Source organism: Mustela nivalis, assembly GCF_964662115.1.
Source record: "Mustela nivalis genome assembly, chromosome: 18".
NCBI classification, from domain to species: Eukaryota; Metazoa; Chordata; class Mammalia; order Carnivora; family Mustelidae; genus Mustela; species Mustela nivalis.
Window position 1 is genome coordinate 35,291,649 of NC_139037.1, and position 144,179 is coordinate 35,435,827.

The 144,179-nt window shown below is 39.9% G+C and overlaps 3 protein-coding genes and 2 pseudogenes across 6 annotated transcripts; 3 read left to right on the forward strand and 2 right to left on the reverse strand.

Moving 5' to 3' along the window:
* Positions 1-45,395: 45,395 nt before the first annotated feature.
* On the forward strand, positions 45,396-76,653 carry LOC309853174 (histone-lysine N-methyltransferase SETMAR-like). The gene is made up of 4 exons (XM_082711022.1): positions 45,396-45,734; positions 60,608-60,704; positions 75,353-75,707; positions 76,523-76,653. The coding sequence occupies exons 1-3, from the start codon at positions 45,669-45,671 to the stop codon at positions 75,679-75,681; spliced, it is 492 nt and encodes a 163-aa protein (XP_082567148.1). The 5' UTR covers positions 45,396-45,668; the 3' UTR covers positions 75,682-75,707; positions 76,523-76,653.
* LOC309853177 (large ribosomal subunit protein uL15) lies at positions 54,783-55,354 on the reverse strand. The gene has a single exon (XM_082711024.1). The coding sequence runs from the start codon at positions 55,297-55,299 to the stop codon at positions 54,853-54,855; it is 447 nt and encodes a 148-aa protein (XP_082567150.1). The 5' UTR covers positions 55,300-55,354; the 3' UTR covers positions 54,783-54,852.
* On the reverse strand, positions 76,309-77,194 carry LOC309853175 (nucleoside diphosphate kinase A pseudogene; annotated as a pseudogene). The gene has a single exon. The product of its transcript is annotated as a nucleoside diphosphate kinase A pseudogene (transcript).
* A 6,878-nt stretch (positions 77,195-84,072) lies between these two features.
* LOC309853178 (UPF0547 protein C16orf87) lies at positions 84,073-114,984 on the forward strand. Of its 2 annotated transcripts, XM_082711025.1 has the most exons (4): positions 84,074-84,523; positions 91,460-91,556; positions 107,323-107,505; positions 113,963-114,984. In XM_082711025.1, exons 1-4 carry the CDS (start codon positions 84,458-84,460, stop codon positions 114,079-114,081), a joined length of 465 nt encoding a protein of 154 aa, XP_082567151.1. In that variant the 5' UTR covers positions 84,074-84,457; the 3' UTR covers positions 114,082-114,984. The 2 variants fall into 2 exon arrangements, with proteins under 2 accessions (XP_082567152.1, XP_082567151.1); XM_082711026.1 differs by lacking the exon at positions 107,323-107,505 and having other exon boundaries at positions 84,073-84,523.
* Positions 114,985-133,101: 18,117 nt separating this feature from the next.
* LOC309853179 (large ribosomal subunit protein uL29 pseudogene) lies at positions 133,102-133,597 on the forward strand (annotated as a pseudogene). Its single transcript has one exon. The product of its transcript is annotated as a large ribosomal subunit protein uL29 pseudogene (transcript).
* Positions 133,598-144,179: the final 10,582 nt, after the last annotated feature.

Sequence of the window (144,179 nt, forward strand, 5' to 3'; positions counted from 1 at the left end):
TTTTCTTAATGAGTTGGAGCCTCTAGCAACTCTTTCATCTTCTTTGGGCTCACCACCTTCTTGCCATAGGTGTTGGATGGCCCCAACGGAGAGCAGTCTAAGATGACCCGAGGCTGGAAGGATCCCCCTTTCTTCCTTCTTCCCTCCCCTCTTCTCCCCCTCACTTCTACCCCTCTATCTCCTTCCTTCCTTCCTCCCTTCCTTCTTTCCTTCTTCTCTTCTTTCTTTCTGTCTGTCTTTTTTTTTTTTTTCAAGATTTTATTTATTTATTTGACAGAGAGAGATCACAAGTAGGCAGAGAGGCAGGCAGAGAGAGAGAGAGAGAGGGAAGCAGGCTCCCTGCTGAGCAGAGAGCCCCATGCGGGACTCGATCCCAGGACCCTGAGATCATGACCTGAGCCGAAGGCAGCGGCTTAACCCACTGAGCCACCCAGGCACCCTCTTTCTGTCTTTCTATCTTTCTTTCTTCTCTATCCCCAACATGGGACTTGAATTCACAACCCCAAATCAAGAATTGCATGCTCTACAGATTGAACCAGCCAGGTGCCCCTAAAATGATATTTTTAAAGTTTCTTTTCCTTTTGAATATTGGGGTAGATTAGAAAGTCTGGGAAAGGGGCGCCTGGGTGCCTCAGTGGGTTAAGCCGCTGCCTTCAGCTCGGGTCATGATCTCGGGGTTCTGGGATCGAGTCTCGCATTGGGCTCTCTGCTCAGCAGGGAGCCTGCTTCCCTCTCTCTCTCTCTCTGCCTGCCTCTCCGTCTACTTGTGATCTCTCTCTGTCAAATAAATAAATAAAATCTTTAAAAAAAAAAAAGTCTGGGAAAATAAGCGCTCTATTGTTAATGGGCTTATTGTTGACTCATCTTGCCTTATGCTTAATGGATTATCAATGCTTTAAAAAAAATAATGATAAAAAAGAAAAATAAGTTTAAAAGAAAAACAAACATAGAATTACCACATTCTGGGTAAACTGTAAACACGAAGGACTTGAAGGCAGGGACTTGAACAGATAGTCTACGCCTGTGTTCATAGAAGTGTTGTTCACAATTGCCAAAAGGTGGAAACAACCCAACTGTCCCTTGACAGATGAACGGGTAAACAAAATGTAATGGAATGTTATTCAATCTTTAGAAGGAATGTAATTCTGGGGTGCCCTGGTGGCTCAGTGGGTTAAGCCTCTGCCTTCAGCTGAAGTCGTGATCTCAGGGTCCTGGGATTGAGCCCCGCATCAGGCTCTCTGCTTGGCAGGGAGCTTGCTTTCTCTACCCACCCCTGCCTCTCTGCCTGCTTGTGGTCTCTGTCTGTCAAATAAATAAATAAAATCTTTTAAAAATAGGGGCGCCTGGGTGGTTCAGTCATTAAGCATCTGCCTTCGGCTCAGGTCACAATCCCAGGGTCCTGGGATGGAGCCCCGCATCCGCTACCTACTCAGTAGAGGAGTCTGCTTCTCCCTCTTCAACTCCCTCTGCTTGTGTTCCCTCTCTCTGTCAAATAAATAAATAAAATCTTTAAAAAAAAATCTTTAAAAAATAAAAATAAAAGGAAGGAAATTCTAACACATGCTGCAACGTAAATGAAACCTAAAGACATTATGCTAAGTAGAAAGGACAAAGGCACATTATGCAGGACAATATTGGATTCCGCTTCTATAAAGGGTACCCAGAATAGGCAAATTTACAGAAACAGAAATTAAATTACTAAAGACTAGGGGAAAAGTGGAATGGGAAGTTGTTGTTTTATGGGTATAGAGTTTCAGTTTGAGATGGTGGAAATGTTCTGGAAATGGACAGTGGTGATGGCTACAGAAAAATGTAAATATACTCAATGCCTCCGAACTATGCACTTAAAAATGCTCAAAATAGCAATTGTATATAATGTATATTTTACCACAATAAAAAACAATCACAAGGATTTCCTTTATGTTGCAACAAAATTTAAAAAGGGAAACCATGGAAATCCTAGCCTGCTTATGGCCTTGTTTCAGCCATGGGTAGTGAGCGTTTCTGGGAGGCATTTGCTCAGGCTTCTCCATCTCTCTGCCACATACCAGACAGCACCCTTCCTTGCCCTCCATGATCCCCTTTCTAAATGAAGTCCTCATTAAAAAAAAAAAAAAAAGGCTTGAGATTTTAGGATAAAATTAGAGGGGATTTGGTTGAGATCCCATCTGCTCTGAGTCAGTTTGAGGCAAATTATTGCCTCCATAACATGCAAATATTAGTTGAGATGAATGAATAGAACTCAGAAAAGCTTTCAAAATGACCTGCAAAGCGGGTTAAAGATAAACTCGTAAAGATACAAAGCCAAGCTCGATAAGGTAACTAGCGTGTTCCAAGTAAGTGTCCTTTACAGAGCTCGGGAGAGAATAAAGACACTTCACAAAAGCAGTCCTTATAGAGCTCAGCAATGCATTGATACCATTTCAAAGCAGAGGCAGCATGTTGCGGTCTTAGCAACCGACTCAGAGAAATCCAGGAGGTATGGGAGCTTGAGGAGAGGAAAGGGTAGGGGACGGAAGGAGAAGGAGCCATTGTGTAAGCTTCAGGAGCAAACCCAGCCTCCTTCCTTCGCAGTGTTTGTTGTTCCACATTCCTTGATTGCTTGCTTCCTGATCCTGCCGGGATGTGATCTCTTGGACTTGCCTTCTTCAGTCATGGGGAAAGATTTCAGAAACAGCCCAAGAGACCAACATAAAGAATTCTTAGCAGCAAATTCAGTGACTTTTTAGCCATTCAGGGTGTTAAAGCACAGACAAAATATGAAGCAATGGCTCAAATCAACATTTCCAGCTGGTTCCCTCTCCAGCTTTTCCCAGATATTTGTCATGAAGCCACAGGATCTTTCACCTAGAGAGGCTTGCAGAATAGTCTCAGGACCTAGGAAATTAAGAGAAAAAATAATTTATGCAAGGCTTATGATGAGGGAACAGAAGGCATTCTGAGGACAAAGCAGAAGCTGACATCCCCCCACCCCCCCCACCCCATGGAATATATGTGACATTCCTCAGGCATTCCTGGCTGCCCTAAAGGAAAAACAATTAACTTGTAGAGATCACAATCCTGCAAGACTTGAGTCTGACTCAGTTTACAAACGTCCTAGTGAGGGCATCTGGGTAGCTCAGTGGGTTAAAGCCTCTGCCTTCAGCTCGGGTCATGATCCCAGGGTCCTGGGATGGAGCCCCACATCTGGCTCTCTGCTCAGCAGGGAACCTGCTCCCTTCACACCCGCCCCGCCTGTCTGCCTATTTGTGATCTCTGTCAAACAAAACAAAACAAAGTCCCAGTGATTTACATGGAAAAAGCTTTCTTACCAATAGCCTAACTTCTAGAGACCCATAACTTGGTTCCTGAAGCCCTAACATCATCCTCCCTTTCATAGAATTGAGGGTGGCTGAGGCAGAAGGAAATGTAAATAAAGTTGAATTCCTTCTAGATTTAAAGCTCATTGTGGGGCGCCTGGGTGGCTCAGTGGATTAAAGCCTCTGCCTTCGGCTCAGGTCATGATCCCAGGGTCCCGGAATCAAGCCCCGAATCAGGCTCTCTGCTCAGCAGGGAGCCTGCTTCCCCCCGACCCTCGCTGCCTGCCTCTCTGCCTACTTGTGATCTCTGTCCGTCAAATAAATAAATAACATCTTTAAAAAATTTTTAAAATTAAAGCTCATTGACAAGGATATGTGATAGCAGGAATGTAATATTCCTCCAGGAAGCTCCCCAACTATCTTACTGTTAATGCCTTACTAAAAGGAAACACCACCTTAACTTGATAATTAGCAAAGTTTCCGGGATCCTGTATGTCCTTTTTTTTTTTTTTTTCAAAGATTTTATTTATTTATTTGACAGAGAGAGATCACAAGCAGGCAGAGAGAGAGGAGGAAGCAGGCTCCCCGCTGAGCAGAGAGCCTGATTCGGGGCTCGATCCCAGGACCCTGGGATCATGACCCGAGCCAAAGGCAGCGGCTCAACCCACTGAGCCACCCAGGCGCCCCTCCTGTATGTCTTTTTTAAAACATGAAAGTTCTTTCAAAACCTCTGTTTTGGGGCACCTGGGTGGCTCAGTGGGTTAAGCCTCTGACTTTGGCTCAGGTTGTGATCTCAGGGTTCTGGGATCGAGCCCCACATCGGGCTCTCTGCTCAGCAGGGAGCCTGCTTCCCCCTCTCTCTGCCTGCTTCTCTGCCTACTTGTGATCTTTGTGTCAAACAAATAAATAAAATCTTTAAAACAAAAACAAAAACCTGTTTTTCTGAAATGCCAATAGAGTATTACCCCCACCTTAAAAGACCACCAGAGACGTGAGTCAAAGCCAATCAGCAAGGGTCGTTTATTGCAGGTTCGAACCTGGACCTCTGTGCCGCTCGTTGCCGATAATGCCGAGAGGTCCAGAGCTGGGTTGGTGCAGGGTTTTTATAGACAGGTACAAACAAGTTTCGGGTGGGGCTAAGCTGATTGATTGACAGTTTGAACAGGCATACTTGGCGTCAGTGAATTGGGTCAGGGGACCCCGCGCGAAAGCAGACAAAGCAATCTTATGGAAGCAGAACTGGCCGGTTAGCCCACTCATGCGAAAAAAGCACTATCAGGATATTGAAGGCCTGGTTACTATCAAGTAAAGACAATTGGGAGTCTCCTGGTGGAATGTTACATTCCTGCTATCAAGCATCCTTGTTAGTGAGAATTAGGTTTAGAAGAAATTTAACTTTATTTACTTTTCCTTCTACCTCCGCCTCCTTCGGTTTTTTATGGAGGGGAGGGTGACATTAGGGCTATCGATAAGGTAACTTCTTTGTTGTAATCTCAAGGACATTTGCAAACCAAGGGAGACTCCTGTCTTGCAGGATTGTGATCTCAGCAAGTTAACTATTTATCGTTTTATGGCAGTCAGGGGTGCCTGAGGAATGCTACACATATGGAGGGGAGCGGGTGAAGGGGGGGCGGTGCAAGGCGCCAGCTTTTGCTTTGTCCTCAGCCAGCCTCCTGCTCCTTCATTTCCTTACCTCCCCTTACCCCACAGTATATAATCAGCCACCCCTCAAAACCCCAGAGCATCAGCTCTTTCTACCCATGGGTCCTATCCCTGTGCTTTAATAAAGCACCATTTTGCACCAAAGACATCTCAAGAATTCTTTCTCGGTGGTCGGTTCTGGACTGAACCCCACTGAACCTCACCTGTATTCCAAAACTACATCACTTATTCTTTGTAGTTCTCATTTATTCTTTTAGCTTTTAAAATTCTAGTTCTTGTTCACTCTTCAGACCCCTCTGTGTTTTAAGAAAGGAAATGAGTTTCTTATTTTATGCCTGGGGTGACAGGCAGAGATACTTACCTACAACATTATCTGTGATTTTGGATTAGCACCAGAGTGTCCTGGTACAAAGCCTTCTTTATTAATAAAAATATTTTTAAAATTATAGCCAATATTTACTAAGCATTTTTATTTTTTATTTTTTTTAAGATTTTATTTATTTATTTGACAGAGAGAAATCACAAGTAGATGGAGAGACAGACAGAGAGAGAGAGAGAGAGGGAAGCAGGCTCTCTGCCGAGCAGAGAGCCCGATGCAGGACCCGATCCCAGGACCCTGAGATCATGACCTGAGCCGAAGGCAGCGGCTTAAACCACTGAGCCACCCAGGCGCCCCAAGCATTTTTAATGTGGGCTAAGCACTTTACTGTATCATCTCGTAGGGATGACATACTTGTCACTGTGCTCATCACATGGATAGGAATACTGATGTTCAGAGAGATTGGGCTACTTGTGAAGATCACACAGCTAGTAAGTGGCAGAGCTGAATTTGAACTTAGGACCTAAAGGTTAAAAGTGCAGTTTCACAAAAGTGCCCCCACTTTGACACTAGTCACAGACAGAATCCCCAAGCTACCTGCACTCCTGCGGAGACAACTACAAACTCAAGGGTTCCACGACACTTTGCTCAGGCTCAGTAATTCTCTAGAATGACCCACAGAACTCAGGAAAGCACTATTCTTACGATTACAATTTCATTATAAAGAATACAACTCAGGGGCGCCTGGGGGACTCAGTCCTTTAAGCGTCTGCCTTTGGCTCAGGTCTTGATCCCAGGGTCCTATATCAGGCTCCCTGCTCAGCAGAGAGTCTGCTTATGTTCCCTCTCCATCAAATAAGATCCCAAAGAGAGAGAGAGAGAGAATACAACTCAGGAGCAGCTAAATGGATAAATGTAAGAGATGCATAAGGCACACTGTGGGAGATGGGAGGCAATGGCACAAAGTTTCCACGCCTTCTCTGGGCGAGCCACCCTCCCAGCAAATCGGTATTGTCCCCCACCCATAAGATCTCCAAGCCTACTTGTTTTTATCAAGGCTTCTTTGCATGGGCTTGCCGATTAATATCATTGACCATTGAACTCAATCTCTATACTCCTTCAGTTCCCTGGAGTTTGCCAGGTGGGGCTGAAAGTTCCAACCCTCTAGGCAACTCCCTTGAAACCAGCAAGGGCTCACTTTGAGCCACCTTGTTAGCCTGAACTCAGATAAGGTTAAAAGGGTTTCACTATGAATAACTAAAGACACTCCTAACAGTCAGGATATTCCCAAGGTTTTGAAGCTCTGTGCTGGGAACTTTGAGAGCAAAGACCAAATACATTTTATTTTATTCTTTCATTTTACTTTGTTTCCTCATGGTAAGTGTGCCTTTAAACCTCATAACCTATTTCACCCACACCCCCTCCCCTGTGGTAACCATCAGTTTGTTCTCTATAGTTGTTTCTTGGTTTGTCTCGTTTTTTTTTTTTTTTTCCTTTGCTCATTTGTTTTGTTTCTAAATTCCACACATATGTGAAATCATGTGGTATTTGTCTTTCTCTGACTGGCATTTAGCATTATACTTTCTAGCTCCATCCATGTCATTGCAAATGACAAGACTCCATTTTTATGGCTGAATAATATTCCATTAGATAGATACACCGAATCTTTTTTATCCATTCATCTATCAGTGGACACTTGGGCTGCTTCCATAGTTTGGCTATTATAAATAATGTTGCAATAAACATAGGGGTGAATGCATCCCTTCGAATTAGTATTTTTGTATTTGGGGGGTAAATATCTGGAAGTTCTTTTGTTGGGAGTATAAGGTAGTTTTTTTTTTTTTAAAGATTTTATTTATTTATTTGCCAGAGAGAGAGAGAGAGAGAGTGAGTGAACGAGCACAGGCAGGCAGAGTGGCAGGCAGAGGCAGAGGGAGCAGCAGGCTCCCTGCCAAGCAAGGAGCCCGATGTGGGACTCCATCCCAGGACGCCGGGATCATGACCCCAGCCGAAGGCAGATGCTTAACTGACTGAGCCACCCAGGCATCCTGAGCATCTTTCCCTATCTATATGTCTTCTTTGGAGAAATGTCTACTTATGTCTTCTGCCCATTTTTAAATTGGATTTTTTTGGAGGGGATATTGAGTGTATCATATCAGTTCTTTATAAAATCTGGATGTAACCCTTTATCAGGTATATTATTTGCAAATATGTTCTCCCATTTTGTATGTTGCCTTTTGATTTTGATGATTGCTTCCTTTGCTGTGCAGAAACTTTTTATTTTGATGTAGTCCCACTGGTTTATTTTTGCTTTTATTTCCCTTGCCTCAGGAGACTTATCTAGAAAAATGTTGCTATGGCCGATGTCAGAAAAATCACTGCCTGTACTCTCTCCTAGGATTTTTATGGTTTTAGGTCTCAAATTTAGGCCTTTAATGTATTTTGAGTTTATTTTTGTGTATGGTGAGAAAAAGTGGTCCCATTTCATTCTTTTGCATATGGCTGTCCAGTTTTCTCAACACCTGGGTTTTCTGTTCTGTTCCATTGACCTATGTGTCTATTTTTATGCCAGTACCATACTGTTTTAATTTCTACCAGTTTGTAACATAACTTGAAATCTGGAATTATAATACCTCCAGTTTTGTTTTTCTTTTTCAAGACTGCTTTGGCTATTTGACCTCTTTTGTGGCTCTATACATATTTTAGGAGTGTTTATTCTAGTTCCATGAAAAATATTATTGGTATTTTGATAGGGATTGCATCAAATGTGTAGATTGGTTTGGGTAGTATAGACATTTTAACAATATTTGTTCTTTCAACCCATAAGCATGGAATATCTTTACATTTCTTGGCATCACCTTGAATTTCTTTCATCAGTGTTTCATAATTTTCAGAGTACAGGTCTTTCACTCTTTGGTTAAGTTTATTCCTAAGTACTTTATTGGTTTTGGTGTAATTGTAAGTGGGGTTGCTTTCTTAATTTCACTTTCTGCTGCTTCATTAGAAGTGTATAAGAATGCAACAGATTTCTATACATTAATTTTTGTAGCCTTCAGCTCTACCGAATTCATTTATTAGTGCTAGTAGTTTTTTGGTGGAGTCTTTTGGATTTTCTATATAGAGTAGCATGTCATCTGTAAATAGTGAGGGTTCTACTTATTCCTCACCAGTTTGGATGTCTTTTTTTTTCTTTGTGTTTCCTAATTGCTGTGGTTAGGAGTTCTAGTATTATATTTGAATAAAAGTGGTGAGCTTGGACATCTTTTTTTTTTTTTTAAGATTTTATTTATTTATTTGAGAGAGAGAGACAGTGAGAGAGAGCATGAGCGAGGAGAAGGTCAGAGGGAGAAGCAGACTCCCCATGGAGCTAGGAGCCCGATGTGGGATTCGATCCTGGGACTCCGGGATCATGACCTGAGCCAAAGGCAGTCGTCCAACCAACTGAGCCACCCAGGCATCCCAAGTGTGGACATCTTTGTCTTGTTTCTTTTCTTTTTTTTTTTTTTTTTAAGATTTTATTTATTTATTTGACAGAGAGAGATGACAAGCAGGCAGAGAGGCAGGCAGAGAGAGAGGAGGAAGCAGGCTCCCTGCTGAGCAGAGAGCCGGATGCGGGGCTCCATCCCAGGACCCTGAGATCATGACCTGAGCCAAAGGCAGCGGCTTAACCCACTGAGCCACCCAGGCACCCCCTTTGTCTTGTTTCTGACCTGAGGGGAAAAGCTCGCAAGTTTTTCACCATTGAGTAGAATGCTGGCTGTGGGTTTTTTCAGATAAGGTCTTTATTGTGTTGAGGTATGTTCCCTCTAGACCTATTTTGTAAAGGGCTTTTGTCATGAATGGATGTTGCGCCAAATATGTTGATTACATCAAAACAGGATAGAGTTGAATCCTGTTTTTTTTAAAAGTCATTTTGCCAGGGCGCCTGGGTGGCTCAGTGGGTTAAGCCGCTGCCTTCGGCTCAGGTCATGATCTCAGGGTCCTGGGATCGAGACCCGCATCGGGCTCTCTGCTCAGCAGGGAGCCTGCTTCCTCCTCTCTCTGCCTGCCTCTCTGCTTACTTGTAATTTCTGTCAAATAAATAAATAAAATCTTTAAAAAAAAAAAGTCATTCTGCCAATCTCTGTTTTTTTAATTCAAGTATAACTAACATACAGTGTTATATTAGTTTCACATCAATCTATGACTTTTGATTAAGAATTTAGCCCATTTACAACAATAGTAGTTACTGATAAGAAAGAACTTACTATTGGCATTTTGTTATTTCTTTTCTGTTTGTCTTTTAGATTGTATTTGTCCCTCACTTTCACTATTACTGCCTTCCCTTGTGTTAACATCAGTTTTTCTAGTGACATGGTTTGATTGCCTCCTTATTTACTTTTATGCATGTTCTAGAGATAGTTTCTTTGTGGTCTCATGGGGATTACATATAACAACCTGATATTACATATAACATTTAACCATGTTAAAACAGTCTATTTTAAATAATCTCTACACCCACTGTGGGGCTTGAACTCACAAGCTCGAGATCAAGACTCAGACACTAATGACTGAGCCACCCAGGTACTGCCTAACAGTCTACTTTAAATCAATACCAATTAAACTTCAATCACGTACAAAAACTCTACTTCTTTATAGCTCCATCTCCCCACACTTTTTAAAAAAAATTTTTATTTATTTATTTGACATAGACCACAAGTAGGCAGAGAGAGAGGAAGGGAAGCAGGCTCCCTACTGAGCAGACAGTCAGATGTGGGGCTCGATTCCAGGACCCTGAGATCATGACCCCAGCCGAAGGCAGAGGCTTAACCCACTGAGCCACCCAGGTGCCCCACACACTTTGTTTTTTATTTTTATTTTTATTTTTTTTTAAAGATTTTATTTATTTATTTGACAGAGAGAGATCACAAGTGGGCAGAGAGGCAGGCAGAGAGAGAGGAGGAAGCAAGCTCCCTGCTGAGCAGAGAGCCCGAGGCGGGACTCGATCCCAGGACCCTGAGATCATGACCTGAGCCGAAGGCAGTGGCTTAACCCACTGAACCACCCAGGCGCCCACACTTTGTTTTTTAATGTCAAAGTTACATCCTTATATATTCTGTACCCATTAACATATATTTATAATTATTCACATGGAAGAAGTGGAAGTAAGTGTATACTTAGAGAACTAGCATCTTGGACTTCAGCTGCAAGGTGCTGGTTCTGGGCCCCAGCTTTTCTTTCTTGCCTTACACTCAGGCACTCAGCTTGCTGGATTTGATACTTGATTAGACACTTTGATCACAAGTGCAGAGTTCCTCATTCTCACTGCGTCAGGAGCTCTTAGTTTTTGAAAAGTTTGGGGAAATAAAGTATAGAAAAATAATATATCTGAGAACAAGACAACTCCTATAAAGAGTTGATGATCTTGTACTAGTCTAGAGGACCCTGGTCCCTACTATGGTCAGGGTTTCACAGAGGTCAAGAAAGGCTCCTACCAATTCCATTATTTAATGGTCACTTGAATTAAGGAGAAGAAAAGACCAAAGCAGGGGTGCAACAATTGTGGCATCCTTTTATTTATTTATGTATTTAGTAAAATTTTTTATATATATATTGAAAAGATTTTTACTTATTTATTTGACATACAGAGATTACAAGCAGGCAGAGAGGCAGACAGAGAGAGAAGGGGAAACAGGCTCCCTGCTGAGCTGAAAGCCTGATGCTGGGCTCAATCCTAGGACCCTGGGATCATGGCCTGAGCCAAAGGCAGAGGCTTTAACCCACTGAGCTACCCAGGCACCCCCAATTTTTTATATTTTGATATAAAAATGTTCAAACTCATAGAAAAGTAAGACACCCATATACCTACCAAGTAAATTCAATAACTTAAATTTTTGCCATATTTACTTCATTTATATAACTTCTTCATCAAATCAAAGATGCCATTGATTATAAGACACTCCATCATTTTCTTTAACAATAAAAAAGAGAAACACTGTCATTAGTGTTTAATCACCAATTTCTTTCTTTCTTTTTTTTTTTTTTCCAAGATTTTATTTATTTTACTTGAGAGAGAGAGCGCACAAGCAGGGGGAGCAGCAGAGGGAGAGGGAGAAGCAGGCTCGCCACTGAGCAGGAAGCCCAATGCAAAGCTTGAACCCAGGACCCCAGGATCATGACCTGAGCTAAAGTCAGTTGCTTAACTGACTGAGCCACCCAGGCATCCCGAACACCACCAACTTCTAACATGCTTCCCAATTTCAGGGATATTAAGATTTTTAAAAGTGTATCTAAAGATTATATGTTACATAACTCCATTATGTTAAGTAAAATTAATCTGTGATGAAGAGATCATCAGAACAGTGATTCCCTCAGTGAGGGACCAGAGAGGAGATTGATTTTCTGGGGAAAATATTCTGTATTTTGATAGAATAGTGGCATTTGTCAAAACTCATTTCACCATAAGACTTAACATCTGGGGGCACCTGTGTGGCTCAGTGGGTTAAAGCCTCTGCCTTTGGCTCAGGTCATGATCCCAGGGTTCTGGGATTGAGCCCCGCATCTGGCTCTGCTGGGCAGGGAGCCTGCTTCCTCTTCTCTCTCTGCCTGCCTCTCTGCCTACTTGTGATCTCTGTCAAATAAATAAATAAAATCTTTAAAAAGAAAAAAAAGACTTAACATCTATATATAATACATAATATTGTACACATAATACATCAGTTAGAAATTAATGGGGCACCTGGGTGGTTCAGTCAGTTAAGCACCTGACTCTTGATTTCACTCAGGTCACGATCTCAGGATCGTAAGATCAAGCCCTGTGTTGGGCTCTGATCTGAGCATGGGGCCTGCTTAAGATTCTCTCCCCTGCTCTCCCTCTGCCCCTCCCCACCCCACCTTCTAAAAAATAAAATAAAATAAAAAGAATTAAAATAACAAAATGTGATTGAAATTTGCTTTTTTTTTGATAGAAAAAAATTTTTTTAAAGATTTTATTTGTTTATTTGACAGATAGAGACCCAAGTAGGCAGAGAGGCAGGCAGAGGGAGAGGGAGAAGCAGGCTCTCCACTGATCAGGGAGACCAAGCCAAAGGCAGCCACTTAACTGACTGAGGCCCCCAGGCCCCCCAATATATATCAATTTCTTTCAAATTATTTTTCTTTCTTTATTCTGAATTTAAAAGCCTTTCTTTTTTCACAAAAGGCAATATCTGTAATATGTATTCATTCCTGTTTTTTTTCTAGTTTAGCTTTATTTCTGAAATAAATTATTTATTCTTAATTGTCCCCAAGTTTTGTCACTTAATTGCAATATTTTTCCAGTTCTAATTCATGTTAATCTTTGATATCTTGTACCTTTTGAGATATCTTTTAGCTAGTTTTAAAATACTAGTTTATACTTGTCATCAGTTTTGCGGAAGGCAACTTGGTCACTTAGCTTCATGAATCCACATTGCTCTAACCGCTCCAGTCTCCTCAGATCTTATCAGAGACCCCTTGTGCTTATCTAGGATTGGAGCAGGCAAACCGGTTGTCTATCACTGCTTTGCTCCAATCAGTCCACTCTGCCTTCCATGAGTACAATTTTGCTTGCCCATCAGTTGCCTTGTTTCTTCCCTCTGGTTTCTCCTGTATAAACGTGAATATAATGCAGATCTCATAGTGGTGGTGCTGGTTGTGCTCACTCTCTTGTATTTTTGAATTTTGTGGGGACACCATATCATCTGACCTTGTTGTTGACATTGTCTCTAGCTGTTTTTGGTTTTACCATCTAGTTATTCTGTCTGCTTTTTTTTTTTTTTTTAAAGATGGGGAGAAGATTCAGGGAGATTAAAAAAACTATGCCACTGCTGTCTCTTCCCAGAATTGTCATGGGGGAAAAAAAAAGAGCCAGGAGAGCTCTGGAATCAATTTATTACATTTTCATCAAGACCATGTGTCTGAACCAAAGTTGAGCGTGAATAGGCGAAGGTGGTTCCCAGGAAGCAAGCTATCATGTTTTTGGATTCTATACCAAAGAAGGGAAACACAACAGATGTTCACTACAGTGTTTTATAAAACATTCCATTTGAGGGGCTCCACTACTTAAAAAAAAAAAAATATGATAGCTCTTTTTTGGTACTGCCTGCAGAGGTGGTAGCCGTCTCCTACTTGGCATCAATGGCCATCCTCAGACCTCTGGTGAAGCCCAAGATCATTCAAAAGAGGACCAAGAAATTCATCCAGCACCAGCCAGACCCATATGTCAAAGTTAAGCATAACCGGCAGAAACCCAGAGCATTGACAATATGGGGCACAGAAGACTCAAGGGCCAGGTCCTGATGCCTGAAACTGATTACGAGAGCAACAAGAAAACAAAGCACATGCCACCCAGTGGCTTCTGGAAATTCCCAGTACCCGTCAAGGAGATTGAAGTGCAACAAATCTCCCTGTGTAGAGATTGCTCACAATGTCTCCTCCAAGAACCGCAAAGTCACTATGGAAAGAGCAACCCACCTGGCCATAAGAGTCACCAAGACCAATGCCAGCATGCACAGTGAGGAAAGTGAATGCACAGAGAGCATATGTGTGCGTCATATCTTGTATTTGTTTGTATTTGTATTTGTTTTTGTTTTTTGTTTATTTGTATTTATATTTGGATTTGTTTATTTGTATTAATAAAACTGTAACACTACCCCAAAAAAGTATGATAATGCAGTTACATGACTTGTCCTTTAACCCTATTTTGAAGTTAACTTTTAATTATATGAATGATTTACAAATGCATTCCTTTATAAGAGATGAACACATACATAAGGCTAAAGTCCTTTTTGACCACCTCACCAACCCAGATCCCCTGGTTATTTTTTGATGCCTGGCTGACTTTGCCCTATCTTCAGTAGAGGTTCGGTCCACAACTTTCTGCTTTGCTGGGAGCATTTATAGTCATTTTAACGTTAACTAAAGTTAAATGTAATTATGAAAGTGAATCTATTAGTGGCCAGTTGGGAAGGATTATCTGTGCTGTTGTCCATTTGTACAAAAATGTAAATCGGAGGATGGTTGAGGATTTAAGAAATTTGGCTCTTTCTCTCTTCTTTAGCATGGTGAGGGCCTTGAGTCATGGTTCCATCTTTATCAGTAATCTTATTGTTCCACCACAGTAACTAGTGGGCTTCTTGGCTTTGCTATCAAGTACTTTTGTTTTTGTTTTTGTTTTGTTTCTTACAAGGTTTGTTGAAATAATTTTGATTATAGTGCATTATGATTCAAGTTGCCAAAAAACCCTACACATATTGGCTGCTAAAAAGGGATACACTGGGGGGCACCTGGGTGGCTCAGTCATTAATCATCTGTTTTTTAGCTCAGGTCATGATCCCAGGGTCCTGGGTTCGAGCTCCGCATCAGGCTCCCTGCTCTGCAGGAAGCCTGTTCCTCCCTCTCCCACTTCCCTTGCTTGTATTCCCTCTCTTGCTGTCTCTGTCAGATAAATAAATACAATCTTTAAGAAAAAAAAAAAGTATTTCTTTAAAAATAAAAAAGCATATACTGGTTCATGGAACCAAACGGTGTGGAAGTATTTAGCACTTCAAGAGTTGCTGGCTTCAGGACTCCAATTAGGTCATGGCAATATGCCTTTCCTAACTTCAGGGGCCCTCATTATATTGCATGGCATGAGCCCAACACTATGTACTCTTGGCAATGCCCTGGTAGTCTTGTGCTGCAAGGGTTCTTCTCTTTGTTCTGTATTCTATGGTTGTTGACTCCCTCTCGGGGGCCTCCTTTCATAGCAGTGAAAGTGCTGTAGTAGCTCTTCTCCCCACATCGTCCCCTCACCAGTACCTGGAGAGAACAGAGGACTACCTTCTCCCAGAAGCCCCAGGAAAAGTCCCATTATGGCTCTGACTGAGTCACAGGCCCAGCTCTGAGCCAGTAACTAAGATCAGGGAACACTGATGTCTGATTGGCTCATGCCTGGTCAAGGTTGGCAGGTTCTTCAGAACTTTGTGAGTGGGGGTGGGGGGGGGTACCTGGGACCAGTCATGGTTAACAGAGTGGGGCTGTGACAAGGGTCAGCTCTGTCTAGCTTAGATAGCACCCTCTGTTTCATGACAGCATAGCATAGTAGATCAAAGTGTCAACTATGGAGCCTAATGACCTTGGTTTCAATATTGGCACAACCATTTAAGGGCCAGGTAACTTTAGGCAAGTTACTAAACCTCTGTGAGCCAAAGCTTCCCCATCTGAAAGGTGGGGGATGATAGCAAGATTCCCCCCAAGACTGTTGTGACATAAATTTGATGATATGTGCATAAAACACTTAGAACAGAGATGGGCATGGGATAAGATCTAAAGTCTTTGCCATTATTGAGAGAGATTTAATGATCCTGAGGACAAAGTAGAGGAAATGTTCCACACAGCAAGTACTGAGTAAAGGAGAGGGTTCCTTTGACCAAAGGCTACGAGATAAAGTGATGGGAAGTGACCCCTTTCATTAGCTCATCCATCTTAATATGGAAAGAAGAGCTTCCAGGTTCCATGCATGTGCGTGATGGGGTGTGGTTGGCTCGGAAGAGATCTGGGATGAGGGCATAGCTATAGAATGCCATTAAGGACAACCCATTGTGAGATTTGATTCACAAACATTGTTCTAGAACTTTAGACTCTGATTCATGATTTTGCTGCCAGCCTTGGGAGCAGCAACTGCTTTGGTTTGTGATGCAACACGCTGATTTATAAACCATTTATAGCTCTCCTCCACGCTTCACGCGGCCATTCCACAAATGACTCAGGTTGCAACCAGAGGGGAAACTGGGGACTGTGACTGAGCTGTTTCTATAATGGAATGTAAATTGTCCTTTTGATTAGTGCTTTTTTCTTAAATCTCAGGTCTCAAACATGGTAATTAAGAGAAGCCAGAAAAACAAAAGAGGCTTGTGTTCCAGGCCCTCTTTTCAAACCCCCAATGTTGAATTTTCTGTGGCTGTGTCTTGGCCTGGTATCTGATTCCCCCCAACAGCCTCCTCCCAACCTTTTCTTAGTAACAATCTCAGATCCTGGCAGCAAATGGCATGTGAAGCTGGGCACATTTTTATTCTACACACACAGCATTATATAAATCTTCCTGCTTTAAAGTAATTTCTTTTGCCCTTTAGCTCTTTTGTGTGCCTTTAGGAGTCTGCTAGGATTCTTAATGGGCCATATCCTTGGCTGGCTTTGCTCTTGCTTTTAAGTAAAACATACTGATTCCAGTGACTTTCATCCAGTCATTCACACTTTTATTGAGGGCCTACTATGTGGCAGTTGCCTTGCCAGTTGCTGATGTAATCGGAGAGCTTCTTCCTATCCTTTTTTTTTTTTTTTTAAGATTTTATTTATTTATTTGACAGAGATCACAGGTAGGCAGAGAGGCAGGCAGAGAGAGAGGAGGAAGCAGGCCCCCTGCTGAGCAGAGAGCCCGATGTGGGGCTCCATCCTAGGACCATGGGATCACGACCTGAGCCGAAGGCAGAGGCTTCAACCCACTGAGCCACCCAGGCGCCCCTCTTCCTATCCTTTTAAGCTAGTTTTTTTTAAAATCCAAAAAATGTAACTTTATTTTGTTTCTTAAAAAATTCTACTTTAGACACTGCCCCCTTTACTTTTCTTTTACTTATTTATTTGAGAGAAAGAATGAGAGCGAGCGAGGATGAGAGGGGGAAAGTTAGAGGCAGAAGCAGACCCCCTGCCAAGCTCAGAGCCCAACGGGGGACTCAAACCCAGACTCCAGGATCGTGACCTGAGCTGAAGGCAGTCACTCAAGCAACTGAACTACCCAGGTGCCCTCCCTTTACTTTTCTTTCATTCACTTTTTTTTTTTCCTTAAAGGCATAGTTTTAGCTAAAGGTCTAATTCTTATCTAGTTATCCCTAGTGTAGACAGTTAATGAAATGAGACTGACGCCATCAATTCTCCCAGGCAATTTTTAGGCTAGGTTACATTTCCGTGTTTCCTAACATGATTCTGAGGTTCTCCTCCTCCTCTCATTCATCTTGCTTATTTTTCTGTTTTCTAAAGTTAGGTCAACATCATGACTCTTCAGGAAAACTTTCCTGGATCCTTCTGATTTATATGTTCCTCCCCTTGGGCTCCTTGGAGTTCGCCATTCTTGGAGAAAGTGTTGCAGTTGGACAGTGAGCACCGATTTACTCCTCTGCCTCCCTCACTAGGGTAGAAACCAGGCAGAGACCATGTCTGATGGGACTTACTATCCCCAGTGTCTTACAGGTAAGTATCAAGTGAATGAATGAACACATACTTACTGAGTACTGCTGCACCAGTCCCTGTACTGTACTAGGCTTTTGGGACACCAAAATCTTGTTTCTTTAAAGAGTATAATGTAGTGGAAAGATACACACTAGGTTAATAATTGCATGTCACTATACAATCTTGAACTGATCAGTGCTTTGAAGGAAAACAACAGGATGTTAGGAGACTATGTGGTAGGAGGACACAGAGGTTGGATAAACAGGACTTTTGCCTGGGTAAGAGTGTAGAGGGAAAGGTGGAAGGACTTTCTGGCAGGAGACTTTGAGGTGTACTGAATGAGTCAGTAGATACGTAAGTGATTGTGGAAGAGGGAAAAGGGAACTAGCCTGCCTGATCATCATGGGCATCTGCTGATGTGGCTTGTCCTGTGTCCTTCTCCAGGTAATAGCATCCTGAGTTTTCTTCATGGGAATCCAAACCTTCCTCATTTCCATCCTGACCTATGCCTTCTTCTAGTAATGGGCATTTGACTAGTGATCTTGTGATTGATTAGTCTAGGGATGAATTTGGACCTAAGTCAAGTCTGGGAGTTTCAGCAAAACTATGGAGAAAGACAAGCATTGGGGCGCCTGGGTGGCTCAGTGGGTTAAGCCTCTGCCTTCAGCTCAGGTCATGATCCTAGGGTCCTGGGATGGAGCCCCACATCGGGCTCTCTGCTCAGCGGGGGCCTGCTCTCCTCCTCTCTCGCTACCTGCCTCTCTGCCTACTTGTAATTTCTGTCTGTCAAATAAATAAATAAAATCTTAAAAAAAAAAAAAAAGAAAGACAAGCATTTCTTTCACCACTTAGGAGTTTGTGTTCAAAAGAAAAGGGAAAAGATAGATGGAGACAAATAGATTCCTGATGACCTTTTTTCAGCACCTAGATCGAACCATGCCTAAAATCCATGTGGGTATAGTTGTGTCTAAATTCATATATGTATAGGGGTACCTGGGTGGCTCAGTCAGTTGAGTGCCTGACTCTTGATTTCGGCTCAGGTCATGATTTCAGGGTCATGAGATCAAGCCTTGTGTTAAGCAGGCATTCTGCTTGAGATTCCCTCTCCCTCTGCCTCTCCCCTCTCATGCTCTCTCTCTCACTCAAACAAATCTTATGAATTCACACATGTATGGCTCTCAAAGTTACTGGCTAAACAATTCTCCCATTTTTTAAATAAAAAGGCTTATAGCTAAATGGGATTAAGCTCATTTTCACAGGGCTTTGGTTACTTGTAACTTAAAGTACAAATGATTTTTTTATTAGTACAATGATTATATTATATAAATGATTATATAAATGATTTTATTAGTACAATGATTTTAACTGATATCACTTATTTGCTAAAGCCAAAGGAGGGGGGAACCTGGGTGGCTCAGTTGGTTGAGCATCTGACCCTCAGTTTCAGCTCAGGTCATGATCTCAGGGTTGTTGGATGGAGCTCTGCATCAGGCTCTGTGCTCAGTGTGGAGTCTGGTTGAGATTCTCTTCCTCTCCCTCTACCCCTTAACCCCCAGAATGTGTTCTTACACTCTCTTGCTTTAAAATAAATAAACATGGGAATGCAAGTTGGTGCAGCCACTTTGGAGAACAGTGTGGAGATTCTTTAAGAAATTAAAAATAGCGGGATGCCTGGGTGGCTCAGTTGGTTAAGCAGCTGCCTTCTGCTCAGGTCATGATCCCAGCATCCTGGGATCGAGTCCCACATCAGGCTCCTTGCTCAGCGGGGAGCCTGCTTCTCCCTGTGCCTCTGTCTGCCATTCTGTCTGCCTGTGCTTGCTCTCTCTCCCTCTCTCTCTTTGATAAATAAATAAAATCTTAAAAAAAAAAAGAAATTAAAAATAGAGCTTCCCTATGACCCTGCAATTGCACTACTGGGTATTTACCCCAAGGATACAGATGTCGTGAAAAGAAGGACCATCTGTACCCCAATGTTCATAGCAGCAATGGCCACAGTCGCCAAACTATGGAAAGAACCAAGATGCCCTTCATGGGCGAATGGATAAGGAAGATGTGGTCCATATACACTATGGAGTATTATGCCTCCATCAGAAAGGATGAATACCCAACTTTTGTATCAACATGGATGGGACTGGAAGAGATTATGCTGAGTGAAATATGTCAAGCAGAGAGAGTCAATTATCATATAGTTTCACTTATTTGTGGAGAATAAGAAATAAAATGGAGGACATGGGGAGGTGGAAAGGAGAAGGGAGTTGAGGGAAATTGGAGGGGAAGATGAACCATGAGAGACTATGGACTCTGGAAAACAATCTGAGGGTTTTGAAGGGGTGGGGAGTGGGAAGTTGGGCCAGCCTGGTGGTGGGTACTGTGGAGGGCATGGATTGCATGGAACACTGGGTGTGGTGCATAAACAATGAATTCTAGTACACTGAAAAGTAATTAAAAAAATAAAAAATTTAATTAAAAAAAGAAAATAAACAATTTTTTTAAAAGATTTTATTTATTTATTTGACAGAGAGATCACAAGTAGGCAGAGAGGCAGGCAGAGAGAGAAGGGGAAGCAGGCTTCCCAATGGGCAGAGAGCCTGATGTGGGGCTTGATCCCAGGACCCTGAGATCATGACCTGAGCTGAAGGCAGTGTCTTAACCCACTGAGCCAACCTGGTGCCCCAATAAGTAAACAAATCTTAAAATAATAATAAAGCCAAAGTGGGTGGGAAAGGTCAGCCAAGGCATTTGTGGAGGTCAGTTAGCCAGGAGAGGCAGCTAAACACACTCGTATTTCCTGTACTGAGAGAGATTTCCCCAAGCCTTTATCTTCCTCCGAGATCCAGACCCTTGGCTCTCCATCGGGGTTTGAGTGTCTAATAACAGACGCCCTGAGGGAGGGCTGGTATACGGAGATCCAAACAGAAACCTTGCCCAGGTACCCGAGGTGCCTGAAAATCACAGACTGCCTCTGTGTTGGAGGAATAACAACCCTGACTGAAGAGTGGAGTTCCAGCAGGCAAACTGCTGAACCTGCAGAGCCGGACGCGTTAGGCCGGTGCACGGCCTCAGTGAGCAACAGCACTGGTGGGTCACGGCTGCCATCTAGTGCTCAAGGTTACCTTTTGCAAGTTGTTTACTGCTTATTTCCAGCGGGAAGGCTTTTGAGGGCCAATTGGAAGGAGGAGGTCATTCATTACCTCCGTCTTCACGTCAGGAAGAACTTCAAAATAAGATTTTCGATATTATCTCTAATTTGGCTTATTAGAGATACAGTCCCCGAGCCTAAGTGTTTGGCTAGGGGGAAAGGGCAATCATTCCACAATGTTAAACTTCTGTCTCATTTCAAACCTCTAGGGTACTATGAATTTTATAGATAAATAGATAATTAAAAAAATAAATCTTGTAATCGTCGTATTTATGATTCAGTGTTCTGTCAAGAAACAGGTAGCACACTCCAAAGCAGTAAATGGGGAGAGTTTAATGAAAGGGCAACTTACAAAGGGCTGGGAAGGAACCCAGGCAAACAATCAAAGCCTGGGGAAGCATGCTAAAGTTAGTGGCAGTAGGAAGCAGCTACAACCCCTAGGCCTGATGGAGCAAAAATAGGAAGAGGACCCAGTAGGAGCTGTTCTGTGACAGGAAGAGGCCACGTGACAGGTGCTGTGGTCCCAGCTGCCGATTCTTTTTTTTTTTTTTTTTAAAGATTTTATTTATTTATTTGACAGAGAGAAATTACAAGTACACTGAGAGGCAGGCAGAGAGAGAGAGAGAAGGAAGCAGGCCCCCTGCTGAGCAGAGAGCCCGATGCGGGACTCGATCCCAGGACCCTGAGATCATGACCTGAGCCTAAGGCAGCGGCTTAACCCACTGAGCCACCCAGGCGCCCCCCAGCTGCCAATTCTTGGTTGGATTCTTGAGAAGCCTGCTAAAGGAGGATTCATATGTGGGTAATTTATTAAGGAAGTACTCTCAGGGCAGATGGGAAGTGAAGTGGGAGAGAAGCAGGGTAGTGTAGGTAAGAAAGTCAGGCAAGGTGTGATCCCAGACAAGGTCCTATATAGGGTAGTAGCTTCGACCTGAGGCTGCAGAGGAGCCCTAGACGGTGGGTTATGTTTCAGGAGGTCTGCCCAGGCTGCCTGGGTGGCTCAGTCTGTGAGGCGTCTGCCTTCAGCCCAGATCACCATCCCGGAGTCTCACATTGTGTTCCCCACTCAGCCGGGAGTCTGCGTATCCCTCTGAGCCTCCCCTCTCTCATGCTCTCACTCTCTCTCTCTCAAATAAATAAATAAATCTTCAAAAGAAAAAAGAAAAAAAGAAGGTCTGCCTAGAAGCAGAGAGTGTTAGCTTTGAAACTCTCAATCTGCCAGTTATCAGTCAGGAGAGGAAGCGTGGGAGGAACCTAGGCCCTGGGCCTTCTGAATGTTCAGGTAGGGTGAAGGGCTAACTGAGGCTCTGAGAACACTGCCTGAGCACAGCTGTAGGTGATGGGTGTTAGAGGAGCCCAGTGAAAGTTCAAAGGGATCCAAGGGGATCTTGGTGAACCCAGGACATCGGCCTCATGTGGGGTTGGGAGCCAGAGAGATGAGAGATGTTAGTTGACTCCAGAGGGAGGAAGGTGCTGAGGTGGTTTTGAAGTACGACAGCTTTGGGGCGCCTGGGTGGCTCAGTGGGTTAAGCCTCTGCCTTCGGCTCAGATTACGGTCCCAGGGTCCTGGGATCAAGCCCCACATCGGGCTCTCTGTTCGGCGGGGAACCTGCTTCCTCCGCTCTCTCTGCCTGCCTCTCTGCCTACTTGTGATCTCTCTCTGTCAAATAAATAAAGGATTTTTCCTTTAAAAAAAAAAAGTTTATGAAGTACGACAGCTTTGTTTATGGCAGAAGGTAAGGCATGTGAAAGATAAAGAGGGAGCCTTCAGGCACAGTCAGACCTGACATTCTCAGCCAATCCAAAGGGAGCTTTGGAGCAAACATTGACCCAGAGAGGAGTCGAGTCCTGTGCCGGGCAGAAGTGACCAGGTGCTAGGACTTCATGCCATGCCCAGTCATTGGCATGTAGTTGACAAGGAAGGGCATGGATCCTGAAGGTGGTCCAACTGGAGGCTCCTTACAGCTGGATGGCAACTTCTTTTAGAAGGACAATCCAAATAGAGCACCTCCATAGCTGCCACACTTAATGAAATGTAGCACATTTGGTTGCCTGAGCCATCTCTAGAACACGAGGAAGGAAGAGCCTGCTTGCAAAGAGTACAGGAACAAGGGTCAGGGAGAGAAATGTGGCCCTGGTGGTTCACAGGAGCACATAGACCCAGGCGTGCCTGACGCCCATCATATGCTTTGCTTTTTTTGGTTACATGAACTAATAAATACTCTTTGCTTAAGCCATTTTGAGTTTGAACTTTCTGTTTCAGCAAAAGAAAGATTCGTGATGAATATACCCCCTGAGCTTCACTTTACTTAATGGTGAAATGAGGTTCATGATACCACCTTGCAGGGTTTGAGAAAGAAGAGGGACAGTTAATGTAAAGCAGAGACACAGAGTAGTTGCCCGATAAATAGAATCTAATATTCTGAGAGGAAAAAGTAAAGGAGGCAGAGCGAGGGATGGATATCTCTAGAGGCCCCTTTGTGTCTAGGGCAGGCCAGTGGGCTGAGTTCAGTGCTCAGCAAAGATTGGTGCATGGCTTGGACTGTCCAGAGGTATCCGCCTGTAAGGGAGGGCGGGCTTCTTGAGTCACTGTGAGCCTGAGGCTTTTTCTGCAATGAGTGTTCCCTGACCCAGAGCATTATTGTCTATGTAGGAGGGGAAAAAAAAAGTCTCATTTCTGACCAAAGATGAGGATTTTCATCCTCTTTTTCTTTGCCTGGACAGTTCTTTGAATTTATATTTGTTATTATTGTTTGCAAATTATTCCTTTGTAGAAGTATGCAAAGCTTATAACAAAATAAAAAGCATAAACACGACCACATTGGCAGCCTTGTGATAATTCCAAGGCTTTTTTTGGGGGGGGGAAAAAAAAGACAAAGCAAAACAAGAAAGAACAAAGACTTCTAATTTATAACTCAAGAGCTATTTTCAGTTTTCTGAGAGAAATAGGAAATTTTGTATTTTAAAAATCTGCTGAGCTTCCCACTGCTCTTCTTCTGTTCTCCCACCAAAAATGTAAAAGCTGTAAAAGACAGGTTGGTAGAGACTCTGTGTTCTGAATGTTAAAGCAATGACAGGAATAAAGGTGGTGCTGCTGCATCTCAATTCTCCGTATCTCCCTGAGGAAGCTCACGTCCTAATTATTCCAGAGAACAAAAAGTGGCTTTGAATAGCCATTTTGGTTCATCGGGTACTTAATAGCTGTTATTAAAGAAACTCCTGCCTGGTCTAATTGCTTCTTGTGAGACTAGAGCACATACAGCCACTTTAGTAGCATGCATAAAAGATCTTGAGCAAAACTGGTGATAGAATCAAAAGCCAGTGGAAAGTGGACTCCTCTAACACCTGTCTTTCTGTCTTTAAGTCAGGGACAGACTAGATGATCTCCCCTGATTTCTCCTATTTTTCTTAGGGGTAGTGGGACCCAAAAAGCCCATCTTTTTTTTTTTTTTTTTTTTTTCAAATATGGAACGCTTCACGAATTTGCGTGTCATCCTTGCGCAGGGGCCATGCTAATCTTCTCTGTATCGTTCCAATTTTAGTATATGTGCTGCCGAAGCGAGCACCAAAAAGCCCATCTTTATGTCACTTCCCTTGTGACATAAAGAGAAAGACCTGGCAGAATCAATTATTGCTTACTCTCCATGCCCTGGCAGAATTAATTATTGCTTTTTTGGGTACCTGTGGTGGCCAGCATCCAGGATGGCCTCCAATAATCCTTGCTTCCTGGGATACGCGACCTTATTTAGTACCATCCTACACTGAAAAACGGTTGACTTGTGTAACCAATAGGATATTGCAGAAATGACAGAGTATAACTTCTGAAATTAGGCCATAAAAGACAGTGGATTCCTTCATGTTCTCTCTTGGATAACCTGCTCTGTGGAAGTCCAGCTGCCCTGTCAAAAGGACAGTCAAGGGACTCCTGAGTGGCTCAGTTGGTTAAGCAGCTGCCTTCAGCTCAGGTCATGATCCCAGTGTCCTGGGATCGAGTCCCACATCGGGCTCCTTGCTCAGCAGGGAGCCTGCTTCTCCCTCTGCCTCTGCCTGCCATTCTGTCTGCCTGTGCTCACTCTCTCCCCATCTCTCTCTCTGATAAATAAATAAAATCTTTAAAAAAAAAAAAAAAAAAAAAAAAAAAAGGACAGTCAAGCAGTCCTACTTAGAGGCCCCCATGGTGAGGAATGGGGTCCCCTGCCATCAGCCAGTGTGATAGTTTTATCTTTCTGTTTTTCTCTAAAGATTTCATTTATTTATTTGACAGAGATCACAAGTAAGCAGAGAGGCAGGCAGAGAGAGAGGGGAAGCAGGCTCCCTGCTGAGCAGAGAGCCCGATGCAGGGCCCGACCCCAGGACCCCGAGAGCACGACCCGAGCTGAAGGCAGAGGCCCCACCCACTGAGCCACCCAGGCACCCCAGCCAGTATGATAGTTTTAAAAGAAATTCATAGATTCTTTGATACACCTCCCTTCAAGAAATGGAGCTTAATTCCTTTCTCTTTGAGTGAGGACTGGACTTGTTGACTTGCTTCTTCTTCTTCTCCCCCCACCCCTTTAAAAAAAAGATTATTTATTTACTTACGTGTCACTGAGAGAGAGAGAGAGAGCGAGCACAAGCAGGGGGAGCTGCAGGCAGAGGGAGAAGCAGGCTTCCCACTGAGCAAGGAGCCTGGGACTCGATCCTAGGACCCTGGGATCATGACCTGAGCCGAAGGCAGACACTTAAGTGACTGAGCCACCCAGGCGTCCCTGTTGAATCACTTCTAATGAATAGAATACAGCACACATGATTGTTTGTGATTTCTGAGACTTAGTTACAAAAGGAAACAAAACGTTACCCTTGCTGTCTCTCTTAGATCACTTGACCTGGAGGGAATCCCCTGACATGTTATGAGGACACTGTAGATAGATCCATGGGGCAGGGGACTAGGACTTCCTGTCAACAGCTATGACTATGAGTCATCCTGGAAGCCTATCCTTTAGCTCTAGTCAAGGCTTCAGATGGCTGAGCTCTAGCTCATAGCTTGATTGCAACCTCCTCATGAGAATTTCTGTGCCAGAACTACCCAGTTAAGCTGATCCTAATTTGGTAATTATTTAAGTTTTTTTTTTTTAAGACTTTATTTATTTATTTGACAGATAGAGATCACAAGCAGGCAGAGAGGCAGGCAGAGAGAGAGAGGAGGAAGCAGGCTCCCTGCTGAGCAGAGAGCCCAATGCGGGACTCGATCCCAGGACTCTGAGATCATGACCTGAGCCGAAGGCAGTGGCTTAACCCACTGAGCCACCCAGGCGCCCATTATTTAAGTTTTTAATTAAGTTTTAAACAATATATGCTGTTTAATATCATGGGCTAAGTTAGAAAAGGAAAATTTATTATTTTTCACCCTAATATGACAAAAGAAACTTTACTATTTTTGGTTTTGTTTTGTCAAGAAAAGCCAAAATTACCAATCAATAGCTAGGACTGTAGTGTATTATTTGTGGAGGTAAACTAACTAATGAAACCATAAAACTGTTAAAACATAAATGACATTTACATACAGAACACAAAGAAGGGGCACCTGGCTGGCTCAGTCAGTAGAGCATGTGACTCTTGATCTTGGGGTCGTGAATTCTAGCCCCACACAGGGGGTAAAGATTATAAATTAAAGAAAGAAACAAACAAACATTAAAACAACCCACAGAGAAATAAATTCAAAATCAAAATAATCTTTTAAAAAATCAACAAGTTATAATTAACATATAACATTGTATTAGTTTCAGGTTTAGTGTACAACATGGTTTGCATATGTATATATGCTAAATGATCACCACAATAAGTCTACTTAACATCTGTCACCATATAGTTGTAAATATTTTTTCTTTTCAAAACAATATTTTAAAGAAAGACTGTTAGATTAAAGAGACAATAGAAAAATAGTTCAACCAGACAATAGAAAAATAGTTCAACCACTTTGAAAAGCAGTTTGACAATTCCTTAAAATGTTAAACAGAAGGAGAAATTTTAAGACAATAGCTAGCAAGATCTTGACCTAAATTCCTCCCATGGGTACAACAAATCCACACCTGCATTCAGAATAACTATCTCTAAGGAGAACCTAGAACCTGGATGAACAGAATGAAGAGGATGGCACTGAGATGGAGAGAAGAGACAGAGATGTGGTGATGCTAAGGAAAAAACTACATTCCAGGTGCAGTGCTCTACTGTCAGAAGGGAACTCAATTGCATAGAATTTTTCCCTGAGGAGTGAAAGATTCAAGCTCCAAATCAGGCACCCCAAACAAATCCTACACAGTAGAGATGAGCTGGCAAAAACCCGTCTTTGAAAACTAACAGAGAATACTTCAAGGAAAACTATAGAACTTAGGGAAATCTACTTTTTTAAAAAAATTTTTAAAAAGATTCTGTTTATTTACTTGAAAGAGAGAGTGAGTAAGAAAGAGCATAAGAGGGGTGAAGGTCAGAGGAGCAAGCAGACTCCCTGTGGAGCTGGGAGCCCAATGTGGGACTTGATCCTGGGACTTCAGGATCATGACCTGAGCCAAAGGCAGTTGCTTAACCAACTGAGCCATCCAGGTACCCAGGAAATCCCCTCTTGAAGGGCTTGTGATCTAGAAGCTAGCACAAAAACATCAGATGGGAAAGTACATAGATCATAGGTGAAGGAGACCCATTTATGAATCAGAGAAACTGCTGGAAAGGCAGGAGGCAGCTGGGCCTCTCTCCAGGGACTGAAACTGGCAACACCCTTTTTTGCAGCTCATTCTGCTCTGCTAATCCCAGCAGTGGTGGGTGCCATTTTGGAATTTCCCTCTGGATTGCTATTGCCAAGGGGCATGACCTGCTGAAAGCCTCACAGTACCCTGCTGGGGTTGGCTGGCCCTCATAGCTGACAGAATGATAACTCTGCCTACCAGTGGACCTGCAGCAGTCAAAGTTGGTCTTCATAGCCAGCTGAGACAGGAGCCACCTCCCCCCACTAGTGTGGCCACAACAACTGTGGCTCTGCCATATGAGGAGGGTACATGCATCCCACAAAGGGGACATAGTTGGAGCACCTGGCTTTTGTGGCCAGGGATGGAACTTCTAAATGCTCAGAAGTGATGGCTCCTGATGGCTCCACAGAACATATCTAATATAAGACTGGTCCCTCAAGACTGGGATACACATCTCTACTACCTAATACACAGAAACAAACACACAAAGTTAGGCAAAATGAGGAAAGAGAGAAAAATGTTCTAAATGAGAGACCAAGACAAAATCTCAAAAAAAAAAAAAAAATAACCTAAATGAAATGAAGATAAGCAATCTACCTGAGTTTAAAGTAATGGTCATAAAAATGTTTACCAAACTCAGAAGAAGAATGAACACAGCGAAAACTTCAATAAAGATAGAAAATATAGGGGCACCTGGGTGGCTCAGTGGGTTAAAGCCTCTGCCTTCGGCTCAGGTCATGATCCCAGGGTCCTGGGATCGAGCCCCGCATCAGGCTGTCTGCTCCGCAGAGAGCCTGCTTCCTCCTCTCTCTCTCTCTCTCTGCCTGCCTCTCTGCCTACTTGTGATCTCTGTCTGTCAAATAAATAAATAAAATCTTTAAAAAAAAAAAAGATAGAAAATATAAAAAAGTACCAATCAGAGCTGAAGACTATAACAACAGAAATGAAAATTACACTAGAGGGATGAGAGCAGATTAAATGAGGCAAAAGAAGGGTGCCTGGGTAGCTCAGTTGTTAAGTGACTGCCTTTGGCACAGGTCATGGTCCCAGAGTCCTGGGATTGAGCCCGCATCAGGTTCCCTGCTCAGCAGGAAGCTGGCTTCTTGCTCTCTTGCTCCCCCTGCTTGTGTTCCCTCTCTCTCTGTCTTTCTCTGTCAAATAAATAAATAAAATCTTTTTAAAATGATGCAGAAGAATAAATCAGTTATCTGGAAGACAAGCTAGTATAATTCTCCCAAACTGAACAGCAGAAAGAAAAAAGAATTTTAAAAAATGGGGATAGTTTGGGTTGCCTGGGTGGCTCTGTCAGTTAAGTGTCTGCCTTTGGCTCAGGTCATGACCTCAGGGTCCTAAGATTGAGCCCTGCATCAGGCTCCCTGCTTGGCGGGGACTCTGCTTCTCCCTCTCCCTCTGCTTGTGCTTTCTTTCTCTCTCTCTGTCAAATAAATTTTTAAAAACCCCCAAAGTCTGTAATAAGAGAGAAAGAATGGCATTATATAATGATAAAGGGATCAAACCAATAAGAAGAGATAACACCTATAAATATTTATGCACTCAAAATAGGAGCACCTAAATATATAAAGCATATATAAATTAACAGACATAGAGAAATTGACAGTAATACAGTAACAGTAGGGAATTTTAAAACCCCACTTATGTCAATGGATGGATCATCCAGACAGAAGATTAAGGAAGAAACACATTAGAACAGATAGACTTAATATCTATATATCTATATCTACCTATTTATATATAGAGAAATAGAGACACAGAGAGAAAGAGACAGAGAGAGAATATTCCATCTAGGAACAGTATAATACACATTCTTCTCAAGTGCATATGGGACATTCTCCAAGATAAATTGCGTATTAGGTTACAAAACAAGTGTCAATAAATTTAAGAAGATTAAAGTCATATCAAGCATCCTTTTCGGGGCGCCTGGGTGGCTCAGTGGATTAAGCCGCTGCCTTCGGCTCAGGTCATGATCTCGGTGTCCTGGGATCGAGCCCCGCATCGGGCTCTTTGCTCAGCGGGAGCCTGCTTCTCTCTCTCTCTCTCTGCCTGACTCTCTGCCTACTTGTGATTTCTCTCTCTGTCAAATAAATAAATAAAATCTTTAAAAAAAAAAAAAAAGCATCCTTTTCAACCACAATGTGTAAAGCTAGAAATCAACTACAAAAAGAAAAGTGGAGGGACGCCTGGGTGGCTCAGTTGGTTAAGCTGCTGCCTTCGGCTCAGGTCATGATCCCGGTGTCCTGGGATGGAGTCCCACATCGGGCTCCTTGCTCAGCAGGAGCCTGCTTCTCCATCTGCCTCTGCCTGCCACTCTGTCTGCCTGTGCTCACTCTGACAAATAAATAAAATCTTTAAAAATAAAAAAAAGAAGAAGAAAAGTGGAAAAACACAAATGTGGAGACTAAAAAACATGCTTTCAGACAACCAATGAGTCAATGAAGAAATCAACGAGGAAATAAAAAATACTTTGAGGTAAATGAGAATGAGAAAACAACACTCTAAAATCTATGGTATACAGCAAAAACAGTTGCAAGAAAGAATTATGTAGCAATAAAGGCCCTACCTCAAGAAATAAGAAAAATCTCAAAGAAACAATCTAATCTTACATCTAAAGATGGAAAAAGAAGAAAAAAATAAAGCCCAAAGTTAGTAGAGGGAAGGAAATAAATACCAGTACAGAAATAAATGAAATGGGATCCTCAAAAAATAATAGAAAATGTTATGAAACTAAGAGCTGATTCTTTGAAAAGATAAAGTTGATACACCTTTCACAAGACTCATCAAAAAGAAAAGAGAAGGGGCTGCCTAGGAGGCTTAGTTGGTTGAGCATCTGACTTTTTTCTTTTAAGATTTTATTTATCCATTTGACAGACAGAGATCACAAGTAGGCAGAGAGGCAGGCAGAAAGAGAGGAAGGGAAGCAAGCTCTCTGCTAAGCAGAGAGTCCGATGTGTGGCTCAATCCCAGTTCCCTGGGATCATGACCTGGGCTGAAGGCAGAGGCTTTAACCCACTGAGCCACGCAGACACCCCGAGCATCTGACTCTTGATCTCATTTCAGGTCATGATCTCAGGGTCCTGGGATTGAACCTTGTGTCAAACTCTGCACTCAGTTTGGATTCTGTTTGAGGATTCTTTCCCTCCCTCTCCCTCTGCCCCTCTCCCCACTCACCCCCCCTCTCTAAAATAAATAAATCTTTCCCTCCTCCCTCTAAAATAGATAAATCTTTAAAAAGTAAGAGAAAGAGCCCAAATAAATAAAATTAGAATGAAAGAGAAGAAGTTACAACCAATACCAAAAAATACAAAGGATCATAAAAGACCACTATAAACAATTATATGCCAACAAATTGGACAACCTAGAAGAAATGGATATATTCCTAAAAACATACAACTTACCAAGACTGAATCAGGAAGATAGAAAATTCAGGGATACCTGGGTGGCTAAGTCAGTTGGGCAACTGCCTTTGGCTCAGGTCATGATCCCAGGGTCTTGGGAATGAGTCCTGTATCAGGATCCTTGCTCAGTGGGGAGCCTGCTTCTTCCTCTGCTTGCAGCTCTCCCTGCTTGTGCTCTCTCTCTGACAAACAAATACATAAAATGTTTTTTAAAAGAAAATTCAGACATAATGATTCTAATAATGAAAATGGATCAGTAATCAAAAAACTCCCCCAAACAAGCATCCAGGACCAGACTGCTTCACAAGGGAATTTTAGCAAACATTTAAAGAATAATTTATACTTTTCTTCTCAAATTATTCCAAAAAATTGAAGAGGAAGGAATGCTTCCCATCTCATTCTATGAGGCCAGCATTACCCTGACACCTAAACCAGACAAAGACACCAATCAATCAATCAATAAAATTACAGGCCAAAATTCCTGATGAACATAGATGCAAAAATTCTCAACAAAATACTAGCAAACAAAATGTAACAATACATTAAAAGGATCACATACCACGATCAAGTAGGTTTTGTTGTAGGAATGCAAGGATGGTTCAATATCCAACAGTCAATCAAGGAGATACACGACAAAACGAAGGATAAAGTCATATGATCATCTCAACAGATGCAGTAAAAGCATTTGGCAAAATTCAACATCTATTTATGATAAAAACTCTCAACAAAGTGTGTATAGAAGAAATGTACCTCAACATAATAAAGTCCCTGTGTGACAAATCTACAGCTGACATCATACTCAAAAGTGAAAAGTTGGGGGCGCCTGGGTGACTCAGTGGGTTAAGCCGCTGCCTTCGGCTCAGGTCATGATCTCAGAGTCCTGAGATCGAGTCCCACATCGAGCCCCTGCTCAGCAGGGAGCCTGCTTCCCTCTCTCTCTCTCTCTCTGCCTGCCTCTCCATCTACTTGTGATTTCTCTCTGTCAAATAAATAAATAAAATCTTTAAAAAAAAAAAAAAAAGTGAAAAGTTGAAAACTTCCTCTGTAATCAGGAACAAGATTAGGATGCTCGTTCTTGCCACTTTTATTCAATGTAGTATTGGAAGTCCTAGCTATAACACTTAGATAAGAAAAAGAATAAAAGGCATCTGGAAGACCAGCATGAAACCCTGCTTGCATGCAGTATGACGCCTGACCAGAGAGTTCTTCAGAGCCTCATTTCTAATGGAAGTAGTATGCAGTCTCATTTAACAGACCAGAGCACACCTAGTTAAAACTTGCCCCATTCTAGCCAAGGGCAAAATGCTGCCCACTGCAGGCAAGGAGAGCCTCTGCAGACAACTGGCCTGAAGGACAGAGCAGCCAAATTACAACAGCAGAATACATGTATCACACACCAGAGACACTCCCTGAAGCACCAGGCCCTGGACCTGCAAGACCTCTTCTTCACAAAGCCATTACTTTCAGAAGCAGGTAATACAATAGGCTTTCTAACATAGAGAAGAAGGCAAAGATTTATACAAAATGCCAAGACAGAGGAATTTACCTCAAATGGAAGAACAAGATAAGGCCATGGCCTGATATCTAAATGAAACAGATGTAAGTAACATGCTTGATGGAGAATTTAAAACAACAATCATAAAGATACTCACTGGGCTTAAAAAAAGAATGGAAGACATAATGGAGATCCTTATCACAGAGATAAAAGAGTTAAAAAAGAATCAGCCAGAAATGAAGAAGGCAATAACTGAGATTGGAAACAGGCTTGATGCAATGAACAAAAGGCTGGAAGAAGTAGAGCAATAAATAAGTGATATAGATGACAAAATAATGGGAAGCAGTAAAGCTGAACAAATGAGAAAAAGAATTATGGAACACAAAAATAGACTTAGGGAACTCAGTGACTCCATCAAATGTTACAACATTCATGATACAGAAGAAGAGAGAGAAAAGGTATCAGAAAATTTATTTGAACTAATAGCTGAAAACTTCCCCAATTTGGGTAAGGAAACAGACACCCAGAACAAGGAAGAACAGAGAACTTCCATCAAAGTCAATAAAAGCAAACCAACACCAAGACATATTATAATTAAATTTGCAAAATACAGTGATAAAGAAGAAAATCTCAAAAGCAGCAAGACAAGAGAAGCCCTTACCTTACAAGAGAAAACTGATAAGGCTAGCTGGAAATTTCTCTACAGAAACTTGGCAAGCCAGAAGAGAGTGGCATGATATGAATGAGAAAACTCTGTAGCCAAGAATACTCTAACCAACAAGGCTATCATTCAGAATAGAAGGAGAGATAAAGAGTTCCTCAGACAAACACTAATGGAGTTTGTGACCACTAAATCAGGCCCCACAAGAAGTACTAAAGGGGACTCTTTGAGGGGAAAGGAGAGACCCAAAGTGATAAAAACAAGAAAGGATCAGGGGCACCTGGGTGGCTCAGTGGGTTAAGCCGCTGCCTTCGGCTCAGGTCATGATCTCAGGGTCCTGGGGTCGAGTCCCGCATCGGGCTCTCTGCTCAGCAGGAAGCCTGCTTCCCCCCTCTCTCTCTGTCTGCCTCTCCATCTCCTTGTGATTTCTCTCTATCAAATAAATAAATAAAATCTTTAAAAAAAAAAAAACAAGAAAGGATCAGAGAAAATCTCCAGAAACAATGACAAAACACATAATAAAATGGCACTAAATACATATTTATCAGTAATTACTTTGAATGTAAATGGACTAAACTCTCCATTCAAAAGACTTATGATATTCAGAATAGATTAAAAAAAAAACAAAAGCCATCTCTATACTGTCTAAAAGAGACTCATTTTAGACCCAAAGACACCTGCAGATTGAAAGTGAGGGAATGGAGAAACATTAATCATTCAAATTGATGTCAAAAGAGAGCCAGAGTAGAAATACTTTTATTGGACAAATTAGACTTTATTTTTATTTTTTTTTTTTTTAAGATTTTATTTATTTATTTGACAGAGAGAAATCACAAGTAGGCAGAGAGGCAGGCAGAGAGAGAGAGAGAGGAGGAAGCAGGCTCCCTGCTGAGCAGAGAGCCCGATGCGGGACTCGATCCCAGGACCCTGAGATCATGACCTGAGCCGAAGGCAGCGGCTTAACCACTGAGCCACCCAGGCCCCCCAAATTAGACTTTAAAACAAAGATTGTAACAAGAGATGATAATAAAGGGGACAATACAACAAGAAGATCTAACTGTAAATATTCATGCACCCAACATGGGAGCATGAAAATATGTAAAACAATTATAACAAACATAAAGGAACTGATTGATAATAATTCAATAATAGTATGGGACTTAAACACCACAGTTATATCAATGGGCAGATCATCAAAACAGAAAACTAACAAGAAAACAGTGGCTTTGAATGACACACTGGACCAGATGGACTTCACAGATACATTCAGAACATTTCATTCTAGAGGAGGAAAATATACATTCTTTTCAAGTGCTTATGGAACATTCTCCAGAATCAGTTACATATTAGGTCACAAATCAGGCCTCAACAAATATGAAAAGAATGAGATCATACCATGTATCTTTTCTGCCCACAACACTATGAAACTTGAAGTCAGCTGCAAGAAAAAATTTAGAAAGGGGGCGCCTGGGTGGCTCAGTGGGCTAAAGCCTCTGCTTTTGGCTCAGGTCATGATCCCAGGGTCCTGGGATGGAGCCCCACATCATGCTCTCTGCTCAGTGGGGAGCCTGCTCCCCCCCCCCCCCGCGCCCCGCCTGCCTCTCTGCCTACTTGTGATCTCTGTCTGTCAAATAAATAAATAAAATCTTATAAACAAAAACAAAAACAAAAACAAAAAAAAAGAAAAAATTTAGAAAGACCACAGAGACATGGGGTTAAACAACATGCTACTAGACAATGAATGGGTCAACCACAAAATCAAGGGACAAATGAAAAACAACAACAACAAACAAACAGGGAAACAAATGAAAATGAAAACACAATGGTCCAAACCTCTGGGATGCAACAAGAGCAATATATAGCAATACAGGCAAGAAAAATCTCAAATAAACAACCTAACCTTACACCTACAGAAGCTAGAAAAAGAACAACAAATGAAGCCTAAAGCCACATCATATGTTATTAGGGAAATGCAATGAAAACAAACAATGAAATTCCACTGCACATCTGTTAGAATAGCTAACTTTCGTAACACTGACAACACCTAATGTTGATGAGAATATAGAGCAACAGGAATTCTTATTCATTGCTGGTGGGAATGCAAAATGGTACAACCACTTTGGAAAGCAATTTGGCAGCTTCTTTTCTGTTTTTTTCTTTTTCTTTTCTTTTTTTCTTTCTTTTTCTTTTTTTTTTTTTAAGATTTTATTTATTCATTTGACAGAGATCACAAGTAGGCAGAGAGGCAGGCAGAGAGAAAGAGGAGGAAGCAGTTTCCCTGCTGAGCAGAGAGCCAGATGCAGGGCTTTATCCCAGGATCCTGAGATCATGACCTGAGCTGAAGGCAGAGGCTTTAACCCACTGAGCCACCCAGGTGCCCCTCTTTTTTTTTTTTTTCAAGATTTTATTTATTTATTTACAAACAGAGATCATAAGTAGGCAGGGAGACAGGCAGAGAGGGTCGGGGGAAGCAGGCTCCCTGCTGAGCAGAAAGCCTGATGCGGGGCTTGATCCCTGGACCCTGGGATCATGACCCAAGATGTAGGCAGAGGCTTTAACCCACTGAGCTACCCAGGTGCCCCTCTTTTTCTTTTCTTTCAAATAGACTTTATTGATTTATTTGGGAAAGAGGGAGAGAGAGCCAGCAAGCACAAAAGCGGGGAGTGGGGCAGAAAGAGAAGCAGACTCTTCATTGAGCAGTTAGCCTGACCCAGACATGCTAGGACCATGATCTGAGCCAAAGGTAGGTGTTTATCTGACTGAGCCACCCAGGTGACCCAGTTTGGCAGTTTTTTACAAAGTTAAACACATTCAGGGTAATACTCCATCATCTCGATGCTCCACCATTTATTCACCTTCATCCATTGAAGGACATCTTACCTGCTTCCAAGTTTTGACAATTATGAATTAAGCTGATATAGACATCTGTGTGCAGGTTTTTGTATAGACATAAGTTTTTAAGTCACTTGGATAAATGCTAATAACATGATAGCACATAATAGCATTAAAAAGAAATGAGCTGGGGCGCCTGGGTGGCTCAGTGGGTTAAGCCTCTGCCTTCGGCCCAGGTCATGATCCCAGGGTCCTGGGATCGAGCCCCACATCGGGCTCTCTCCTTGGCGGGGAGCCTGCTTCTCCCTCTCTCTCTCTCTCTGCCTGCCTCTCTGCCTACTTGTGACCTCTCTGTCTCTCTCTGTCAAATAAACAAATAAAATCTTAAAAAAAAAAAAAAAAAGAAATGAGCTATCGGGGTGCCTGGGTGGCTCAGTGGGTTAAAGCCTCTGCCTTTGTGTCGGGTCATGATCCTAGGGTCCTGGGATCGAGCCCCACATCAGACTCTCTGCTCAGCAGGGAGCCTGATTTCACCTCTCTCTCTGCCTGCTTCTCTGCCTACTTGTGATTTCAGTCTGTCAAATAAATAAATAAAATCTTAAAAAAAAAAAAAAAAGAAATGAGCTATCAAGCCCTGAGAAGACATGAAGAAAACTTTAATGCACATTACTCAATGAAAGAAGCTGATCTTAGAAATCTATATACTGCATGATTCCAATGACATGGCCTTCTGGAAAACGCAAAACTAGGAGACTGTAAAAACATCAGTGGGTGCTGAGGATTAAGGAGGAGGAGGGAAAAACGGAACATGAATGATTTTTAGGGCAGTGTAACTATTCTGTATGATACTGTAATGGTGGATATAAATCATCACATGTTATTCAAATCCATAGAATGTACAATACCAAGAAGGAACAATAACATAAGCTAGGAACTTTGGGTGACAATGATGTGGCAATGTGGTTTCATTGATTATAATAAATATATTATTCTGTTGCCAGATTTTGACAGTGGGGAAGGATCTGTGTATGCGGGGGCAGAGTATGTGGGAAATCTGTGTACCTTCTGCTTAATTTTACTGTGAACTCAAAATTGCTCTAAAATTGCTCAATTTCAAAACAGAAACTGTACTCTATATATCCTGTAACTAAAAAATCATGTTAGCTATAACAGAAAATAACTCTTTCTTTCCATTCTTTTTACCTTCCCTTCTTCCTTCTATCCATCAATTCTTTCTGCCTTCCCTTTGTCCTTTCTTCCTTTCTTTCTTCCTGAACAGTTCAGTCCAAAACCATTAGGTGAGTCCACGTGAGTTAAGTCCATGTGGGTTGAGAAACAGCCTGGTCAGAGGTTGCACAAGAAAGGGTAGGAAGAAATCTTTGCAGCATGGGGTGGAATGTCGGAGTCTGCAAATGGGGGTGGGAACAGTTGTGCTGAAGGCCCAGGGCAAGATGTGGGTTCTAAGAATAAAGAATGTATCCACACATGGGGTTGGAGCAATCATAGGAAGGTCCATGTGCTATTGGGTGTCAAGTGGGATGAAGAGGGCAACTATGGTCACCGATGTGGAGTGTTGGAGATCCAGCTGGGTAAAGAAGGCGTCCATAAAGTGCAGTGGCAACAGTCAGCACAGGTTTAAGAAGGTTTAAGAAGGTTCAGGTTTAAGAAGAGTGAGGAGAGCAACTGTGTGTGTTGGGGCGATAGCAGCAGCCGCAGCTGGTATGGAGTGTTAGAGCCTGAGCTGTGTGAGAAGCACACACGCAATGGAGATGGAGGTAGTATGAGTCAGGGTGAGATGTCAAAGCCCACACAGGGGGAGAGGGTCATAGGGACACAGGAAAACATACTGTATGATCTTATCTATATGTGCCATCTTAAACAAAAAACCAAATAAACAAACTTATAAAAACAGAGAATTAACTGGTGATTACCAAGGGTGGGGGGTAGGGGAGGAGAGACATGAGTGAAGGGGATTGAAAGATAACAAACTTGAAGTTGTAAGATAAAAAAGTTCCGGAGATGTGATGTGCAGCATGTTGACTATGGTTAATAACATTGTGTCATATATTTGCAAGTTGCTAAGAGTAGATTTTAAAAGTTTTCATCACAAGGAAAAAAATGTAAGTATGTGGGGTGATATTAATTAAACTTATTCTGGTAATCATTTCACAATGTATATACATGGCAAATCATTATGTTATACACCTTAAACTTACACAGTGTTATGTGTCAAGTACATTTCAATAAGACTGGGAAAGATCTACAAAAAATTTCCCCTCTTCCCTCCCCTGAGACACTGGTAACTACTTTTTTGCTTTCTGTGTCTATAAATTTGACTAATTTAGGTATCTCATATAAATGGAATTTTACAATATTTGTTCTTTTTTTGTCTGTCTTGCTTCACTAAGCATGTGTTTAAGATCTGCTGTAGCATATATCAAAATTTGATTCATTTTTATGGCTGAATAAAATTCTATTATATGTATATATCACATTTTGCTTATCCACTCACAAATGTACATTTGGATTGTTTCTACCTTTTGACTATTGTGATGAATGGTGCTCTGAAAATTGGTATAAAAATATCTGACAGTATGGAATTTCCTCAAAAAGTAAAAAGTAGAACTACCCTATGATCCAGCAATTACACTACTAGGTATTTACCCAAAGGATAAAAATATACAGATTTAAAGGGGTACATGCAGCCCGATGTTCATAGCAGCATTATCAACAATACCAAAGTATGGAAAGAGCCAAGATTTCCGTGAAATGGATAAAGAAGATGTGGTGTATATACACAATGGAATATTACTCAGCCATCAAAAAGAATGAAGTCTTGCCATTTACAATGATGTACATAGAGCTTGAGTAGATTATGCTAAGCAAAATAAGTCAGTCAGAGAAAGACAAATATCATATGATTTCACTCATATGTGGAATTTAAGAAACAATACAGATGAACATATGGGAAGGGGAAAAAAGAGAGAGGGGGAAAACAAATCATAAAAGACTCTTAAGGATAGAGAACAAACTGAGGGTTGATGGAGGGAGGTGGTTGGGGGGTTGGCTAGATGGGTGATGGGCATTAAGGAAGGCACTTGTCATGTGAGGCACTGGGTGTTTTTTGCAAGTGATGAATCACTGAGTTCTACTCCCAAGACAAATATTGCAAGGTATGTTAACCGACCAGAATTTAAATAAAAATTTGAAGAAAAAAATGAAGTCACTTTATATGAAAGGTTGGAAGAATAAAAATCTCCGTATTAAAAAAAAATCTGTTTGAGTGTGTTCTTCATATTCCTTTGCGTCCAAGCCCACATATGAAACTGCTGCATCAGATGGTAATGTTATGTTGAAGTTTTTAAGGAAGCTCCATACTGCTTCCCACAGGAGCTGCACCATTTTACCTTTCCAGAGGCAATGCACAAGAGTTCCAATTTCTCCCATCCACAGCCACACTTGTTTTCTGTTGAGTGTTTTTATCATGAAAGGGTGTTGATTTTTGTCAACATGCTTTTTCTGCCTCAGTCAAAATGGTCATGTGGTTTCCCCCTTCTTTCTACTAATCTGGTACGTTCCATTTCCCCAGCTTTATTAAGATATAATTGACAACTCAAATTGTATATATTTACCATATGTAATGTGGTGCTTTGATATACATATACTTTGTGAAATGCTTACCACCCAGATTAATTAACATATCCATCATGTTGCATATTTATGTTACCTTTTGTTTTAGAGATGAGAATGCTTAAAGTTTCTCTCTTAGCAAATTTCAAGTATACAAGACAGTATTACTAACTATAATCATCGTGATGTATGTACATCAGATCCACAAAGTTTATTCATCCTTCAGTGGCAATCTTGTACCCTTTGACCAGCATCTTTCCACTTTCCCCATTCCCCAGACCATCATAACTGCCATTTTACTGTTACTATGAGTTAGACCTTTTTATGGTTCTGTTTTGTTTTTCAGGATCCACATATAAGTGAGATCATACAGTATTTGTGTTTACCTGTCTGGCTTATTCCACCAAGCATTACATTTTCTAGGCTCCTGCATATCATCACACATAGCAGGATTTCCTTTTTTTCTCACAACTGAATAATATTCACACGAGGTTTACATAAACATACCAGTGTATTCTAACTTCAATTGCATACAGAAACTACCCTTTTTCTCCCTCTATTTTGTTTTTGATGTCACAACATCTGTCATTTTATATTATGTATCCATTGACAAACTATTGAAGCAATAATTATCTAATGCTTTGTTCTTAAACCTTTGCATTAAACTTAAGTGATTTTTTAAAAAATATTTTATTTATTTATTTGACAGACAGAGATCACAAGTAGGCAGAGAGGCAGGCAGAGAGAGAGGAGGAAGCAGGCTCCCTGCTGAGCAGAGAGCCCGAAGTGGGGCTCGATCCCAGGACCCTGGGATCACGACCTGAGCCGAGGGCAGAGGCTTTAACCCACTGAGCCACTCAGGTGCGCCTTAAGTGATTTTTTAAAAAGGTTTTATTTATTCATTTGACAGAGAGAGAGGCAGGCAGAGAGGGAGGGAGAAGCAGGCTCTGTGCTGAATGGAGAGCCCGATGTGGGGCTCAATCCCAGGACCCTGAGATCATGACCTGAGCCAAGGGCAGAGGCCTAACCCACTGAGCCACCCAGGCACCCCTAAAGTTAAGTGATTTCTAAAACATCAAATTATAGGATGAGTATTCTGTAATTTACTGTATCCTTGCCTTTACCAATATGGTTTTTTTTTCATGTTTTCATGTCAGTAGTTAGTATCCTTTCATTTCAGCTTGAGGAACTCCTTTACGGCAGATCTAGTGATGATTAATGATTAACTCCCTCAGCCTTAAATAGCTAGGGAAATTCTTTATCTCTCCTTCACTTCTGAATGACAGCTTTGCCGGGTAGAATATTCTTGGTTTTCCTCTTCTTCTTTTTTTTTTTTTTTTAAAGATTTTATTCATTTATTTGACAGAGAGATCACAAGTAGGCAGAGAGGCAGGCAGAGAGAGAGAGAGGGAAGCAGGCTCCCTGCTGAGCAGAGAGCCCGATGCGGGGCTCGATCCCAGGACCCTGAGATCATGACCTGAGCTGAAGGCAGAGGCTCAACCCACTGAGCCACCCAGGTGCCCCTCTTGGTTTTCTTCTTTCAGCACTTTGATATTTCACCCTACTCTGTCTTGGCCTGCAAGGTTTGTGCTGAGAATGACACTGATAGCTTTATGGAGTTTACTTTGTATGTGAGGAGATTTTTTTTTTTTTTTTGCTTTTATATTTTCTCTTCAATTTGAGATTTTTTTTTATTATAATGTATTTGTAGAAAATATCTTTGGGTCGAATCTGTCTGGGGACCTATGAGCTTCATAAACTTGGCTGCCTATATCTCTTTCCAGATATGGGAAGTTCCCAGTCTTCCTTCCTTTCTCCCTCCCTTTTTTCCTTCCTTTCTTTTCTTTTTTAAGATTTTTATTCATTTGTCAGAGAGAGAGAGAGAAAGAAAGAATAAGCAGGGGAGTGCCAGGCAGAGGGAGAAGAAGGTTTTCTGCTGAGCAAGTAGCCCCATGCGGGACTCGATCCTAGGACCCTGGGATCATGACCTGAGCTTAACCTACTGAGCCTCCCAGGTGTCCCCTCAGTCATTATTTCTTTAAATACGTTTTCTGCCCCTTTCTCCCTCTCTTTCCTTCTGGTATTCCCAAAATTTAGAAATTGTTTCAGTTGATGGTATTTCATAATCGTAGTGTTTCTTCACTCCTTTTTATTCTTTCAGTTGTTGTTGATCTCTGAATAGATAATTTTAAGTGACTTGTTTTCAAGTTGAGATTCTTTCTTTTTATCAAGTCAGTTGTTGATGTTGCAATTTTCAGTTCATCCATAGTGTTCTTTAGCTCCAGAATGTTTAGTTCTTTTTTTTTTTTTTTTTTGCGATTTCTGTCTCTCTGTTAAACTCCTCATTTTGTTCCCGTGTTGTTTTTCTGATTTTATTGAATTGTTTTTCTTTGTAAGTTACTGAGATTCTTTTTTTTTTTTTTAAGTTACTGAGATTCTTAAAGCAACTATTTTAATTTCATCTTATTCAAATCATAGATCTCCGTTTCTTTTGGGTTGGTTACTGAAAATTTATTGTTTTCCTTTGGTAGTTTCATATTTCCTTCATTTTTCATGTTCCTTGAAGTGTTGGATTACTGTCTTGGCATTTGAAAAAGTGATTACCTCCTCCAGTCTTTACTGTCTGGCTTTGGGAGAGAAATAATTTCTGTTGGCCTGCCTGGGGATTCTGGGATTTCCTCAAACCTTTTCTATGTGTATGCCTGCTCTACACTTCTTGTTCCCTTTCTCTCTCTCTCTCCCTCTCTCTCTCTCTTTGTGTGTGTGTGTGTGGCATTCTTAAGATTATATGCCTTCTTTTTTTTTTTTTTTTTTAAAGATTTTATTTATTTATTTGTCAGAGAGAGAGCGAGCGAGAGCAAGCATAGGCAGACAGAGTGGAAGGCAGAGTCAGAGGGAGAAGCAGGCTCCCTGCAGAGCAAGGAGCCCGATGTGGGACTCGATCCCAGGACGCTGGGATCATGACCTGAGCCGAAGGCAGCTGCTTAACCAACTGAGCCACCCAGGCGTCCCAATTATATGCCTTCTTTTTGCAAAGCTGGACCTACTGCTGAGAGCTTTAGCTTTACTTTCCCTAAGATAACGGTGAATGTTTTAATTTGTTTGCTTTTTCACAGTCTTGCAGAGTTGGGACAGTTTTCCGTGTTCATGAGCCATCTGCCAATGCTTTCACTTGCCACTCTCTTGGGCACACACAGGGAACTGACCACAAGGTACGAGTGTTTGGGGGGGCTGGTTATGTGGGTGAGGTGTGGAGAGCATTAGGGATGCCTGTGGGCCAGTAGGGGAATCTGCAGGCAAGACCTCACTAGTGGTTTGTGGTGGCCCTTGTAATGGAGTCCACAAAATAGTTAAGCATTTTCCATGTCTCTGTGATGCACTCTAAGCCCTGCCTGCTGTGTTCCTATTCTCTCCTCATGTTCAGGTGTACAGCTTACCTCAGTATTCCAGATGGGGTAAGAAAAAGGTGGACCTCTTTGGCAGTGTCTCACATAGTTGGGGAGGATGGGTACTCACATGTTCTCACTTTCTGCTGTGGGAGAAATTGCAGGCCAAGGTGTTCCTCTTGGTACAAAGCTGTGCCACTCTGTGGGAATGGAGACACAGATAAATTAAAACTATTTCTCTTACTACTTCAGTGCAATGGATTTCTTCAGATCCAATTTTGGATTTTTTTTTTTCTTTCTCCGAGGATGTGCTAGAACTTCTCCGCTGGACTGTTGGACTTCCAAAATGGATACTCTTACTCACCAGTGTTTTCAAAATCAAGGCTCTTTGAGGGAAAGATATTAGAAAACTACTACTCCTATAGTTTATTACATTGAATGGTTTTTGTATGTAGGACCATCCCTGCACTCTGGGAATAAATCACACTTGGTCATGATGTAAAAACTTTTTTTTTTTGAAACATGTTATTGTATTAGAACAGCGTGTTTTTTTCCCCCCAGATCTATACATCTTTTAATATGTGCTGAATTTAGTTTGCTAGTATTTTGTGGGTGATATTTGGATCTTACTATTTTAATGGAAGGAAGGAAGGCAGTTAACATATGGCAGTTAAGATGGAAGAACAAAAATGGAACTTAGAAGAATTGGAGGAACAGATATTATATATTGTTATTTTCATATTTTAAAAACATTATTGGGGCACCTGGGTGGCTCATGGGTTAAAGCCTCTGGCTTCAGCTCGGGCCATGATTCCAGGGTCCTGGGATCGAGCCCCACATCGGGCTCTCCGCTCAGCAGGGAGCCTGCTTCCTCCTCTCTCTCTGTCTCTGCCCGCCTCTCTACCTACTTGTGATCTGTATCTGTCAAATAAATAAATAAAATATTTAAAAAAATTAAAAAAACATTATCAATAAGACTTGACATTGCACACCTGTGAAAATATGTAATTAAATATTTTACAAATATGATAGAACAGTTTGAATTGTACTTTCCCTTAAAAGAAGATTGCTAGGGGGACCTGGGTGGCCCAGTGGGTTAGGCCTGTGCCTTCGGGGCTCAGGTCATGATCTCTGGGCTCAGGTCATGAGCCCAGCTCTCTGCTCAGTGGGGAGCCTGCTTCCCCTTCTCTCTTTGCCTGCCTCTCTGTCTACTTGTGATCTCTCTGTCAAATAAATAAATAAAAATCTTTATTTTAAAACAAAAGAAGATTTCTGCAAAGCAAAATCATAGATCTGGAACACATTTCTTTTATTAAAAGGTATTTAAAATTTTAATTATTACTGTATGGGATAAACTGTTGGACCTAGCCACTTATGAGGACTGAATATGAATTTTGAAAATACATCATCAGTTCATTTTTGGTAAAGGTTAAGAATGAAATATGATGAAAAAAAATGAAGAAAAAAAAAGAATGAACCATGAATTTACTGAAGCTGCTTTAAAATCTATTCTTCCATTTCCATTAACATACCTCCATGAGATTGTTTTTTTTTTTACGATGAGAACTTAGAACTAGTATAGACATAAATTTTCCTTTGTAAGTAATGCTTTTATCAACACAACCTAGTTTAGATAAATGACCAAACAAGAAACAGTATCATTTGTCACTGAAATCTTTAAATATTTATGCTCAATGTATTAATTCCAAGTGTGCTTATAGGCATTTAATAAGGGAATAGAATTTCACTCATATCTGCTTTAGTTACGATTGTAGAACAAAAACTTAGGGTAATAGCCATTCACTGTAACAAATGTCAATTAACAAATTTTCTCTAAACAAAGTATACAGTTTCTTAAATTATTTCCTCCCTGTTCTGATTGTTGAAATGTGATTTTATGTCTGTTGAATTTCACATTTAAAAATGAAATTGCGTTTTGTATAGTTTTCTCCAATCTATGAGTAATTTATTTTTTAATTAATTTATTTGACAGAGGGAGAGAAAACAGAGAAGCACAAGCAGGGGAAGAGCAGGAGAGGGAGAAGCAGGCTCTCTGCTGAGCAGGGCTCTGTCCCAGGACCCTGGGATCACGACCTGAGCGGAAGGTAGACGCTTAACCCACTGAGTCACCCAGGCGCCTCTATGTGTAACTTATTTTTAATCTTAATTTAGTTAACTATCAGTGACCGATGGATTTTTAAAAAGTGGTCTTTCATCGTGGACAGTAAGTACTGGTTCTAAATACCTAAAGTGTGCTCTTCTGCCTTTAATTTGCCTGACAGTGGGCCTTAATTAAATAAATGAATGAATTTTCAATATCTGACCCTAGGTCCACACCGTTAACCAGATGTCTGTTACAGTCTCTCAATGATTAAAGTTGCTGGCATTTTTTAAGTGTATTAAATGCCAGGACCTGTGTAAGCACTTTCCCTTCCACCTCTTTCATTCACGTTCTCCTTCCTCCCGGGGAGAGGGCGTGCCCCGCACCAGGCCCGCCCTTCTGTGCATTCGTTGGTCAAACCCGACGCCCGTTACTGCCGAGTCCCGCCCTAACCACGCCCCCACGCCGTCCGCGGGGTTGTGAGAAGGCGTGGCTATAACCGCGCCGCCGGACGGTGCGGGAGGTCTCCTCTCGTGAGAATCTGGAAGCTCTCGAGGACCTGAGCGGTGCCGGTGGGAGCGCGCTTCGCGGTCCCGCGAAGCAGGCTTGAGAGGCCCGTGGCCGCGGCGGGTGCACGCCTTGCCCCGCCCACGCTGCTTTCAGGCTCCGCCCGGGCTCGCGCACACGCGCGCGCTCCCCTTCAAGCTTGGGTCTGGGCTGTGGGGACCCGGCCGGTGGAGGTTGGGCCGCTGAGGTACTAGGGGAGGAGCCGGAGGAGCCGGAGCTGCTGCCTCCGCCGCTGGAGAAGAGCATGTCTGCAACTAGAGCCAAGAAAGTGAAGATGGCCACCAAATCGTGCCCCGAGTGCGACCAACAGGTGGGCGCCGGGGGCCGGACCCGGGGGCCGGCGGGGCGGGAGCGCGGGCAGGCGGCCGTTGTCGGCGGCGGTTGGCTGTGGAGAGGCCGCCTCGCCGGGTGGTCTGGCCCGTGGGCTCGGTGTCCATGCTGGGAGGCCGGGCTGAGCCGAGGGGATGCCAGGGGGACTCCCGGGGTTGAGTGGCTGGTCCCCACCTGGAGGCGTTAGCCGGGCAACTGTGTGTGTCCTGCAGCCCGTGGCGCGGGAGGGAGGCGTGGGTTTGTCGGGAGCGGACCGGGCGCCCTTCCGGAGCCTCCCAGAGTCGCCTGGCCGGCTCTGGGTGACAGCGGCGGGAGTGTGGGGACAGTGGCCTAAGTGGACGAGCACGGCCCCTTCAGTCCCCTTCTGCCGCGACGAGAATGCCCGGTGTGCCCGACTCCCGAGTCCAGGCTCCAGGCTCCGAACGCCCCTCCTGCCACGCAGGGTTGCTTTGTTCTCATTAGATGCTTGCAGTGACAAAAAGGGCCGCAGCAGGGGTGCCTGGGTGGCTCAGTGGGTTAAGCCTCTGCCTCCACCTCAGGTCATGATCGAGCCCCACTTGGGGCTCTCTGCTCAACAGGGAGCCGGCTTCCTCCTCTCTCCTGTCTCCCTGCCTGCCTCTCTGCCTACTTGTGATCTCTGTCAAATAAATAAATAAAATCTTTAAAAAAAATAAAATTTTTGTTTTATCAATTTCATTATGTATAGAAATACAATTGATACTTTTCATTGTGGTAAAAAAGATAAAATTCACCATTTGAACCATGTTAAAGGGTCTACTTCAGTGGCATTAATACTTTTACAGCATTGTACAACCATTACCACTATCGAATTCCAGAACATTTTTATCACTCTGAGGTGAGACCTTGTTTCCATTAAACAAACAGTCATTCTCAATGCCACCTAGTCCCTAGCTACTAGCAACCATTATTTTTCTTTCTGTCAGCCTTCATAGACTTGAATGAAGTTCAGCCCTTGCCCTGATTTAGGTTTTGGCTTAAGAATTTTGTGGCTGGTTTGATTTTTTTTTTTCCAAACCACCAAAATTTTCTGCATATCAACTATAAGGCGGTTTCACTTTCTTATCATTTGTGTGTTCACTGGAGCAGCACCATTTCCTTCAAGAAATCTTCTTTTTCATTTATAATTTGGCTGTTTGGCGTAAGAGGCCTAACTTTCGGCCTTGCTTGGCTTTTGACATGCCTTTTGTACTAAGCTTAATCATTTCTAACTTTGGATTTAAAATGAGAAATGTGTGCCTTTTCCTTTAACTTGAATACTTAAAAGCCTTCGTAGGGTTATTAACTGGCCTAATTTCAATATTGCTGCTTCTTAGTACAGGGAGGCCTGAGGAGAAGAAGGCAAACGGAATGGCCAATTGGTAGAGTATTCAGAACACACACATTTATAGATTAAGTTTTCTGTCTTGTATGGGTGTGTTTCCTGGCACTCCAAAATAATTAAAATAGTAACATCAAAGATCACTGATCATAGATCACTATAACCAAGATAATGATGAAAAAGTTTGAAATATTTCAAAAATTACCGCAACATGACAAAGATACAAAGTGAGCAGATGTGGTGGAAAAATAGTGGTGATAGACTTCCTCTACGAAATGTTGCCATAAATCTTCAATATGTAAAACCCAGAGTATCTGTGAAGCACAATGAAGCAAAGTGCAAAAAAATAAGGTATATCTGTAATAAAGTCTTCCCTCTTTTTTTGTCTCTAGCAAAAGGCTTGTCAATTTTGTTCATCTTTTCAAAGAAACCAACTTTTGTTTTATTGATTTTCTTTATTATTTCTCTATTCTCTATTTTGCTTATCTCTAATATTAATATTTCCCTCTTTATGTTGGCTTGGGTTTAGTTTGCTCTTCTTTTTCTAGTTCTTTTTTTTTTTTTTTAAGATTTTTGTTTATTTATTTGACAGAAACAGAGAGATCACAAGTAGGCAGAGAGGCAGGCAGAGAGAGATGGGGAAGCAGGCTCCCCACTGAGCAGAGAGCCCGATGCAGGGCTCGATCCCAGGACCCTGGGATCATGACCTGAGCCGAAGGCAAAGGCTTTAACCCACCGAGCCACCCAGGCGCCCCTCTGGTTCTTTAAGTTGTAAAGTTAGATTGTTGATTTGAGATTATCTTTATTTTTTATTTTTTTTAAGATTTTATTTATTTATTTGACAGAGATCACAAGTAGGCAGAGAGACAGGCAGAGAGAGAGAGGGAGGCAGGCTCCCCACTGAGCAGAGAGCCGGATGTGGGGCTTGATGTGGGGCTCAATCCCAGGACCCTGGGATCATGACCTGGGCCGAAGGTAGAGGCTTTAACTCATTGAGACTCACTGAGACACCCAGGAACCCCGCGATCTTTCTTAATATAAGCTTTTACAGCTCTATAATTTTCCTGCTTAACATTGCTTTCACTGTGTCCTCTGAGTTTTGGTAGGTTATATTTTTGTTTTCAGTCATCTCTATGTATTTTCTATTTTTCCTTATGATTTGTTTTTTTAACCCATTGGTTATTTCAGAGTATGTTGCTTAATTTCTAAAATTTTTTGAATTTTCTAGTTTTCCTTTCTGTTTCTTTTTTTTTTAAATTTTTTAATTTTTTTTTAAAGATTTTATTTATTTATTTGCCAGAGAGAGAGCGAGCGAGAGTGAGCACAGGCAGACAGAATGGCAGGCAGAGGCAGAGGGAGAAGCAGGCTCCCTGCAGAGCAAGGAGCCCGATGTGGGACTCCATCCCAGGACGCTGGGATCATGACCTGAGCCAAAGGCAGCTGCTTAACCAACTGAGCCACCCAGGCGTCCCTCCTTTCTGTTTCTAACTTTGTCATGTTGTGTTTGGAGAAGTTACTTTGACATCTATCTAAAAAAATGAACTTGGGGCACGTGGGTGGCATAGTCAGTTAAGCATCCAACTCTTGGTTTTGGCTCAGGTTGTGATCTCAGTGGTAATGGCTCAGGTGAGATTGAGCCCCATGTCAGGCTCTGCACTCAGTGTCAGGCTCTGTGCTCAGTGAAGAATCTGCTTAGGTTTCTCTCTCCTTCTCCCTCTTCCTCTGCCCTTTCCTCCATTCTCTCTCTCTCCAAGTAAATAATTCTTAAAAAAAAAAAAAAGAACTTTAATTCTTACGCGTGCCATATACAAATAATATTTCAAGATGGATTTGTAGACCTACATGAAAAATTTTAAACTATGAAACTTCCAGAAAATACTAAAAAAATCTTTGTGAACTTAAGTTAGGCAATTGTTTGGTGTTACAACACCAAAAGCATGACCTATAATAGAAAAAAAATGGTAAATTGGACTTAATCAAAATGAAAACTCTGCTTTGAAAATCACTGTTTAGGGACGCCTGGGTGGCTCAGTTGGTTGGACGACTGCCTTCGGCTCAGGTCATGATTCCGGGACGGAGTCCCGGGATTGAGTCCCACATCAGGCTCCCAGCTCCATGGGGAGTCTGCTTCGCTTTCTGACCTTCTCCTCGCTCATGCTCTCTCTCACTCTCTCTCAAATAAATAAATAAAATCTTAAAAAAAAAAGAAAATTACTGTTTAGAAAAAGAAAAGAAGATATGAATAAATAAGAACCTTTGCAAAGCATATATATGTCCTAGAGAACTTGTATCCAGAATACATAAAGGGCTTTCAAAGAAAGAAAACAAAAAACCCTATTAAAATATAGACATAAGATATGAACAGACACTTCTCCAATCAAGACATACAAATGGCTATCAGACACATGAAAAAGTGTTCGTCATCATTAGCCCTCAGGGAGATTCAAATTAAAACCACATTGAGATATCACCTTACACCAGTTAGAATGGCCAAAATTAACAAAACAGGAAACAACATGTGTTGGAGAGGTTGTGGAGAAAGGGGAACCCTCTTACACTGTTGGTGGGAATGCAAGTTGGTGCAGCCTCTTTGGAGAACAGTGTGGAGATTCCTCAAGAAATTAAAAATAGAGCTTCCCTATGACCCTGCAATTGCACTCCTGGGTATTTACCCCAAGGATACAGATGTCGTGAAAAGAAGGGCCATCTGTACCCCAATGTTTATAGCAGCAATGGCCACGGTCGCCAAACTATGGAAAGAACCAAGATGCCCTTCAAGGGACGAATGGATAAGGAAGATGAGGTCCATATACACTATGGAGTATTATGCCTCCATCACAAAGGATGAATACCCAACTTTTGTAGCAACATGGACGGGACTGGAAGAGATTATGCTGAGTGAAATAAGTCAAGCAGAGAGAGTCAATTATCCTATGGTTTCACTTATTTGTGGAGCATAACAAATATCATGGAGGACAAGGGGTGTTAGAGAGGAGAAGGGAGTTGGGGTAAATTGGAAGGGGAAGTGAGTCACGAGAGACTATGGACTCTGAAAAACAATCTGAGGGGTTTGAAGTGGTGGGGGGGTGGGAGGTTGGGGTACCAGGTGGTGGGTATTATAGAGGGCATGTACTGCATGGAGCACTGGGTGTGGTGAAAAAATAATGAATACTGTTTTTCTGAAAATAAATTGAAAAAAATTTAAAAAAGACATAAATTTGAATAGATACTTCACCAGAGTAGACTTATAGACAGCATATAAGCTTATAGAAAAATGCTCAACATCATTAGTCATTACGGATATGTGTATTACCATAGTGAGACCCTACTGGAATAACTAAAAAAGAACATACCAAATATTGATGATGTTGTGGAGGAACTAGACATCTCACACACTGCTGGTGAGAATATAAAATGGTACAGCCTCTTTGGGAAATAGTTGATCAGTTTTCCTTCTTTCTTTCTTTTTTAGAAATTTTACTTATTTGACAGAAAACACAAGCAGAGGGAGAGGAGAAGCAGGCTCCCTGCTGAGCAGAGAACCCCATCATGTGAGGCTTGATCCCAGAGTCCTGGGATCATGACCAGAATCCTGAGATCATGACCAGAGCTGGAGGCAGACGTTTAACCACTGAGCCACCCAGGCACCCCAGTTTGGCAGTTTTCTTAAAAAGTTATACCTGTCTAATGATCCAACCATTTCCACTTTTAACTATTTATTCAAGAGAAAAGAATGTGTGTGTGTGTGTGTGTACACACGTGTGTGTAATATATATACATATACACAAAGACTTTTGCATGGAAGTTCATAGTAGCTTTATTTGTAATAGCTAAAAACTGAAAACAGTCAACATGTACAGATAAACTGTGGTATATCTTCATATGGAATAGTAATCAGCAATAAAAGGAAAGAACTTGTTATATGCAAAAACATGGACGAATCTCAAAATAATTATGCTAAGTGAAGCTAAGCAAAGAAAGAGCATGTACTTAAGATTCCATTTACATAAAACTCTAGAAAATTCAAACTGATCTATAGTGCCGGCTGATTAGTAGTTGCTTGGGGATATTGAGGGGGATGCTAAGGAGAGGTAGATTACAAAGGCATATGAAGAAACCTAGGGATGATGGATATATTGACTATCTTGATGGTGATGGTTTCATGGGCATATACAATTGTCAAAACATGTCAAATTGTACGTTTTAAATATGTATAGTTTATTATATGTTTATTATAACAATAAAGCTGTCAAATGATAATCGTTTTTTCACTTAAAACTATGTGAAGATCATAGATTACTCAGTAAAGACCTTAGAAAAGAAAACAGAAAACTGCAGGGCTTATGAGATTTGTTCAGGGTCTTTCCTCTGCCGGGGACTAGGAGAACCTATGTCTGGCACCTATTTTATAGTTTTCCATGTTCCTTTCCCTCAAACTGGCTATTGTAAATGATTCCTTGCCAGGAATTAGTACTGGCCCTCTTCTCTCGTGTTCAAACTATTGAAAGCAGGTGTTTTTTTTTTTTGTATTTTCTAGAAGTTTAATAGTTTAAAATATTTCATGTAGGTCTGTAGTCCATATTTGTATGTGGCATAAGGTGAGAATCAAAGTTAATTAACTAACTAATTAATTAATTAATTAATTTGAGAGAGAGAGACACACAGTGAGAGAGGGAACGCAGAGGGAGTGGGAGAGGGAGAAGCAGGCTTCCCACCTAGCAGGGAGCCTGATGCAGGGCTTGCTCCCAGGACGCAGGGATCACGACTTGAGCTGACGCCCAATGACTGAGCCACTCAGGCGCCCCCACAGTTAATTTTTTAAGACTGATACCATTTTTTTTCTTTAAGACTGATACCATTTAAAGTATCTTCTCCAACCACAGCAGAATAAAGTTAGAAATCAACAACAAAGGAAAACTAGAAAATTTAAAGAATTTGTAGAAATTAAACAACATACTCAAAAACTGGTGGATGAGAAAAGAAATCACAAGTTTTCAATTCTATTTTATCATTAGTAATCAATTTGTGTCTACTTCTTGTTTCTTCCTCCCTTTAAAATGTCTGTCAAGGGACGCCTGGGTGGCTCAGTTGGTTGGACGACTGCCTTCGGCTCAGGTCATGATCCCGGGGTCCCGGGATCGAGTCCCGCATCAGGCTCCCAGCTGCATGGGGAGTCTGCTTCTCCCTCTGACCTTCTCCTCGCTCATGCTCTCTCTTACTGTCTCTCTCTCTCAAATAAATAAATAAAATCTTAAAAAAAAATAAAATAAAATGTCTGTCAAATATACTCTATGTGGTTTTTGGTTTTTTTTTTTTTGAAAATACATTCCCCTGCCAGCATTGCAGAACAGGCCAACAGCCTCTCATCCTAGGATTAATATAATAATTTCCTAGTCACTTTCTCCTACCCTAATCCATGTTGTAACTATTCTGAGACTGACATTTTAGCAAATAGGTTTTTAAAAAATTACCTTTAAAAAAATTAACATACAATGTATTATTAGCCCCAGGGGTACAGCTGTGTGAGTCATGGGGCTTACACACTTCCCAGCATTCACCATAGCACATACTGTCCCCAGTGTCCATAACCCAACCACCTTCTCCTTCTCCCCCTTGCCCCAGGCAACCCTGAGTTTGTTTTGTGAGATTAAGAGTCTCTTATAGTTTGTCTCCCTCTGATCCCATCTTGTTTCATTTACTCTTTTCTACCCACCAAACCTCCCACTTTGCCTCTCAAAATCCTCATATCATATAATTGTCTTTCTCTGATTGACTTATTTCTCTCAGCATAATACCCTCTAGTTCCATCCACATTGTCACAAATGGCAAGATTGCATTTTTTGATAGCTGCATAGTATTCCATTGGATATATATAGCACCTCTTCTTTATCCATTCATCTGTTGATGGACATCTAGGTTCTTTCCATAGTTTGGCTATTGTGAACACTGCTGCTATAAACATTTGGGTGCATGTGCCCCTTTGGATCACTCCATTTGTATCTTTAGGGTAAATACCCAGTAGCATGATTGCTAGGTCATAGGGTAGCTCTATTTTCAACTTTTCGAGACACCTCCATGCTGTTTTCCAGAGTGGCTGTACCAGCTTTCATTCCCACCAACAGTGCAGGAGGGTTCCCCTTTCTCCACATCCTCGCCAGCATTTGTCATTTCCTGACTTGTTAATTTTAGCCATTCTGACTGGTGTGAGATGGTATCTCATTGTGGTTTTGACTTGTATTTCCCTGATGCCCAGTGATGTGGAGCACTTTTTCATGTGTCTATTGGCCATCTGGATGTCTTCTTTGCAGAAATGTCTGTTCGTGTCCTCTGCCCATTTCTTGATTGGATTATTTGTTCTTTGGGTTTTGAGTTTGATAAGTACTTTATAGATTTTGGATACTAGCCCTTTATCTGATAGGTCGTTTGTAAATGTCTTCTTCCATTCTGTCAGTTGTCTTTTGGTTTTGTTGACTGTCTCCTTTGCTGTGCAAAAGTTTTTGATCTTGATGAAGTCCCAATAGTTCCATTTTGCCCTTACTTCCCTTGCCTTTGGCAACATTTCTAGGAAGAAGTTGCTGAGGCTGAGGTCGAAGAGGCTGCTGCTTGTGTTCTTCTCAAGGATTTTGATGTATTTCTTTCTCACATTGAGGTTTTTCATCCATTTGGAGTCCATTTTTGTGTGTGGTGTAAGGAAATGGTCCAGTTTCATTTTTCTGCACATGGCTGTCCAATTTTCCCAACACCATTTGTTGAAGAGACTGTTTTTTTCCATTGTACATTCTTTCTTGCTTTGTCAAAGATTAGTTGACCATAGAGTTGAGGGTCTATTTCTGGGCTCTCTATTCTGTTCCACTGATCTATGTATCTGTTTTTGCGCCAGTACTGTACTATCTTGATGATGACAGCTTTGTAATAGAGCTTGAAGTCTGGAATTGTGATGCCACCAACTTTGGCTTTCTTTTTCAGCATTCCTCTGGCTATTCAAGGTCTTTTCTTGTTCCATATAAATTTTAGGATTATTTGTTCCATTTCTTTGAAAAAATGGATGGGATTTTGATAGGGATTGCATTAAATGTGTAGATTGCTTGAGGTAGCATAGACATTTTCACAATATTTGTTCTTCCAATCCATGAGCATGGAACATTTTTCCATTTCTTTGTGTCTTCCTCAATTTCTTTCATGAGCACTTTATAGTTTTCTGAGTACAGATTTTTTGCCTCTTTGGTTAGGTTTATTCCTAGGTATCTTATGGTTTTGGATACAGTTGTAAATGGGATTGACTCCTTCATTTCTCTTTCTTCTGTCTTGTTGTGCACTGAAATGCAACTGATATCTGTGCATTGATTTTCTATCCTGACACTTTACTGAAATTCCTGTACAAGTTCTAGCAGTTTTGGAGTAGAGTCTTTTGGGTTTTCCACATAAAGTATCATATCATCTGCGAAGAGTGATAATTTGACTTCTTCTTTGCGGATTTGGATGCCTTTAATTTCCTTTTGTTGTCTGATTGCTGAGGCTAGGACCTCTAGTACTATGTTGAATAGCAGTGGTGATAATGGACATCCCTGCCAAGTTCCTGATCTTAGCAGAAAAGCTCTCAGTTTTCTCCATTGAGAATAATATTCACGGTGGGTTTTTCATAGATGGCTTTGATGATATTGAGGTATGTATCCTCTATCCCTACACTTTGAAGAGTTTTTTTTTTTTTTTTTTTTTTAAAGCACTTGTTAGCATTTAATGAACCTCTCCCCACGGGGCTTCAAGCTACTAGAACACAGGCGCCCCCGACACCCTTGATCTTCTCCTCTGCTCTTCTACTGAAGAATTTGGCTTTCACGATGACAGGCTGTTTTGGGAGTTTCCCCTTTCCCAAAACTTTGTAGTAGCCCGATCGCACCACATCAATGATAGGAGCAGCTCCAGTCTTGTTTTTGGCGGCATTTACTCGTGTCTGCTCACTGACTAAGGTCCACAGTTTATCAAGGTTGACAGTTGGGCAGAAGCTCTGGTTCCTCTTTAAGTGGTAATGTCTCATACCAACTTTTCCAAAGTAACCTGGGTGATATTTGTCGAAGTTGATCCTGTGGTGATGCATGCCACCAGCATTACCCCGGCCTCCTGGGTGCTTCCGGTGCTTGCCGATGCGGCCGTGGCCGTGGCTCACGTGGCCCCGAAGTTTCCGGGTCTTCCTCAGTCTGGAAGGCATGTCGGCAGCCCAGACGGAAAAGGGATGTTTTTGCGAAATCTCGCGAGGTACCGATCTGAAGAGTTTTGATCAAGAAAGGATGCTGTACTTTGTCAAATGCTTTTTCAGCATCTATTGAGAGTATTATATGGTTCTTGTTCTTTCTTTTGTTAATGTATTGTATCACATTGATTGATTTGCAGATGTTGAACCAACCTTGCAGCCCTGGAATAAATCCCAGTTGGTTGTGGTGAATAATCCTTTTATGGACTGTTGGATCCTATTGGCTAGTATTTTGGTGAGAATTTTTTATATCTGTGTTCATTAAGGATATTGGTTTGTAATTCTCTTTTTTTGATGGGGTCTGTCTGGTTTTGGATCAAGGTAATGCTGGCCTCATAAAATGAGTTTGGAAGTTTTCCTTCCATTTCTATTTTTTGGAACAGTTTCAGGAGAATAGGAATTAATTTTTCTTTAAATGTTTGGTATATTTCCCCTGGGAAGCCATCTGGCCCTGGGCTTTTGCTTTTGGGGAGATTTTTGATGACTGCTTCCATCTCCTTACTGGTTATGGTTCTGTTCAGGTTTTCTATTTCTTCCTGGTTCAGTTGTGGTAGTTTATATGTCTCTAAGAATGCATGCATTTCTTCCAGATTGTCAAATTTGCTGGTGTATAGTTGCTCATAATATGTTCTTTAAAATTGTTTGTATTTCTTTGGTGTTGGTTGTGATCTCTCCTCTTTCATTCATGATTTTATTTATTTGGGTCTTTTTTCTTTTTGATAAGTCTGGCCAGGTGTTTATCAATCTTATTAATTCTTTCAAAGAACCAGCTCTTAGTTTCTTGGTATGTTCGACTATTTTTTTGGTTTCTATTTCATTGATTTCTGCTCTGATCTTTATTATTTCTCTTCTGCTGGGTTTAGGCTTTCTTTGCTGTTCTTTCTCCAGCTCCTTTAGGTGTAGGGGTAGGTTGTATATTTGAGACCCTTCTTGCTTCTTTTCGTTTCTTTTTTTTAATATTTTATTTATTTATTTGATAGACCGAGATCACAAGTAGGCAGAAAGACAGGCAGAGAGAGAGAGAGAGGAAAGGAAGCAGGCTGCCCGCTGAGCAGAGAGCCCGATGTAGGGCTTGATTCCAGGACCCTGGGATCATGACCTGAGCCGAAGGCAGAGGCTTTAACCCACTGAGCCACTCAGGCGCCCCGAGACCCTTCTTGTTTCTTGAGAAAGGCTTGTATCGCTATATATTTTCCTCTCAGGACTGCTTTTGCTGTGTCCCACAGATTTTGAACAGTGGTGTATCCATTATCATTTGTTTCCATGAATTTTTCCAATTCTTCTTTAATTTCCTGGTTGACCCATTTGTTTTTAGTAAGATGCTCTTTAGCCTCCATGTATCTGGGTTCTTTCCAGCTTTCTTCTTGTGATTGAGTTCCAGCTTCAGAGCACTGTGGTCTGAAAATATGCAGAGAATGATCCCAATCTTTTGGTACTGGTTGAGACCTGATTTGTGACCCAGGAAGTGATCTATTCTGGAGAATGTTCCATGTGCACTAGAGAGGAATGTGTATTCTGTTGTTTTGGGATGGAATGTGCTAAGTATATCTGTGATGTCCATCTGATCCAGAGTGTCATTTAAAGCCTTTATTTCCATATTGATCTTTTGCTTGGATGATCTGTCCATTTCAGTGAGGGGGGCTGTTAAAGTCCCCTACTATTATTGTATTATTGTTGATGTGTTTTTTTTTTTTTATTTTGTTATTAATTGGTTTATATAGTTGGCTGCTCCCATGTTAGGGGCATAGATATTTAAAATTGTTAGATCTTCTTGTTGGATAGACCCTTTAAGTATGATATAGTGTTCTTCCTCATCTCTTATTATAGTCTTTGGCTTAAAATCTAAATGTCTGAATTGCCAACCCAGCTTTCTTTTGATGTCCATTAGCATGGTAAATTGTTTTCCACCCCCTCACTTTAAATCTGGAGGTATCTTTGGATCTAAAATGAGTTTCTTGTAGAGAGCATATTGATGGGTTTGGGTTTTTTATCCATTCTGATGCCCTGTGTCTTTTGATTGGGGTTTTTAGCCCATTTATATTCAGGGTAACTATTGAAATATATGAATTTAGTGCTATTGTATTTCCTGTAAGGCGACTGTTACTGTATATTGTCTCTGTTTTTTTCTGGCCTACTACTTTTAGACTATCTTTCCTTAGAGGACCCCTTTCAATATTTCCTATAGGGCTGGTTTGGTGTTTACAAATTCTTTTAGGTTTTCTTTTGTCCTGAAAGCTTTTTATCTCTCCTATTTTCAATGATAGTCTAGCTGGATATACTATTCTTGGCTGCATGTTTTTCTTGTTTAGTGCTCTGAATATATCATGCCAATTCTTTCTGTCCTGCCAGGTCTCTGTGGATAAGTCTGCTGCCAATCTAATATTGTTACCATTGTATGTTACAGACTTCTTATCCTGGCTTCTTTAAGGATTTTCTTTGTCACTAAGACTTGTAAGTTTTACTATTAGATAATGGGATGTGGACCTATTATAGATTTTGATGGGGGATCTTTGTGCCTCCTGGATTTTGATGCTTGTTTCCTTTGCCATATTAGGGAAATTCTCCAGAATAATTCTCTCCAATATATCTTTTGCCCCCCTGTCTCTCTCTTCTTCTGGAATCCCAATTATTCTAATATTGTTTCATCTTATGGTTCACTTATCTTCTGAATTCTCCCCCCATGGTCCAGTAGTTGTTAGTCTCTCTTTTGCTCAGCTTCTTTATTCTCCTTCATTTGGTCTTCTATATCACTAATTCTCTCTTCTGCCTCATTTATCCAAGTAGTAAGAGCCTCCATTTTTTTTTAAAGATTATATTTATTTATTTGACACACAGAGATCACAAGTAGGCAGAGAAGCAGGCAGAGAGAGGGGGGAAGCAGGCTCTCTGCTGAGCATAGCCTGATGCAGGACCCAATCTCAGGACCCTGAGATCATGACCTGAGCCGAAGGCAGGAGCTTAACCCACTGAGCCACGCAGGCACCCAAGAGTCTACATTTTTTATTACACCTCATTAATAGCTTTTTTGATTTCAGCTTGGTTAGATTTTAGTTCTTTTATTTCTCCAGAAAGGGCTTTTATTTCTCCAGACAGGGTTTCTCTAGTATCTTCCATGCCTTTTTCGAGCCCAGCTAGCCCCTTGAGAATTGTCACTCTGAACTCTAGATCTGACATATTACCAATGTCTGTATTGATTAGGTCCTTAGCCTTTGGTACTGTCTCTTGTTCTTTTTTTTTTTTTTGGTGAGTTTTTCTGCCTTGTCATTTTATGCAGATAAGAATATATGAACGAGAGAATAAAATACTAAAAGGGTTGCAAAGACCCCAGAAAAAATGTACGCTATCCAAATTAGAAGAGACCCCAATTGGGGAGAAAAAAGGGGGTAAAAATAAGTTTAAGAAAAATATAAAAAATATATTAGACTGGTGAATAGAACAGAGCCACCCACTTGATGTTGGGTGTATTTTGGTCTCTTAGAAGAAACTACCTCCTAAAATTTTAAAGAAAGAAAAACTTATCATATACAAAAATAAGGATAAACATGATGAAGGGATGGAATATGACTGTAAAGATGAAAATTTAAAAAAAATTCTAATAAGTGTATTGATAAGTTGGTTAGAAAAAGAAAGAAAAAGAAAGTGGAGAGAATTTGCTCAGCCTGGAGATGAGAACAAAGTCCTGTGCTAGATTTAGGGTATATTTTGATCTATTAGAAGAGTTTGTATCCCAAAAATTTTGTAGAAGAAAAATCCTTATAAGATTACAAAAAATTAAGTTAGATACAATGAAGGATAAAATGACTATCATAGTGAAGGTTTAAAAAGGTTTTTTTTTTTTTTAAAGAAAGGTATTGTTATAATAAACTAGTTAAAAAAACCGTTTAAAGAGGAAAAGTTAAAAAATTAGAATAAGAAAAAAATAAAATTAAAAAAATTTAACTTTGCAAGACTAAAGAATCATGGGTACAAAGTTACGAATTCCATCCTTTGCTTCCCCCTCCTCTGGAATTCCGCTCTTCTCTTTGATCAGTGACCTTGGTCTTAGCTGGATGTTCTTGCTGATCTACTGGGCGGGCCTTTTGTAGTGATTCTTAAATGTCTCTTTGCCTGAGGTGGAATTGTGCTGCCCTTACCAGGGGCTGGGCTAAGGGCTAAGTAATCTGTTGTGTTTTCTCTGGGGAGCTTTTGTTCCCTGAATGCTTTCTCTAGACCTCTGGAGCACAGGAGTGAAAATAGTGGCCTTCTAGTCTCTGGCCTGGAGGAGCTGAGAGCTCAGGGCCCCACTCCTCAGTGTGCCCTTGGAGAAAAGCGTTCAGTCACTTCCATCTCCCTAGTCTTCGGCTGACTCTGAGCTCACCCACCTGCGATCAAGCACCTCCATCTCTGGCACACAGGTCCATTTGGAGTCTCCAAACTCTGCAAATTCCTGCCTTCAGAGAAGGAAAGCGGGTCTCCCCAGATCTGTCACTTGTGGGGTCCCTGCTCGAAGAGCAGTGGCCCCGTTGTGCCATGGATTACAGTTTAAGGTAACCCCAAGCTGAGAGCTCACTCCTCGGCTCTGTCTCTGTAGCTGGCTTCCCTGCTCTGATACCTGCGAGCTCTGCTACACTCAGACACCCCCAATCCTTCTGTGATCCCATGGGATCTGAGACCATACTGTCCCCACATGGGCTCCACCCCTGTTTGACCTCTGGAGCAATATCCTTCAGTGGAGCAGACTTCTAAAAGTTTGGATTTTTTGCTTTGTCGCCCTGCTACTTGCTGGGAGCTGGACCCTCCCCCCATGGTCTGTCTTTCCATTGCTTCAGATTCACTTCTCTGCACATCCTACCTTTTAGAAAGTGGTCGATTTTCTGTTTCTAGAATTGCTGCTCTTCTCTTTGATCTCCTGTTGGGTTTGTGGGTGTTTGGAGTGGTTTGATAACTATATAGCTGAACTCCTGCTACCTGATATCATCTCAGTCTCCTACTCCTCTGCCATCTTGACTCCTACCCCAGCCAGCAAATAGTTTTTTTTTTTACTTTACATTCTTCTTGTGGCCACTCACATTAGTTGTTATTAAACATTTACCATATGCTTGGAACTATAAAGATTAGGGTAATGGGATGGGTATGATTTCCTATCTTGAATAATTTTTATGAAGAGGTGGAGTTTTAATAAAAGTGTGATCTCTACCTTCAAGTAAGTTATTGCTTAGTTGAAAAGACAAATAAGTACTTCAGAAGTTTAATAAATAGTAAAGCAGTAATATTTTTTCCCCTCCAGGTTCCTGTTTCATGTAAATCTTGTCCCTGTGGTTATGTATTTATTAATAGGAAACTTCTAAAAGTAAAATGCTCAGAGAAATCATCACCTTTTACAGGTAATTGAGAAAGTTTACCACCTTTCTGTTTTTTATGGTTTCCATTATATAAAGTTAAAATTAATTTTTGTGAGTTAGATTTTTTTTGGCTGGTGGAATTATAATACTAAAATCTATTGAAGAATACTTTTTAAATTAATTATTTTAATTAACATATAATGTATTATTTGCCCCAGGGGTACAGGTTTGTGAATCATCAGGCTTATATACTCAGTACCTTTGGTTTTTATTAGATACAATAAGTCATTTACATTGATTTATTCTTCATCCAACTTAAATGTTAACTCCTTTACTGATAAATTTTATAACAAATTTTAATGAGAAAATGTTAATTGGAAGAAAGGAAACCTTGATTTTAGTATCATAATTTTTTAATTAGCAGGGTTTTTTTGATTTGCTGATTTAGACGATCTAAAAAATTGCCCACTTCAATTTTGTTTGAGTTTCTAGCTTTCTCTTTGATGTTGAGAAGTCTAGACTTATGCCCTAAGTGTATTCAAAGATGAGTTTTTTTTACTACTTTTTTATTCCTATGATAAAATCACATGTTGTATCAGTAGTGAGCCCATAATGATAGTAGATTTATTGAAAACAACTGTTGAGCACCTAACATATGCCAGGTACTATATATCTTGGGCATACAGCAATAAATCTACTTCTAAGACAGGTTTAGTACTGTTGTAGCAGTTGAAGATATTTGCATAGGAGTATACATATGGGATATACGGGGAGAATATCAGCTAGTAATAACTTCTGGGTAGGAAATTAAAATAGGGTACTGTCCTATAGATTAACTAGAAGGTTACTTTTGATTGAGTGGTCCAGGGAATGCATCTCTGAGGAGGAGATATTTTATAAGGTCTGAATAGATGAACGGGGTAGACATATGAAAATCAGAGAAATTAGATTCTAGGCAGAGGAAAAAACAAAGGCAGAAGTGCTAAGGCAGGATTTATTCCAGGAATGCAGGATTGATACAATATAAGGAAACCTATTAGTATCATATACCATGTTAATAAATATAAAGAAAAAACAATAAGATTATCTCTGTAGATTCTGAGAAAACCTTTGGCAAAATTAAGTACCCATTCATGGTAGAGACACTTAAGAGAATAGGATTTGAAGAGTACTTACTTAACTTGATGAAGTATATATTTTAGCATTAAAGGTAGTATCTTATTTAAATGGGAAACCTCTACAGGCATTTCCATTTCAGTTTCATATCAGGAACAAGGCAAACATTGTCACTATATTCACTACTATTCTGCATTATGTTAGAGGTAAAGTAGCCAAGACAATTAGTTAAGAGAAATCAAGAAGAAGCATAGAAGTGATAAAGAACAAGTAGAACAATATCTATTTGCAGATCATAGTATCGCTGGACTCCAGGAAATCAATAATAAAAGTACCTCAATACAGTAGAAGAATTGAGTGAAGGATCAGGATTTAAAATTAACATAAAAAATCAGCTTTCATATATAGAAATAGCTTATACTGAACATAATGTTAGAGAAAAGTCCATTTACAATAACAACATGGAGAGTTATATCTTTAGGAATAAATTTAGTAAGAATGGCCTAAAACTTATACAAGGAAAATTTTAAACACCCCTAAAAGACACTGAAGCAGATTTAAGCAAATGGTAAAACATCCCTTGTTCTTGAATAGGTTGATTCAACATCATAAAGATGTTAATCCTCCCAAATTAATTTATGAAATCAATGCAATTTTATTCTTTAGAATTTATTTATTTATTTATTTATTTATTTAAAGATTTTTATTATTTATTTATTTGACAGAGAGAGATCACAAATAGGCAGAGAGGCAGGCAGAGAGAAAGAGGAGGAAGCAGGCTCCCTGCCGAGCAGAGAGCCCAATGCGGGACTTGATCCCAGGACCCTGAGATCATGACCTGAGCCGAAGGCAGCGGCTTAACCCACTGAGCCACCCAGGCGCCCCTAGAATTTATTATTTTTTTTTAAAGATTTTATTTATTTTTTTGACAGAGACAGGGACTGTGAGAGAGGGAATACAAGCAAGGGGAGTGGGAGAGGGAGAAGCAGGCTTCTGGCTGAGCAGGGAGCCCATTGTGGAGCTTGATGCAGGGCTAGATCCCAGGACCCTGGGATCATGACCTGAGCCAAAGGCAGATGCTTAGCAACTGAGCCACCCAGGCGCCCCAATGCAATTTTAATAAAAATCCTAAGAAGTTGTTTTATTGAGTTAGACAAACTTATTTTAAGGTTCATATGGAAAAATAAACACACAAAATGTGTCAATTGACTTTTAGTAAAGGTCTAAGGAAATAAAATGGGAAAGAATAGTTTTTTCAACAAATGGTATTGATATACCATGCTGGATATGCAAAAGGATGAAGTTGGAACCCTATCTCATGCCATACATAAAAATTAATTCAAAATATGGGATGCCTGGGTGACGCAGTTGGTTAAGCATCCAACTCTTGATTTTAGGTCAAATCATGATCTCTGGATTGTGGGATCAAGCCCTGCATTGGACTCAACATGGAGTCTGCTTCTCCCTCTCACTCTGCTGTGTACTCTCTCTCTCACTTTGTATCTCTAAAATAAATTAAAATAAAAACTTTAAAAAATTAATCAAAATATATTGTAAACCTAAATGTAAGAGATAACAAAACTATAAAACTCCTAGAGGAAAGCTAACAGTAAATCTTAGTGACTTTGGGTTAGGCAGTGTTTCTTAAACATGAGATATAAAGCTCAAATGATATAAATAAGTAAATAAATGGGGCTATATCAAAATTTAAAACTTTTTTTTTCTGCAGATGATATCAAGACAACTCATAGAATGGGAAAAACTATTTTTTTTTTAAAGATTTTATTTATTTATTTGACAGACAGAGATCACAAGCAGGCAGAGAGGCAGGCAGAGAGAGAGGAGGAAGCAGGCTCCCTGCTGAGCAGAGAGCCCGATGTGGGGCTCGATCCCAGGACCTTGGGACCATGACCTGAGCCGAAGGCAGAGGCTTTAACCCACTGAGCCACCCAGGCGCCCCGGGAAAAACTATTTTTAAATCATATATCTGATAAGGGACTTGTATCCCTAATATATACTCTTTTTTTTTCTTTTAAGATTTTATTTATTTGATTCAGAGAGAGATCACAAGTAGGCAGAGAGGGAGAGAGAGAGATCACAAGTAGGCAGAGAGGGAGAGGGGAGCAAGCTCCCTGCTGAGCAGAGAACCCAATGGCAGGGCTCGATTCCAGGACTCTGAGACCATGACCTAAGCAGAAGGCAGAGGCTTAACCCTCTGAGCCACCCAGGTGCCCTCCTAATATACTCTTACTCCTCAATAATAAAAAGAGAAATAACCCAATTTTAAAAAACGGCAGAGGGGCGCCTGGGTGACTCAGTGGGTTAAGCTTCTGCTTTCAGCTCAGGTCATGATCTCAGGGTCCTGGGATCGAGCCTCACATAGGGCTCTCTGCTCAGCCGGGAGCCTTCTTACTCCTCTCTCTGCCTCTCTGCCTACTTGTGATCTCTCTGTCAAATAAATAATTAAAAAAAAAAAAAAGGCAGAGGATTTGAAGGAATTTGTCCAAAGAAGGTATACAAATGACCCAGTAAGTACACCAAAAGATGTTCAACATTATTAGTCATTAGGGAAGTGCAAATCAAAATCACGAGATACTGCTTCACACCACTAAGATGCAATAGTAAGAGAAAATAAGTATTGATGAGGAAGTAGAGAAGTTGAAACCCTCATATGCTGCTTTTAGGAATGCAAAATGGTGCAGATACTTTGAAAACAATCCTCAAATGATTAAATATAGAGTTATGATCCACAATTCCACTCTTAGGTTTAAACTCAAGAGAGTTGAAAACAGAAGTGGATGCAAAAACTTATACATGAATGTTATTAGCAGCATTATTCATAATAGCTAAAAAGTAGAAACAGTCCTAATATCCATCAACTGATGAAAAACAAATGTATATCCATATGATGGAATAATATCTGACAGTAAAAGGTATTGTTATATTCTACTACATGAATGACTCAAAAATGTGCTTTGTGCAAGAAGCCAGTCACAAAGATCATATACTTTTATGATTCCAATTATAGAAAATGTCCACATAGGCAAATTTATGGATAGTAAATAGATTAATGGTTTAAGGCTGGGAAAGAGATGGGGGAGAATGGGAAACAATCATTAATTGATACAGAGTTTCTTTTGGAGGTGGAAAAATGTACAAAAATTAGATTCACAATCACCTGAGTGTACTAAAAACCACTGAATTGTGGGCGCCTGGGTGGCTCAGTGGGTTAAAGCCTTTGCCTTCGGCTCAGGTCATGATCCCAGGGTCCTGGGATCGAGCCCTGCATTGGGTTCTCTGCTTGGGAGGGAGCCTGTTTCCCTTCTCTCTGCCTTCCTCTCTGCCTACTTATGATCTCTGTCTGTCAAATAAATAAATAAAATCTTAAAACAAACAAACAAACAAACCACTGAATTGTACATTTTAAATGCGTAAATTGTATGGGATGTGAATTATATCTCAATAAAAGTGATTATATTTTATTTATTTATTTTTAAAGATTTATTTACTTTAGAGAGAAAGAGCATGAGAAGGAGGGGCAAAGGGAGAGGAAGAGACAATCTCAAGCACACTCCATGCTGAGCCCAGAGCCTGACTTGAGGCTTAATCTCAGGACCCGAGATTATGACCTGAGCCAAAATCAAGAGTTGATTGCTTAACTGACTGTGTCACCTGGGCATCCCAATAAAAATGATTTTAGAAATAGCCAGGAAAATACTGAAAAACAGAAACTATCAGGGTTGGATAGCTGTACTATTAAAATAAATAAAAATTAATATAAAGCCTTAGGGTACCTGGCTGGTTCAGTTGGTAGAGCATGCAACTCTTGATTTCAGCATTGTGAGTTCAAGCCCCACATGGTCTGTGGAGCCTGCTTAATTAAAATAATTATATATATATATATATATATGATAGAGCCTCTGTAATTAAAACATTGTTGTGGGACTGGCAGGGACAAATAGACCAGTGGAGAAGAATAAAAAGTGCAGAATTAGACCCAAATTCACATGAAAAGTTAGTATATGACGAAGGCGGTATTTCAGACCACTAGGGTAAAGTTGAACTTCTTTTTTTTATTGTGGTAAAATATATATAATGTATTTATCATTTTAACCATTTGTAAGTGTACAATTCAGTGGCATTAAAAACATTCACAATACTGTGTTTCTATCACTGTTGTTTTACTTCAAACTTTATCATCCCCAACATAAACCCTGTACCCATTAAACAATCTCTTTCTCCACACCTCTGCCCCACCCCCGCACACCTCCCTCCAATCCCTGGCAATCTCTCCTTCGTATCTCTGTAAATGTACCTATTCCAGGCACCTCATATGTAAGTGGGATCATATAATATTTGTCCTTCTATGTCTGGCTTATTTTATTAATTATAATGTTTTTAAGGTCTACCCATATTGTAGCATATATTTAAATTTCATTATTTTTTATGTCTGAGTAATTACCATTTTATGTATATACCACATTTTTTAATCCATCTGCTGATGGGCCATAGCTAGGGTTCTTGTAATGAACATTGGTGTAGCGATATCTGTTCAAACCTCTGGTTTCAGTTCTTTTGGATATATACCTAGGAGTAGAATATCTGGGTCATATGGTAGTTCTGAGTTTAACCTTTTGAGGAAATGCCAGACTGTTTTCCATAGTGGTTGTGCTGTTTTACATTCCCACAAGCAAGGCCCAGAGGTTCCAATTTCTCTTATTCTTACCAAATTTGTTAGATTTTCCAATTTTTTTCTTTTTTTTTTTTTTAAAGCTTTTATTTATTTATTTGACAGACAGAGATCACAAATAGGCAGAGAGGCAGGCAGAGGGAGAGGGGAGGAAGCAGGCTCCCTGCGAAGCAGAGAGCCTGATGGGGGGCTTGATCCCAGGACCCTGGGATCATGACCTGAGCTGAAGGCAGAGGCTTTAACCCACTGAGCCACCCAGGCAACCCTTTTTTTCTTTTTTTAAGAGAGAAAGAGTGTGTAAGCAGAGGTGGGAGGAGGTGGGGGAGGGGCAGAGAAAATCTTAAGCAAGTTACATGCCCAGCGAGGAGCCTGACTCCAGGCTCCATCTCATGACCCTGAGGTATGACCTGAGCTGAAATTGAGTCTAATGCTTAACTGACTGAGCCACCCAGGTGCCCCTGATATCTTTTTCTGTTTGTTTGTTTTTTGCTTTTTTTAAAATATTGCCACCCTAGCAGGTGTAACTGTTAATCTTACTGGTTTTTGTTGTTGTTTTATTTTTTAAAGATTTATTTTATTTTGTTTTATTTATTTGTCAGAGAGGGAGAGGTCACAAACAGAGGGAGCGGCAGGCAGAAGGAGAAACAGGCTCCCTACTGAACAAGGAGCCTGTTGTGGGACTTGATCCCGGGAGCCTGGGATCATGACCTGAGCTGAAGGCAGACGCTTAACTGACTGAACCACGCAGGTGTCACCTTACTGGGTTTTGATATGCATTTCCCTAAAGACTAACAGTGTTAAGCATCATTTTATGGGCTTATTGGCCATTTGTATATCTTCTTTGGAGAAATGTCTATTCAGCTCATTTGCCCATTTTAAATTGGATTTAATTGGGTTGTTTTGGTTGTTTTTTAAGCTATAGAAGCTCTTTATATATTTTCTGTATTAAGCTTTGTCAGAAGTATGATTTGCAAGTATTTTTTTTTGCCATTTGTCTTTCTACTTTTTTTTTTTTAAGATTTTATTTATTTTTTTGACAAAGAAGGATCACAAGCAGGCAGAGAGGCAGGCAGAGAGAGAGGGGGAAGCAGGCTCCCTCCTGTGCAGAGAGCCCAATGTGGGGCTCGATTCCAGGATCCTGAGATCATGACCTGAGGCTTAACCCACTGAGCCACCCAGGTGCCCCTCTTTTCACTTTTTTTTTAAAAATTTTTTTTAAATTTATTTATTTGTCAGAGACAAAGGGAGAGAGAGTGAGCGAGCACAGGTAGACAGAGAGGCAGGCAGAGGCAGAGGGAGAAGCAGGCTCCCCACCGAGCAAGGAGCCCGATGCGGGACTCGATCCCAGGACCCTGGGATCATGACCTGAGCCGAAGGCAGCTGCTTAACAAACTGAGCCACCCAGGCGTCCCCTCTTTTCACTTTCTTGATAGTGTCCTTTGAGGAACAAAAATCTTAATTTTGATGAGATCCAACTTACTTAATTTTTCTTTGATTTTTATTGTTAATTGTGGTAACATACAAAAATATGAAATTTGCCATCTTAACCATTTTCAAGTATGTAGTTCAGTAGTGTTAAGTAGTTTCACGTCTTTGTGCTATCAATCTCCAGAACTTTTTATCTCCCAAAACTGAATACTCTATAACCTTAAACAACTCCCATTCCTTCTGCCCCCACCCTGGCCCCCTGCTAAGGTCTATTCTATGTTCTGTTTCTAAGAATAGGACTATTCTAGGTATGTCATAAGTAAAAGTATTTGTCTTTCTGTGACCAGGTTGTTTTAATTAGCATCATGTCTTCACAGTTCATGTATGTTGTAGCATGTGTCAGAATTCCCTTTCTTTTCAAGGCTGAATAATACTCTGTTATATGCAATTATTATGTTTTGTTTATACATTATTGGTTGATGGACACTTGGGTTGTTTCTGCCTTTTGGCTGTTATGAATAATGATGCTATGAATGTGGGTGTATGTGGGTGTATAAATACCTCTTTGAGACTCTGTTTTCAGATCTTTTGCGTATATTCCCAGAAGTAGAATTATTGGATCATGTGGTAATTCTATTTTCAATTTTTTGAGAAGCTAACATGATTGTTTTCCAAAGAGACTTGCACCATTTTCCATTCCCAACAGTTGTGCTCAAGCGTTCCAATTTCTCTTTATCTTTGCTGATACTTGTTATTTTCTTTGGTTAGTAGTTATCCTAATGGGTGTGAGTTGATAATTGTGGTTTTGTTTTGCCTTTCCTTAATGATTAATGATATTGAGCATCTTTTCAAATCCTTGTCCATGTGTATATTTTTATTGGAGAAACATTTATGTAAATCCTTTGCTCATTTAAAAATCAGGCTATTTGTATTTTGTTGTAGAGTTGTAGGAGCTCTTTATATGTTCTGGATATTTACCCCTTATCAGGTATGTGGTTTGCAAATATTCCATTCTGTAGGTTGTCTTTTCACTATTGATTGAATCTTTGGCACAGAAGTTTTAGATTTAGATGTAGTCCGGTTTACCCGTTTTTTTTTTTTTTTAACTTTTGTTGTCGTATTCATTAAATTGTTACCAAATCCCAATGCCATGAACATTTTCCTCAATGTTTTCTTTAAGACTTTTGTAATTTTAGTTTTTACATTTAGGTCTCTGATCCATTTTTGAATTAATTTTTGTATATGGTGTGGTTTATGGTCCAGCTTCATACTGCATGTAGATATACGTTTTCCCAGTACCATGTGAATAAATCATCCTTTCCCACTAAATGGTCTTGTTGAAAATCATTTGACCATGGGGCGCCTGGGTGGCTCAGTGGGTTGAGCCGCTGCCTTCGGCTCAACCGGTCTTGATCGGCTCGGGTCTTGATCTCGGGGTCCTGGGATCAAGTCCCACATCGGGCTCTCTGCTTGGCGGGGAGCCTGTTTCCCTCTCTCTCTCTCTCTGCCTGCCTCTCCATCTACTTGTGATTCCTCTCTGTCAAATAAATAAATAAAATCTTAGAAAAAAAATATTAAAAAAAAAAAGAAAAGAAAATCATTTGACCATATGTGGTCTTTCTGTTCCATTGGTCTTTTTGTTTGTTCTTATGCCCATATTGTATTGTTTTAATTATTGTGGCTTTGTAGTAAGTTTCAAAGTTAGGAAATGTGAGTTCACCAATTTTGCTCTTTTTCAAGATTATTTTGGTTATTCAGGATTCCTTGCAATTTTTTATGAAAACGAGGATCTGCTTTTTCATTTCTGCCAAAAAGGCTGTTGGATTTTTGGTAGGGATTGTGTTGAATCTTTAGATTGCTTTGGATAATATTGACATCTTACAGATATTAGGTCTTCCTGCCTGTGAATATGATTGTCTTTTCGTTTATTTAGATCTTGTTTAATTTCTTTCAACAGGGTTTTCAGCATTAAAAGTCTTACCTTCTGGGGCACTTGGGTGGCTTTGTTGGTTGTTTCTGCCTTCATCTCAGGTCATGATCCCAGGGTTGTGGGATCAAGCCCTGTGTCTGGTTCTTGGTCTGCGGGGAGTCTGCTTCTCCCTCTGTCTCCCTCTCCCTGCTTGTGTTCATTCTCTTTCTCTCTGTCAAATAAATAAATAAAATCTTAAAAAAATGTCTTACCTCCTTAGATTTATTCCTAAGTATTTTATTATTTTGATGCTATTATAAATGGAATTGCTTTCTTAGTTTTTTATTCAGGTTATTCATCACTGGTGTATAAAAACAGAACTGATTTTTGCTTTTGTACCCTACAACTTTGCTAAACTTTGGAAAGTTTTTGGAAACTTCTTTGAAACATGATCTACTTTCTTTTTCATGGAATAATGAGTGACCCACTTTTAGCATTTTCCAAATCTGCCCACTTGTCCCTTATTGCACTATTATTAAAAGGGCTATCTTTGGGGTGCCTGGGTGGCTCAGTGGGTTAAGCCTCTGCCTTTGGCTTAGGTTATGATCTCAGGGTCCTGGGATTGTGCCCTGCATCGGGCTCTCTGCTCAGGGGGGATCCTGCTTCCCCCGCCTCTGCCTGCTTGTGAGCTCTCTCTGTCAAATAAATAAATAAAATATTAAAAAAAAATAAACAAAATCTTTAAAAAAATGGCTATCTTTATCCACCACTATGAGTTAATTCCTCTATAATCTTGGTGTAGGAAAAGGCTTGCTGTTACTTAAAATACAGAAGCAGTAAAACAAAAGACTGATAAATTTCACTAAAATAAATTCTTAGATAATAAAAAATCCTATAAATAAAAGTTTGTCAAGAAGAAACTGGGAGAAAATATTCACAATATATACCACATAAAAAGGACTATATTTTTTTATATTTAAACAGCTCTTAAAATTTGAGGGACAAAAGGTTTTCTGGTTGTGGCACCATGTGGTGAGGAGTTTTTGCTTACATTGGCAGCCGTGCAGTCCAAGGGCCTTCTGCAGTCTCTGCAGGTCCTTGGACACAAGCAGATGGCCACAGCTCTGGTTGCAGATGGGGCAGCAGCCTTATCCAGGTGAATGGGCAGCCTCTGGAGATGATCCAGCAGTGCACACAGCAGTACAAGCTACTGGAATCTGTTCTGCTTCTGGGCAGGGAATGATTTCTTGGGGTGGGCATCTGAGTCTGTGTGAAGGGTAGTGGTCATGGGACCCAGATTTGCACAGTCTGCTAGCACAACTCCAAAGCCCTGGGGTCCTTATTATCAGAAATACATTGATGAGACTTCCGAGAAGGAGCTCAAAGCCATTTTCATTCAGTATGACCAAACCCTGCTGGGGGGTAGCTGATCCCTGTGTCAGTGACTTCAAAAAGTTTGGGGGCCCTGGTGTTCATACTTGCTACCAGAAATTCTATTGATAAGTCCGTCATGAAGCCTAGAGTTCACCTTGATAATAAACAGTGGTTTTGAGATTTTCAAAACAAAAAATTTGAGGGCAAAATTACAAAAGTCTGATATAATGGGAATCAGATATGAAGAGATAACTCACAAAAAAATAAGGCATAGTAATGGCCTAAAATATATGGAAAAAAGTTCAAATTTACTCATAATTAAAGAAATGCAAATTAAAATAATACCTATCAATGGCAAAAACTTTAAAATATGACAATATACTTTGTTGGTGAAGCTGTGGAGAAATGGTACTCTCATACATTGCTGGTGAAAATGTGAATTGTTATAGCCCTTCCAAAGGGAAATGTGGCAATACTTAAAAATATTGTATATGGGGGCACCTGGGTAGCTCAGTGGGTTAAGCCTCTGCCTTCAGCTCAGGTCATGGTCTCAGGGTCCTGGGATCAAGCCTCACATTGGGCTCTCTGCTCAGCAGGGAGCCTGCTTCCCCCTACCTCTCTGCCTGCCTCTCTGCCTACTTGCGATCTCTCTCTGTGTCAAATAAATAAAATCTTAAAAAAAATACTATACATATATATACACATATATGTGTGTATATGTGTGTGTGTGTGTGTGTGTGTATTTACTTTTTGACCCAGCAAAACAGTTTCTGGGACTCTACCATTTAGAGTCCTCTAACAATATAAAAATACATACACACAGATATTCACTACCGCAGTGTAATACAATGTAATTGTGAAATATTGGAAACTGTTTAAATGTCCATACATAGAAAAGTGATTAAAATGTGATATATCCATTCAATAGAGTAATGGGGCTGTGTTGAAAAAGAAAGAATGAGAATGGTCTGTATCAACAAATATGGAGTGTTTCTGAGATAATATACTGTTAAATGACAAAAATAAAACACAAGAGTATAGTATATGGTCTTCTGTGTAAGAAAGAAAGAGATATGAGACAGTACATGTGTATCTGCTTGTTTTTGTAGAATCAATATTGGGAGGATAAACTGGAAACCAAAGTGATTATTGGTAATCTACAGGGGGTAGGTGGGAAAGGAGCGCCAAAAAGTGAGGATATGGGAACTAGTGAGGAAGGAGTGACATTAGAGGGGATGGGGAAGAAAAGAACTTTATTCCAAGTTGTTTCAGAAAATAACATCTTGATTGGATACTGTAATGGTAAAGATAAAAAGAATTGCACATTAATGCTATAATATAGTCAATAAATATATTTGTCACAAGGGCATAGATTAACAATTCTGTGTGTACTCTAACTGAAAAAAAAGGCAAATATGTTTTAGATAACAAAAACTGGATTTCTCACAAATAGTGAAAGAAGAAGGCTAAAATGAACTCTTGTTGGTTTGGAATCTGAGATATTATATGTATTGGTTACTATGCATGTTTCTTAGCTGTTTCCACTGTGAGTGACTAATGAACAAACCTAGGATCCAGTTTTTTATTTCTGATTCTCCATTTCTTAGAGAAGTGGTTGGTAAAGGTGCCTGGAACATCTTGATGTATGCCAGGTAACAAAACGCTTAAAGAAAACAAATGGGGGGATAGTGTGAAAGAACTTGAGAACCATACTGAAAGAGTTCTAATGGCCAGAGCTGGAGCAATTTTAGCTAAAGAAATAATGAAATCATTGGATTATAACCCATGGAATAATAAAGTAAATATCCATGAGTCCATACTGATATAGATATAAATGGGGAAATGAACAGTTTTCACTTATAGTAAATTCCAGTTAATAACTGTGGAAGGTTGGATGGATTGAGGGAAGTAGAAAATAAGCATTAGCTAAACACAGTAATAATTGTTGCAGACAAGATCCACCAATTGATTCTAAAATTAGTTGGGGCGCCTGGGTGGCTCAGTGGGTTAAGCCGCTGCCTTCGGCTCGGGTCATGATCTCAGGGTCCTGGGATTGAGCCCCGCATCGGGCTCTCTGCTCAGCAGGGAGCCTGCTTCCTCCTCTCTCTCTCTGCCTACTTGTGATCTCTCTTTGTCAAATAAATAAATAAAATCTTAAAAAAAAAAAAGATCCACCAATTGATTCTAAAATTAGTGAGTGAAAATTTGAGGAAAAGTATAGATTCAAAGTATGTTCTCCAAGATCTTCATTAATCACAAAGACAAAGATAGTAATTTTAATGGGATGAAGCCTGCCAAAATTTATCTTAGTCCGTGATCAAGGTGAACATCACAATAACAAAACATATTCACATCTTGAAACCCATGATAAAGGATGCATTATTTCTTTGTATTTTTGCCAAAAATGTATAACCTTAGTCCAGTCATTAGAAAACATTAGCCAAACCAAAATGAAATGTATTTGACAAGGTAAAGCAATCAGTACTCTTCAAGAGTCAAGGTCATGAAAATTAGGGAATACCAAGGCATTGTCAGAGATTGGAGGAAACTAAGGAAATGTGACAACTAAATATAATGTGGGAGTTTTTTTCTTTTACAATGGCCTGTTCTTGCTTAGTGAAACCTATTTCTTTGTTTTCTCTTTGAACATTAAAGGCATGCTTTAAAATGTCATACTTTTTTCTTAAAATGTCTCTGTTTCAGATTGTTCCATTATTTGTATGTAGTTCTGAGATATGAATTCTGTTAACGTGCCCCTTCACCACTGTGGGTTTTTTTTTTAGTGTTTCCTACTTTTTTGCACTTGGAAAATTCTCTTTTGCTTTTGGATTTAGCTCTGTATTAAAACAAGTTTTGTTTTTTGGTTATATCTCAAGTACTGTGTTAGAAGTGGAAGAGGTGGCTTCTTGCATTAATTAAACCTACTAATATAGTAGTATATGATGGGAAACCTCTCTCCCTATTCCTGTTCCGTTTATGAATAATAGGGTAATTGCTTTCAGTGACTTAGGGGCTAAAATAAAGGTGCTCACCTTCCTAATATTTATATTATAATTGTAATATATATATATATATATTTATTTATATTTATATATTTATATTTGTAACAATATATTATGGTTGAGGTCAGAATTTTTTTTTCTGCGTTTGTAAAGAAGATTATCAACTTATTTCAAACAGTTTAGAACTCAAGTGATGGTAGAAAGAAATAGAATTCTTTTCCACTTTATTGTCTTGGAAGCATAGGGGAGGAAAAAGGCAGAAAAGTTACTATTGGAGTAATATATACTTAAAAGGGGTTAAAATTAAAGCTGCTGAAAAGAAAAACTTCCTCTTCCTACCCCAAGATTTCTCCCAAACATTGTCCAGATTGGAATTTTGCTGAATTAATCCCTCTTAACTCTCTCCCTCTCCTTTTTAACCTTTGGTAGGTTTAGGGCACATGTATGTTATGGTTATAGTTTTTAAAAAGTCCAATGGGCAGTGGACCCTAGGGCCATTAGAATACTTGAATGCCAGGAGAAAATGGAAAACAGTTCTTTCATATACCTGAAATATTATTTTCATTCATTTCCACCAAAATTAACTATGAAGCCCAAAAAAGTGAACTAGGCAAAAGAAGAAAAATTCCATAGTAAATAAGGATTTAGAAAATGTAAAGAACTTGTGAAGTAGCAGTCATTCAGATCATGTGAAATGGGGGAAAGGAAAACCTATGAATACTTTTATTGGAAAACATCAGAAGCAGGTATTTATCAATCCATTATGGGAGAAATTTTTTCCAAGCATTAAATTGATCTGAGATCTTAATTTGATAGTACTGAAAAAATTGTGTGACAGACCTAAGTTCCTAGATTTAAAAGCAGAACTCATATTTTAGTTCAATAAATAAACTCATATTTATTTCTTTTATGGTGATGTTATAAAATCACTGGAAATTGTATTCCTACTGTAAAGTCATCTGCCTGATATAAACTTATGGCAGCAGAACACAGTGATGAAAACATGTATCCTTCAGATGAAATTGCTGATATTTAACTAGTTGAAACTTGACCGTGATTGATAAAGTTGATGTCAGGTTTATTTTCAGTTGTATTGTTTAGTATTCATAATGATATTATGGTCTTCAGTTTTCTTTGATGGCTGAATTTTTATTATTTATTTCCTCCACAGAAGTGAACAGTACCATATCTTTGAAAGATTTGCGAATACTATTTTTATATGAATTTAAACTAGGACACAGTGCAGCCACAGCAAGTAGAAACATCAATTCTGTCTTTGGAAAAGGCTCTGTTAGTGAAAGGACTATCCGGTGGTGGTTCGAAAAATTTCGTTCTGGGGATCTGAGTCTGAAAAATGAGCCTCGAGGGAGACCCAGATCTGTTTTAAATGAAGATCAATTGAGAGCCATGGTGGAAGCTAACCCCAAAACAGCAATTCGAGGCCTCGCAGCAGACTTAGGAGTTTCTGCTAAACAATTTCTCGACACCTGGCTGCAATAGGAAAGGTGAAAAAGTTGGACAAATGGGTAGGTAACACCAGCTGATGGAGGATCACAAACTGAGATGATTAGAGATGTGCTCATACCTTAAGATTTGAAAGAGCAGAGGCCTATTTTAGAGAATATCATAAACTTTGACAAAAAATGAAAGTGGTCTGGATGATGGTTGGATGTTGGAGAAGTTACCAAGTGTGTTAAAACCATCATTGCAACCAAAAAGAAGGTTCTGGTAACTGTATGGTGGTCTGCAAAGAGAGTATTCCATTACTTTTAACTCAGGCAAAACCTAACAGTAGCATCTTATTGTAAAGAAGTTGAAATTATGTATCATTTGTCATCATTTTAAACTCTAAGAAACAGAGCACTCTCTAATAGAGAACAGTAATGGAAGGATTTGAATAAATTTTAACAATGCTGGGGCGCCTGGGTGGCTCAGTGGATTAAGCCGCTGCCTTCGGCTCAGGTCATGATCTCAGGGTCCTGGGATCAAGTCCCGCATCGGGCTCTCTGCTCAGCAGGGGGCCTGCTTCCCTCTCTCTGCCTGCCTCTCAGTCTGCTTGTGATTTCTCTCTGTCAAATAAATAAATAAAATCTTTAAAAAAAAAAAATCTTTAAAAAAAATTTTAACAATGCTGAATTTTTTTTTGGGGGGGGATGAAATATTTTGACAGCAGCACATAATACTGTACAGTGAGCACACCCGGCTCCAGGAGATGCCCTCCAGGTTAGAAGGAAGGTCTCAAAATTAAGTGAATTTGTTAGAGCCTGGCCCCCTGCTCAGGGGAGGGAGAGGGAATGGAATGGAATGAACAAATGGAGGTCTGCTCTCCGGTCACTCGTAGATCCAGCTCTGAGCACAGCTCTTGTAATCCACCAGCTCTTCAGGCTGGAACCACAAGCCAATCTCCTTTTCTGCACTCTCCACGGAGTCGCTGCCGTGGATAATGTTCCTGCCAACTTGGATGCAGAAGTCCCCACGGCTGGTCCCAGGCTTGGAGTCTGCAGGGTTGGTCTCCCCAAGCATCACTCGGCCTGTCTTCACCACATTCAGGCCCTCCCAGACCATGGCAACCACGGGCCCTGACTGCATGTACTTGACCAAGCCGGTAAAGAAGGGACGGTCCTTTAGGTCAATGTAGTGCTTCTTGAGAAGGTCGTCAGAAAAAAAAAAAAGAGAAGGTCTTCAGAAGCCTGAATTAATTTCATAGCAACGAGGCGGAATCCCTTTTGCTCCAAATGCTTGATGATTTCTCCCACGAGGCTGCGCTGGACCCCATCAGGCCTGATGGCAATGAAGGTGCGTTCACAGTTGGCCATGGTCCCCTCCAGCAGCTCCGGCGGCAACTCCTTCTCAACAATGCTGAGTTTTAAATATATTTGGAGAAATTTATCATTGGGGGAAAGCAGTTAATGCTAATAGTGTGTATTTTGGTTGAATAAAACTTTTCTTTTTCTGAAAAATGCAACATTTTCATTTTTATATTAAGGCAGTTTCATATGGCTCAACTTAATACCTTCCCAGACCCTGGCAGAACATGAAGACTGCAAGATACCTAATATACTGGAAAACTACAGGCTGCCCCTGAGTTTTGAGCTTCTTCATTGGAGGAATGTGGAACAACCCAGAGTGTATGTGTGTGTGAAAGATGCTTAGGACTCAGCCATGCAAAAATCTGGGTAAAGAGGGTTTTAGGGGAATAAGCAAAAGCTCTCAGGCTTTCGGAAGATATATATATATCTTCCTCCTCTCTCTCTCTCTGCCTGCCTCTCTCCCTACTTGTGATCTCTGTCAAATAAATAAATAAAATCTTAAAAAAAAAAAAGCAGATATCCCTGTTCACTCCAAATGAGTGGTTTCTTCCAAGAAGAACCAGTGAAATGTGATGAGAGAGGGAAAGGAGCAGTTAGCTATAGGATGTTGAATTATCCTATCAATTATCCTTACTTCCTCCAAAAAGGGGTATAGACTTGAGAGGCAGAAATGAATTCTTGTTCATTGTGAGCAAACACACGGATTGAGTTGTACCTGAACTACTATTAGTGTATTTTAGTTATGTGAGATAGTAAATACCTTCTTAGTGCTCCAAAAACAAAGCTTTCAAAAGCTCCTTGGTTGAGTGTCGAAAGAAAGGAGTGGAGGTGGAGGTTGCTATATCTTATCTTCCCACCATGTCCCTGAGGTAGCTTGGGTCCTGATTGCAAAAGGAGTAAGAAGTGGCAGGGCACCTGGGTGGCTCAGTGAGTTAAGCTCTGTTTTTGGCAGGTCATGATCCTAGGGTCCTGGGATGGAGCCCCAAGTCAGGCTCTCTGCTCCGCGGGGAGCCTGCTTCCCTCTCTCTCTGCCCTTCTGCCTCTCTGCCTACTTGTGATCTCTGTCTGTCAAATAAATAAATTAACATCAACCAAAAAAGGAGTAAGTAGTGGCTTTCAGGGGAATCTGGCTGGCTCAGTCAGTAAAGCATGCAACTCTTGATCTTATTGTAATGAGTTAGAGCCCCATACTGGGGTAGAGTTTACTTAAAAACAAAACAAAAAAGTTATTTTGAATTTTGGTTTATTATATACATAATAGCTGTTATTAAAGAACTTCCTGCCTTGATCTAATTGCTTAAGTGAGACTAGAGCACCTATAGCCACTTTAATGGTATGCATGAAAGATCTTGGGCACAGAGATAGCGTCCAAAGCCCAGTGGAAAGTGGACTCTTCTAGGACCTGTCAGTGAGTTGGACTCTGTCTTCCTCTTTCTGTTGGTGCTTTTGCCGCAGTAGCCTCCTTTCACTTCCTTTGACCTCAGTTAATTTGTTCATGCTGCTTACTGGTCTTCATGTCATTAACTGCCTGTCACACACATTTCCTCCAGGACGTCTTACCTGATTACCCCACCATACTGTAGGTCAGGTCCCCTTGTCATGGCCTTAGGACTCCAGGATGGTTCCTTCATAACTATAATCACAGTAGTTATATGTTTATTTGTGTGATAGTATGTGTTTGTCATCTTCTGTGCTAGATTATAAAATTCACAATAGTGGGGACTTTTTTGCTCACAAGGTCATACCCCTATCAAGAGCACAATGTCCAGCACATGGTAAGTACCTAATAAATGTTTGTTAAATGAATGAATAAGTGTTAGGGCCAGTCTCATCCACTTTGTAGAAAACCCTTGTTTTGGTATCAGTTTAAGTAAGGAATATGTTGATAGCAGATCATTGAAAACCTAACGAGCAGTGGCATTTAAGTAGATTTTGTTTACTGTAACTTACAAAAATTTTCAGACATACAAAATACCCAAATTTTACAGTAAACACCTGTATGCCAATCACCTAGATTGTACCATTTGACATTTTACTCTGCTTTATCACTTATCTACTCATGTAACTATCCTTTTTAAAATATGAATTGTAATGTAAAGTAGTAGACATTAGCACATTTCACCCTAAATACTTCAGCATACCTGTCATTACCTAGAGTCCAATATTGCCTTCAGGCTCTTGTTCTTGTAAATTTAAATTCGATAAAATGTCCAAATCTTAATTGTACTGTTTAGTATGTTTTGATAAATGCAAATATTTGTGTAACACAAACCCCTATGAAGATATAGACTATTACTGTCAGCCCAGAACGTTCTTTCATACCTTTTCATTTTATCCCCACTCTTATCCCTAAAGGCAAACACTGCTCTGATTTTTTTCTACCATGAAATAGTTTTGGCTGTTCTAGAAGTACACATAAATGGAATTGTATAGTATGTGCTCTTTTGTGTAAGGCTTCTTTAACTAAGCATCATGTTTTTGAAATTAATCCATTTTGTTGTATGTACCAATATTTCATTCCTTTTAAAAGTTGACTAGTATTCCATGAAATGAATATAACAATTTTTCTATTTACCTGTTTGAAACATTTGTGGAATTTTTTTCACAGTTTGAGCTTATTTTAAATAAAGCTGTTGTGAATATTCTTGCACAAGTCTTTTTGTGGACATTTGTTTTCATTTCTCTTGGATAAATACCTAAGATTGTCAATACCAGGTCATAGGCTATATGTATATTTAGTTTTCTAGACCTTTTCCCAAAGAGATTACACCATTTTATACCCTCTTCCCCCCAACATTTGATGTTCTTCTTCTTCTCTCTTCTGGTGGGGGTGGAGCTGTGTCTTATTTTGAACTATTTTCCCTCTTTCACATTATAAGGAATCTAGGGAGACAGGCCATAACTGGGGTAGTTACTTAACAATGCAGTCAGGGACCCAGGCACTTCCTAGCTTTTTTTTTTTTTAAGATTTTATTTATTTATTTGACAGAGATCACAAGTAGGCAGAGAGGCAGGGAGAGAGAGAGAGAGAGAGAGAGACAGAAGCAGGCTCCCTGTTGAGCACAGAGCCCGATGCGGGACTCGATCCCAGGACCCTGGGATCATGACCTGAGCCAAAGGCAGAGGCTTTAACCTACTGAGCCACCCAGACGCCCCACTTCCTAGCTTTTTGTTCATCCTTAGTGGATTGATCATAGTTCCATGCATGGCATCTGGGGTAGACAGCCTTGCCTCTTGGTATTCTTGCCCTTGTGTAATCTCCTCTGAGTGTGGGCTGGGTGACTAGCTTTTCTTTTTTTTTTTTTTTTTTCTTTTTTTTTAAGATTTATTTGAGGGCACCTGAGTGGCTCACTGGGTTAAGCCTCTTCCTTTGGCTCAGGTCATGATCTTGGGGTCGTGGGATTGAGCCCTGCTTCATGTTCTCTGCTCAGCAGGGAACCTTGTTTCCCCCTCCCTTTCTGCCTACTTGTGATCTCTCCGTCTCTTTCTGTCAGATAAGTACATAAAATCTTTTAAAAAAACAAAACAAGATTTATTTGAGAGCATGCAAGTGTATGCATGCAAGGAGGTGTGTCAAGGCAGAGAGGGAAGGAAATCCTCAAGCAGACTTCCTGCAGAGCAGGGAGCCTGACTCCCGTGGGGGGTGGGGGGATCAAAGACCTAAGCCAAAATCAAAAGTTGGGCACTTAACTGTCTGAGCCACCCAGGTACCTCTAGCTTCTAATGGAATATAGCAGAAGTAAGGGGATGCCACTTCTGAGATTAAGTTATAAAAAGGATGTGGCTTCTTTCATGCACGTTCTTTCTCTTTTTTTTTTTTTTGAGATTTTATTTATTTATTTGATAGCGAGAGTTCACAAGTAGACAGAGAAATAGGCAGAGAGAGAGGGGGAAGCAGGCTCCCTGCTGAGCAGAGAGCTGGATGTGGGGCTCCATCCCAGGACCCTGAGATCATGACCTCAGCTGAAGGCAGAGGCTTAACCCACTGAGCCACCCAGGTGCCCCTTTCTCATTCTTTTTTCTAGGGAAAGCCAAATTGTCATATTGTGAGACAACTTACAATTGCCATGTTGTGAAGAGACTATGTGGATGTGATGAGGGACAGTGGGGCGTGCCAACAATCGAAAGAGTAAGCTTAGAAGTGGACCCCCCTAGCTGAGCATTCAGGTGAGACTGCAGAACCACACCTGGATTTCTGACCCACAGAAAGTGGGATAATAAGTGTTTGCTGTTTTAAGCCACCACGTTTTGGTGTAATTTGTTACATAACAGTAGATAACTAACTAGCACAACACCTCATTGTCTCATGTCATAAGATGGCTTCTGTACCTTTAGGGTCTTATGTTCATTACTCCACAGATAGTAAGAAAAAGTGTGAAAGGCAAAGCACAAAAAGTGCAAAAGGCAAAAGACAAAGTTTTTTTTTACATTAATCCGTTCATTTTTATCAAGAACTCAGAACCTTTCTAAAAAATCCTACTCAGCAGACAGGTTTATATCTAATAGGCCAGAGATAACACCACATATATGATCATGGCCATGATCTTCTAGCCTTAGCTAGAAGGTGGCTAGAGAGAAAGGGGGACCTAGATGAAGTTTACATCAACCAACTCTCAGTCTCTGGCACATGAACCATTTCAGAAACCCCATAAAGTTAAAGACCTCTTCCTTGGGTGACTGGGTGGCTCAGTGGGTTAAAGCCTCTGCCTTCGGCTCAGGTCATGATCCCAGGGTCCTGGGATCGAGCCCCACATCAGGCTCTCTGCTCCGAGGGGAGCCTGCTTCCTCCTCTTTCTCTGCCTGCCTCTCTGCCTACTTGTCATCTCTGTCTGTCAAATAAAAAAAAAAAAAAAAAAAAGACCTCTTCCTTAACACCTACCCCAGCCAAGTGGCCTTTTGAGGAAATTTCCAGAAAACGGACCAATTCAAATGAAACTTTCAGAAAGCGCCTCAGGGTCTGGATGGCAGGGCTTAGATTTCTGATTTATGCTCCACACCATTCTTGGAAAGCTGCAGCACTATCTTCCACTGTTACTTCTATTCCTCCAGTCCTTTGCCGTAGAAACTTCAGAGTCATGCTGGAAATATCTCTGATCACTCCCTCCCCAGCAAAATGGCTCCTCTAGCTCTAATACTATGGACTTCATTCATTTTTTAAATCCCTCCCCTCTCCTCCTTTACCTACTTTTTCTTTAAGATTTCATTATATATATATATTTCATTATATTTATTTCATTTATTTGAGAGAGAGAGAGAAGGAGAGAGAGAGAGAGAGAGAGAAGGAGAGAGAGAGAGAGAGAGAGAGAGAGTGTGTGTGTGTGTGTGCGTGCGCACACGCACACGGCATGGGGGAGGGGCAAAGAGGGAGAGGGAGAAGCAGACTCCCTGCTGATTAGGGAGTGGGATATGGGGCATCATCCCAGGATTCTGGGATCATGACCCAAGTTGAAAGCAGCCGCTTAACTGATTGAGATATCCTGGTGCCCCTGACCTTTCTTTCCTCAGGTCTGATACTTGACGTCATTCTCAAATTCAAATCGAATCCTATTACTCCCTAACTTCCCCCATTGCCCTCAAGATGAGGCTTGAACTTCTTCCCATGGTAGCAAAAACCTGCATAACTAGATATGGCCCACTTCCCCAGCCTTAACTCTTTGCTCTGGTTTTGGTGTTACACAACACCAAATTGCTGACCTCTCTGCCTTTGCTTACTGTCCCATCTGCCCAGTACAGCTTCACTTTTGATTAAGAACACCAGTTGACATCCTTGGGGATTCAGCTTTTGTGACAACTTTTCTACAAAGCTTTCTAGGACAACTAACTCCTTCTTCAACGGTGGGTCTGCTGGCTTCCTCAGTACCTCAGTAGTTGTGTTCAAATCCTTATCCCTTTATGGGGGAAAAGGCCATACTAGGTTTACCTAGTAGAAAAATAAAATAAAACAAAAGGATATGGAATGAAAAATAATTCTCCCTCCTACGCCTGTCCCCCAGTTCCTTTTCTCCAGTTTCTTAATGCATATGCAAGTATAAATACATTTTCGCACAATCTTAAGGGAGTTCTATGCCTTGTTTTTCCAATTAACTGTATTTTGGAGATCACTGTATCAGTTCACATAGACCTATTTCATTCTTTAAAGAGTTGCAGGAATATTCTGTTGTATGCATATCTTAACTTGCTCAAGCAATTTGTTGTTGGACATCTGGGGTGTTTCTCATTTTGCTCTGACAAGCAGTGCCACAAAGCACATTATCTTTGCACAAATGGGATTTGAGTACAGGTGGAAAATATCTTTTGCACAGATTCTTAAGGGCGGAATTGCTAGATTATAAGGCTAGGTCAAAGACAAAGAGGATTGTAAATTTTTTTTTCTTAAGATTTTATTTATTTGACACACAGAGAGAGAGAGAGAGAAAGTGAGTGAGAGCACAAGCAGGGGGATTGGCAGGCAGGCAAGCAAGCAGAGGGAGAGGGTGAGGGAGAAGCAGGTTCCCGCCCAGCAAGGAGTCCGATGTGGGGCTTGATGCCAGGACCCTGGGATCATGACCTGAGCTAAAGGCAGCTGCTTAACCGACTGAGCCACCCAGGCATCCTGAGGATTGTAAATTTTTATATACAGCTCTAAATAGTCAACCGATTTACTCCTCCCATCAACAATCCAGTTCTGCTGTATTCTAGTTAGGCCATGTACCACAGTAGTCTGGATATTTTTTGAGGGTGGGCATTTCCTAGTATTTATATTTGTCTGGCAGTATTGACCTTTCTTCAATAAATATTTGACTTAACGTTGAATTTTACGTCTTAGTGTCGAGTCTAGGGGTTGGTATATAGCAGACTCAGCAGGTGTCTATTACAATTCCTCAGCGATTAGAGTTGCTAACATTTATTGAAGTGTATTAAATGCCAGGACCTGTGTAAGCACTTTCCCTTCCACCTCTTTCACTCACGTTCTCCTTCCTCCCGGGGAGAGGGCGTGCCCCGCACCAGGCCCGCCCTCCTGTGCATTCGTTGGTCAAACCCGATGCCCGTTACGGCCGAGTCCCGCCCTAACCACGCCCCCACGCCGTCCGCGGGGCCGTGAGAAGGCGTGGCCATAACCGGACAGTTATAGCCGCCGGACGGTTCAGGAGGTCTCTCGTGAGAATCCGGACGCTCTCGAGGACCTGAGCGGTGCCCGTGGGAGCGCGCTTCGCGGTGCCGGTGGGAGCACGCTTCGCGGTCCCGCGGAGCAGGCGCGACAGGCCCGTGGCCGCGGCAGGCGGACGCCTTGCCCCGCCTCCGCTGCTCTCAGGCTCCGCCCGGGCTCGCGCACACGCGCGCGCTCCCGTTCAATCCTCGGTCTGGCCCGCGGGGACCGGGCGGGTGGAGGCTGGGCTGCTGAGATACGAGGGGAGGAGCCGGAGGAGCCGGAGCTGCCGCCGCCACAGCCACTGCCACAGCCGCCGCCGCCGCCGCTGGAGAAGAGCATGTCTGCAACTAGAGCCAAGAAAGTGAAGATGGCCACCAAATCGTGCCCCGAGTGCGACCAACAGGTGGGCGCCGGGGGCCGGACCCGGGGGCCGGCGGGGCGGGAGCGCGGGCAGGCGGCCGTTGTCGGCGGCGGTTGGCTGTGGAGAGGCCGCCTCGCCGGGTGGTCTGGCCCGTGGGCTCGGTGTCCATGCTGGGAGGCCGGGCTGAGCCGAGGGGATGCCAGGGGGACTCCCGGGGTTGAGTGGCTGGTCCCCATCTGGAGGCGTTAGCCGGGCAACTGTGTGTGTCCTGCAGCCCGTGGCGCGGGAGGGAGGCGTGGGTTTGTCGGGAGCGGACCGGGCGCCCTTCCGGAGCCTCCCAGAGTCGCCTGGCCGGCTCTGGGTGACAGCGGCGGGAGTGTGGGGACAGTGGCCTAAGTGGACGAGCACGGCCCCTTCAGTCCCCTTCTGCCGCGACGAGAATGCCCGGTGTGCCCGACTCCCGAGTCCAGGCTCCAGGCTCCGAACGCCCCTCCTGCCACGCAGGGTTGCTTTGTTCCCATCAGATGTATACTGTGAACCCCAAAACTGTTCCACCGCGACCGGGGCGGACGCTTAAATGTGACAAAAGGGGCCGCAATCAATGATTTGAAGTTTAAGTGAATTTGGACGTTTTCCCTCCTAAATATATTTCTTATATTTTTGATGGAAATAATCGTGGATCTTTACATTGTTTTTGTGGAACATTATTGAATAACGCCCCCATTGAAGCCCTTTCCTTCTGGGCTCTCTTCACTTCCCGCACCCGCCACCGTATCCGCTGTTAAAAATTTGGCGTTTCTGCTTCATGATCTTTTTAAAAATTTATATGTAGTTTCATGAAATTTAAATGACTCCTTTCTACACAAAATTAATAGTGTCATAGTTGTAATTTAAAAATCTCATTTTACAGTTTCTTAGTTTTATGCATGCCTCATTCTTTACTGGAATAATGGACGTTCCTTACAACCTATTGAGTTAAAACTACGAATTAAAACCATCCGAAGGCCCTTATTTCATGCCAGTATGCAGCTCTGGGTGTGATTTTTTTCTTTTCTACTAAGAGAATTTTCTCCAAATGAATACTTCTTTCCTCCCCCTTAAATTTTTTTTTTTTTTTTTTTTTTAAATCAGGAGTAATTTGAAATGGCTGGAGACTTTTTTAAAAATAGCATGCTGATGGCGGAACATTCTTTAAGAGCAATCTTGTACCTTGATCAAATCTTGTAAACGAAAATGTTACATGTTTTATTCAGTATCTTTTATGGGCATGGTAGAAATTCAAGGAAGGAAGATTGTGCAAGGAGAATTAGAGTTTATTGATGTTCTGAGTTTATTGAATATTCAGTAAAAAAACAATTTAGTTATGTTTTCCAAAGTAGAGTTAAACTTCCATTCTTACCATTTGACTTAGTTTACCACATAAACTAAATTTGTTAAATTCTAAGAAAAATGGACTTCCTAATTTAAGTCTCTTTGCAGGACATTGTATCAATATTTAAATCATTTCCATTTGTTCCAATTAACTGTGCTGAAGTATAAGGTTGACATGTTATGCTTTATGTATTCCAGTGTCTGTAGGGCATAAGTTACTGCAAACCTTGACCTTGTTTTACTTGGCGTAAACTAATCTTTTGGAAAAAGTAACCTGTTTTTAATATCCTGGTTAAAGAAAAAGGAAAGGACAATAAACTTGTTAGGAGTCCCTGTAATTGTACAACAAAATGTGATCAGCAGTTTGTTTATAAACATACATTAATTTTGTTATACGCACATAATATATCCTCCCTTTCCCTCAGCTGCCATAACAAAATACCATAGGTTAAGTGGCTCAAACAATAGCAACTTATTTTCTCACAGTTCTGGAGGCTGGAAGTCCAAGATCTGGCAAAGAGAGAGCTTTCTGGTTCCCTTCTTATAAGGCCACTAATCCCATCACGAGGGGCCCCACCACCATGACTTTAAATCTGATTATCTAACCTCCAAATACCTTGATATTGGGGGTTAAGACTTAAACATATGAATTTTTTGGGAAGGGGGGAAGCTGCTACATAATTTTGAATGTTGGTTTTGTTCTTTACTGTAAATATTTAAGAGAATATAAGGGCTAATTAAAACTTTTGGCGATGGGGCGCCTGGGTAGCTCAGTGGATTAAAGCCTCTGCCTTCAGCTCAGGTCATGATCCCAGGGTCCTGGGATCGAGCCCCGCATCGGGCTCTCTGCTCAATGAGGAGCCTGCTTCCTCCTTTCTCCTCTCTCTCTGCCTGCCTCTCTGCCTACTTGTGATCTCTGTCTGTCAAATAAATAAATAAAATCTTAAAAAAAAAAAAACAAAAAAAACAAAACTTTTTTGGCGATTTTTTTTTTTTTAAGATTTTATTTATTTGTTTGACAGATCATAAGTAGGCAGAGAGACAGGCAGAGAGAGAGGAGGGAGCAGGCTCCCTGCTGAGCAGAGAGCCTGTTGTGGGGCTTGATCCCAGGACCCTGGGATCATCCCCTGAGCTGAAGGCAGAGAGCCACCCAGGTGACCCTCTTTTTTTTTTTTTTCTAAGATTTTTATTTATGTATTTGTCAGAGAGAGCACAAGCATGCAGAGTGGCAGGCAGAAGCAGAGAGAGAAGCGGGCTCCCTGCTGAGCAAGGAGTGCAATGTGGGACTCCATTCCAGGACCCTGGGATCCTGACCTGAGCTAAGGCAGTGGCTGAACCAACTGAGCCACCCAGGCATCCCTAAAACTTTTGGTGATTCTTAAAATTGATATATCTTTTACTAAAAGTGACTGGTTTGAAGGAAATAAAAGATTAATTTTTACTTACAATTATTGGAGAGTACAAGCTTCTTTGTAGTTATAAAAAAGAAAACAAATTATAGGGGCACCTGGGTGGCTCAGTCATTAAGCATCTGCCTTCGGCTCTGGTCATGATTCCAGGGTCCTGGGATGGAGCCCCACATCGGGCTCCCTGCTCATCTGGAAGTCTGCTTCTCCCTCTCCCACTCCCCTTGCTTGTGTTCCCTCTCTTGCTGTCTCTCTCTGTGTCAATTAAATAAATAAATATTTTTTTTAAAAGATTTTATTTATTTATTTGACAGCGATCACAAGTAGGCAGAGAGGCAGGCAGAGAGAGAGAGAGAGAGGAAGGGAAACAGGCTCCCTGCTGAGCCGAGAGCCTGATGTGGGGCTCAATCCCAGGACCCTGAGATCATGACCTGAGCTGAAGGCAGAGCCTTAACCCACTGAGCCACCCAGGCACCCCTAAATAAATAAAATCTTAAAAATAATTATAATCCAGAAGTCATTTTTTAAACATCATTAGATTACTGGTATTCTAAGTTGTTTGATGAATATTAGTATAGAATTTAGGAATAGTTTATAAACATAAAAGGGTATGTAAAATCTTTAAATTTTGAGAAGATTGCACCACTTGAATAGATTTACATATGTTCTGTGTCTGTGTGTGTAGATTTAAAAACAGGTACAGAGATCAGCAAACAAGAAAGAACTAGATTTTCAGTTGTTTTATAACATCTCCTTTACATGTCTCTGTTGAAAATACCATTCTGAAACATCTAAACCACAATACTTTTCATTTTCGAGAGGTTTCACATGCAGTGGCTCAAATTACTGAACCATTTTGTGTGTAGTAATATTCAAGATTCTTGTTAGTTTCCTTGTATCTTTTGTGTATGTTTCTGCTTTTGCCTTAATTTTTTTAAAAAATAGAGCAGCTTTTTCTTTCCATTTATAGGAAATTTTATGTGTTATGTAGCAAATATGTCTACTGTAGGTTACTTTGATTGTCTTAGCAGCAAGAATGTAAATGAGTTCTCTATAATGTGGTTATTTTAAACTTTTTTAAGAATCAGTGAAACAATGTAAGACCAGGATCTGGTTTCTTGCACTTTTTCCTTAACCCTTTTTTTTTTTAACCTTTTACTTGTTTTTAGCTGTTTTACTTGTAAACATAAAAGCAACCTGAATGTACTTTTCAAGGAATAAATTGATGAACTATTAATAAGTCATCGATAAACAAAACCTTGGGTTTTTCTTCCCCCCTATTTCAAAACACTGAGAGTATAGAATTAGAACGTTTGTTAGTATCATTGTTGGCATTACAACTGAAATTTGAAGGAGATGTAGGTTTTTTTTTGTTTGAAACCAAATTATACTGTGAAGAGATTAATATTACTGAAGTCTACTCTATTTAATACTTCTTTTTCTAGGATTTGGATTGTGATGCAGTTGGTTGTATTTTTTTCAGAGTTGGGATTGAGAGAAGGAGTTTTCCATTTTAAAATTTTATTTGGGTGACTCAGCTCAGGCACATAAATGTTTCTTGATCATAAAACACTCTCTAAGGAGTGAAAATCAGCTTATCAATTAGTGTTTGTGCATTCTTTCAGCCCAAAGCCATATGTACATGTCTGAGATACCTAAGTGCAGCCCTCTGTTAATTTAGGATATGTGTTGATGTATTTTTCTTGTGTATAATACAGAGACCTAAATTTAAATTTGTTCATTTTTAGTAGCTGGAAGAAAATGCTTGCAAATTAGCAAAGGATCTTTTGAATAAGAACATCATGACTCTGTGTTTTTTGGATAACAGTAATTTAAAACAATTTATATTACAGTGAATGTCCTTAATAATGTGTGTAAGTATAAAGGAAATGAGTCAGTACCTTCGAGTTTAGTTTCTATGAAGATGTGAAATTTTTAAAATGACAAACATCTATTTTGGGTACATTTTACAGTATTAAAAAATGTAACATTTCATTTTCTGTCCTGGCATGAAAGAATCTCATCAAATTTTTTATAAAGCTTGCTATTTGACCTATCTGGAGTTTGATTATTTTTATGAGTCATTGTTATTTTTCTTAAATGCAAACTAGAGATCCTTTGTTCAGTGTTTTTATGAAAAGAAAAAGAATTATGCCAAAATATTAATTTAGCTTAATAAGATCACGTATTTATATTTCAGACTCTGAAGCATTCTTTACATACATGGATAAAAAGCTTTATTATTATTACTATTATTTATTTAGTTAGTTAGTTTAGAGAGAGAGCGTGCACTGAGGTCAGGGAAGAGGGAGGGAGAATTCTTCAGCAGACTGCTCACGGATTATGGAGCCCTGCACAGGGCTCAATGCCAGGACCCCAAGATCATGACCAGAGCCAAAATCAGGAGTCAGCCACTTAACAGACTGAGCCACACAGGTGATCCTGGATAAAAAGCTTTATAATTGTAACTAAACTTTTACACAAGCAGAACAGTGGACAAATGGAATTTATCTTAAAAGATGAATTGCAATTTTCTGACCATAAATTATTTTGTGAGTACTTTTTGTTGAGATTAATTTCTGGTTTTTCATGTGTCTTGATTTCAAGGATCATTAAAGTTAAATGAGTGAAATGATTGTGGAGAAATCAAAACATTTTAAAAATGATTTTTAGTGACATTTGGCTTTTGAAAAATCATAGACTTGAAATAGAGAAAGGAGCTACTTGTAATGTACACATTTAGAAACAGGAGTTTGAAAAGCTTAAGTTTTATCCAATGTCCTTTCTGGAGCTGAGACTAAAAGATCCTTGATCTTGACTCCTCCTATATTCTCTTCTGTTTGTGCTGTACTTTTGTCCCACAAAGTAGTTGTTGTAAACTATTCTTTTTTTGTTAGTGCTAATTTGTCCTCTCTAATTTGTTAGTGGTAATTGTCCTTTCCTATTAGAACTAGAGTAATTTTCAGTATTTTCCCTTAAAAAAATTTTTTTTAAGGAAAGTATAGTTGGCATACATTAGTTCCAAGTGTACCACATAGTGTTTTGACAGTCCTATAGGTAGGTTATGCTGTGCTCACGATAAATGTAGCTACCATCTGTCTCCATACAAGGCTACTCCAGTACCATTGACTGTATTTTCTATGCTATACTTTTCAACCCAGTGACTTACTTAGTCTAAAATTAGGAACCTATACCTCCCACTCCCTTCACTCATTTTGCCTGTTCCCCTAACTTCCTCCCCAACAAGGGGCCATCAGTTTGTTCTCTATATTTATGGGTCTGTTTTCTGCTTTTGTTTGTTCATTAGTTTTGTTTTTTAGATTTCATACATAAGTTTTTTAGATTTCATAATTTCATATTTGTCATTTTCTGACATACTTCACTTAGCATAATATTTTCTAGATCTGTCCATGTTGTTGCAACTGGCAAAAGTTCATTCTTTTTTTATGTCTGAGTAATATTCCTGTGTGTGTGTGTGTTTCACATCTTCATCCATTTATCTATGGATGGACACTTGGGTTGCTTCCATATCATGGCTATTATAAATAATGCTGCAATAAATCTAAAGGTGCATATATCTTTCAAATTAATGCTTTTGTTCTTTTTGGGAAAATAGTGGAAGTATTCTCCCCTTTCGAAATGTCTGGCCCATCTACCTTTTCTCTATTTCCATCCTCACTTTTCCGGTTGGGTCCTCATTTTTATTCTGGAATTACTTTAATTACTTTCCAGCCACGCTCCCTTTTCCAGTTGGTGCTAATAAACTGCTATCAAACAGATATTTTAGGAAATACTACCTTTTTCTCACATAGTTTCCCTTGTTCTGATTCTGTTATTGTTTTCCCATCAGCACATGTTTATCATGCATTTTCTTTTCCTTTTTTTTTAAAGATTGTATTTATTTATTTGACAGATCACAGGTAGGCAGAGAGGCAGGCAGAGAGAGAGGGGTGGGGGAAGCAGGCTTCCTGCTGAGCAGAGAGCCAGATGCATTTTCTATATACATGGTATTGTAAAGCATTAGGAGAATGTGAAGATGTACAAGACACAATACCAGTCTCAATTTGATTAAGGAAGTGGTGTTTAAATAAGTCTGTGATTCATGCTTTGGTAATTTATCACTCAATTCAGAAGACTACATAAACACTGAAAAGTTTAAAAGAAAAATAATAATAATACACTTTTTCTTATTTTTATACAGGTTCCTGTTGCATGTAAATCGTGTCCCTGTGGTTATATATTTATTAGCAGAAAACTTTTAAATGCAAAACATCCAGAGAAATCACCACCTTCTACAGGTAATTGTGAGAGTTTACCACATATTTAGCTTTTTGATTTAGAAGTATAAAATGAATTTTTGTGAATATATTATTTAAATCTTTTTTTGAATTTAAAAATTAAAACCTATTGAAGTATGCCTTTGGTTTTTATTAGCTGTTGGTAACCAGTTTATGACATTAGTTTGCTCTTCATTCCATTTAAATGTTAACTCCCTTATAATGATAAAACTTAAAGCAAATTTTCTGTTTTTTATTATTGGAGGATGAAAAGTCATTGAAGGGTTTTAAGTGAGGGAGTGATCTGATCTGATTTCTAAAAATAAAAGATTTTTAATTAAGGTATAATTGACATTCAATATATTGCACGTATTTAAAGTATGCAGCTTGATAGGTTTTGTCCTATGATTATACCAGTCACCACAATCAAGATAATGAATAATGTTTATCATTCCCAAAAGTTTTCTAGTTCCCCATTGTTATTCTCTCCTGGATACCCCCACCCCCAGATAACCACTGAGGTGCTTTCTGTCATTATTTCTAGAACTTTATATATAAATAGAATCATATAGTTTGTACTCTCTCTCTTTTTTTTTTTTTTTGGCCTGGCTTCTTTCATTGAGCATAATTTAAGATTTAGCCATATCTTTGTGTATATCAGTAAAAATTAATTCCTTTTTACTGCTTAGTAGTGTTCTTTATATGGATATACCACAATTTGTTTATCCATTCAGTGGTTGATGGACATTTGGTTTTATCCTCCTCAGTGCTAGTAAACTTTATAATGACCTAACTAGTGGATGGAAAAATATAACCTGATTTAATGTGAATATAATTTTTAGATGTATTTTTTTTTTATAATTATCTGATTTAGAATATCTAAAAAATATTTTTTCGAATTTTGCTTTCCCGTTAATGTGGACAAATTGGATTTATTCGATAGATTAAATTTTGAAATTAAAAAACATGAAATTTTGTTATTTATCCTTAGATAAAATCAGAACAGTAATCTCCAAATAAGAGTAGATTGATTACAAATAAATTTTGAGTATCTGCTGCATGCTAGGCACTGTTCAAGCCTTGAGCATAAAGGAATGAATGAATCTACTGTCAAGGAAGGTTCACTACTGTTATGGAGCTTACAGTCTGTGGGCATGAGATAGGCAATAAACAAATAAACAGGGAGAATACCAGCTTGTGATAAATGCCTTGTAGGAAATTAAAATAGATTGTTGTCCTAGCCTGTGACTGGAAGGCTACTTTTGATTGAGTGGTTGGAGAAGGCCTCTCTGAGAAGGGACATTTAAACTGAGGCTGAATTGAAACAAGGGGCTACCCATGATAAGATCAAGGAGAAGAACATCTTTGACAGATGAAATAGCAAATGCAAAAATGTTAGGGCTGGAAAAAGTTTGGTGTATTTTAGGAACTAAAATGCCTGTGTGGTTGCAGTGTAGACAGTAAGAGCAGGGGGGTGAGGGAGATGAGGCCATAGGGAAAGGCAGAGGCCAGATTGTGTAGGGCTTTATAAACCAGAGTAAGAAGTTTTGGGTTTTCTTCTTAAAATATGAGTACAAACTATTCCTAGAATGTGGAATGGGGTGAGGAGAAAGTAGCATGCTCTGATCTGTCTTTTAGAAATTCTGTTTTGGCTGCTGTCTAGAGAATAGTTTATTGGGTGTACAAGATAGGAGTGGGCTATTGTAGTATGTTAACTAAGTGAGAATGCTGAGTTAGAGAGTGCTTAGGTTATAGTAGCAGATGATTCAAAAATTATATTCATGTCTGTGAGGGGTCTCTTTATCCTAGGTCTGTATAGAAGTGGCAAGAAAGTTATTTAATTCCATTTCTGTCTTTGAGTTTGTTCCCTTTCATCATGAAAATAAAGACTTGGCTGGATTAACTAGATAGGAATCAGAGAGCTTGTTAAAAATGGATTTCTGGGTCTTATTCCCTAAGTGTTTGATTCAGGTATGAGAACCCTGAATGATCATTCAGTAGGTATCTGGGTGGCTCAGCTCTGGGTCTCCAAAATGAGTAAGACACGGTTCTTGTCCTTAGCAGGACAAATGTGTTTATTTTCTTACTCAGTAAATATTTTCAAGCTCCTTCTATATACCAATGATTCAGGTGAGAAACGAGGTAAAGAAGAAACCCAACAAGGACAGAGAGAAGGGACAGATGCTGCAAATATTAAGGAATCAGAATCACTTGAACCAGAGGGAAGAATTTTACAATTATCCCCAATGACTTGGATTACTGGTTAGAAAGGAAATACAAAAAGGAAGAGGGAAAGATGAAGAATTAAGTTTTGGATGTGGTTAGAAAATATCATCCATGTGGATCCCCCCCCCCCCCCACCCAGTTAGGCATATCGTCTGATGCTCAGAGAATAGCCTCAACTGGAGATAAATCTTTTGAGCCGTCAGTGAATAGATAGTAGTTGATCTCATAGAAATGGATGAGCTTGTGCCCAGAGGGTTGGTAGGGTAGGAAGGAAAGTTCAGCAACTAAACTCTGGCAAACTCCAGTCTTAAAGGGTGGAGGTTGATAGGGAGTTTAGGTCAACTGAGAAGATGTACATATACATGTCAGCTGTAGGAGAACAGCCAATGAAGAGGGGTGTTACATAAGTCATGGTGATGAGTAAGAAGCAGTTCATTATTATTTTATATTTAGAATTTCCTCAGGTTCTGTTGTTTACTGAGCGTGGTCTTGCGACCTTAAAGATGAGACATTAAAGCCTAGAAATTCCCTGGAAGAGGAAGAGGAACCAGGAAAGAAACAAAAAATAGTTTAAAAGGATGGAGGAACATCAGGAGTAGACTGTGCCATAGAAACTAAAGGAGGGAAGGGTTTTAAGAAGGGTTAAGAGTATTCAAAGCCTAGAGAACAGTTTGGGATAGTACATACATGGGGGTTGGAAACCTTGGGTTCAGTTTCAGATTCCAGTTTTTTTCCTCTCTTAACAAGTTAATTAACCTCTGTGAGCAGCTGCTATTTACTTGAGTATAAGATAGGTTTATAATGTAAGCCTTAGAGGATTGAAGTCCAAATGATATGCAGATGAATATCGCTAGTGTAAACAAAGTTTAGTATGTTATATGTACTCACATACTCATTTCTAGGGAGCCTGGGTGGCTCAGTGGGTTAAGCCTCTGCCTTCGGCTCAGGTCATGATCTCAGGGTCCTGGGATCGAGCCCTGCATCAGGCTCTCTGCTCAGCAGGGTGCCTGCTTCTCCCTCTCTCTCTGCCTCTTTGCCTATTTTTTGCCTATTGCCTTCTGCCTTTTGCCTATTAATTTATTCTGTCAAATAAATTAATAAAAATCTTTAAAAAAATATTCATTTCTATAATTAAATTTTTTAAAAGTATGATTTGCCTTGGATAGTTTGTAGTATGTTGGAGATTGAGTACATAATTTTTAATATCTCTGTGGTTATATTAAGTACTTGAACATTGTCAGTGGGATCCAGAACTAATGTTTTAATTAGAGAACTTATAAAGAAAAATGAAGATGGATAATATATATTTGGAAAGATAATGAACTTCCCTAATAAGGAAATGCAGTTTAATTAAAATACCTTTCTTTTTACCCATATTCTGACAAAAATGTAAAGGATTTCCGAATGCTTTTATGAGTATGGCAGAATCCGAAGTCTCCTACTAGTGGTGAAGTTGTAAATCAGCATAACTTTTTTGCAGAACACTCTAACTGTAGTTGTTAAAAGTTTTAAATGCACAAAACCTAGAATCTAGACATTTTGTCAACAAGTATGTATCCTCAAGATACAACTGTTTTTAATACACATGAAATATTTATTAGGATTTATAAGCAACACTGTTTATAATAGTAGGAAGTTAAACCAAATATCATCAGTAGGGGAATGATTAAGTAGGGTACATCTTTTAGGGAACAACAGTATGTGCTAATTAGAATGATGCAGATTTTTACATACTGATATGGAGAAATCTCTAAAGTTAATTTAAGGAAGAATTAATTTAAGGAAAAGTATAAAACAGTACTTGCATGAAATCATTTTTGTTTTACAAAATTTTTTTTCTTATAAAGAACTTTAAAAATTTGCTCTTATCAACTTTCAAATATGCAGTACAGTATTAGTAACTATAGTACCATGCTGTATTTACACAATCATGACTTATTAATTTTATAATTAGAATTTTGTACTTTTGGACTCCCTTCACCCATTTCACCTCCTCCTCTCCCTCCAACCCTCACTTCTGGCAACCACCAATCTGTTCTCTGTTACTTATGAGCTCTAGTTTGTTTTTTAAGATTCCACATATAAATGAAATCATATGGTATTTAATCTTTCTTTGTCTGACATATCACTTAACATAATGCCCTCACAGTCAATCCATGTTTTCAAAAATTGCAAGGTTTCAGTTTTATAGAATAAAACTCCACATTACCTTTATCCATTCATCCATCAGCAGACATTTAAGTTGTTTCCATATTTTGGCTATTGTAAATAATGCTGCAATGAACATAGGATATGTATATTTTTTTGAGTTAGTGTTTTCATTTTCTTTGGATAAATACCCAAATTAGAATTGCTGTATCATACGTTCATTCTATTTTCCATTTGCTTTTAAGACCCCACAAAATTATTTCTACATGTAATGCATAAATGGATAGATCACTAAGTAACAAAGGAATCAAGGAAGACTTCTACTTACATAATTAAACATTTAAAACAAGAAAGGGAGCCATCTGTAAAGTTCATATTGCACTTATTTTAAAAGTGAAATCAAAGCTATAAAAGATAATTTTAAATTTCAGTGGGTTGAAATTTCTTTTGTAACTTTGTGACATGTAGGAGGAAAATAAGCTGTCAAGTCAAATTTACCTAAGCTTGAATTGCTCAAAACTCACATTTTTCAAATATGTTCTGTGTATCTTCATAATGCAGTAGAAATAGGGAGTTAGCACACTAGACCTGTATAAACTTTATCTAGCTCAAAATAAATTTAAATAAAATTTATTATGGAAATTAAAGGATTTTTAAAAGTTTTTAAATTTTGATAAGGGGAAGAGAGGAGTATTACAAATAAATCTGTATTAAGAAATGCTCAGTGTTTTGTAGGAGCCCTAGAACTTCAAGGCAATTATTAATTCTTTGGCAGCTTGCCAAATGAGCTAGGTATGTGTTGTTTCTTTTACTGTCTTTGGGGGCCAGTATTAAATGGAGATGAATTTTTAAAAATTGACTGTCTTGTTCATGCAGGATTTCATTTCTAAATTGAGTGTTTGCCTAAGTGTTTAAAAAATAGCCTTGAGATTAAGTTCTAAACTGTCAATTTGAAGCAGTTTCTTTAAAAAGAGATTGAAGAAGGGGCTCCTAGCTGGCTCATTCAGTGGAGCACATGACTTTTGTTCTTGGGGTTGTAAGTTTGAGTCCCACTTTGCTTGTAGAGATTACTTGAAAATAAAATCTTTAAAAAGATAAAATATAAAATTAAAAAGGGATTAAAGGAAATACTGTGTTTCCTAAAATTGAGAGTATCCATACTATAGACCAAACCTTGAGCACTATTCAAATATTTGATCAGTCACCAAATTCTGACAGAAACAGTTTTTGATGAGAACAAACTCTGCTTTGTTCCAACTGTTTAAATTTGACTTTTCTTTTTCAAAAAAGATTTTTTTTATTTATTTATTTATTTATTTATTTATCTGAGAGAGAGTCAGGGGATGAGCAAAGGGAGAGGGACAAGCAGACTCCCCGCTGAGCACAGAGTCTGCCTCCTCTGCTGGTGGGTTCAGTCTCACCAGCCTGAGATCATGACCTGAGCCAAAATCAAGAGTTGGATGCTTAACCAACTCAGCCACCCAGGCATCCCTAAATTTGTCTTTTTCTGATGGCTATGCCAGGTGTTTTGTGATATCAAGGCTGCCATTTTGCGTTTAATAATTATGGGTATACATTTTTCCTTCTAAAATTTTAATTATAAAAACTATAAAGAGAAAGTAAGCTGAAATTCTAAATGACATACTAGTTCATAAAAGACTTCCTCTAAAGGTAAGAAAAAAAGATTTAAAACAGTAAGAAATTCAATAGCTTATTAGTATTTAACTGTATGTTTCTCAATGGATATAAGTTTTAGATTAAGTTTAGTCAGATAAATAACAACCTCCTCATTTTTTTTTTTTTTTCAAACTGCACGCCTTGCAGCTGGAGGGCACATCCTTTCTTTTTTTTCTTTTCTTTTTTTTTTTTTTTTTAGATTTATTTATTTGACAGAGAGAGATCACAAGTAGGCAGAGAGGCAGGCAGAGAGAGAGGAGGATGCAGGCTCCCTGCCGAGCAGAGAGCCCGATGCGGGACCTGATCCCAGGACCCCGAGATCATGACCCGAGCCAAAGGCAGTGACTTAACCCACTGAGCCACCCAGGCACCCTCATTTTTTTTTTTTTTTAAGGATTTTATTTATTTATTTGACAGATAGAGATAACAAGTAGGCAGAGAGGCAGGCAGAGAGAGAGGAGGAAGCAGGCTCCCCGCTAAGCGGAGAGCCTGATGCGGGGCTGGATGCCAGGACCCTGGGATCATGACCCGAGCCGAAGGCAGAGGCCTTAACCTGCTGAGCCACCCAGGCGCCCCAAACCTCCTCATTTTTAATTGGGGGAAGGAAAAAAGCATAAAAAAATTAAATCTAAACTTACTTTTCAAATTATTGTCTAAGATAAGTTAACAAGGAAAGGCTGATAAATAAGCCAAGAAGTCTATAAATGACATACTCACTTTTAGTTAAGAGAAAAAAGTGAAATGATTATTGCCAGTTGTCAGTAGTATTTTAAACCCAGTGATTAAACATTAATTCTGAATTACTTGGCAATAAAGGTTTAATTTTATTATTTCAGAAAACACTAATCACTTAAAATTGCTATACATTCATATGTGGGACATGGCTTTAGGCTTTTTTTTTTGCCTTTGGTGGAAGAATGCATACCTTTATTTACCTCTGTGCCTGTACTTTTATGTTTTTGATCATGTAGTTTATATAATGATGAGTATATTCATTTTTAAGACTTTTTTTGTGGAATCTTCTGACTTCTTCTGATTAAGACTGATTTGAGGTCTGGTGCATAGCTGTTATACTCAGATTTCCTTCCTTCATACTCTTAGGATAATCCTATTTTTCTTCAGTACCATTTTTTCTTTAACTCATGTGTTTTTATTTCTGAAATAAATTTTCCAGAAAGTTTCTTCAGACCTGGGAAAAATTTTTTTCATAGAAAGTATGTGGTGATACATTTCCTGTTTTCCATTGTGTGGAAGGCCTTTACTGTGTACTCACATTTATTTGTTTGTTTATTTATTTATTTTAAAGAGAGAGTGTGCGTGCACACATGCAAGTTTGGGGGGAGGCAGGGGTGAAGGGAAAGAAACAATCCCAAGCTGACTCCTCCCTGAGCATGGGTACTCTTGTGGGGCTAGATCTCACAACCCTGAGATCATGACCTGAGCCAAAACCAAGTTGGACACTTAATCAACTGAGCCACCTGGGAGCCCTGTACTCACATACATTCATTACTCACTACTCACATACATACATTAATTAATTAATTATTTAAAGATTTTGTTTATTTATTAGAGAGATGGAGAGAGAACATAAGTAGACAGAGCAGCAAGCAGAGGGAGAGGGAGAAGCAGGCTGTCCGCCGAGCAAGGAGCCCGATGCGGGGCTCAGTCCCAGGACCCTGAGATCATGACTCAAGCCAAAGGCAGCCACTTACCCAACCAAGCCACCCAGGCGCCCCCCTATACTCACATTTAAATGTCATTCTCATTCTTCCTTTCCATCTGAGGGCTCAAATCTTTAGAGCAGTTTTTACCCATTATTTCTTTCTTCCCCATTCTCTTTTCTCTTCCTCCTGACATCCTGATTGCATACTTGTTGGATGATATATCAGGATTACCATCCACAGAGACAGACACTGGATTGGACAGATAGTTTGTGGGGTTTTTTTCACTATTTAGTGAAGAAAGATGATGTTGGCACTACAAGAGTAGTGAGTGATTCAGTAGTATCATCAAGGACCTAGTTTCCTTTCTTCCTTCTGTCCTGAGATTTGGCTTTCATCCTTATTGTTACAAGGTAGCTATTGTACCTCTAGGCATTCCTTACGCATTCCAGTAGGAAGAAGAGGGAACGGCAAAGGGACAGAGGGACATTCTAGCTTAAAAATGTTGTGTTGGAAATCTTACCCAATTCCACTTACTTGTCATTGGCCAGAACAAAATTCCATGGCCACTTCATTGCAAGAAGGTCTTTGTGAATGTATGTATTTTATTTAGCTAGACCCATTGCCCTTTTGATCAGAATGTTCTGTTCTTAATGAAGAGGGGGGAATAAATATTGGGTACATAATAATTATGTTATGGATGAATATTAGATTTTTTGGATCTTTCCTTCATTTTTCTTCAGTTAGTGTCACCTATTCTCTTTTTTTTTGTTGTTTTTGGGGCTCCAGGAAATTTCATTGATTTCCTTTTCTAGAGCTATAATTCTTTCTTTCAGAGGTGTCCATTATTTAGCTTGTCTTTTGCACTTTAATTTTGAGTAGTTCATCTTGTTTTCTGATTTCTTCTTTTTTCATTGAATCTTGTTTTTTTCATATTATTTGTGGTAAATTATCCGTATTTTAATAATTTTAAAGATTTTATTTATTCATTTGAGAGAGCAGGGGGTAGGGGCAGAGGGAGAGGGAGAAGCAGATGACCTGATGAGCAGGGAGCCCAATGTTGGACTTGATCCCAGGATCCTGGGATCATGACCTGAGCTGAATTAGCTGACTGAGCCATCCAGGCACCCTCTGTTTTAATCATTTTAAGTGTACACTTCAGTGGCATTAAGTACATTCATATTGTGTACCTAACCATTACCACTATTAATCTCCAGGACTATGTTCATCTTCCCACACTGAAACCCTATACCCATTAAACAATAATCTCTTCATTCCCCTTCCCCACTGCTCCAAGACAACCACTATTCTTTCTGTACCTATGAGTTTGACTAGTGTAGTTAGTTCCTATTTGGAGTCATACTACATTTATTTTTTTTGTGTGTCTGACTTGTTTCCTTTAGCATAATGTCTTTAGACTTTATCCATGTTGTAGCTTGTATCAGAACTTCCTAATATTTCATTGTACATATATTCCACATTTTGTTTATTCATACATTGATGGGCACTTGAGTTGCTTTCACCTTTTGGCTATTGTGAACAAGGCAGCTATGAACATGGTTGTTCAAATATCCATTCAATTTCCTGCTTTCATTTCTTTTGTATATATGCCCAGAAGTGGAATTGCTGGATGTTATGGTATTTCTATGTATGTGATAATGCCGTATCGTTTTCCACAGTAGCTGCAACATTTTAAGTTAGAAGCAGCAGTGCCCAGAGTTTCCAATTTTTCCACATCCTCATCAACACTTATTTTATGTGCTTTTGATAAGAGCCATTCTAATCAGTATGAAGTGTTAACTTGTAATTTTAATTTGCATTTCTTTAATGATTAGTGATGTTGAACATCTTTTTATTTGCCTGTCATCTTTGAATAAATGTCTATTCAAGTTCTTTGCTCATTTTTTAATTGGATTGTTATTGAGTTGTAGAAGTCCTTTTTATTCTGGATATTAATCCGTTATTTGATAAGTGTTTACAAATATTTTTCCCTTCCATGAATTGCCTTTTTTTATTCTGTTGATACTGTCTTTTGATGCACAAAATTTTCAATTTTGTTGAAATCCAAGTTGTCTGTTTTTTCTCTTGTTGCCTGTATTTTCAGTGTCATATCCAGGAAATCATTGCTAAGTCCAGTGTTATGAAGCTTTTCCTTTCTTTTTGTTCTAAACAATTTATAGTTTTAGCATTAATATTTAGGTATTCAATTTATTTTGAATTAATTTTTGCATGTGGTATAAAATAAGGGTCGTTATATTTTCTTCTGTATGTGGATATCCAGTTTTCCCAATACAACTTCTTGAAAATATTATCTTTTTCTCCTTGAATCATCTTGGCACTGTTTTTGAAAATCATTTGACCAAATATTCAAGGATTTATTTCTGGGCTATTTTAGTCTCTTGGTCTATCTGTCAGATGGTGGTACCACACTTTTTTGATTACTGTGGCTGTGTAGTAAGTTTTGAAATCAGGAAGTGTGAGACTTCTGACATTGTTTTTCAAGATTCTTTTGGTTATTTCAGATCACTTGAGAATCCATATGAATTTTAGGATTGAGTTTTCTATTTTTGCAAAAGGATCTTATTCTTAATGATATAAAGTCTAATCAGATCTCTCTGAGGGTATGCATTAGAACGTTTTAAGATTATCTATTCTTGGTTTTTTTTTATGATTTATATATTTATTAGAGAGAGAGAAGATAGGGGAGGAACAGAGGGAGTGGAACAAGCAGACTCCACACTGAGCACCGAGCCCTATGTGGGGCTGGATCCCACAACCCTGACATCGTGACCCGAGCTGAAACCAAGTGTTGGACAGGACACTCAGCCAACTAAGCCACTCAGGCGCCCCTATTTTTTTCGTGTTTCTTGAACTATGTTTGTTCTTCCTGTTTTAACTTGTTCCTTCTCTGTTACACTTTCTATTTTCCTTAAATTGCTGGTAATCCTTAATTGCCTATTGATATTTATAAATGAAGGATTTTTCAGTGTAGATAACTTGCATGACTATCCTACACCGTTTTAAAAGTCTATTTTGACTATAGATCTCTTCAGTGTATAGTTGGGAGGAGCTTATTGACAGTTTTGGGTATAAATTACATGAGCCTGGGAGACACTATTGAATTCCATGATGACCAAAATAAGGGAAGCTTCATTCTGGGATAGAATGTGACATTCCTTATATTATTTCATTTTTATGAGAAGCTGTCATTTGTTTGTGTCTTCTGTCTATGTTTTGGAGGTTCACAGTTCCTTTGAACATTGTTTGGTTCCTGAGAGCTTTACTTCCTTGTATCATTTTCTATGCAGTAGTCTTGTAGCTATTCTGATGATCACTCTGTGGCCTGCTCTCCTTTATTGTACTTTTTGTTCTATCCTGGGATTATTTTGGGGAAGAACAGTTCTCCCTTCTATAGGAGCCATCTTTTGTTTCTATTTTGGATTGTAGTGTCTTTTATTCAGGTTTCTTCCCTTCTTTCTTTTTTAAAATTTATTTATTTATTTTAGAGAGCTCAGGGAGGGGCAGAGGAAGAGAGGGAGAATCTCAAGCACACTCCCCACTGAGTACAGAGCCTGATACCAGGTTCAGTCCCACAATCCTGAGACCATGACCTTAGCCAAAAGCAGGAGTTGGAGGCTTCACTGACTGAGCCATCCGGGTGCTTCCTGTTCTGGTGTTTTTTCTCTTTCTTTCTTTCTTTCTTTTTAAGATTTTATTTATTTATTTGACAGAGCTCACAAGTAGGCAGAGAAGCAGGCAGAGAGAGAGAGAGAGAGAGAGAGGAGGAAGCAGGCTCCCTCTTAAGCAGAGAGCCCAAAACGGTGTGCTTGATCCCAGGACCCTGGGATCATGACCTGAGCTGAAGGCAGAGGGTTTAACCCACTGAGCTACCCAGGCGCCCCACTATTCTGGTTTCTTAATCGGAATCTGTGAACTTGCTTATTTGCTGAAATTCTGTAATTTCATGGGCATGATAGTATCCTTGTTTCCATCAGTACAGATCTATTTTCCTTTTTCTCTTTATCTTTTACCCATGTTTATTCTCTTTTCAGTGGGATTTTCCAGAAAGCGGGAGGTAGATGCATGTGCTCTGTCTGATTTTATTTATTCAGCACTACTTAATATGTGTAGATAGTGTTCTAGATTCTGTGAATGAGACAGGCAGGGGCATCCCAACTTCCATGGAGTTTATATTCTAATGAGAGATTGAACATATAAGTACATAACATATTATAATATTAGATTATAAAAAGTAATTTGGGCTGTAAGACTCACGGGAAGGTAACCTATAAATCAACATTTGAAGTAAATAAGTAGTCTCATTAAAAGTTTTGGGATCAGAACTCTGGGCAGAAGGATTAGTAAATGCAGATACCTAAGGGAGGAAGGCATGTCTGAAGTATAGTGAGCAAATTGCTGCAGTATGAGAGAAGACTGGAGAGAGAGGCAAATGTCAGATCTTATAGACACTTGTAGTCTTTGGTAAGGAAATTTGACTTTATTTTTAAATACAGTGAAAAGCTAATGAAAGATTTTAGAGGGGGAGCTATACAGTTTGAATTTTTTAAAGATAGCTTTGGCAGCTATGTAGGAAACATATTTGGTTTGGGTGTTGTCCATGGAGGTATAAAGATGAAGAAATTGTGGATATATTTTGCAAGGAGTACCTGTGGACATTTGTGATGATACGAGAAACAGCAGGCTGAGTCACAGATAATCACAAATTATTTGGCGTTTGCAACTGGGTGGTGCTACTTACTAATATAATGAAGCTTTGGAGAAGGGAAAATCAAGAGTGATTTTTTGATATATTTGAAATACTTGGAAGATATTAGAGTAAAGCTGTCAAGTAGGCAGTCTGGAACTTTGGGAAGAGGCCAGAGTTGATAGTATAAATTTTGGAACCATCATAAATAATAAAGTGTAATGTTTGGATCTATGGATTATCTTGACAGAACGTAAGTGAGAGAAGAGGGCTCAGGTCAGAGGTCTAGGGCTGTAATATTAAAGATGAGAAAGAACCTGGGGGAGAAGACAGCAAAAGGAGATAAAGAGGAAATGACTGGTGAGCTGGGAAACCTGGAAACCTGAAAAGCAAGTGAAGAATAATTTACAGAGAAGAATAGTCATCTTTGTTGAATTTTTGAGGGATGGCATTAAGATGGTTAAAGAGAGGCACTATTAGATTTGATAACAGATATTTTTGTCCTTCTTGATCAGTTTCATTGAGTGGGCATCTATATTGCAGTGGATTGATTAGTGAATGGGAGGTGAGAAACTGAAGACAGAAAGTAGAGATAGCTCTTTTTTGAGAATTTTGCAGAGATGGGTGGGTAGCCAGAGGAACAAACCTAAATTCATTGTTGAACTTTAAAAGGCATACTATAAAAAGCTTTACCTATTACTTTTTTTTTTTTTTTTTTGAGAAATTCTAGGCATACACAAGAGCAGGAAGAAAATGGCCAACCTGGCCCCATTCATACCCATGTTTACTCCTTCCCTTGCATATTATTTTTAAACAAATCTCATATAATTTGTTATAGATGTTTTATTATATATTTCTTATATTTCTGAAAAATAGACCTTTAAAAATATAAGCACAATTAAAGTTAACAATAATTCCTTAATTTTTTAAAAAAGATTTATTTATTTATTTATTTGACAGAGATCACAAGTAGGCAGAGAGTCAGGCACAGAGAGGGGGGGAAGCAGGCTCCCCACTGAGCAGACAGCCCGATGTGGGGCTTGATCCCAGGACCCTGAGATCATGACCTGAGCCAAAGGCAGAGGCTTAACCCACTGAGCCACCCAGGTGCCCCTATAATTCCTTAATATTAAATACCCAACGTGTGTTGACATTTTCAGGTTTCTCATAAAAACTTTTTTAAAGTTTTAAAAAACAGATTATTTAAGGTCCATATATTAGGTATGGGCGATGTCTTTTTTTAGCTCTCTTTGATCTATTGTTTTCTTTCTTGTTTTTGCATGCAAAAAAAAAAAAGAAGCTATCACATGTACATCTGGATGTGCTATTTGGGTCTTCATGGTGTAGGAATGTAGGATAACACGTTCCTCGAGTGACATTTATTTTTCCTGTAAATTATAATTTGGATTCAAAGGCTTGATGGGGTTTGATTTTCTTGACAAGACTACCTAATAGGTATTCTGTCAGGTGACAAATAAAGTCCGCTTGTTTCTGTTTTTGTAATTATAGCAGCTATTTATGTTTAACACTCACATCCTTTAGTTCATTTCTGGTTGAAAATGGTGATACCTGGGGTGCCTGGGTGGCTCAGTCAGTTAAGCATCTGCTTCGGCTCAGGTCGTTGTCCCGGGTTTCCTGGAATCAGCCTCAGATCAAGCTCCCTGCTCCGTGGGGAGCCTGCTTCTCCCTCTCCCTCTGCCCCACTCCCCTACTTGTGCTCGCTCTCTCACTCGCTCGCTCTCTTATTCGCTTGATCTCTCTCTCAAATACATAAATAAATAAATAAAATCTTTATCTTATTGTTCTTCGTTTTTTAGCCACAGTACTTCTTAAATTAGAGACTTCTCTTTATCTGTCCTGTTGTTACCCAGTGAGTGATACAGTTTGAATAGAAAAAGCTAGATAAAATCTTTTCTTCTTTCTATTCTATTTAAGTTTTCAAAATAGAGAGTTGGTTCTTACACATCTTCTTATGGTGGCCAAGTCATTTTTGCTTGTATTTTTTTAATTTATGTCATTTTTTTTTTAAGATTTTATTTATTTATTTGAGAGAGAGAGCAAGTAAGAGAGAGCACGAGAGGGGAGAAGGTCAGAGGGAGAAGCAGACTCCCGAGGAGCTGGGAGCCTGATGTGGGACTCGATCCCGAGACTCTGGGATCATGACCTGAGCGGAAGGCAGTTGCTTAACCAACTGAGCCACCCAGGCGCCCCTGTCATGTGGTTTTAATTATATCTGATGTTCCAATTTATTATTCAGTTACTGTTTGTACTGATGCTCAATTGTCCTAAAGTGGTCAGTGGGAGCCTTTTCAAGTTATCCTTGGGTCCTTTAACAAGACCCTATTTGTATTTGACAACTGTCTTGCAATCTGGAATAATTAAGTGTTCTTGCATCATCTGGTATATGTCTGAGATTAGAATTAAGTAGTTCTCTAAGGGCACAGGATTTGGAAATAACCATTACCATTTTACTTAAAAAGTCTTTTTTAAAAAAAAAATTTATACTATTAATAGCCTATTAAGAGCCTATACTTACAGTCTTTTAAGTTGCTCCCTTCTTGGAATATGAATTTTATCTATTTTGGCCCTTTACCATGTGGTTTTAGGTTTTGGGGAATTCTCTTTGTTGCTTTTGAGTTCAAATATGTATTAAAGCAAGTTTTTTGTTTTTTAATTTGTTGTTTGTCTTATCCAACATTTTGAATTGTTTGGAGTGAAAAGGATGGCTTCTTGGCATTTATTAAATCACCATATGGAGTAAAGTTCCTCTTTTGCTTTTCCATTTAGGGATCTGCATGCCCTGAGAATGTCAGAAATGATCTCATCTGTGCTAAAGTGAAAACTACTTATTACTTCCCTAGTGTTTATATATTTTCTGTGGATGTTTTCTGTTTGCTTTTTTATTGGTAACCTTAATGTATTTATGGCTAAGGTCAGTTTTGCTTCTGTATATTTGACATATTTCAGTCTATAATTTGAGTAGGGGACAAAAAGGAATGGAGTTTTTTTTTTCCTTTTCTTTTTTAATACTTTACCATTTTTAGCTTGGAAGCAGAGAGAAGGAAAAAGGCAGAAAGATCACTGTGAAATTGTGTGAACATGTAGGGGTTGAAATTAAAGGTGCCAAATAAAGAAACTGGTCTTCTGTTATACTTCCTTCTACCTCATGAGTTAATGTGGATCTGAATTCTGTCGAATTTCTTTTTTTCCTGTGTGGGCGTGAGGAACATAGATGTAATGGTTGTAGTTTTATAAAATATGCCAGGCAGCAAACTCTAGTGCTATTTAGAAAGAAAAAGAAGACAATGAGAACTAGGGCAAACAGTTCTTGCTAAGCCCTAAAATATATCGCTTTTATTCATCCATACAGAAAACAAGCATGAGGCCAAGAGGAGGCGAACAGAGAGAGTTAGGCGAGAGAAGATAAATTCTACAGTAAATAAGGATTTAGAAAACAGAAAGAGGTCTCGAAGTAACAGCCATTCAGATCATATCAGACGAGGAAGAGGAAGACCTAAAACTGCATCTGCCAAAAAACATGAGGAAGAAAGAGGTATGAATAAATCCAAGCAGTTTTGTTTTTCAAGTATTAAACTTTTCTAGATCTTAATTAGATAATAGTAAAGCAAGTGTTTGGTAGGCAATGAGCTCCTGGACTTAAAATCACAACTCATGTTTTAGTTTGAAAACATTTCCTCCAGGGTAGATGCTTGTTTTTTTGTTTTTGTTTTTGTTTTAAATCAGAGAATTTAATTCTTATTGAAAAGCTAAAGTCTCAAATTAGGAACATTTCACCTTGCAATAAGCTAATGTTTATTCAGAGATAATAATTTGTATATGACAACCTAGAGAAGCCTGTTAAAATGGTTGTTTTTTTGTTTGTTTTTAAAGATAAATCTGATTTCTGTTAAACTTATTTCAAACTGTTACACTATGAGTTTTAAAATTACTATTGAAATATTCTTCAGTATGAATTTTTAAAATTGCTCATTGTGTCCTCTCTACTTTGAGGCAGAGTTTGGGTAGTTAGGTAAATTCTTCTTGGTCCAAAATAAATTCAAATTTCTCCTTACAGGTTTTCTTCTTTCTTCTGATAAGTAATATGTCTGCCAGTAAATTGTTTTTAAACATTAACTAAAACTTCAGCTTTTTTTTTTTTGTACATCTTTTAAAAAATCTTTTATCATGGAAAATTTCAAAGATGACACAAGAGTAGAGAGACTAGACTAGGATAATGAAACCCTGTATGGCCTTGAATGAGTATCTTTTGCAATTGAGACTTTCAAGCCTGTAATTAATGGAAAAAAGGGATGGATACTTTTTATAATTACTTAAAAACCTCCATCAGAATAAATTCATCTTCAGTGAAATGCATTTATAATTTCTTACCTTGTTGGTGAGTTATGCTTTGCTTTTGCAGACACTCAGTTTTTGATATTCAAGCATAAGTGTAAATTTCTCTAATTTTAGACATTGAAAAAATTATTTAAACCTGTTTACCATTTCTTTTGCTTTGTATGCTTTTATTTCAATAAAGTTATGTCTGTGAGGGAAAGTAAATTCACTGGTATAGCTGTCCTTAGCTTTTTCAGAGTTAATGGTTTCTTACTATTATGTGTCTAAAGGAATAAGGCTTATATCATATTTGACAGTATTTTTTGAAGAATAGTTAGATACTTCTTAATTCCTTAATTTTACTCCATTTTCTTTTTCCTTCTCTTATGCTGCTCTTCCAGAGAGTTTGAATTATTTTTAAAATTTGAATGTGTTTTTTTTTAACATGGGATGATCAGAAAAATCTATGCTAAAAACTGCTTCAGAAGGGAAACTAGACCAAAAAAAAAAAAAAAAAAAATCAACAGAATAAGAACAAAACAGGGAAATACTGCTTGGCCCAGAAAACAGAACATTCTTTCGGGTTGAAGTAAAGGGAATATAACCCAAAGAATGGAGAAGGAATGCTTCTGGTGGTGAGTGAGAGGAGATGAGAAAACAGATAATGACAGTCTTTTAGTTGGGGTAATGAAATCTAGATAGTGGTGCTAGAAATTTTTATGTGCTGGTCTAAATTTTTATTCATATTAACTTGAGAAAAGAATTTAGTTAGCTATCTTTTTTCAGATATTTTGAGCTTATTAATAGAAAAGTTTTAAGCTATATCTAGAGTAAGATACACTTTTGATTTATTTTTAATACATACAGGAAGGCACTCAAAACAATTTTTGTAGAATAAATGGATCTTTTCAGGTAGGCTTTGGGGTCGGAGTGGGGAAAAGGTCAGCAAACTTTTTCTGTAAAGAGCCAGATAATACATATTTTAGGCTTTGTGGACCATACAGCCTTCTGTTGCTGCTACTCTGCCCTGTCATTGTAGCTGGAGAGCAGCCATAGACAATATGTAAATGAATGGGCATGGCTGTGTTCCAGTAAGACTTTATAAAAACAGGTGGCAGGCCAGATTTGACCTTGGGCTGCATTTTACCAACTCTTGAGGTAGACCATGTTCTCTAAATATAATACGCATAAGAAATATGAACTTTTGAAATCTCTATGTATTTTAGGACAGACTTCTTTCGTATGCTTCTTAGTATTAAGTAACTATTTACTGTAATTCAGTTTTTATTGATTTTTTGCTCATAGGGTACTCGAAAACTTTGAAGCAAGCCCTACCTTTAGTAAGGACAGTTTGTGTATAAATATTTTGAAAAAATAGGACGAAGAAAGAATGGAAAAGGAAAGCTTGTTAGACATCTAGATAGCAAAATATTTTTATACAATCATAAAAAAAATCATTAAACTTAAAAATTTTTGTTGTTTTAAGATAAGTTTCCATTTTTATGAGGGGAATATGATTATTTTGGATATTATAGGAGTGACATTAAGATTAAAATATAATGGGCAATTCTGAATATCTTATTAATGAACATACAAAATTTATGTAGAGTTCGACTTAAAGTTGTTGGATTGAATAACCACACCAAGCTTTCCATCATCCTCAAATCCTAAGTAATTATTAGTAAAGGAATTTTTTTTTTTAAGGACCAAATTCCATAAGGACAAGGAATGGGAAAAGCAACACAATTCTAGAAAGTGATAACTGCTTTAGTAGACCCATAAAACCTAAATTGTTTGCCCCTTTAGGAAAAACTAATAAAAAACCCCTGATTTTTATTATACAATTGCCCCTAAGGTCAGGAGTTGGTGCATTAGCTATGTTTGGAAGTGTAGGGGTAAAGTTGTGGCTAAAAATGAGATTGTTTGGAAGTCTGGTTTTTAATGGCCTGCTAGGGCTGTTTACCTCATTTTCCCCTCCTTCCAGATTTATCCTTTTAAAAAGATTAGACAAAACAGAGTCTCTGACTTAGTAACACCAGGTATCACTGAGGGCAGGGATACTAGATTGAGATCAGGAAGATTACTTGAGAATTGAAGAGGGTAAATACTGAAATCAGTGGTCAGGCATGAATCTTCGAGTTAGATTAGCAGTACCTTCTCGAGGAAATGTGAAAAACCCAAGAGAAAGGACCTGAAATAAGGATACATTCATTAGGGGTTTCACAAATGGCCCAGTCAGATCATCCTAAATTGGTGATCACGGTCAGGCTCCACATATGTATGAGCTCATCAGCTTTTCAGATCCCGTTCTTAAATATGCTCGTATTATCAAGAATTACTCAGATATACAGAAGAAAGCATCTATATGAAAGGCTAAGACCAAACAATAAAACAATAACTAAAATAACTAACAAATAAAATAAAAACAATAACTTGGATAAAAGAGGTTTTTTCAGGAAAGAGGAAAAATTAAAACTATTGTTGATTTTTTAAAAAATATTTTACTTATTTATAAGCCAGAGAGAGTGCGTGATTGCAAGAGAGTGAGCACAAGCAGGGAGAGGCAGGCTTCCCGCTGAGCAAAGAGCCTGACATGGGACTCCATCCCAGGAGCCTGGGATCATGACCTGAGCCAGAGGCAGATGCTTAACTGACTGAGCAACCCGGCTGTATTTTTAATGTTTTTAGCAAGAGAAGATACTGTAGTCATAAAACAAGAAAAAGATGATATTTAAATGGAATAGCGGTGTCAAAAAAGTACTAGAAAATGAACTTTAAAATACAAATCTGGGGTGCCTGGGTGGCTTGGTTTAGTTAAGCGTCTGCCTTCGGCTCAGGTCATGGTCCCAGGGTTCCCTGCTCAGCAGGAGCCCTGCTTCTCCCTCTCCCACTCCCCCTGCTTGTATTCTCCCTCTTGTTCTCTTGCTCTCTGTCAGATAAATAAATACAAATCTAAAAAAAAAGTGTGTGTATTAAGATTGTGGAAATGAAAAACTTTAACAGGTTTATTGACAGAATTAAAGAATTGTACCAGAATGTAAAGAAATAGAAAAAGAGATGAAAGGGGTGCCTGGATAGCTCAGTCGGTTAAGTGTCCATCTTGATTTCGGCTCAGGTCACGATCTCAGGGTTGTGAGATCGAGTCCCATGTCAGGCTCTGTGCTGTGTGGGAAGCCTGCTTAGGAATCTCTCACTCCCTCTCTCTCCCTAAAAAGAAAGAGAGAGAGAAAGGGAGGGAGGGCAGGCAGGTGGAAAGAAGGAAGGAAGGAAGGGAGGGAGGCAGATGAGAAAATAGAATGGGAAAGATAAGAAATTTAGAGGACCAGTTTGAGGTCAACATTTATAAATAACTGTTGTTCTAAAAAAGAGCATAGAAGATGGAGGAGAGGAAGTCATCGCTGAAATAATTTAAGATATTTTTCCAAACCTGAAGGACATTGATTTTCCACACTGAAATGACCCACCAAATTCCCAGATGAGTGGATGATTAAAAGTAGAGATTATACTGAAGCATATCGTCGGAAATCCTACCTCTGGTTAAAGGGAAACTCCTTCAAGTGCTCAGGGAGAAAAGAACAAGAGAAGGAAGTGGTATTTGGAATTAATACAGTGGAGTACTACCCAGCAAGGGACGAACTCTCATATATGAACAAATAGCATCCATGAATTTTAAAAACATGTTGAATGAAAGAAGCTAGACACAAAATAGTTCATGCTAGATGATGCCATTTATATGAAGTCCAAGAACAGGCAAGTGAATCTGTGGTGATAGAATCAGAACAGTAGTTGCTGGTGAGGTGGGGAGGAATTGACTGGAAAGGAGCATGAGGAATTTCCTCTATCTTGATTGTGGTGTGGGTTATGTAGATGTACATTTTGTCAGAACTCATCCAATTGTACATTAAGATCTGTGTATTTCACTGTGTGTAAATTTAGCAATAATGTTTTAAATAGCTGTTAAAAAAGGTATTAGCTCTTTCTAACAGTGGCACATTAGTTGGAAGACAATTTTTTGCCTTCATACTACTCAGGAAATCTATCAGTCTCTAGTGAACCACACTGGGAATTAGCATGAAGGTAGACTAATGACACTTTCTAACATTCACGGTCTCAAAAAATTTGCTACCTATACACCCTTTCTCAGGAAGCCACTATAGGATACCTGGCATCAAAAGGAAGAAGTAAACCAAGAAAGTGTCCTGGGATCCAGGACACAGGGTCCAACTCAAGAGAAAGACATTTATATCCAGCACGATATTGAAGAGAGATCTAGATGATAATTAATTGTGTAGCAGGTCTAGAAATCAACTATTTGAGATTGGAGCAGAAGACTTGGAGAGACTTATTCAAGAAGATAAAATTGATATAATACCTAGTATGTGTAAACATTCGAAAGATCTATACAACTCATTACTAATGAAAACTAAGCAGATGGAAAAAGAATCTCTTTAGGAAAAAAACAAAGTGCAGTAAAAGTCAAATCATTTACATAGAAGAATAATGTAAACATTGACTATTGATCTCACTAAAATTGTGATGTAACTGTAATGGGAAGATGGGATAGGAAGAGTATTGGGCTTAAAATATGGGAAACAATAAGATCCTGAATTTTCATGGTGGAAGGTCAGTTAATAATGCCTAAAACCAAGAAGTAGCATCACATTAAAAACTTTGCTTAGAGAGGTAAAAACAAAAAGAAACAACTGGAAAAAAGTAGTTGAGTAGTTGCACATAGAGTGTGGGAAATGTGCATGGGGGATGGAAGACTTCTATATTTTGTAGCAAGTTGAATAAAAACGATTTGACTCTGTATATTTAACTTTGATTAAAAAGTCAAAACAAAACAAAAAACAGACCAAAGTACAATCATAAAAGAGCCTGAAAAAAGAAATTGGCAGAATGTACACGAAGATGTTTATTGTGTGTGTGTGTTTTTTTAAAGATTTTATTTATTTATTTGACGGAGATAGAGATTACAAGTAGGCAGAGAGGCAAGGCAGAGCAGAGAGCCTGATGTGGGCCTCGATTCCAGGACCCTGAGATAATGACCTGAGCCGAAGGCAGAGGCTTAACCCACTGAGCCACCCAGGCGCCCCATGTTTATTGTGTTTTCCACTAGCTCTGAGATAATGTAGGTGGTTTTTATTTTCTTTTTTGTTTTTTTTTTGTACTTTCCAATTTTCTACGATGAACTTGGATTGCATTTGTAATCAGGAGGGGGAAACATTGAATTAAATGTTGGTTATTCTTATTTTTTATAGAAGGGCTAAGGTAAAGAAGTTAATATATTCATAAAGGCACTATTGGCTTTTCAGAAAGGACCATCTTTAGGGTGAGAAAATTCATTTTGATTGGAACAGTGAGCTTATCCTACTGAAGAGAAAGAAGTATTTGAGATTTTTACAGAAATGATTTAGATATTATAGACAGTGTGTACACACACACACACACACACACACACACACACAGTTTCCATTTAGTTCATGGCATTTCAATAACTCCTTTGTGTAATTTTTAAAAAAATTCCAGTTTAATAGTGTGATACTGTATAACATTTAATATATGTTGTTAGTATTGTGTATATTTATTGTCATCTAAAGAAATACTTAAAAGCCTCAAGTATTTTTTAATTACCATATTTGCATTAAGTTATCTCTTTTTTTTTTTTTTAACAGAGAAACAGGAAAAGGAAATTGACATCTATGCTAACCTCTCTGATGAGAAGGCTTTTGTGTTTTCAGTCGCCTTGGCAGAAATAAATAGAAAAATTATCAATCAAAGACTTATTCTCTGATATTTGTCTGCAAAATATGTTGAAACTGTCTTCAGGATTACATCAGCAAATTCTCACCCAGTTGTGGACTCTCAGGAGCATTCTGACTGCATCAATAAGGGCCATTGATTGTTTTTTTTCCCTGTCATTTAGCCTGTGCCACACTTTGGGAGCAAAGCTGTAGGCTTGGACTGTTCTGGGATTTCCTTGTTTACCAAGGAGTATTGTCAGTGTTTTGTGTTTGAGATTTTAAGTATATTTACCAAAAACAAAAAAATAAAAAACAGTGGATGGCTGTTAAAGGATACAGGGGTAGAGGAGGGAGTGGAAGAATGAAAACTAGGGAAGTAAAATGCTTGATAGTTTTCAGGTTTGCCACTAGAGATGCAATATTTTAAGTACTTTGAGAAAGAGTGACTTTTAAAAATATATTTCAGATTTTCAGCACTAACAGATTGCATATATACAGTTCATTTACTTTTAATAAATTGGCAATTGATATTTTATTGAATGGGGAATTAAGAATATAAACTGTACATTTTGTCTTAAATTGATTTTTTCTTGGCCTTTATTTTTATGACTTAAGGTATGTGTTATATTTTGGGAGATACTTTCTAGACATTTGGGAAGTTTGGGTGCTATATGAAGAAAAACATTTAAGGATATATCGTACTTCAGATATAAACATCTTGTTTTCTTGAATGTAATTTATTTATTGGTTAAAAATACCTTTTCTGCTCTCAAGATGGTGCCTGTTAACCTAAACATAAAATATATTTATTACATACAAAATATTTCTTAGATAGCCACTTTTAAAGCAGTAATGTTTTATCTGAGTGGATGTTCATTTATACATCCTGATGATTATTTAAATTGTTACTTAATCTCACTCTGGAAAAAAATAAACCTTAATATTGAAACTAATAGATTAATAGTGTTTTTGTTGTGTGAAGTTTGTGAAATATATTTAAATTCTTAATTTTTCTGGTAATAAATGATAACTAGTTACTTATAGTTGATCTACACTAAATGCTTTTGCATTTTTGCATATCAACTTAATATTCAAACTTGACAGTAATTTCCCATATTTCAGGTACCCCCCCACACCCACCCCAGGGGCTGAATCTATGTGGCAGTCTAGAAGCCTTATCAGTCAGATTTAGCTTTAAGAGAAATTTCCCTTTGAGTTCCAATAGTTGCATTGTCATCTTCATCCTGCCTCTCTCATCATCTCTCAAAAGAAAGAAGATTGACATTTTTTTCCTACTTTATTTAAATGGTAGCCAGCAGAGGGAGCTTAAGAGGTACTCTAGGTAGGAAGCAGAATTTTTTCTAAGAATTCTTTCCCCTCAGTCCTTTTATTTACCTGTAGGTACTACTATCATTACCTTGTATGCATTTAAAAAAAATTTTTTTTTTAAAGACAAACTTTTTTTTCAAAGATTTTTGTTTATTTGATAGAGCACAAGTAGGGATAGAGGCAGGCAGAGAGAAAGGGGGAAGCATGCTCTCTGCTAAGCAGGGAGAATTGAGCAGGGCTCAATCCCAGGACTCCGAGACCATGACCCAAGCAAAGGCAGAGGCCTAACCCACTGAGTCACCCAGGCGCCCCTTTGTATGCTATTTAAAGCCCTAGTAATAAAGTTTATTCCCAAGCATGCTAATGTGATTTTTGTCTTTGAACTATAAGAAAACTATTTCCATTTTGACAAAAAATTGTAAAGGTAATTAATATCTAAAAATGCTTTTGAGTATGTCCTCAGAAAAAGGAAGAACAGCTTATGGAATAGGCATCTCTGTAAACAGTTATTGATGTCAGAGTCTGTCTCTTTAAAGCTGAAGACCCTTAGAGGAAAGTCATGTTAGAATAGTCATGGATACAATAAGGAAGGAGACTGGTGACTAGGCTGGAATTTACCATGTAAAGAAGAAATTTATTTTAGGTGCTTATGATGTTAATTGTTATTTAAAAAGTTCTTTGGTGAAATCGGCTTTCTCTGTTTGTGATGTAACCTAATCAGGAAATTTCTCTAAAATTATGTTTTCTGATATTTTTATAAGTTATCTGAGTAAAAAGCTGAATTGGTCTTAAGAATGTTGTAATGGTCTTGGAACATATTGCTTGTCATTCATTGGTGTTGAAGAAACCTTTCTTGGCAGATGTCCTAAGAACATAATTATAATAACTTAATTACATAATCTAAAATTTATTCTGCCTTAATACCTATAAATGATACGATTATTCAGAATGCCCTGAAATGATTCCATAATTAGATTAGATCTGTTGAAGGTATGTTCATTCTTAAACGTGAATAAGATTAAATAAAAGGAAAAAAAAAAAAAAAAAAAAAAAAAGATTAAATAAAAGGGATTTGGGAGTTAGGCTAAACAATACAAATTTGTATGTTTACCTCTCCACCCACCCCACTCTATTAAAAATATTTTGAAGAAGGCACTTAAGTTTTTGAGATTTGATTTTGTTTTTTTAAACATGTACATTTCTTAAGTTTTTGTGGGTGAGAAGGCTTAGGTTATGTTCAATGTAAGGTATTTAAAAATAAGGAAATACTGCAAATTATTTCTTCTTTAGCAATCACTGGAAATGATCAAACATCTTGAGACAATTTATATTATGATGAAATAAAATTTAAAATTATAAATGACTTAATTTACCCAGACTTAATTGGTACTTCTTGAAATTTCAAAAGTAGTTTAAAAAACAATGCTCAGGGGCGCCTGGGTGACTCAGTGGGTTAAAGCCTCTGCCTTCAGCTCAGGTCATGATCTCAGGGTCCTGGAATCAAGCCCCGCATCGGGCCCTCTGCTCAGCAGGGAGCCTGCTTCCCTTCCTCTCTCTCTGCCTGCCAAATAAATAAATAAAATCTTAAAAAAAAATGCTCAGTATGCCGTGACATCTGTCATGTTTCCTAAAAGCAAACACTTGTTTTCTGTGACATAAGAATTCAATTTGGAAAGTGTTTGACTTTCTAAACCCTGCTAATTGCATTTGATCTCTAATTATGACTGTAAAAATGTCTAGTAATACATGTAATTTTTACTTCCAACCTCCATGTTTATCCTTTAAATTTAGAAAAATTAAGCTCTTTGCATACTTAATAGGAAAGTATTAATTGGGTGCCTGGATGGCTGAGTCGGTTAAGCATCTGCAGGTCATGATCCTGGAGTCCCAGGATCGAGTTCCATGTCAGATTCCCTGCTTAGTGGGGAGTCTGCTTCGCCCTCTGACCCTTCCGACTCTCATGCTTCTTCTCTCTTGCTTTCTCACAAATGAATAAATAAAATTTTTTTTCTTTTTAAAGATTTATTACTTGAGAGAAAGAGAGAAAGAGCAAGAGCAGCGGGGAGAGGGAGAAGCAGGCTCCCTGCTGAGCAGGGAGTCTGACATGGGGCTCTATCCCAGAGCCCGGGATCATGACCTGAGCCGAAGGCTTAACCAACTGAGCCACCCAGGTGCCCCACAAATGAATAAATAAGATCTTTAAAAAAGAATCAAATTTGCTTTCTTCTCATACAAAAATATGCTCCAAAGGGGTGCCTGGGTGGCTCGGTGGGTTAAGCCTCTGCCTTTGGCTCAGGTCATGATCTCAGGGTCCTGGGATCGAGTCCCGCATCAGGCTCTCTGCTCAGCCGAGAGCCTGCTTCCCCTCTCTTCTCTGCCTGCTGCTCTGCCTACTTGTGATCTCTGTCTCTCTGTCAAATAAATAAGTAAAATCTTTTTTAAAATTTTGAAAAAAATATACATATCTTTGTAGAATTTTTAATTTTTTTTGGTGTTCAGTTTTTTGTTTTCATCTTTGAGTATTATAAGGCTTGTTTTTACATTTGGTGATATATGGATATATATATATATATATATACATACATATACACCTATTATACTTTTTCTAGTTTTTTGTGCTGTTTTAATCTGCTTATTTTAGTTTATTAGTAATGTACAATGCCCAAAGATAACAACTATAATAATGAGTATCCTAACATACAAATCAAACTCTCTGGAATGAGAAATATGGACATATAGAGGCTCTAGGCTGAACTGGAATAATTCTATTTGCCACATTCAAAAATTTTCCTTTTGTATTATTAAGGAATATTTTATCCTCTTGTTGAGTGTGTCTCTCCCCTCCTCCTAATGTTTTATCAGTGTGCTTTTTATTTCTTTCCCTTACTACACTGGCAAGGACCTTAGCACAATGTTGAAAAAGTATAAGAGGAAGATCCTGGGCCTGATTCTAGTCATGGGAGAAACATACTCAATCTTGCAGCATTAAGTATGATGTTTTTGTGTTGTAGAATACTCCTTATTAAATTGAGGAAAATCCGTTCTCATTTGCTGAAAGTTTTTATTGTGAACATTTGTTAAATTTTGTCAGATGTATTTCTCATGTAAATTGAAAAGTTTTTTTTCCCCTTAGAATGTTAGTATGGTAGGTCACATTGATTTTGTTTTTTAAGATTTTATTTATTTGACAGAGAGAGAGAGATCATAAGTAGGCAGAGAGAGAAGGGGAAGCAGGCTCCCCACTGAGCAGAGAGCCCAATGTGAGGCTCGATCCCAGGACCCTGAGATCATGACCTGAGCCAAAGGCAGAGGCTTAGCCCACCAAGTCACCCAGGCACTCCTAAAATGCAAGATTCTTATGCATCCGGGTGTTGATCTGTTTTTATTGATTTTGAGAGGGGTTCTCTGTGTCTCCTGGACTTGAATGCCTATTTCCTTCCCTAGATTAGGGAAGTTCTCATTTATGATTTGCTAAAATATACCTTCTCTCTCTCTCTCTCTCTCTCTCTCTCCTTCTTCCTTTGGGACCCCAATTATTCTACTATTGTTTCAGTTATGGCATGGCTGATTTCTCAAAGCCTCTCCTCATGATTCATTAGTTGTTTTTCTCTTTTCCACAGCTTCCTTACTTTCCATCATGTCTTCTATGCCTCTATCTCTTCTGCCTCATTTTACCCTAGCCATTAGAGTGTCCATTTTAGACTGCATCTCAGTTAAAGCATTTTAAATTTTGGCCTGATTAGATTTTAGTTATTTTATTTCTACACTATGGAATTCTCTAGCTTTTTTTTTTTTTTTTTTTTTTTTTTTTTTGACAGAGATCACAGGTAGGCAGAGAGGCAGGCAGAGAGAGAGGAAGGAAAGCAAGCTCCCTGCTGAGCGGAGAGCCCAATGCAGGGCTCGATCCCAGGACCCTGGAATCATGACCTGAGCCAAAAGCAGAGGCTTTAACCTACTGAGCCACCCAGGCGCCCCTTCTCTAGCATTTTTTATGCTTTTTATCAAGCCCATCTAATATCCTTACAATTGTTATTCTAAATTCTAGGTTTGACATTTTACTTAAATCCATATTTATTAAATCTGTGGCAGAGAGTATTGCCTCTGATTCTTTCTTTTGTTGCAAATTTCATCTTCTAGTTATTTTGTTTAGAAAAGAATAGATGAATGAGAGATGATCCTTTGGGGGCATGATGCTCTCACTTTTGTATCCTAGCAAAGGTTACGGGATGAGGTTCATAAGTGATCATACTTCCAAGGTCAGCATGAGTGGCCAACTCGGATGAGACAGCCAGGGAGAGATCCGTGCATTCTTCCACAGACAAGGACAATCCACCCTGAATACAAAAATTCAGACATAGAATGTAGCAGGATTTCACAGTAAAGTTAGTCTGGGACAGGGGAGAGCCCAGATGAGGCAAGGTTTTAGGTTTAACTGGTTTCCCCTAACCAGATTTTTGCATCTTTTTAGTGGGTTTTAGTGCAGTCCTTCAAGCCACAATTTAGAATGCCCTTCACTGTGCTCCAGATTGTTGGTTCATATTAAAGGACTGTTTAAGATTTGCATCCCAAGGAATATCATGCTACATAAAAATAATTCAAGATTTTTGCCCAAAAAACTTCTTCGATAAGATCTAAAAAATACTATTGCGATTACGTTTCTTGAAGGAAAAAAAAATATTCTAAGTGCAAACATATTCACTCAACTCTTTTGTTGTTGTAGAAAACTTCAGAGTAGGTAAGTTGTCTAATTCTTTGCTGCATGCACTTGCCAGAGGGTAGGGGAGCACTGCCTTCTCGTTCCAGCATCATCTGGGGAAGGAGAAGAACCATTCCACATAGCTGAAGAGAAATCCCAATGCTTCCCGAGAAAGGCAATGAAAACCACAAGGATGGGACACCTGGGTGGCTCAGTTGATTAAGCGGCTGCCTTCGGCTCAGGTCATGATCCCAGCATCCAGGGATCGAGTCCCACCTCGGGCTCCTTGCTCAGCAGGGAGCCTGCTTCTCCCTCTGCCTCTGCCTACCACTCTGTCTGCCTGTGCTTGCTTGCTCTCTCTCTCTCACAAAAGAATAAATAAAATCTTAAAAAGAAAAAAAAAAAAGAAAACCACAAGGAATAAATTGCTGAATGCCCTGTCGCCAGTCTTCATGAGAGGAACCATGCAGTTGGCTATCGTGGAGACAAAGACCAAAAGGACCACCATGACTGCCAGAAGGATGTTGATGAGTTTGCCTAGAAGGTTCCAGGCAGTGGCATTCACCAGCCCTTCCAGCTGTACCACCAACCTGCTGCTGCGGTAGCTACAGCTCCATCCTGGAGATGCGGGTCTGGAATGGCTCCAGGGCCTCCTAGATATCCCAGGCCCGTTCACAGGAGCGAAATACAACTTTCTCTTCCATGCTGGCCAATTCCTGCTTCAAGTTTAAGATTTCATTCTGATGGAGTTCCATCATGTAGTTGTTCTTCTAATCATTCACCTCTATATCGCTCATCTTGTAAGGCCTGCATTATTACTGAATAGTCTCTCTGATAATGTTCTTGGAGGGTCTCAAAGGATCCTAGCCTGGTCTGTGTTTCCTGGATACCCTGGTTCTCATGTAGTAGTGCATCTAATCCGGAGCCCTGCATGTCCCGGGTGTCTGTATTGGAGCTGGGCGCTCCTACAGCAGTGCCTCCAGCGGTGCTGTTGGCTCCCACTGAGCCTGAAGTGGCACTAGAACAATCTTCCTCACTACCATATTTTGGGCTTGATTGAAAGTTTGAAATCACTCCCCCACCCTTCCCCCCCCCATTATCCACTTGCCCTTCCTCTAAAGAGTTTTTCAGTTTAGGGATATTGTCGGCACTGCCAAATTTATTCCAAATTAGTGAGGCCATCTCTCTGGGTTTTGAGACTACAGCCCCTGCTGCTGAATGGGTCACCTGGGAGAAGCTAGAAAGTCCACCTTTGACACTGTCCACCACACCTTCACTGAAACCAGTCACCTTTGCTCCCACATCCTTCAGACTCTGGTGCATGTCCCTGAAGACATCTTTCGGCTGCCTGGATCTCCCATTCTGCTCCACCTCTTGGAGCTTTCTGTGGTAGTTCTCAAGCTTCTTTTGCAGATGGAGAGGATGGTTTGGGCAGACTTCTGGTTCTTCTCAAAGACCTGCTTGATGCAGGCAGCCTGCTGCTTGTCTGCATTGTTGGCAGACAAGTCAAGTACTCAGCAACATTGTCGTCCCAGGCTGTTTGTGCAATCTTGATCTGTTCTGTGAGCTTCAGGATCTTCTGCTGCAGGTGAGCAAGAGCAGCCTTTGTGTGTTGAGGATCTGGTGTTCCATCCACAGAGTCTGTGCAGAAGCTGCCATGGGTGCTGGAGGCCACTGCTCTGGAAGTCCGGGTGAGGCTGCTTACTTCCATCTGCTGGATCTGCTCTGCAGTTGCCTCATCCCCTGGCAGACATGCAGCAGCAGCAGCAGCAGCAGCAGCACAAGCTATTTCCATCATATCAGAGCTGGTTGGAGTATCAGTTGTGGATAAAGACCTGGCTCTGTCCAAAGGATAACAGCTGCCATCTCCTGACCAGATTTCCTGTTGATGTGGGGACTTCCCTTTGGGGTCTTTGCCCCACCTATTATGTAAGCTCGTCCCTCTCTTCATCTTGGGTAGCACTCAGATCTGCTGCAGGACACGATTCAGAGCTGTGGGGTGGGAACACCATCAATCTCAGCACATGCATTCTGGTTTTCCAGATCCATTTCAGGTTCTGGATCTACCTGAAATGGTTGCACATTGTGTGGAGACACTGATGACCTCCTGTGCTGGTGCTGGAAGAGATGCTTCAAATCTTGGCCAATTACATTAATGTTCTCCAAAGCATTGTAGGTCATTTCATACAACTTTTGTTCTGATTCTGTTTGCTTTTTGGCCTCTGCATCTTGGGATTTGCCTCCAGGAGCAGAGTCCTCATAGAACTGTTCACTGCCTCCATCAGTAGGCTCCATCAATAAATTTAATATGCTTATTTGCAAACTCAAAAACTTTTAAAACACACCAAGCCTGTCAAATTAGGTAGGCATTGGGGCGCCTGGGTGGCTCAGTGGGTTAAGCCTCTGCCTTCAGCTCTGGTCAGGATCTCAGGGTCTAGGGATGGAGCCCGGCATTGGACTCTCTGCTCAGTGGGGATCCTGCTTCTCCCTCCCTCTCTGTCTGCCTCTCTGCCTACTTGTGCTCTCTCTTGTCAAAAAATAAAATCTTTAAAAAAAAATTAGGTAGGCATTTGCTTCAACAGTAACTACACATGCAGCTTCTAAGGTGTACAGGAATCCTTTTAGGACAAGCCGCGGGGAAGGGAGGAGCACCCGGCATCTCTGCCAGGGCAGTGGCTTGAGCTCAAGGGCTGGTTCCTTCTGCTGTGTCAGCTCCGCCAGGTCCATCTCCCCACAACCACCCCCTGCCCGGCCCTCGCTGCTGTGCCACGACAGCCACCAATGCTGCCTGAGCCTCGGCCTTGAATTCTATATATTGTATTATTTTCTCCTAGTGCACGAGTGTTTCAGTTCTGAGTGCTACGTAAACTTGGTATTAGTCTGATGTTCCAGCTGGTCTTCTGGGGGAGGGCCCTGCTGCACTGATTCTCAGATGTCTTGGTCTCGGGGGAATTGCACCGCCCTTTGCCAGGAGGCCAGGCTCAGCATCAACTGTTTCCAGTTGCTCTCCATGGCTTTTGTTCCCTGAAGGTTTTCTAAGCCACTTCAGAGGATAAAAAGAAAAATGACGGTGCCCCAATCTCCAGCCCCAGAGCTGAAAGATCCCAGCCCCTTCTCTTAGGGAAAAGCAGCCAATATCGTGTGTGCACCAAACTCTGCAGGCTCCTGTGGTGTGCACCCCTGTCAGTCCTCCTGGGGGAAGGACCAGGGTCTCACGTTGGTTCTGCCACTTGTTTGGCCTCTGCTTGGAGTGCAGTCACTGGAATGTGCTGCGGTTGATGGTTTAGGGCAACACTGAGCTAAGAGCCCACTCTGGGGCTCTCTGATTGTAGCTGGCTTCCCTGTTCTGTTGCTTGGGAACTCTGCTGACTCAGGCACCCCCATTCTTTCTGTGACCCCCGGGATCCAGAGACCACACTGCTCCATTAAGGATTCTGCCTTGTGTTGCCACCTGAGCACCTTTTAGGCAGGGATGTCCCTCACCGAGCAGATTTCTGAAAGTTCCAATTTTCTGCTTCACTGCTGTGTCAACTTTCCTATAGCCAACTTACGGAGGCTCGCTCCCCTCACTGTTTATCTTCCAATATATCCCCTCAGATTCATGGTCTTCACAGATTCTACCTTGCAAAAAGTGGTTGCTTGTATGTTTGTAGAATTGCAGCAGTTCTTTTCTTAGCTCTCTGGTTGAATTCACGAGTGTTCAGAATGATTTGATAGATATCTAGCTGAATTCAAGGGACCAGATGAAATGAGGGTCCCCTACTCTTCCAGCATCTTCCTTTCTCTGATTTTCGTATTTTGAATCACCTTTGAATTCTCAAGATAAATCCCACTTGATCAGGATATTTAATCTTCTTGATGTACTATTGAATTTGGTTTGCTAATTTTTTTAAAAGATTTTATTTATTTATTTGACAGAGAGAAATCAAAAGCAGGCAGAGAGGCAGGCAGAGAGAGAGAGAGGGAAGCAGGCTCCCTGCTGAGCAGAGAGCCCGATGTGGGGCTCGATCCCAGGACCCTGGGATCATGACCTGAGCCGAAGGCAGAGGCTTCAACCCACTGAGCCGCCCAGGTGCCCCTATTTTGCTGATATTTTGTTGAGTATTTTTGCCTCTGTGTTCATTTGGGATATTGGCCAGTAATTTTCTTGTAGTGTCCTCTTATTTTGGTAATGCTGGCTTTGTAAAATGACTTTGGAAGTGTCCCCTCTTTATCTTTTTGGAAGAGTTTGGGAAGGGTTGGTATTAATTCTTTAGATTTTTCATAGAATTCAGCAGTGAAACCACCTGGTCCTGGAAATTCCTTTGTTGGGAGGTTTGCTATTTGCTTCATGAACTTGTATGACCAAATCTCTCTCCATGTTTGAAATGTTCTCAGCCATTATTTATTGAAATAAGTTTTTACTCCTTTCAACTTCTCTTCTCCTTATGGGACTCCAATAGTATACATAGTATTTCTTTTGATGATTCTTTGTTGAATTTTTGTATTTTGTTCTTATATTATTTTTCTGGTATTATTATTATTATTTTTTTAAAACCTGTATTCTCTTGTAGCTCTCTGAGTATTTGTAGAACTATTATTTTAAATTCTTTGTTTGATCTGTTAGACCTCATCAATAAATTCAGTAAAATTTCAGGATATAAAATCAACAGACAAAAATCAGTACCATTCTATACATTAATGAATAGAATAATGAATTTTCTTTATTTTTTCAAAGAATTTATTTATTTGAAAGAGAGAGCGAGAGCATGAAGAAGGGGAGGAGCAGGGGGCACGGGGGAGCCTGAGCCTGATAGGTGGCTTGATCCCAGGACCTCGAGATCATGACCTGAGCTGAAGGCAGATGCTTACTTGACTGAGCCACCAGGCACCCCAATTTTTTTTTGAGTTTTTATTTAAATTCCAGTTAGTTAGCATATAGTGTAATATACGTTTCAGGTGTATAATATAGTGATTCAATACTTCTATACAATATGCAGTGTTCAACACAGCAGGTGTACTCCTTAATCCATCATCACCTACTTTACCTATGCCCCCACCAAACTCCCTCTGGTAACTCTCAGTTTGTTCTCAATAGTTAAGAGTCTGGTTCTTGGTTTCTCTCTCTCTCTCTCTTTCTTCCCCCCTTTGTTGGTTTGTTTTGCTTCTTAAATCCCACATATGAGTGAAATCATGGTATTTATCTTTCTCTGACTGACTTATTTTGCTTAGCATACTCTCTAGCTCCATCTACGTCATTGCAAATGCCAAGATTCCATTCTTTTTTATGGCTGAGTAATATTCCATCATATATGTATGCCACAGGTTTATCCATTCATCTGTTGATGGATACTTGGTCTGTTTCCATATCTTGGCTGTTGTAGATAATGTTGCTATCAACATTGGGACACATGTATTCTTTTGAATTAGTGTTTTTGAATCCTCTTGGTAAATACCTAGGAGTGCAATTGTTGGATTGTAGGGTAGTTCTATTTTTAACTTTTTTTTTTTTAAGATTTTTATTTATTTATTTGACAGAGATCACAAGTTGGCAGAGAGGCAGTCAGAGAGAGAGAGAGGAGGAAGCAGGCTCCCTGCTGAGCAGAGAGCCGGACGCGGGGCTCGATCCCAGGACCCTGAGATCATGACCTGAGCCGAAGGCAGAGGCTTTAACCCACTGAGTCACCCAGGCGCCCTATTTTTAACTTTTTGAGGAAACTCCTCACTCTTCTCCAGAGTAGCTGCATCAGTTTGCATTCCCACCAAGATTACAAGATGATTCCCCTTTCTCCACATCCTTGCCAGCACTTGTTTCTTCTGTTTTTGATTTTCACCATTCTGACAGGTGTGAGGTGATATCTCATTATAGTTTTGATTTATATTTCCCTGATGATGAGTGATGTTGAGCATCTTTTCATATGTCCATTGGCCATCTGTATGTCTTCTTTGGAAAAATGTCTATTCATATCTTCTGCCTATTTTTTTAAAAAAAGATTATTAATTTATTTGACAGAGAGTGAAAGAGACAGTGACAGAGGGAACACAAGCAGGGAAGTAGGAAGGAGGAGCAGGCTTTCCACTGAGCAGGGAGCCTGATATGGGGCTCAATCCTAGGACCCTGGGATCATAACCTGAGCTGAAGGCAGTTGCTTATCCAACTGAGCCACCCAGGTGCCCCTGTTCTGCCTATTTTTTAATTGGATTTTTTTGGGGGTGAACTTGATAAGTTCGATAAGTTCTTTATATATTTTGAACACTAACACATTATCAGATATGTCATTTGCAAATATCTTCTCCCATTCTGTATGCTGCCTTTTAGTTTTCTTGTTTCCTTTGCCGTGCAGAAACTTCTAATTTTTAGTTTTCTTAAATTTTGAAGATTTTATCTATTTATTTTTGAGAGAGAGAGAGAGCACAAGAGCACAGGAGCAGGGGTCGGGACAGAGGGAGAAGCAGACTCCGTGCTGAGCAGAGAGCCCGATGTGGGACTTGATCTCAGGAACTTGGGATCATGACCAGAGCCAAAGGTGGACACTCAACCAACTGAACCACCCAGGTGCCCTGGAACTTTTTATTTTGATGAAGTCCCAATAGTTTATTTTTGTTTTTGCTCCTCTTGTCTCAGGAGACATATCTAGGAAGAAGTTGCTATGGCTGATGTCAAATAGGTTACTTCCTGTGTTCTCCTCTAGGATTTTGATGGTTTCAATCTCACATTTAGGTCTTTAGTCCATTTTGAATTTATTTTTGTGTATGGTGTACGAAAGTGGTCCAGTTTCTTTCTTTTGTATGTTGCTGTCCAGTTTTCTCAGCACCATTTGTTGAAAAGACTGTCTTTTTCCTATTGCATATCCTTTTCTGCTTTGTCAGAGATTAATTGACCATATAGTTGTGGGGAATGACTTTTCTGAAAAAGAAATAAAGCAATTCCACTTAAATAGCATAAAAACAATGAAATACTTGAAGTAAGTTTAAGCAAGAAGATGAAAGATCTCTACTCTGAAAACTATAAGACATGGATGAAAGAAATCAAAGAAGACACAAAAAATGGAAAGATACCCCATGCAGAATAAAAATACTGTTATAATGTCAATATTACCAAGAGCCATCTATAGATTCAAAGCAATCCCTGTCAAGATTCCAGTGGCATTTTTTACAGAAGTAGGAAAAAAACTCCTAAAATGTTTATGGAACCACAAAATTCCAAAAATCGGCCAAAGAAATCCTGAGGAAGAACAAAGCAGGAGGATTCACACTTCCTGATTTCAAGCTAACTCTATAAAGCTATAATGATCAAAATAATATAGTATTGGCATACAAACAGACCTCCATAGATCCCAGTGAACCCATAGTTAGCCCTAGTTCTTTCTACCCATCCTGACCCCCATTATTATGAGTGTGTCTATAAGTGACTTCTGCAACTGCATAGGCTCCTATAGCTGGCCTCTATAGTCAAGTGTGTGCACACCACTGGCTCTGATCACCAACACTACCTGCAGTGGTTTCTACCTGTCCTGGAGGTGCCACTTAAGAGCCCAACAGCCCTTGAAGCCACTGTGGACCTCCTTCAATTCTTGCCCAAAACTACACAGTTGTCAATACTGTGGACTCCGGAGGCCTGGGCCGAAGAGACATCGTACACATGAGGAGCTGGTGCCGCCAAATTCCCCTGCGTTGGTGTCCTGCAGGGTCATGAGTTCAAACTCACATTGGGTGTAGAGATTACTAAAAAAATAAACTTTAACACAATTATCAATAGGTAAGGACTTACCATTGTCATTTTGTTCATTGTTTTCTGGTTGTTTTGTAGATTCATTTTTCTTTTTTCTTATCCTGCTCTCTTCTATCTTTTGATTCTTTAATTATCAGTATGCTTTGACTTATTTGTCATATTATTTTGTGTACTTGCTATAGTTTTTCCCTCGTGGTTACCATGAGGTACAGAAAACATCCTAAAATTATAACACCCTATTTTAAGCCGATAATGGAATTTCTAAACACTTTTACTTCTCTCTCACTTTTTTGGTTATTGCTGTTAAAATTTACATATTTTTATATCACATACCTAGCAACAGATTATTGTACTTATGGTTGCTTTCACTATATTCGTTTTTAAAAGATTTTTCAACTAGAATTATAAGTAAATTATGCAACATCATTACCAAATTAGAGTCGAACACTGACAATGTACTTACCATTACCAGTTAGTTTTATGCTACCTTTTAATGTTTTCATGATGTTAATTAGCATCCTTTTACTTCCACTCAAAGAACCCTCTATTGTTTTTGTAAGGCAGGTCTAGTGGTAATGAACTCCCTCAGCTTTTGTTAGTTCAGGGAAGTTTTTATCCCTCCTTTGTTTTTGAAGGATAGCTTTTGATGGGTATAGTATTCTTGATGGACCATTCTTTTATTTTGAATATGTCATCCCACTCTCTCCTGGTCTGAAGTATTTCTGTTGATAAATCTGCCCATAGTCTTATAGGGGTTCCCTTGTTTGTAACTCTTTCTCTTTTCTCTTGCCGTTTTTCATTTTTTTTTTTAAAGATTTTTTCTTTATTTATCTGACAGAGATCACAAGTAGGCAGAGAGGCAGGCAGAGAGAGAGGAGGAAGCAGGCTCCCTGCAGAGCAGAGAGACCGATGTGGGGCTCGATCCCAGGACCCTGAGATCATGACCTGAGCGGAAGGCAGAGGCTTAACCCACTGAGCCACCCAGGTGCCCCCGTTTTTCATTTTTTTCTGTTGTAATTTTTTACAATTCAATTATGTGTCTTAGTGTAGCCCTATTTGAGTTCAACCTATATGGAGTTTTTTAAGCCTCACAGATCTGGATGTCCATTTTTCTCTCCTTCAGGAATTTTTCAGCCATTTTTGCTTTAAATATATTTTCTGTTTCTTGCTTTTCTCCTTCTGGAATTCTCATATTGTGAACGTTGTTTTATTTCATTGTGTCTCATAAGTCTCATAGACTTTACTTTTTTTCCATTCTTTTTTCTTTTTTGCTCCTCTGACTGGATAATTCTTAATGTCCTATACTCCTCTTCACTTATTCCTTTTTCAGCATGCTTAAGTCTGTCTTTGAAACTATTGAATTCTTCTGTTCAATTATTGTAATTTTCAACTCTAGGATTTCTGATTTTTTAAAATTATTTCTATAGCTTTGTTGAACTTGTTTGTTCATGCATTGTTTTCTTAGTTTTGTTCAGCTATCTCTGTGCCCTGTAGGTCATTAAATTTATTTAAGAGGATATTTTGAATTCTTGTCTGAATTCTTTATAGGTCTCCATTTTCTAAAAAAGATCAGTTATTGGGCGCTTGGGTGGCTCAATGGGTTAAAGCCTCTGCCTTTGGCTCAGGTCGTGATCCCAGGGTCCTGGGATCGGGCCCCACATCAGCTCTCTGCTCAGCGGGGAGCCTGCTTCCTCCTCTCTCTCTGCCTGCCTCTCTGCCTACTTGTGATCTCTGTCAAATAAATAAATAAATAAATAAATCTTTTTTTTTTTTTAAAGATATTATTTATTTATTTGACAGAGAGAGATCACAAGTAGGCAGAGAGGCAGGCAGAGAGAGAGAGGAGGAAGCAGGCTCCCCGCCAAGCAGAGAGCCCGACGCAGGACTCGATCCCAGGACCCTGAGATCATGACCCGAACCCAAGGCAGCGGCTTAACCCACTGAGCCACCCAGGCGCCCCAATAAATAAATAAATCTTTAAAAAAAAGATCAGTTATTGGGTTCTTTTATTGGTGTCTTATTTACCTGTTTTGTTTTGCTTGTTTTGTTTTGTTTTTTGGTGATCCTTGATTCCTTACATTGGTGTCTGTACATTTGAGTAATCAGGTTCCTTAAGAGATTTGCTTTGGCAGTGACAATTCTTCATCAGCCAGCTCAGTTTGGGTTTCTGGGTGTATCTACTGATAATGTTGTTAGGCAGGTGGTCTATTTTTTGTTCCCTTTCTGGGGTTGATGGATCGGGAGGGTGGGTGCCACTAGCGGAGAGCAGTTAGCTAAGTTGCTTTGGTTCCCTACCCAAGTGAGCCTGGAGGATGGACTCTGTGGTTGCCTGGTTCTCTGGTCAGGCTTACCAGATGGTTGTAACTGAATGCTATATTTGGTAGTATATTGGGCCATGAATCAGCTTCCCTACCCTGGCAGGGCAGCAGGATATGACCCTGAACATGGATGGTACATTGTTTGGGGACCCAAATCATGCAAGAGTGAACACAGAATTCTATGGTCAGGTGAGGTCACTGGTTATACTCAGCAGATGAGGAAAACCATGGGCTGTGTTCTCTGTTCAAACATCACTGTATGCAGGGATGTTGGATAAGCTACATTATGTGCTCTGGTTGGTTTAGCTGGTCAGGCAGGCGGGGTACTGTATTCAACACCAAGCAGTGCTATGAATTAGTTTCTCTGCCTGGATGCAGTGAGAGAATTAGCTCTAAAGCTGGTTGAGCTCTTTGTTGTCTTAACTCACACCAAGCTGTGCTCCAAGATTCATAGCCAAACAGGTCCACTGGCTTTGCTCTGAGTATCGCTGGGTCACAGAGCTTCCAGGTGTTCTCATCAGCATTTCTGAACAGATGGGGCCAGGAAGTCTTTAATGTGTATTAATCAGGTTAAGAGTTGGGCTATGTTTATTGTTCACTGTAGATGTGGGTACCAGAGGCTTCAGACTCCTCTATTTTCTGTGTTTTTACCCCTACCATTAATTTCTGGAGCAGGTCTCCTTAAATAGAGCCTATGCCCTGTAGTTCTTCCAACTGTAATCCAGTGTTGTTGTACTGGTGGTAAGGTTTGGAGGATGGAAAACATTCTTAAATCTTTTGATAATATTTCAGTCTTTTAGTGGTAGAACTGTATTCCTGGGTTGGCTGTTACCTTCCTAAGTGTTTCTTGGCTTTTATTCACCCTATAATCCCCTTAAGTGAGACAGGAAGGCTGGAGAGGGGAGGAGTTAGATAAATGTCCTTCCTTCCAAGTAGATAAGGTTCTGGAAATGGCTTTTCCTATGGAGAGTAGATCTTTATTATGGAGGATGATCTACATCTATTTCAAGATGGTTATTTTTTGGGGCACCTGGGTGGCTCAGTGGGTTAAAGCCTCTGCCTTCGGCTCAGGCCCAGGGTACTGGGATCGAGTCTCACATCAGACTGTCTGCCCAGCAGGGAGCCTGCTTTCCCTGCTCTCTCTGTCTGTCTCTCTGCCTACTTGTGATCTCTGTCAAATAAATAAATGAAATATTAAAAAAGAAAAAAAAGATGGTTATTTTCCCTCTCATCTTGCCAGAGCTATTATCTTTTTTCTTGGTTCTTAACCTTGAGAATTTGCTAGGATTCTTTGGAATACCCATGAAAATGTGTCCTTTTCTCTCCTCACCAAGACTTCAGTCCCAGGAGTTTCTCACTTCCACACTAGCCTATACAGCTTCCAGCATCTGTCGAAATTACCATGTAAGTGTTCTGTTTATGCCATCAGAGTTTCTGCTCAAGGTAAACAGATCATTACATGATTTCCTATATTTGCATATCTCTTCAGATTTTAGGGTGGCAATTTGTCCCACAACCTCAATTCTCCAACCAGCCCAAGAAAAGTCATTGATTTTTCAGTCTCTTCAGATCTTGTGAGCATGGGAGTGATGATCTCCGAACTTTGATATGTCAGAACTCTTACATGTCAGAAACCAGAAGTCTGATTATGGACTTTAACCTTATCTATGAAACACCTTCATAGTAATACCTGGATTCATGTCTGAATAACTAGGGATTGTAGCTTAGTCAAGTGAACATACAGAGCATGGTCTACCCTTGTCAGCTTGCTACCCTTATACATCTCAAGCTATACTTTATCTCAAATAAAGGTAATAACAAAGTTATACTTCTGCCTAAATGATACGGATGTGGAGTCTTCCAGTGCAATGGTCAAGAAAGAATTCTTGAGATGTTTACAGGGCAACTTAGTAAGTTTATTTAAGTAGCATGGGGACAGGACCTATGGACAGAAAGAGCTGCACGCTGTGTGAAGCTGGCGGTTACATACTTAGCAATCAAAGGGAAGGGGGGGCATGCAGGGCATATCAGATTATAAAAATTTCTTTGAATTTCTTTGAATTATTACTTGGAAAACTACTTCTGCAAGATTCATCTGGTACATATTGTAGAGGCCACTTAGAGGCAGACTTGAGCAATGGAATATAGAGAGGGCCCATAGTGACCAACTGGCTGAATACAGACAGGCCCATCAGGTGACCCACCTCAAAATATCCATAGACCCTGACCAATGGTCTACTTACAACCAGGCACACTTACCAAAAAGGGAGAATTCTATACATAGTCCTACCTCCTCACCTCCCCCCTTTAAAAACAGCCCCCACCCATCGCCTCTTTGCAGACAGCCTCTCTGCTCTATTCTGCCCACGGCTCCCTTGCAGCGCATTCAATAAACTTCTATCTCCTTTGTTTTGCCACCTGTACCACTGGCCTCACCCAATCATCACCTTACTTTTGGGGGCCCCCATCCAATCAGAACAGATATCCCATTTAGACACCACACATTTCATCCAGTTTGATATTAACTATTTGTGAGATATATAAGCAGTCATGATACCCTTTTTTTTTTCATGATACTCTTAAAGAATGTAGCAACCAGCATATATTTGATCCTTATCGAAACTATGCAGACTTTAAGTCTGCCTTCCAAGCTAAAGGTAAACATTTTCCTGCTTCTGTCTATCAATACAATTGCCTTTTATACAATTAAAAACATGCTAGCTCTTATTCCAGAAGAGCTTTCTCCTTTGATCCTGTAACTTAAACTCTGTGAAATAAATGTAACTATTATTAACACATCCTATGTTAGAGATGATGAGATAAGAGAGGGAAGAAGACAATATCTCTTAGCTTTTGGATACTTTCATTTATAGTATATCAAGGCAGTTCTTTATAATATACTAAGGCAAGTTTCAGCTTCATTTGGTGTAGTCGAAACCTTTGGATCCATGGTTCATCTAACCAGTCATACTATTAGGTCCTTTTCTAAGCCCCTTAAGTTAAAACATTGAATTCAGGCCCGCCCCTTCCTCTTTCCCTCGGCCTCTTTCCGGCGGCGGCGGCTGCGGCAGATCGTGCAGAAATGGCCAAGATTAAGGCTCGAGACCTTCGCGGCAAGAAGAAGGAGGAGCTGCTTAAACAGCTGGAAGACCTGAAGGTGGAGCTGCCCCAGCTGCGCGTCGCCAAAGTGACAGGCGGCGCGGCTTCCAAGCTCTCCAAGATCCGAGTTGTTCGCAAATCCATCGCCCGTGTTCTCGCAGTCATCAACCAGACGCAGAAAGAGAACCTCAGGAAATTTTACAAGGGTAAGAAGTACAAGCCCCTGGATCTGCGGCCCAAGAAGACGCGTGCCATGCGCCGGCGGCTGAACAAGCACGAGGAGAACCTGAAGACCAAGAAGCAACAGCGGAAGGAGCGGCTATACCCGCTGCGGAAATACGCAGTCAAAGCCTGAGCACTGGCGCCAATAAAACAGACAAACTGGCAAACAACAACAACAACAACAAAAAACCATTGAATTCAGAATCTCTGCTTAGGGGGCACCTGGGTGGCTCAGTTGGTTAAGTGTCTTGCCTTCAGCTCAGGTCATGATCCCAGGGTCCTGGGATCAAGCCCTGCATCAGGCTCCCTGCTCAGCAAGGAGTCTGCTTCTCCCTCTGCTTCTGCTGCTCCTCCTGCTTGTTCTCTCTCATTCTCTCTGTCAAATAAATAAATAAAATCTTAAAAAAAAAAAAAAAAAGAATCTCTGCTTAGGAGACTCATATCAATATAGTCAGCCTGATCCAACTTTATATTCTTTCTACTGTGATCTCACACCTTTAAGATCTATTCCCATACATATGACCCATATTTTGCATCTCTATTAATTGAAAAAAGTCATGCAGGTCTTTTAGTGTGTTAGTGCATCTTTCAGTGTGCAGGGCATACTTTATAAGTCACCCTTTGGTACCTGCTGGGACTTATACCGAGTTATTGGTCTTGAAGTAAGGAGAGAGGCAGGTCCTGAAGAGAATCAACAGTGCCTTTTAAGACAACTTCTTCAGGAAACGAAGGGCTAACAAAGGCCAAAAAGCTGATTCTGGGGGCGCCTGGGTGGCTCAGTGGGTTAAGCTGCTGCCTTCAGCTCAGGTCATGATCTCGGGGTTCTGGGATCAAGTCCCGCATTGGGCTCTTTGCTCAGCAGGGAACCTGCTTCTCTCTCTCTCTCTTCCTGCCTCTCTGCCTACTTGTGATCTTTCTCTGTCAAACAAATAAATAAAATCTTTAAAAAAATAAAAATTAAAAACAATCTGATTCTGCTGGCAAAGAGGATCTCAAAGAATTGAGAAATTCAATGTACTTGGTTTCATCTTCCCATTGCAATTTTCAAGATCCCATTCCTTCCCAATCAGTGCCCTCATTTGAAGGGAAAACACCCTTTTGGTCAAGAGTTCAATTTGCACTGTAGTTCAACCACTTGCAAGAAAGCCACTATAGGCTACAGGAGATAAGTGTTTTTCCAAGGGCAGACTTACCTTTCAGGTCAATGTGACACTGAAGCTGGGAATCAGAGGCCCTGAGCTCATCCTTCTCAACTTTCTCCACCACAGTTAGGACAATCAGCCAATCTCATTACACTCCTTAGTTCCACTAAAATATTCTAATGTAACAAATACATGGTCACCTAGAATCTCACTTCCTCTAGGTATTTGATTAGGAGTATCTAATGATAATGTTTTGCATATCCCTTGTTGCATCATGTCATGGACTACTATTGTCCTCTTTAGTGCTAGAAATAGAGTCAGTAGTGTCTTTAATAAGATTAGAGAATCAATTCCAGAAAACCCAGAAAATTTATCTTTAAGATTCTGTTCCTCTAGGGGCGCCTGGGTGGCTCAGTGGGTTAAAGCCTCTGCCTTTGGCTCGGGTCGTGATCCCAGGGTCCTGGGATCGAGCCCTACATCAGGCTCTCTGCTCAGCGGGGAGCCTGCTTTCTCCTCTCTCTCTACCTGCCTCTCTGTCTACTTGTGATCTCTGTCAAATAAATAAATAAAATCTTTAAAAAAAAAAAAAGATTCTGTTTCTCTAGAGCCACTTCTGATACCAAAGTCTGTATCAGTCAAGATTCAACCAGGGAAAGAGAACCAGAGCTAGATAATATATATATTAAATGTATGCAAAGGAATTGGCTTACATGATTGAGGGAGCTTACCAGGTAGCAGGCTAGAACTTGGGCATGGGGTGATAGAGCTGTTCATAATTGAACTTATTTGGAGAAGCAAAGTGTGTGTTCAAGAAATAACATCTATAATTATTATGTAAAAGAAAGAGGAGCAAAAACAGACTTTTAGAGTCATGAAATTAATCTTTTTACCAGTCTACCTTCATTATATCTGACATGGATGTATTCCTATCTAAGTAGGGATACAAGGGAATCCACCTAATGTATAAACTTCCCGATCTCTGTTCTTATTTTGGAGATCAAGGAAAGCTTGTGTTATAACCAGGTTATATTCAGCTAGATCTTTGGCTTGGATCCCCGCTGTCCCTTGCTGGGTTCCTTGACAGCCTAGTAATGTTCAGAATGGTAGAGCCTCACAAAATCAGGTACTCAATCCTTTTGTTTCATTTTTCTTTTCTTTTGTTTATTTGTTTGTTTTTAAGTTTTTCTTTTCTGAGCGCCTGGGTGGCTCAGTTGGTAGAGCCTCTTCCTTTTGCTCGGGTCATGATCCCAGGACCTGGGATCAAGTCCCGCATCTGGCTCTCTGCTCAGCAGGGAGCCTGCTTCCTTCTCTCTCTCTCTCTCTGCCTGCCTCTCTGCTTACTTGTGATCTCTGTCTGTCAAATAAATAAATAAAATCTTTTTAAAAAAAGTTTTTATTTTAATTCCAGTTAACATACAGTATTACATTAGTTTCAGGTGTACAATATAGCGATTCAACAATTCCCTATATTACCTGATGCTTATCACAAGTGCTCTCCTTAATCCCCTTCACTTCTTTCCCCCACCCCCCAACTGCCTCCCCTCTGGCAGCCATCACTTTGTTCTCTGTAGTTAAGTGTCTGTTTCTTTGTCTCTGTCTCTCCTTTTCTCACCTTTGCTCATTTTGTTCTGTTTCTTAAATTCTATGTATGAGTGAAATCATATGGTATTTGTCTTTCTCTGACTGACTTATTTCACTTAGCATTTTACATTCTAGCTCCATCCATGTCACTGCAAATAGCAAGGTTTCATTATTTTCTCTGGCTGAATAATATTCCATATGTGTGTGTGTTTATGTGTGTGTACACATGACCCTGAGATCAAGACCTGAGCTGAGATCAAGACATGCACACTCAACCAGCTGAGCCACTCAGACACCCTGAGAGAGAGAATTTAAGCAGATTCAATCCAATGTAGAGCCTGATGCAGGGCTTGATCTCACAACCCTGAGATCATGACCTGAGCCAAAATCAAGAGTTGGACACTTAACCAACTGAGCCACCCAGATACCCCAGATATATGTGATTTTTTAAATTCTTAAATAAAAATGGTTAAAATTTACGTAACAAAATATACCATTTTAACCATTTTTTTAAAAAGATTTTATTTATTTATTTATTTGACAGAGATCACAAGCAGGCAGAGAGGCAGGCAGAGAGAGAGGAGGAAGCAGGCTCCCTGCTGAGCAGAGAGAGCCCGATGCGGGACTCGATCCCAGGACCCTGAGATCATGACCTGAGCCGAAGGCAGCGGCTTAATCCACTGAGCCACCCAGGCGCCCCCATTTTAACCATTTTTAAGTGTACAATTCGGTGACAAAACAGTCTTGTATAATAATCACAACTATTTCTAGAACTTTTTTTTATCCCCAATAGACTATCCATTAAATAATAATTCCCCATGCCCTCCTCCTCCCAGCTCCTAGTAACCTCTATTCTACTTTCTGTCTACCTGAATTTGCCTACTCCAGGTACTTCATCTAAGTGAACTCATATAAAATTTGTCCTTTATTATCTGGCATATTTCTCTTAGCATAATGCTTTCAAGTTTCATCCATATTGTAGCATGTATCAGAATTTCATTCCTTCTTAAGGTTGAGCCATATTATATTTTATGTATATAATGCATTTTGTTTATTCGTTCCTCTATTGATGGACACTTGGGTTGTTTCTACCTTTTGGCTATTGTGCCTATACTGCTATGAACACGGCACATAAGTATTTGTCTGAATTCCTGCTTTCAATTCTTTTGTGTATGTACCTAGGAGTGAAATTGCTGGATTATATGGTACTTTTATGTTTGACTTTTCAAGAAATTGCCAGACTGTTTTACATGGGGGCTGCACCATTTTACATTCCCACCAGCAATGCACAAAAGTTTCAATTTCTCCACATTGTCACCAACATTTGTTATTATCTGGTTTGTGTGTGTGTGTGTGTGTGTGTGTGTGTGTGTGTGTGTGCTTTTCTCTCTCCTTTTTTCTTCTTGTAATATCTATCCTAATGGGTGTGAAGTGGTGTTGTGTAGTTTTGATTTACATTCCCTTAATGACTAGGGATGTTGATCATTTTTTTCATGTGCTCCCTCACTAAACCGTGAGGCATTTTGAAGAAATGCCTATTTGAAAACTTTGCCCATTTTTGAATTGGGTTGTTTGTTTTGGGGAGTGAGTTATGTTTTAATGTCCAAATCTATCTGCTCTCCAAACGATCTTCTGGAATTTTTGATATTTATTTTAATATTTTATAACTGGCATTTCTAGAAAATGCTCCACAGGAAAACATTTCATGTTTCTATGGTAACTGTGTAACATCTGTGAAAGATCTTTCTTTGTAATAGATGAAACAGACAGTAATTCCGAGTTGCTTCCCATGTATGTGGGCTGTTTTCAGAGAGTGCTCCTGCCCTTTCTACATGGCAACTTTCAGAAAAGGGTGATTGACTGCACTAATGGGACAAGATTTTGGGGTGAGGCTCCCCAAGGCTTCAGTGATACACTGTTATCCTTCATTTTTCTTTGGGTTGGAAAATTTACGCTCTCAATGAAATCTAAAACATAAAACAAACAAAACACCTTCACTCTCTGGTATATGGTCGCGAATTAGACCTGCAAATGAAAATTTTACTTTGTAAATTTCAAATGTCATCATTAAGTGGATCTGTATCAACTCCAGTAGTAGGATATCTGACACAAATTTGCTGTGTGCCTCTTCTGGGTTGAGAGGTACATATATATTCGGTGTTAGAGATAAAGGGATAAATGTAGCTTCTGCCCTTCATCAAGAAGTTCAGAATTAGAAGTTTTAAGTGTGGTTTTTGAGGTTATAAAATATAAAACACATAAAAAATGTCAACTCATGTTTGTAACAAAAAAAATCAGTTGAACAAATCTGGGTACAATTATTTATGTCTTCATGGTAGTGCAACATGTGAATGTGATTAAAAAGAATAATAGTTAAAACAACAGAAAAGAGCTACCATTTATGGAGTACTTATTATGTCCTAGGCACTATGCCACATACTTTCAATGTATGCTTGTGTTTAATAATTGTAAATCAGGAAAATGAAGCTCAAATAGTTAGTTAAGAAAGTTGCTCAGGGTCAGTACTTGGTACATGGCAGAGTCTGGATACAAAGCTAAGCCAGTATGACCCCACTTCCCTAATAGAAGTACAACAACTTATAAGGAGGAGGAAAACAGGGCAATATATTTCAAATAGCTTAGTATTACTGTGAGTGGCCAGGAAAGCAACATGGATATCATCTGGAAAATAGAAGATTTAAGTAAGTAGGTAGAAAGGACTTTTTAAAAAAAACTGTTTTGGAGTATGACATAAACGTGCAGGAAGCTGAGTACTCATCTCACCTTCCTGATCAATGCAGGTGTCCTCTCCAAGTGTGTTGCAGGGTTTCTTTCATATGCAATTTTTAAAAGATTTTATTTTTAAGTACTCTCTACACCCAATGTGGGGCTCCAGCCTACAACCCCAAGATCAAAAGTCACATGCTCTACTGACTGAGCCAACCAGGTCCCCCTCAGATGCAAATTTTGGATTAAAATATTTTGTTCAAAAAAAAAAAAAAAGAAAAAGAAAGGGGTGCCTGTGTGGCTCAGTGGGTTAAAGCCTCTGCCTTTGGCTCAGGTCATGATCCCAGGGTCCTGGGATGGAGCCCCGCATCAGACTCTCTGCTCTGCGGGGAGCCTGCTTCCTCCTCTCTCTCTGCCTGTCTCTCTGCTCACTTGTGATCTCTGTCTGTTGAGTAAATAAATAAAATCTTAAAAAAAAATAAAATATTTTGTTCATATTTTGGCTGGCTTTTATCTTGATTACTATGGTCTCTTCATTGACCTTACCACCTTTCCCTGAACAAGATGCCATCTCAAGTCTCTTTCCTTAAGAGTTCTTACCATGCCCTCATCTTTCAACTCTATGTCTTGTCTGCTTCCTAATACCTGTCTTTAATGGATTTCACTTCTTCAGCTGAGGTCTGGAAGTCTCCAGTGAATCTACCTTTGCCTATATTATAGTTCTTGATTCTTAACAAATAAAAATACCTTTGTGCCTTTTGTCCTATACGTCTTCATTTGTGCCTTTTTTGTTTTTGTCTTCTTTTTACCCTTTCTTTGTAAATATATAGGACTTTTTGGTCCTGTTTTGTAGGGTGAAGCCTAAAGACTGTCTCTAGAATCTTTCTCTTACCAGACCAATTTTCAGCTTTCTAGGATGGAAAATCCTATTGTTCTGAATTGATCAGAAATCTGCTCTTGGGTTAATCAGTCATGACTAGTTGGGTGGGCACCAGAATCTCATAGTACAGACATGGCTGCAGGCATCTACTAATGTCGACTATGTTAGGGACATTCCTAGTCAGAATACTTTCTAACCAGGCATTCACCTAAGAGGTGCCTCTTACACTCTCTAGAACAAAGTGTTGGAAAGAGTCATGATATCTTTATAAACAAGATGCAGAAACGAGCTGAGGGGTTCGAATGAAATTATAAGCAATTGAACAATCAGATCCAAAGAAGGTGGACTGCTGTTTGCCTGGAGGAATGTGATTAGTGATAATCTCAGGGTTCTGTTCACCCTTTCCTGATTTTAGCGTTTCTCTCAATGAGTCAAGTGAGTTATCCTTAGAGTCCAAATGCCCACATGAACAAAGGTCATGTCCTGGCTTCCTTGGTGCTGGTAGGCTACATTAAGAAGGTAGTAGACATAATCTCAGGAAACAAACTGAGGGTTGCTGGAGGGAAGGGGTGTGGGTGATGGACATTGAGGAGGATATGTGCTATGGTGAGTACTATGAATTGTGTAAGACTGATGAATCACAGACCTGTACCCCTGAAACAAATAATATATGTTAATAAAAAAAAAGAAAGAAAATAGTAGACATTTGTTATTTTGGGCCACACTCATCTACCCTTCCTGAATATACCATTCCCCAGTCCTTTTTTTTTTTTTTTTTTTAGAATTTTATTTTATTTTTTTAAGATTTTATTTATTTATTCATGAGAGACAAAGAGAGAGAGAGAGAGGCAGAGGGAGAAGCAAACTCTCCACTGAGCAGGTGGACTCGATCCTAGAACCCCGGGATCATGACCTGAGCCGAAGACAGATGCGCAACCATCTGAGCTGCCTGGGCAGCCCCCTCCAAGTCTTGATGGGACTGATGGGGGTCCAAGAGGCCCCCATCAGAGTTCCCTTAGAAAACATTGACCCTGAGATGGAGAAATGGCTGGTTTTCACTCAGCCCTCACCTCTCACTCCCAGCCTTTTCTCTATTTCCTTCTGGGATTCCATTTGGTGAACATTGAACTTCTGGATTCTATCTGTTCTTTCACATTTTTCTCTTTTTTTATCTTATGCTCTGGAAGATCTCCTTTGTTTTATCTTATGATTCTAATTTGGAGCATTTTATTTTACCTGTTGTATTTTATTTTAAATTTTTATTTATTTATTTAACACAGAGAGAGAGAGAGAGATCACAAGTAGTCAGAAGGGCAGGCAGAGAGAGAGGGGTTAGCAGGCTCCCCGCTGAGCAGAGAGCCCGATGCGGGGCTCGATCCCAGGACCCTGAGATCATGACCTGAGCCAAAGGCAGAAGCTTAACCCACTGAGCCACCCAGGTGCCCCTTAGCTGTTGTATTTTAAATCTCTAAGTGCTTTTCTGATTTTTTTTTCCAAATCACCCTCGTGCAGTTTTATAAAATCTTTGTTATATCTTTTTGAGTCAAATTTTCTTCTATTCCCTGATTATTTTTGTTTCCACCAGGATTTGTCTCAGTTTTTCTTTCTCAAGCTTCCAGATCTGCTAATATCTTGGTGATATTTATGTGTCTTGTCGTATTTTATTTATTTTTATTTTTATTTTTTTTTAAAGATTTTATTTATTTATTGACAGAGATCACAAGCAGGCAGAGAGACAGGCAGAGAGAGAGAGGGAAGCAGGCTTCCCGCTGAGCAGAGAGCCTGATGCGGGGCTCGATCCCAGGACCCTGAGATCATGACCTGAGCTGAAGGTAGTGGCTTAACCCACTGAGCCACCCAGGCGCCCTCTTGTCATATTTTAGAAAGAAGGTGCCGCATCCTGATGGCTCAAGGGAGAAGAATGAGGCACAAACAAGTCAGCTGCAACAGAATGGGAGCAGGGGGCCACAGTAGAAAAGACTTAGCACTTTATTTTATTCGGGAAAGACCTAAGTGTCCAACAAATTTTATTTTATTTATAATTTAAATTATCATTTAAGTTTTATTTATCATTTAAGTAAAACTTTGACGTTTTAGGTTACAATGACTTTGAAAGCTATCTTAACAATTACCCATGAAAACTTGGAGACAGACAATGAGTTATCAGTTTAGTTATCTTTTTGTTAACAAATTCCAGCAGAGATAGTATGAGTTTATTTGACCTTTAGTAAACCTTAAGAGAATAAGTTTTACATTTAATGTTGATAACTTTAAAGACATGTCTGTTTTAATGAAACCAATAAATTTAACTTTCTTTAAATACTGATTATTGTTTTACTTGGGCCCACCCTATTTTTAATTTTTACCTGAGACACGGGTTTGTAAAAGCTGCAGAATGGAGCGAATAAGAGTTTAAGTAGACTGTATAGTAATTGGAATTGGTTTTTCTTTAGTAGGCCAAAGTTTTACGTATGTTTTACTTTTTTTCATGTTTGTAAATCTAAAGTCCCTAATATAGGGAATTAGGAGCAATGTTTTTTAATTACCTTTAAAAGCTCCAACAGTTTGCCTTGGCTGACTTTTGCTCCTCCTGCCTAAGGAGCCTTTTCAACAAACATCCCTAAGGGTGATACTCGTTTGTGCTCTCCAGATTACCCATACCCGGGTAAGTACCCACAACACAGCAGCGGGGTGGAGGTGGGGGGTGGGGGGTGGGGCAGGGAAGGCACTGCTGGTGCAAAACTCACTTTGGGGCTGCTCTCTAGTCCCTGTTCGGCCACCACGTGTCGCCTCCTTGTCGCCCCCTGCTCCCATTCTCTTGCATCTGACTTGTGTCTCATTCTTCTCCCTTGGGCCGTCAGGAGGTGGCAAGAAGGTCCATGCAGCTGGGCTCCATCGCCTTCCAGTGAGAAATCTGACTGCATGTTCTGCTCTGGGCATGAGGGTGTGAGACTGAGAGCCCCTGATTGCCAGAGTGAGAACTTGACTGTGGGACATGAAGTTGAGGACTAAAAACCTTAGACTCCAGTCTTGCCTGAGGGTAGATGCCAGCCGCCTGTACTTGCTGGGTGTCGTGCAGGGGACCGGGGGATATAGGGGGTAGCGGAGAAAGAAACAGGTGGGTACAGTTGATCCACTGCCGGAGCCTGCCCAGGTCCCCTCCGGCTGACTGACTGCCCTCCTCTGCAGCCCTCATACTTCCCCTCTCTGCGCTGTCCCTTACCTGTTAACCCTCTCCCGTTCACTTCCTGGCTTCCAGATAGGTGCCCACTCTCTCAGCCCAATATGACATTCTCTTACCCTGTTCTCCCTCATGTACGGGTTTATTTCTTTTGTACTTCTGTTCCTTTAATACAGAGTCAAGGAAGACAGAGCATGTCTGGTTCATTAATAAAAGTCAAAAAAACAGGGGCACCTGGGTGGCTCAGTGGGTTAAGCAGCTGCCTTCGGCTCAGGTCATGATCTTAGGGTCCTGGGATCGAGTCCCGCATCAGGCTCTCCACTCAGCGGGGAGCCTGCTTCCCTCTCTCTCTCTCTCCGCCTACTTGTGATCTTTCTCTGTCAAATAAATAAATAAAATCTTTAAAAAAAAAAGTCAAAAAAACAATACACATTTACCGTTTGTTATTCCACAAGTAATATTTCCAGCAAAACCCCTGTATGTTAATGATATATTTCTATTAAAATAAATAACTTATCTTTTACAGCTTAAAAAAGTAAACAAGTTGGGGTGCCAGGGTGGCTCAGTGGGTTAAGCCTCTGCCTTTGGCTCGAGTCATGATCTCAGGGTCCTGGCATCGAGCCCCACATCAGACTCTCTGCCCATGCTTCCCCTCCCCTGCCTGCCTCTCTACCTGCTTGTGATCTCTGTCTATCTTATAAATAAGGAAAAATCTTTATTAAAAAAAGTAAACAAGTAATGTACAAAAACATGCTCCTTATAAAAATGCAAATACAAAAGCTTGTAGACTATAAAGGGAAATTGGCTTTTCCCCTAACTCAATTCTAGAATTGCCCAGGAACTAATGGCTGTTAAGAATTGGGTGTAAATCCTCAACTATTGCTAATGGATTTACATATCTCTGTCCATCTGTCTGGTTGTCAGGTTATTTATCTTTTTAATTTTGATAGGATCCAGTTTTATGTGTTGTTCTGTGAATTTTAACTTGGTTGTATGTCTTTTCATGGCAGTGGATGTAAAGCTATCATTCTTTCCTCTACTGGTTGACATTTAAGTAATTTAGGGTTTTTCTTTTTCTAAAAAGACAAAATCTATTAATGTTCCTGTTTCACATGTTTTACCCAAATTGAGAAACCTTGTCGTATTGCAAAGAATCCCAGTATTTTTTTTTAAGATTTTATTTATTTATTTGACAGAGATCACAAGTAGGCAGAGAGGCAGGCAGAGAGAGAGAGGAGGAAGCAGACTCCCCCACTAAGCAG

Coding starts and splice junctions, on each gene's coding strand:
- LOC309853174 (XM_082711022.1), top strand. CDS start 45,669: ATGTCTGCAACTAGAGCCAAGAAAGTGAAGATGGCCACCAAATCGTGC. Junction 45,735..60,607: donor GCCCCGAGTGCGACCAACAG/GTGGGCGCCGGG, acceptor TTTCCCCTCCAG/GTTCCTGTTTCATGTAAATC. Junction 60,705..75,352: donor GAAATCATCACCTTTTACAG/GTAATTGAGAAA, acceptor TTTCCTCCACAG/AAGTGAACAGTACCATATCT.
- LOC309853177 (XM_082711024.1), bottom strand. CDS start 55,299: ATGCCTTCCAGACTGAGGAAGACCCGGAAACTTCGGGGCCACGTGAGC.
- LOC309853178 (XM_082711025.1), top strand. CDS start 84,458: ATGTCTGCAACTAGAGCCAAGAAAGTGAAGATGGCCACCAAATCGTGC. Junction 84,524..91,459: donor GCCCCGAGTGCGACCAACAG/GTGGGCGCCGGG, acceptor ATTTTTATACAG/GTTCCTGTTGCATGTAAATC. Junction 91,557..107,322: donor GAAATCACCACCTTCTACAG/GTAATTGTGAGA, acceptor TCATCCATACAG/AAAACAAGCATGAGGCCAAG.